This window comes from Musca domestica, unplaced genomic scaffold (genome assembly GCF_030504385.1).
Source record: "Musca domestica strain aabys unplaced genomic scaffold, Musca_domestica.polishedcontigs.V.1.1 32, whole genome shotgun sequence".
In the NCBI taxonomy this organism is placed as follows: domain Eukaryota; kingdom Metazoa; phylum Arthropoda; class Insecta; order Diptera; family Muscidae; genus Musca; species Musca domestica.
Window position 1 is genome coordinate 3,571,130 of NW_026712311.1, and position 143,109 is coordinate 3,714,238.

Below are 143,109 nucleotides of genomic sequence, written 5' to 3' on the forward strand. Positions count from 1 at the left end.
TATTAGGGTCTATACGACGACATGGACCTGCATAGGTAACATTTGTCATAAGCCATTACAATATTCAAATGCGAAACTTAAGAAAATCGGTAATAATGTAGATAAAATCATAAAAAAACCGAATATCGAGAGGTACCGTTATATGGGGGCTATACGAAGACGTGGTCCTGCACAGACAATTTTCTGTTATTGGCTGTAGTATCCACTACGAACATCAAATACCAAATTGGAAACAATTCCGGTGAATAATGTCGCTAAAATCATCAAAATACCGAATATCGGGAGGTACCGTTATATGAGGGCTCTACGAAGACGTAGACCTGTACAGACGATTTTCTGTCATAGACTGTAGCATCCATTTCGAACATCAAATTCCAAATTTGAAACAATTCCGGTGAATAATGTCGCTTAAATGATCAAAATACCGAAAATATATAGGTACCTTTATTAGGGGTGGGGCTATACGAAGACCTGTAACGGCACAGACAATCTCCTGTCATAGACTGTAGTATCCATTTCGAACATCAAATACCAAATTTGAAATAATTCCGGTAAATAATGTCGCTTAAATCACCAAAATACCGAATATAGGGAGGTACCATTATATGGGGGCTATACCAAAACGTGGACCTGCACAGACAATTTTCTGTTACAGGCTGTAGTATCAATTAGGAACTTCAAATACCAAATTTGAAATTTTTCCGGTGAATAATGTCGCTTAAATCATCAAATACCGAAAATAGGAAGGTACCGTTATGTTAGGGCTATACGAAGATGTGGACCTGCACAGACAATTTTCAGTTATAGGCTGTAGTATCAATTACGAACATCAAGTACCAAATATGAATCATTTCCGGTGAATAATGTAGCTTATATCACCAAAATACCGAAAATAGGAAGGTTATACCAAAACGTGGACCTACATTGTCCAATTTCTTGTAAATTTGTACATACCAATATTTTTATCCCTTTTTAGTATTTTCTAAAAATTATCACATATCTCATATAAAGTGTTTATTTTGGTCCGACACGAAATGGACAACATTGGGTCATTCCTTCAGAACCTACTCCATAGAAGGTCAACCATTTGAATAATCATAACAGAAGTCAAAATATATTTAAATAACCGAACATTGGCTGAAGGCATACATTTGCCGGCAAAATCGACTGATACTTTTTCACTTGCGTCTTTTTTTTTTTTTTTTTTTTTTTTGTTTTGAGATTCGCACTCAAATGGGGCAAAAAGCACGAAAAACTACATTTTCCGTACTTTGATGTACCTTTTAGTACGTGCCAAATTTCAATATTCCAGCCCAATCTGTTTCATCGGGTCCTTGTGGATGTAATCAATCTCTCTGCGTTACCTCTGATTTTAGGTGGCTTCAAATGTTTGCGGACGATGTACCTTTTAGTACGAATTTTCAAAAATCCCGCCACATATTGCTACCTATATGCCGAATTTCAATATTCCAGCCCAATATTTTTTTTTCGGATCCTTGAGGAAGCAATTAGTCTCTCAGCGTTACCTCTGAATTAAGGCTACTTCTGATATTCACAGACGACTCCTTATCTTCCCTTTACTTTGTCGCCATAGTTTTTCCAACTGCATTCTGCTATTGATCTGAATGTTATTACAATTCCCCCATTTTACAACATAATTGCCATGCTTCCAAGACCAGTTTTCTTTTTTTCAATTCCGGCGGCTGGTTACCCTTAACATTTAATCTTTAAATAAGAACAGCGGAGATACCCGATGCCAGTGCAATGGAAATGTGTAAGTTACAGGGATTTGAATAAAAAAAATCCCAATGACAGGCATTGCAAGTATGTATGTGTGTAGGTATGCATGTCTACCAGAATATTAAACAATTGTACATGGCAACGCATTACCGGAATATGATTGCAGCAATGGAGCTTATTATGGCATTTTAAAAACCATACAGAGTCTCAATTGAATCCCCCACTCCCCCTTCGTGTTGTTCCACCTCGTATACCTGGCCATTGTTTCATAAATACCATCTAAACATGTCTCCAGAGAATAATATTTTTTGCGAATCAAAAATCGTTGTGCTCAACACAAACTGCATAAAATACCCCACAGGACGAAGGACGAGAATGAAAATCGTTGGCAGCCATTGTTGTTTTTGGTTGAACGCATTTTCCAGTTCGATTTGTGGGGGGGAGGTGAAAGTGTAAGGGAAATGCGAACAATGGACATGGTGGGATTGAGAGGGAGAGAGAAAAAATGAGAGATGGAGAGAGGCAGACAGTGGTTAAGAGAAGTTATTTTGGAAAAGAATTTTAAGTTCTGAGGCCAAATTTGTTTGAAGGGGACCTTTATACAAAACCTGAGCCATTAAAATAGGGGATCAGAAGTTTGGAAGGTCCTGTGTGTATGTATACAAGACCAATATAGTTTATATTCTTTATAGAAAACCCCCAGAAGGTTTTACCACCAGCTGAAGAGGGGCCTCCATCGGTAGACTTTTGTATACAAGCAAATAAAAGATGTAACACCATAACCTTATATTGAGCGTCCGCATCACAACCCTAAACATCAGCACAGTTGAGACACTCAGCCATATAGCTAGAGGTATATAAAGGTATATATCATTTGATACGGCCTAAACGTGCCTCTTCGAAATAATGATTTTAGACCCTAGGTCTCTTTGAACCAAGTCCGTCTCAGGGCATTTGGAGTCGATCTAGCTGGTACGGTCGATGACACTCGAAGGAAGTATCAAATTTCGTCCAAACTTGGTACATCGTAATATTATTATTAAACATAGATCGAGTTCGGAGATGGGCAATATGGGTCCACTCCTTCTGGTACCTCCCCCACAAAAGGTCGAAAATTTCAACAAAAAAAAATATTTTACTTCACAGAAAGTGAAAGGATGGCCCAATTTTACTCCACCTTTGAAAATCCTAATTTTTGTATCAGTTCTACGTTAGGTGCGAAAATGTAAAATATCGGTCCACTCCATCAAGTACCTCCCGCCACAAAGGCTCAACATTTTAAATAATCATGAATTTCATAAAATGTGATGTAAGAGACCGATTGTCTTAAAACTACACACGACACAATATTTTTATTAACCCAAGGTCTAGTGTGAAGATAGGATATATCGGCCCACTCCTTCTTGCACCTCCCCCACAAATGTTAAATATCCATGAAGCTAATAAAACGTCAAATTAACATTCGAATCCATTTAGATTTAGTACACATCTCAATATTTCTATCAACACAAGATCTGTTATAAAGGTAGTAGAGATCGGACCATTCCTTCTGGTATCTCCCCCACAAAGGGTCAAAGTTTTGAATAACCAAAACGATTAAAAATTCCAATATAAGCATCCGGTTCTCTTAACATTTTACACATCCTATCTGCTGTAAAAATGGGATATATCGGTCCACTTCTTCTAGTACCTCCCCCACAAAGCTTCCAAATGTTGAATTTCCATGAAGCTCATAAAACGCGAAATTAACATCCGATTCCATTCAGACTTGGTACATCTCAATATTTTTATCAACACAAGACCTATTATAAAAATGATAGAGATCGGACCATTCCTTCTGGTACCTCCCCCACGTAGAGTTTAATTTTTAGAATTGCAAACCGTCTGTCCGTCTGTTGAAATCACTCGAGCTTCCGAACGAAATGAAGTAGGTTGATAAAATTTTACTCAAATGTGTAGTATATCTGCAGGACTTTTGGTATTGAAAATGGCCCATGTAGGTCCACGCCTTTGTATAGCCCCCATATAACAGTACCCCCCGATATTCGCTATTTTGATGATTTTTGCGACATTATTAACCGGAATTGTTTCAAATTCGGTATTTGAAGTTCGTAATGGATATTACATCCTAAAACATAAAATGAGCCATGTAGGTCCACGTCTTCGTATAGCCCCCATATAACGGAACCTCCCGAAATTCGGTATTTTGATGATTTTAGAGACATTTTTAACCGGAACTATTTCAAATTTTGTATTTGCAGTTCGTAATGAATACTACAGCCTATGACAGAAAATTGTCTGTGCAGGTCCACCTCTTCGTATAGCCCCCATATATCGGTACCCCCGATATTCGGTATTCTGATGATTTTAGCGACATTATTTACCGAACTTGTTTCAATTTGGTATTAGAAGTTCGTAATGGATACTACATCCTAATACAGAAAATGGGTTATGTAGGTTCACGTCTTCGTATAGCCCCCATATAACGGTACCCCCCAATATTCGGTATTTTAATGATTTTAGAGACATTTTTTACCGGAACTATTTCAAATTTTGTATTTGAAGTTCGTAATGGATACTACAGCCTATGACAGAAAATTGTCTGTGCAGCTCCACGTCTTAGTATAGCCCCCATATAACGGTACCTCCCGATATTCGGTATTTTGATGATTTTAGCTACATAGACCCTAATATACGACTACATTCTGTATTTTTAAGATTTTAACAGAATTTCTAACGGATTTTTTTTTTTTTTTTTTTTTTGAAAATTGTTATATTTGTACCAAATGATGAGGGGTATTCAAAGTTCGGACCTGCGAACTTACAGCTTTTTTACTTGTAATTAATCCAAGATCTGGTTTGAATATGAAATATATATCGGTCCACTCCTTCTGGTACATCCCCCACAAAGGGTCAACATTTTGAATATTCATGAAGCTCATAAAACACGAAACTAACATCCGATTCCATTCAGATTTGGCACAACTAAATATTTCCATCAATGAAAGATCTTTTATAAATATGGTATAGGTCGGGCTATTTCTCCTGGTACGTCCCCCACATAGGGTTCAAGATTTTGAAAAACAAAACGCACAGGAAAGCGAAATAGGCATCCAACTCTCTTTAAATTTCACGCATCCAAATATTTTTGGTAACGTAAGATCTGTCGTGAAGATGATATACATCTGCCAACCCCTTTTGGTATCTCAACCACAAAGGGTCACAATTTCAAATACTTATATGAGTCATAACTTGCGAAATAACTATTTCCCTTAACCACATTTTGCGCATACCAATATTTTATCAGTTTTAGATGAAGTATGGAAGTGGAATACTTCGATCCGCTATATCTGTTGCATCACGTATATTTTCACATTTTCCAAAAATTTGGACATATCTCATATAAAGTATAGGATGTAGTCGATATAGTCCATATCTGGCACGTTGCAATATTTATATCAGACATAGGTCGAATTGGATGATATTGACCTTCGGAACCTCCTCCATAAAGTTTGGTAGACTTTTATCCTGGTGGCAGGTCCAATATCCATAGAAGATTTTTTCCCACTCGCTTTTACTCTCTTCGAATCCCTGTGCGCAAAAATACTCCTGCCGTTACAATAGTCCTTTTGTTCAACGCCATAATTTTATGGCCAGAATGGCGATGATGACGACGACTGATGAGGATATGCTGCCGGTATCCCTGAATGCCAAACAATTGTTTGAATTTACTTGCAACACATACAAACACAGACACACATACAAGGACTTTTACAGAGTCAATACAATACGCAGGCAGGATGGCAGTCAGGCAGACAGACAAATAAATAAATGCTTGTAAAAGTGCGCCATTTGCTCCACTGCGCCTTGGGTTGGTTGGATGGATGGATGAATGGATGTTACGACCACCGTTAGTGGTGGTCTTCAAGCCGCTTAGATGGCAAGGCTGGCTGGCTGGTTGGATGGTTAGTCGGTTGGCTGGTTCGATTTGCTTCAATTCCTTTTGGGGCGTTTGGTTGCCTGGCATAGACCTTTCTGAAGGCGGAATGGGGGTAGGAGGGAAGGAAGGAAGCCAAACAACAACATAACTGTCAAAAATGATATAATTTAATAAAGTTCACAGCAGGATATTGTCTTATTTCACAAATATATCCTTCATTTCCTCCTTCTCCAGCCCAAAGAAAAAAGAACGCTAAAAGCTGTCACATTACAGGGATCCCTGTTTTGTATCTTTGATGGGGGATTGGGAGGCCCATTTTCCACTTGGGCCATAAATTCCATTTTATTTTGCATTTTATATTCGACAAAAAATGTATTTGAGTGTCTGCCGAAAAAGCTGGGCCCATAAAACAATTCATTTGAAACATAAACAATTGTGTTCTCCTTCCTACCCAAAAAAAATAAGAAATACAAATGTACCTATTGTGACAGATCTGACATTTTCTTTTTTTTATTATTATAGTCTTGGCGAAATAAGTTGGCGATTTGACAAGAAATTTGGCAAAACAAAAGAAAAGAGTTGGCTGGATATCTGATTGAGTGAGAATTGAGAGCAAAGGACCTTTTAAAAAAAGATATCTACTTAAAGCGTTTTGTAGGCAGAAGACCTTTTACAGGTCTTCTAAGAGAAGACCTGCCTGTGGTCTTTCATGAGAAGACTTGCTTTTGTTCCTCTATGAGTAGAAGACCTCTTCTGGCCCTCTATGAGACACCCTCCACAGATCCGCTATGAGAAGACCTCCACAGGTCTTCTATGAGAAGACCTCCGCAGGTCTTCTATGAGAAGACCTCCGCAGCTCTTCTATGAGAAGACCTCCGCAGCTCTTCTATGAGAAGACCTCCGCAGCTCTTCTATGAGAAGACCTCCGCAGCTCTTCTATGAGAAGACCTCCGCAGCTCTTCTATGGGAAGACCTCCGCAGCTCTTCTATGAGAAGACCTCCGCACCTCTTCTATGAGAAGACCTCCACAGGTCCTCTATGAGAAGACCTCCACAGGTCCTCTATGAGAAGACCTCCACAGTCTATACAAGACCCATGTCCTCTATGAGAAGACCTCCACAGGTCTTCTATGAGAAGACCTCCACAGGTCTTCTATGAGAAGATCTCCACAGGTCTGCTATGAGAAGAAATCCACAGGTCTGCTATGAGAAGACCTTCACCTGGTCTTCAATGAGAAGACCTTCAGCTGGTCTTCAATGAGAAGACCTTCAGCTGGTCTTCAATGAGAAGAACTTCAGCTGGTCTTCAATGAGAAGACCTTCAGCTGGTCTTCAATGAGAAGACCTTCAGCTGGTCTTCAATGAGAAGACCTTCAGCTGGTCTTCAATGAGAAGACCTTCAGCTGGTCTTCAATGAGAAGACCTTCAGCTGGTCTTCAATGAGAAGACCTTCAGCTGGTCTTCAATGAGAAGACCTTCAGCTGGTCTTCAATGAGAAGACCTTCAGCTGGTCTTCAATGAGAAGACCTTCAGCTGGTCTTCAATGAGAAGACCTTCAGCTGGTCTTCAATGAGAAGACCTTCAGCTGGTCTTCAATGAGAAGACCTTCAGCTGGTCTTCAATGAGAAGACCTTCAGCTGGTCTTCAATGAGAAGACCTTCAGCTGGTCTTCTATGAGAAGACCTTAAGCTCTTCAATGAGAAGACCTTAAGCTCTTCAATGAGAAGACCTTAAGCCCTTCTATGAGAAGACCTTCAGCTGGTCTTCTATGAGAAGACCTTCAGCTGGTCTTCTATGAGAAGACCTTAAGCTCTTCTATGAGAAGACCTTAAGCTCTTCTATGAGAAGACCTTAAGCTCTTCTATGAGAAGACCTTAAGCTCTTCTATGAGAAGACCTTAAGCTCTTCTATGAGAAGACCTGCTTCTGGTCTTCTATGAGAAGACCTCCACAGGTCTTCTATGAGAAGACCTTCAGCTGGTCTTCTATGAGAAGACCTTAAGCTCTTCTATGAGAAGACCTTAAGCTCTTCTATGAGAAGACCTTAAGCTCTTCTATGAGAAGACCTTAAGCTCTTCTATGAGAAGACCTTAAGCTCTTCTATGAGAAGACCTTAAGCTCTTCTATGAGAAGACCTTAAGCTCTTCTATGAGAAGACCTTAAGCTCTTCTATGAGAAGACCTTAAGCTCTTCTATGAGAAGACCTGCTTCTGGTCTTCTATGAGAAGACCTCCACAGGTCTTCTATGAGAAGACCTCCACAGGTCTTCTATGAGAAGACCTCCACAGGTCTGCTATGAGAAGAAATCCACAGGTCTGCTATGAGAAGACCTTCAGCTGATCTTCAATGAGAAGACCTTCAGCTGGTCTTCAATGAGAAGACCTTCAGCTGGTCTTCAATGAGAAGACCTTCAGCTGGTCTTCAATGAGAAGACCTTCAGCTGGTCTTCAATGAGAAGACCTTCAGCTGGTCTTCAATGAGAAGACCTTCAGCTGGTCTTCAATGAGAAGACCTTCAGCTGGTCTTCTATGAGAAGACCTTAAGCTCTTCAAGGAGAAAACCTTCAGCTGGTCTTCTATGAGAAGACTTTAAGGTCTTCAATGAGAAGACCTTCAGCTGGTCTTCTATGAGAAGACCTTAAGCTCTTCAATGAGAAGACCTTAAGCTCTTCAATGAGAAGACCTTAAGCTCTTCAATGAGAAGACCTTAAGCTCTTCTATGAGAAGACCTTAAGCTCTTCTATGAGAAGACCTTAAGCTCTTCTATGAGAAGACCTTAAGCTCTTCTATGAGAAGACCTTAAGCTCTTCTATGAGAAGACCTTAAGCTCTTCTATGAGAAGACCTTAAGCTCTTCTATGAGAAGACCTTAAGCTCTTCTATGAGAAGCTCTTCAAAGAGAAGACCTTAAGCTCTTCAATGAGAAGACCTTAAGCTCTTCTATGAGAAGACCTTAAGCTCTTCTACGAGAAGACCTTAAGCTCTTCTATGAGAAGACATTAAGCTCTTCTACGAGAAGACCTTTCTCTGGTCTTCTATGAGAAGACCTGCTTCTGGTCTTCTATGAGAAGACCTTTTTTGGTCTTCTATGAGAAGACCTGCTTCAGCTCTTCTGTGAGAAGACCTGCTTCTGGTCTTCTATGAGAAGACTTGCTTCTGGTCTTCTATGAGAAGACCTGCTTCAGCTCTTCTGTGAGAAGACCTGCTTCTGGTCTTCTATGAGAAGACTTGCTTCTGGTCTTTAAGAAGACTATTTGTCTTTTATGTGAAAACCTCCTATTGATGCTTCTAAAAATATTCGGATGGCCTTTTCCCCGACAAGACCTTCAAATTTCCGTCTCATCCTAAAATTCCTTTTTCCATTGAATTCAAATCTTTAACATTTCTTCAATCAGGCATTTTATATTTTTGTTATCCTTAAGTCCTGTCAAACAAACTCTTAGCCTACATACAAGACAGCAGGCTATCCATTCTGACAGCTGCTTATCAGTAATTCAACAAATGCATAATTGCTGGGCCTGCCCATCCGACCCGACCGCCTTTCTGACTGGCTGATGTGCCTCTAAGCTGTGGATACCGAAATGCCAACATCATTGAAACTCAAAAACTCTCGACAGGATTAAGGAATCCGGCGAATGGCAGTTTTAGAAGAATTCGGTGCGGCAGGGCAGCGGTGGCATAAATATTTGTTTGCAAGATGTAGAAAATATACAACTAAGTGAGTAACCAACAACAACAACAACAAAGAGTTGTTTGGTTGGTTGGTTGGTCTGTGTCTTGACTTACCTTCGAGCTCTCGGTTTCTTGAGATTAAAGCCAATATCATTTCAGGATTTGGGTCATCCTGGTCGTTGGTGTTGCCATTGTTGCTAATCTCAGCAACGGACAAATGTTGACGATGTTGCTGGAGGCCAGCAATGCCACCACCTCCACTTCGGCTGTTGTTGCCATCGACCAAATCCAGAGCTGCTGCTGTTGTTGTTGCTGCTGATGAAACCGTTGTTGTTGAGTCATTTACTGCCATCGCCGAGGAGGAGGAACACGGGGAGCTGGCACATTGTAGCTGTGGACCACTGCCATTGCCCGGTATTAATGGCCCCGAACTATGGCCATTTGTGGGTGGTGGTAATAACAGCCTAGACGAATGCTGTTGCTGTAGCAGTTGTAGTTGTGTAGCCGGTGAGGTGGCCTCCGGAGGAGGTGGCAGGGGGGAATTTTGCAAATGCTGGGGAAGTGTAATATCCATGCCGTTGAGATGTGTTGGTGGACCACACAACAAACCCATGGGCTGCTGGCCAACCGACGGATGACCACTCTGGGGAGATACCATGTGGTGTGGCAGCATGGCCATGGCGGGTGTGGGAGGTGGCAATGACAACGGTGGTGGTGGTGGTGGCGGAGCAAGATGGCCATGTGCTTGGTGATGAAGGTGAGGAGGCGGTGGCGGATGATGATGATGATGTGGATGTGAATGTGTATGGCTGTGACTGTGGTGTAGCAATCCTGCCGATGTCGCTAAGGCCGGTGGAGGTGGCTTCAAAGTTTGCATCATTGCTAAACTCAGATGCATAAAGCCTCTGCGTGACAATCTGCGTTGCCCAAATAAACACACTTTTGTTGGATTTGGATGCCAAAGACGAGCGGAGAGTAGACGAGCAGGGAGTGAGGAGTTTTTTTCTTTTTAACGTTTTGTCGACGCATAAAATCCAAAACTGTCAATCACCCATCTCGGGCTTAGGCAGCCACCCTCCTTTTTCAGGGGTGAGAGTTGGGGAGAGGCGGGGGAGTGGGGTTTATTCGTTGTCACACTTTGACGCACTTTCTCTGTTGGATTTATCCATCAACTTTTGACGGCTTAATACAGACGTTGCTCGCTATAGCCTTTGACTTATATTTCATTTATAATAATTTTTTGTTGTTGTTGTTGATTTTTTTGGCGTTTGCTTCGGCTTATTTTTTGAGAACTGCGAGCTTGCTTTGCAACAATTTTGAAATTTTTATTTTTTTTTTCAATTTTTCAAACACTTCAATATTTTTTTTCACATTATTTTCATTTTAATTTTTGGTTTTATTTCGGATTTCCGATTTTGTTGGAAGTTTTTCCGGAATTGTATTTTAGGATTCGGAGACTATATATATCCTCTTGATACGAAAAAAAATTATTAAAATTAAATTGGACCTTATATTCCTATATAGGTCGGAGTAACTACCAATCTTAAGTCCTTTGTTCGCCTTATTAGAAGCCTTAATAGCTACCTCTACGAGGGGTTAATAAGCCCGATTTTTTTTTTAAACTCTTCAAAATTTTGAATTTCAATGCGCTATCAGAAGATCTCTCTCAAAATAACTCTTGAGTAATTTTCAGGTACATTCCAATATCGTTTTCCCCCGATTTTTTTTAATTCTAACAGAAACAAATCGACCATGGAATTAAAAATTAACCGATCAGGAGATTTACAGATTATTCCCAAAAATGATTCGACATTAATACCCACGAAAACGAACTAAAGACACAAATGCACCGGACGTCTTTTTTTCCTCGAACCTATTCCGATTTAAAGTTTTCGACAAAACTCAAAGCGTTAGAGTTAGTGGTCGTCGTTAGCGAAGTTTGAATGCAAACCACCAGACATTTTACGAAAAAATACTCGAGCGTTTCAACGTTGCAGTTACTGCCTTTGTCGTCGTTGACGTTTATCGGTTCGTAGGCCCATGCACCGACACTCAGACATGCATAGATCAAACACCGAGGCACAAAAGGTGTCAACCACACATTTTTTGTCGTCGTTCGCCAAGAAGCCGCAAAATACGATTGCAATTTTATCACAAATTTACGTATTTTGCCATTAGCCTTTGTTTGTTGTTGTTGTTATTTGCATTCTATTTTGCTCCCTAGGTTTGCTACGAGTGCATAGTTGTAAGTGCAGTTACGAAGTTTTGATTTAATGCTCCAAAAATAGGTAGAAGCACTGTGGTCTTAGAAAGGGGGAAGATAATAGACCACCAGGTCTAGGATCACCAAAGCTACCTTCTATGAGTCCAGAAATTGGCCGTCTGTAAGACATCCAAAGAGACCTTCCATAAGACCATCAAGTCCTCCTCTATGAGACCTCGACCACCAAGTGGTCTTCTATAAGGCCTCCAAAGATATTTTTTAAGGGTCCACCAAGTAGACTTCTATAAGACCTCCAAAGAGACTTTCTAAGGGTCCACCAAGTAGCCTTTCATAAGACCGCCAAGTGAATAAGACTTTCTTCTGAGAAGACATTTTTCTGGTCTTCTACGAAAAGACCAGCAAGTGGTCCTCTATGAGACTATCAAGCGGTCTTCTCTTAGAAGACCAAAAGGAAGTCTACTCATAGAAGTCCAAGTATTTTCTATAAGACTTCCAGATGGTACTCTATAAGACCCCCAAGGCCATTTGAAAGGCAACCAAGTGGTATTCTATTAGACCACCAGAGGGTCTTTTATAAAACCTCCAAGTGGTCTCTATAAGTCCATCAAATTGTCTTCTATAGCGCCGCCAATTGGCTTATAAACATACATATAAAACCACCAAGTGGTCTTCTATAAGGCCTCCAAAGAGACTTTCTATAAGACCACTAGATGGTCTTCTAAGGGTCCATCAAGTGGTCTTCTAAGACCACCAAGTGGAAAAGACTTTGTTCTGAGAAGAATTTCTTCTGGTCTTCTACGAAAAGACCCATTTGTGCTTTTTTGAGAAGACCAGCAGAAAGTCTTCTCATGGAAGACCAGAACGTATTTTCACAGAAGACCAGAAACAGGTATTCTCATAGAAGACCAAAAAAAAATTTCTCGTAGAAGACCTTAAAAAGATCTTCTCAAAGAAGATCAAATAAAAGCCTCCTCGTATGAGACCAGAAGAAGGTCTTCTCATGGAAGACCAGAACGTCTAATCATAGAAGAGCTGAAGGCCTTCTCTTAAATACCAGGAGAAAGTCTTCTCATAGAAGACCAAAAGAAATTCTCCTCATAGAACACCAGAAGAAGATCTTCTCATAGAAGACCAGAACAAAGTGTTCTCATATAACAACTGAAAGCATTCTCATAGAAAACCAGAAGAAGGTATTCTCAAAGAAGATCAGATTAAAGCCTCCTCGTATAAGATCGGAAGAAGGTCTTCTCATGGAAGACTTGAAGAAATTCTTATCATAGAAGACCAGAAGAAGGTCTTCTCATGGAAGATCAGAAGAAAGTGTTCTCATAGAAGAGCTGAAGGCCTTCTCATAGAAGACCAGAAGAAGATCTTCTCGTAGAAGATCAGATGAAAGCCTCCTCGTATTAGACCAGAAGAAGGTATTCTCATGGAAGACCAGAAGAACGTATTCTAATAGAAGACCAAAATAAATTCTTCTCGTAGAAGACCTGAAGAAAGTCTTGTCATAGAAGACCAGAAGACAAAATTCTCATAGAAGAGCAGAAGAAGGCCTTCTCATGGAAGATCAAAAGAAAATGCTCCCATAGAAGAGCCTTCTCATAGAAGACCAGAAGTAAATCTTCACATAGAAGACCAGAAGAAAGTCCTCTTAGAGAAGACCAAAAGAAAGTCTTCTCATAGAACACCCAAGAAAGTCATCTTCCAGACCTCTAAATAGTCTTCTATAAGACCACCAAGTGGTCTTACATAAGACCAAAAAGTGGTCTACTACAAGACCTCCAAAGAGACCTTCTATAATGTATTCTAAAATACCACCTGATTTCCAAAGACCTCCAAAGAGACCTTCTATAATGTATTCTAAGATACCACCTGATTTCCAAAGACCTGCAAAGATACTTTCTAAAAGACCACGAAGTGGTCTCCCATGAGACCACATTTGGACATCTGAAGGATCTCCAAAGATACCTTCTATGAGACCACCAAATTGTCTTGTATAGGACCTCCAAGTTGTCTTCTTAAACGCCACCAAATGGTCTTTTATCAGACATCCAAAGAGACTTCTTATAAGAGATCTTCAGGGATACCTTATCAAAGACCACAAAGTGGTCTTGTACGAGACCACCAGGGGGTCTCCTATAAAACCTCCAAATATGTCTCATATAAGACCACCCGTGGTCCTCTATAGGACTGCCAATTGGCTACCTTTAAGACCTCCCCAGATAAGACCTTCCTTATAAAAGGCCTCCAAAGAGACCTTCTATAAGACCACCAAACAGTCTTCTGTAAGATACCCTCTTCTATAAGACCACCAAGTGGTCTTACACAAGACCAAAAAGTGGTCTACTATAAGACCACCAAATTGTCTTCAATAAAACCTCCAAGTAGTCTTCTCGATTAGTCTTTTATCAGACTTCCAAAGAGACGTTCTAAAAGACCTCCAGGGAGACCATATGAGAACCCACTAAGTGGTCTTCTACAAGACCACTAGGGGGTCTCCTATACAACCTCTAAAGAGGTCTTATATAAGACTACCTAGTGGTCCTCTATAGGAACGCCAATTGGCCTTCTTTAAGACCTCTAAAGAGACCTTCTATAAAACCTCCAAATAGTCTTCTTTAAGACCTTCAATTGCTCTTTTTTTAAGTTCTAAAACAGACGACCAAGTGGTCTTCTTTAATACCATTGGTCTACCATGGTCTTGATCTGCAAAATTTCCAAAAAAATGTCCTGGCGCCCAACATGGTATTAATTTATTATTTAATGTGTGGAGGAGGTACTAGAATAAATGATCCGATCTTTACCATCTTTCTAAGAGATCTTGTGTTGATGAAAATATTTAGATGTGCCAAGTCTGAATGAAATCGGATGTCTATTTTCATAAGTATTCAAAATTTTGAACCTTTGTGGGGAAGGTTCCAGAAGGAGTAGACCGAGATATTCCATCTTTACAGCAGATCTTGAGTTAGTAGAAATAATGGAATGTGTGAAATTTGTAGAGAGCCGGTTGCTTATTTCTGATTTTGGTTATTCAAATCTTTGACCCTTTGTGGGGGAGGTACCAGAAGGAATGGTCCGATCTCTACTATATTTATAATAAATTCTATGTTGATCGAAATATTGAGATGTATCAAGTCTGGAATGGAATCGAATAAAAATTTGAATGGAATCGGATGTTAATTTAGAGTTTTATGAGCTGCATTGATATTCACTATTTTGACCCTTTAAGGTGGAGGTACTAGAATGATTACGCTGATATATTCCATCTTTAAGCCAGATAAGTGGTGTTAGCAGAAATTATAAGATGAGTGAAATTTTTAAGAGAACCATATACATATATCGGGTTTTATGCTCGTTCGTTTTTGTTATTCGAAACTTTGACCTTTTTTGTGGGGGAGGTACTAGAAGGAATATTCCGATCTCTATCATCTTTATAACAGATCTTGTGTTGATGGAAATATTTAGATGTGCCAAGTCTGAATGAAATCGGATGTTTATTTCGCGTTTTATGAGCTTTATAAATAATCAAAATTTTGACCCTTTTTAGAGGTCCAAAGGAGTGGACCGATATATACCATCTTCATATATATACATATATATACCATCTTCATATGTGTGAAAGATTAAGAGAACCGGATGCTTATTTCGGATTTTATACCAGGTTTTTTTATTCAAAACCTTGACCATTTGTGGGGGAGGTACCAGAAGAACTGGTCTGATCTCTATCATCTTTATAACAGATCTTATGTTGATCGAAATATTGAGATGTGCCAAGCCTGAATGAAATCGGATGTTAAATCTACTATTTAGGAGCTTCATTGCTATTAAAAATTTTGATCCTTTCTGGGAGAGGTACCAGAAGGAGTAGACCGATATAACCCATCTTCACACCAAACCTTGGGTTGATAAAAATATTGCGGTGTGTGTAAGTTTAAGACAATCGGACTCTTACATCACATTTTATAAAAGTTATAATTATTCCAAAATTTGACCCTTTGTGGGGAAGGTACCAGAAGGAGTGGTCCAATATTTTCCTTCGTCACGTCACATCTTGTGTTGGTAGAAATATCGAGATGTGTGAAATGTAAAAACAATCGGACTCTTATTTCAACTTTTATAAGAGTTATAATTATTCCAAATTTCGACCCTATGTGGGGGAGATACTTGATGGAGTGGACCGATATTGTCCATTTTCGCACATGACCTTGCACTGATGAAAATATGAGGATTCGCAAAGTTCGAGCAAAATCGAATTATCCTTTCTCTTTCTCTGCAGTAAAATATTTTTTGGAAAATTTTGACCTTTTGTGTGGGAGGTACCAGAAGGAGTGGGCCGATACATTCCGTTTTTGCACCAGACTTTGGGCTAATAAAATTATTGGGATGTGTAGAATTTGAAGACTATCGGACTCTTACATCACATTTTATAAGAGCTTTAATTATTCAGAATTTTGACCCTTTGTGGGGGAGGTCCCTGATGGAGTGGATCGATATTGTCCATTTTCACACATGACCTAGCACTGATGAAAATATGAGGATTCGCAAAGTTCGAGCAAAATCGAATTATCCGTTCTCTTTCTGTGCAATAAATTATTTTCTTTGAAAATCTTGACATTTTGTGTGGGAGGTACCAGAAGGAGTGGGCCGATATTGCACAGCTCCCATCTCGATCTAAGTTTGGTAATAACATTACGATGTACCAAGTTTGAATCAAATCGGATACTCCCTTCGAGAGTTATTGTGCTCACTAGGCCGGCAGAGAGACGAAAGGACAGGTGGACATCCCTAGATCGACGCCAAATGTCCTGAAACGGATTTGGTCCAAAGAGACCTAGGGCATAAAACCGTAATTTCGATGAGGGCGCGTTTTGGCCGTATCGAATTATATATACCCTCTCTTGCCATATGGCTGAGGGTATAAAAATTCATGTCAGTGAAAAATGAATTTCAATGTTCGGCTGGTCGTTGTCTAATTTAGGTAAAAAAATCCCCATTGCCTAACCCTCCATGTCACTGTACGCCTGGTCTAGTCTTATCTCCTTCCAATTTGGGCTTTGGTTAGACATTTTGTTGTTTTTGTTGTTTTTTTTTTTTTTGTTGTCACTGGTAGTAGCTTCTTATCACCTTGAAGTGTTTGGAGCACAGTGAGTGAATAAATGTATGCACTACTTGTTCGGTCTGCAACATAGGAACCCTTTTATGCAACCAAACATGTTCCATTGGTTGTCAAACCTACATGCACAGAAACCATTCGGCCTCGTTGACTTCATGTTGCTTCTGAGATTTTTTAGAGCTTCAAAATTTACGCCCCGACATTCCAAAAGATAATGGATACATGATCACCTATCTGTCTATGGAACAGCACACCATAGATAAAATTCCCATTCACATTGTTGATACTGATATCATATCTGTTTTTAATTTTTTTTCCGAACTTCGTTCTATGATTTTTTTTTTTTTTGGTTTTCTTTGCTGCTCTCGTTGTTCTTTCCAATATTCAATAATTGTAAAATTTCAAGATTTTTTGCTACCTAAAATTTGTAGCAATTTACCGATTTCACGAAATGCTGATTGTTCAAATGGCGTCGACCAGTCGAACACTGGAATTCCTCTTAACTTGACATGAAATATTTTTTGAGAAACACTTCAAAAATGATGTTTTGTGAAATAAACGACTAGAAATTGCCTATCAGCGGCATGCCGGGCTTGTCTATTTGGAACATCGCTGAAATGCGTTACTTTTAAAAGGTGGTAGCTTCTCAAATTGCAAAATCATGTTTTGCCAAACAATGATGGGGAATGTTTTGGAATGAGTGTGAATGATATTCGAAGTAGGGGGTTTTGAGATATGCATAGAGAAATTGTTAGAAAAATTTATTCAAAGGGTCTTAAATTCAGTTCAGAAACTGTGATCTAACAATTCCAAAGCTAGAGCAAGTGGAAGAAATCTTCTGTTAGTGAAGGAGAAGATCTAGTTTCTATTTGTGAATCTCATTGTCCAATAAGTCATTTTTATAGATTCTTAACTTGGCTTGTTATTATGGGGAGGCCCAATCTCAGGATTAGGACGTAACAGCCCCAGGAATATCTTTCTGTCTGATTTTCAGCCAGTATAACCTAGGTAAGGTTTTAGTGAACGATTTTATGCCGGTGGCCACATTTCAACTTCCCCTACCGACGAGGGGTATTCAAGAGGTATCCTTTTTCAAGGAGTCTTCAAGATTTTCTAATCATATTATTTGGATAAAGACTGACCCTAAGATCATCTTTGGAGATCCTTTTAAATCTTAGGATTACCTTTCTGTCCGATTTTCAGCCAGTATAACCAAGGTAAGGTTTTAGTGAAAGATTTTATGCGGGTGGCCACATTTCAACTCCTCCTACCGACAAGGGATATTCAAGAAGTCTCCTATCACAAGGGGTCTTCAAGATTTTCTAATCATCTTATTTGAATAAAACCTAACTCTAAGATCATCTTTGGAGATCCTTTTATGTCTTAGGATTACCTTTCTGTCCGATTTTCAGCCAGTATAACCAAGGTAAGGTTTTAGTGAACAATTTTATGTCGATGGCCAGCTTTCAACTCCCTCTACCAACAAGGTATTCAAGAGATCTCCTATCTCAAGAGGTCTTCAAGATTTTCCCATTCTCCTCTAGATCCTCCATATAAAATTCAAATCCGAATTTTTTGATTTTATAATCTGAAGATTTTTTACACATGTTTGCTGTAGCCAGAAATCCTTTTGCGGGACAATTTAAAGAAAATAGAAAAAATGTTGTTTCTAAAAGCCTATCATAGCCAGAATTCCTTTCTAAAATCGACCAACTATAGAAAACCCTTTCTAGAAGAAATGCCTCCATAGGTACGAATTCAAAACTTTCCTCAAACAGAACCTCAAAAACCTTCTCATTAGGATTATTTTTCTCTCTGAAAACATTTACCATTGGTTAAACTTAAGTCGGTACAGAAGCTGGGCTGAATCGGCCGAAAGTTGTTGAGATCTCTTGGAAATTACAAAGAATTCAATTACACCAGATTGGGCGCCATGACAATATGTCTTGGAAATGTAAGTGGTTCCTGTGTGATATAATTTTTTTGTACCCTCCACCATTGGAGGGTATATCCATTTTTTAGATTAGTATTCCCAATAATCCTTTTAACAAAATAATTTTCTTGGGAAATCTTTCAGAGATCTTATCCATGAATAAGGTTTTTTTCAATATTGGCTATGTTTTTGGCGATCATGACATGACAATAGAAAAGGGTGTTTTATAGAAACTCTATGGGGTTCCACCTTATTCTTCGAATTTAAATATAGCTTTCATCTGATAGCTTTTAAGCCGATTTTTATCTTTCGTTGTGAGAAGCTTTTTGAAACCTTCACATTTAGGCTTATACCGCTCCCGGGATTTTTCGAGCTTTAAGTTTTCGTCCAGACATTTTAAATAATAATGGATACATAATCACAAATCCTCGTCTAACCGAGGCAGTGCTGCCGAGAACTTCAGAGATCTGATAAAGAAGTGATAACACCACGGCATTATGTCATTGGAAGATTTGATGAACCAGAAAGGAAATTTTTCTGTGAGAATCTATAGACGACTTTCTTTTTTAGAAAACATATTAAATTAAAGGCCTTCCAGGTTTTCTTCCCATGGCCTGACATGGATAAGGGTTCAAAGTTGATTTATTTATTATTATACCCTCAGCCATATGGCTAGAGAGGGTATATATCATTTGATGCGGCCAAAACGTGCCTCATCGAAAAACCGGTTTAGGTCTCTTTGGATAAAATTCATTTCAGGACATTTGGAATCGATCTAGCGATGACCGTCCGTCCACCCGACCGTTCTTCCGTCTGTCTCGCTAACTGGTGCTCACGATAACTTTCGAAGGGAGTATCCAATTTGATCCAAACTTGGTATATTGTAATATTATTGTCTAACTTAAATCGAGTTCGGAGATGGGCAATATTGGTGCACTCCTTCTGGTACCTCCCCCGCAAAAAGTCAAAAATTTCAAAGAAAATATTTTACTGCACAGAAAGTGAAACGATAATCCGATTTTGCTCCAACTTTGCAAATCCTAATATCTGCGTCAATTCTAGGTCAGGTGCGAAAATGGACAAGGTCGGTCCACTCCATCAAGTACCTCCTCCACAAAGGGCCAACAATTTGAAAAATTATATCGTTTATAAAATGTGATGTAAGAGTCCGATTGTCTTCAAATCTTACACATACCAATAATTTTATTAACCCAAGGTCTGGTGTTAAGATGAAATATATCGGTCCACTCCTTCAGGTAACGCCCCCAAAAGGGGTCAAAATTTCCGAAAAATTTTCCGATTCCATTCAGACTTGACACACCTCAATACTACCATCAACACAAGATCTTTTATAAAGAGAGAGAGATCGGTCGATCAAGTACCTCCCGCACAACGGGTCAAAATTTCGTATGCCCAAGAAGCTCATTAAAAGCGAAATTAACATCAAAGCTTTGAATATCCAAAACAATTATAAAAGCCAATATATGCAAATGGTTCTCTTCATATTTCACACATTACATTTTTTTCCCACTAACACAAGATCTGCAGTGAAGAGGGAATATATCGGTCCACTCCTTTTGGTACCTCCCCAACAGAGGGTCAAAAATTTTGAATTCCCATGAAGCTCATAAAACTCAAAATTAATATTCGATTCCATTCGGACTTGGTACATTTCAATATTTCTACCAACACAGCGTCTGTTATTAAGATGGTAGAGATCAGACCATTCCTTCTGGTACCTCCCCCACAAAGGATCAACATTTTGAATAACCAAAACGATTATAAAATCTGAAATAAGCATCCGGTTCTCTTCATATTTCACACATCCCATTATTTCTACTAATACAAGATCTTCATTGAATATGGAATATATCGGTTCACTCCTTCTGGTACCTCCCCCACAAAGGGTTAAAGTTTTGAATGAACCCAAACCATCATAAAATCCGAAAAAAAAACATCCGATTCTCTCCATATTTCACACATCCCATTATTTCTACTTATACAAGACCTGCTTTGAAGATGGGAAATTCCTTATTTATAGTTCGTATTATAGCGTCTGACAAATACTTGCGTATGCAGGTCCTCGTCTTCGTATACCCACCATATAACGGCAGCTCCCGATATTCGGAATTTTCACAATATTAGCGACATTATTTAGCGGAATTATTTCATATTTCGTATTTAAAATTAGTAAGGGGTACTACAGTCTATGACAAAATTTTTTGTATGCAGGTCCGCGTCTTTGTATAGCCCCCATAGCAATGTTGCTCCCGATATTCGTTATTTTGATGATTTCAGCAACATTATTCAATGGAATCGTTTCAAATTTCGCATTTGAAGTTCGTAATGGATACTACGGCCTAATATCGCTTATGCAAGTCCACGTCTTTGTATAGCCCCCATATAACGGTACCTCCCAATATTCGGCATTTTTATGGTAGTAGTTATTATAGACCGGAATTGTTTCAAATTTCGTATTTAAAGTTCGTAATGGATACTTCAACCTACGACAGAAAATTGTCTATGCAGGTTCATGTCTTCGTATAGCCCCATATGATGGTATCTCCCGATATTCGGTATTTTGATGATATTAGCGACATTAGTCAAAGGAATTGTTTTAAATTTCGTTTTTGAAGGTCTTAATGGTTACTACAACCTATGACAACAAATTGCGTATGCAGGTCCACGTCTTCGTGGAGCCACTATATAATGGTACCTCCCAATATTCGGTATTTTAATGATATCAGCAACATTATTTACCGGAATTTTTTCAAATTTCTCATTCAGAGTTCTTAATGGATACTTCAACCAAGATAGAAAATTGTCTATGCAGGTCCACGTCTTCGTATAGGCCCCATATAAGGGTACCTCCCAATATTCGGTATTTTTATGGTATTAGAGTTATTATAAACCGGAATCAAATTTCGTATTTAAAGTTCGTAAGGGATACTTCAACCTACGACAGAAAATTGTGGATACAGGTCCTCGTCTTCGTATACCCCACTCATAACGATAGCTCCCAATATTCGGTATTTTCATGATATTGGAGACATTTTTGAATGGAATTGTTCTAAATTTCGTTTTTGAAGATCCTAATGGGAACTAGAGCCTATGACAAAAAATTGCGTATGCAGGTTCATGTCTTCGTAGAGGCCCCATATAACGGTTTTCATTTAAACGTTATTTTTCGACGATTATTTTTTCCGAGTTTTTTCAGTTCCTTCCAAATTTTGGACGGTATTAAAAGTTTGGCCTGCCGAATTTAGATGATTTTTTTACTTATTTTAAAACCACTTCTTCAAGGGACTAATTTCGTGAATGTGGTCTATAAAGAAGAAGGGGGTTCGAGTTGGTCCAAACTTTTCGTATTAAAAAAATTTTCATAACAATAACATAGTTCTGATTCGAAACCAAATCATATCGGTGCAGTCTATGTGAAACTTCTTTCAATGCTAATATTCTGGCAAATATGAATATAAATATTATTCAAACCTTACATATGTCTAGATTACAAACCCCACAAAGGTTGGGACGAAGTCCATCCGTTCAGATCCGTCCATGCCATGGAGGTCGTCTGTATATTTGATAGGAGTTTTGGAGTTCGTCTGTATATTTGAGAGGAGTTTTGGAATTAAAAATCTCAAAATATCTTAAAAAAGCTTCGATTTTAATTCTTATGCTCTGAAGTATTTTCCTATTCATCCGAAGTCTTATGTGGCATTTTCGAACTAAGAATCTCGTCAATAGCATATACCCTACATTCACTTTTGAGCCTCATTTTGCTTCTCATTTCCTCTCCTATTCACTTTTCTTCTTCTCACTTTTGGCCAACCGACCTAAAATTAAGTTAACATAACTTTTTTCTAACCTATCGCAGCTTAAGCGACAATGAAATTTTTGCCTATCCGACGGCGATCACAACTTGGCGCCACAAAATTTTCCAAAAATTAAAAAGTTTAAATTTTTCTTTCTTAGTTTGTGGCCATTAATAATTTCATCATTGACGCACTTCTTCGAAAATTTTTTCCAATTCTTTATTTCTCCAAATTTTCAAAATTTCCCGTCGCATAGTCTTCACAACACCTCACGATGCTTTGACCGACGCATAAAACATCCGACGGGTTAGCTTTGTGGTAGATACTCTTATTTTTTCTCTTCTTCTCTCTCTTTCTCTTTTCACCATAACCGCCGCCCGCAACAATTTCTTTTCACATTGCGAACATTGTTCGTTTTGGCCATGACGGGCCGTACACGCAAGCCGTCGCAAAACAGAGGAAACCGTAGCAAAGCAAAAGTACGACAAACGTAGACGTGTCCTGAACAATATCCGGTTGTTCGCGTTTAACCGACGCTACATTACATTACGGCGATGGTAGACGTTAAAGACTACCGGTGGTAGGACACACTGAGAAAAAAGCAACTAACCAGGCAGCCAACAAAAGGAGGTGGTGGCGGTGATGGTGGCCAAAAGCTAACAGCCAGCCACCAAGGCAGCCAGGCAGCCATTCATGAGGAGTCCCAACATCACACAACAGCAACAACAACAATAATAATAACAACAGGCAGCCAGCCAGCCATCCTGCCAGCTAGCCAATACTTTTGGTATTTGTCATAGTCCATATGCATGGCAAGCTGTTGTTAATGTTTTGGAGCAGCAAAAACAGCAACAACAACAGCGCCAGCTACAACATCCTCGGCCAGGATGATGATGAAGCGACAATGGTCATCATCAGAGCCACTGATGCCCACAGAAGGAACAAAAACGAAAACAGAAATGCAAAACATTCAACTTTAAAGAGAGAGAAATAATGGTGAGCAAGGACATGGAGGTAAATAGACTGACAGACGGATGGATGGACGGACAGACATATAGACATATACGGACACACACCCATACATCCCGAACAAACAAACATTAACTCACATTGGAGTGTAAAACAAATTCGGAAAAATTCTTAATGTACTTTTGTTTATTTGTTTGTATTATTTGTTGTTGTTGGAGTTGGTGTTGTTGCTTGCTTGCTGCAGCCACTGCTGCTGGCTGCTGCTGTTTTGTTTCGACATGTTGATGCTCATGTTGCTGCTGCTGCCACAGTTGTTGTTAGACCATTGTATGACTGGTTGGCTGGCTGACTTGACTGAATGAATGACACAAAAGACCACCGCGCTCAGAAGGATGATGAGGATGTTTGGTGTTGTTGACGACCATGTTGTTGTTCGTTAGGGTATTGTTGTTGTTGTTGCCGTTGATGATGACAATGATGGTGATACGACCAAGGCAGCACAACCTGGTTTGTGATGACGATGCTCATGCATTGGTGTAATACCAGCAGCAACAACAACAGCAACATGACCATTTGAATGCTGTTGGGGACCAGTAATTTGGATGCCCTACAACCGGGACGATGTGTGTGAACAATGATTGTGGATTTTTTGGGTTTCTTCTACAGGTTATGAAGTTTTTTTCTCCAATATCCTAGAAGTCCTTATAAGTGAAAAAGTATGAGGATCGTCTAAAAAATGTTAAGGATTTACATGTGGTTTATATACCCTCCACCATAGTATGGAGGGGATATTAAGTTCGTCATTCCGTTTGTATCTCAGCGGAATATGCATTTTAGACCCCACAAAGTATATATATTCTTGATAAGCGTCAAATTCTTAGACGATTTAGCCCTGTCCGTCCAGCTGTCCGTCTGTGGAAATCACTCTAGTTTCCGAACGAAATAAAGTAGGTTGATAAAATTTTACTCAAATGTGTATTATGTCTGCAGGACTTTTGGTATTGAAAATGGGCCATGTGGGTCCACGTTTTGATATAGCCCCCATATAAGGATACCTCCCGATATTCGGTATTTAGATGACTTTATCAACATTTTTCACCGGAATTATTTCAAATTTGGTATTTGAAGTTCGTAATGAATGCTACAGCCTCTGACAGAAAATTGTCTGTGAAGGTTTACGCCTTCGTATAGTCCCCATATAATGGTACCTCCCTATTTTCGGTACTTTGAGAATTCTAGCAACATTATCCACCAGAATTGTTTCAAATTTGGTATTTGAAGTTCGTAATGGGTACTACAGCCTATGACAGAAAATTGTCTGTACAGGCCCACGTTTTCGTATAGGCCCCATATAACAGTACCTACCGATATTCGGTATTTGAATGATTTTAGCGACATTATTCAGCGGAATTGTTTCAAATTTCGTATTTGATGTTCCTAATATGTACTACAGCCTATGACAGAAAATTGTCTGTACAGGTTAACGTCTTCGTATGGCCCCCATTTAATGGAACCTCCCGATATTCGGCACTTTGAGGATTCTAGCGACATTATTCACCGGAATTGTTTCAAATTTGGTATTTGAAGTTCGTAATGGATGCTACAGCCTATGACACAAAATTGTCTGTGCAGGTACAGGTCTTCATATAACCCCCTAATAAAGGTACCTCCCTATTTTCGTCATTTTGATGATTTTAGGGGCATTATTCACCGGAAATGTTTCAAATTTGGCATTTGAAGTTTGTAATGGATACTACAGCCTATGACACAAAATTGTCTGTACAGGTTAACGTCTTCGTATGGCCCCCATTTAATGGTACCTCCCGATATTCGGTATTTTGATGATTTTAGCTCCATAATTCACCAAATTTTTTTTCAAGTATCGCATTTGAATATTGTAATGGCTTATGAAAAAAACAATTGCCTATGCAGGTCCATGTCGTCGTATAGACCCTAATATAACAGCTACATTAGGTATTTTTAAGAATTTAACAGAATTTTTAACGAATTTTATTGTTTTTGTGAATTGCCAAATTACAAATGGTGGAGGGTATTCCAAGTTCAACCTGGCCGAACTTGAAGCTTTTTTACTTGTTTAACTTGAAAATGGTCTTCTAATTAATGATCAAATTAAATTTATATATAGAATTCCCAATGGAAGCTCCAAGGTGACCTTAAACTGATACCGGAAAATTCTCTTGTTAGTGTCATTCGATAGAAGCACAAGAAAGGCTAAATATCCGAAATTACAGAAAGTTGCATTTTTAAATAAAATAGGTGCAAAGAGATCTTCTCCGTACAAGAATATTTTCCTGAATGGGTCGTCTATGAAGTTGATTACCGAAAATGCCTCATAATTATTCCTATAAAATATTAAAATTGATGCCCTAAAGGCATTTAAATAGCGGTTCGGAAGGCTATTTCTATACACGACAAAAAAATTGCAAAAAAGTCAAACGCCATACTTTTTACACTTTTTTTAAATTTTTTTTTTTTTTTGAAGGAAAGCATCAAATGTCGGAAATAGCATCAAATTTTAGAATAAGTTTAGATTTATTCGAATTGGTCACCCTTGGCATGAATTATGGCCTTCAAACGGCCAATGAAACCGTCACACGCTGCCCGAATGTTGCTCTTTGGGTTTCCAGCCAAAAATAAAGAAATCACACTATCACGCTTGAATTCCATCACGAATAACTTTTTTTCTGGAAAATTCTCACCAAAACGCTTTTGTACGCTTGTAAAGAATATAATGAGCTGTCGCTGGAATAATTTTAACAGCTTTCGGACGAGTGGCTTAAAAATGACAGCAGTCTGAAATTGGTTGTATTTTTTTTTTTTTTTTTTTTCATTTCACACTGTAATTTTCGTATGGTACTTAAGAGGAAGATGAGACCCCGCCGTCCAACAAAAGCCCAAAATAGTCTTATCATCGGAACTTGAGCGATCTTCTAATGAAAACCCCAAAGAATCTTCTAATTGAAGTACTATATTGGTATTGAACTAAGCCCAAAATGGTCCCACAAAAAAAAAACCACAAGGATTTTCCCGACAGAAAACTCTCTTAGAAGCCCGAAAGAAATCGAAAATGGTCTTCTAATTATAGCTAAAATTAAAATTTATAGAACTACCGATGGAGGCTCTAAGGTGACCTTTAATTGATCCCGAAAAGCTGGTTCGGAAGGTTATTTTTGTAGACGACCGAAAATTAAATGGTCCGACCTTGCCTTAAGAATTGTTACTAGAATATGAACAAATTTGTATCTTTTATATTCGGCTTTGTATTGCCCATTTGGTGCACGATTAATTTGAAATCAGATAAAGATATATATGGAAGCTTTATCCAAATCGGAACCGATCTCGATAGAATTTGGCAAAGCTATTGCTGAGCTGTATTTGATATATTTCCCTGAATATCGTTGTTACGGAGTGCATGTTACGGCTTTGGGTAAGAAATCGGATAAACAATATATATGAGAGCTATAGCTATATCTGAACCGATCTTCAGCAAATTTGACATACTAGTTTCTAGACTCAAATCGGTCGTATGTGCCAAATTTCATCCCATTTGGGTAAACATTAAACGTTTGGTGCACAATAAAAGGTAAATCGGACGAAGTTATATATGGGTGATATAACCAAATCTGAACCGATCTCGATAAAATTTTGCAAAAGTATTTCTGACCTGTATTTGATATATTTCCCCGAATATTGTTGTTACAGAGTGCAAATTACGGCTGCGGAGGACAAAAATAGCAAATCGGATGAACAATATATATGGGAGCTATAGCTATATCTGAACCGATTTCGATCAAATTTGGCATATTTATTTTCAGGTCCAATCTAATCATACGTGCAAAATTCCATACTATTCGGGCTGATATTACACGTTTGGTGCACAATAAAAGGCAAATCGGACGAAGATATATATGGGAGCTATATCTAAATTTTTACCAATTATCTCCAATTTCAATAGGGTTCGTCCTTGGGCCAAACAAATGATTTGTGCAAAATTTCATCTGGATCGGGCAATAAATGTGAACTGTATTTTGTTGACAAAAATACATGGACAGACGGACGGACGGACATGCATAAATCGACTCAAAATGTGATTCTATGCAGATCATCAAAGACATAATATCCTGACCACCTTGTGGTCAACCCCTCTTTTGGATAGCCAAAAATATCCTTTCATAATTCCGATTCAAGTAGGGTATCAAGTGTCCTTCCCAGCCAATTTTCTCAAAATTTGTCAATTTGTAGTTTGTCATGCTGATGTTGAAAGTTTACTGGTATTGTCATTTCGTTGTTGTTGCTGCATGTATTTCTGTATTTGTTGTTGTTGTTGTCGTTGTGTTGAGTATTTACCAATTGATCTTAATGTGACACAAATGATACGACAACTAGTACAGCAATAACTACAACAACAGCATCAACAACAACAATGGTATCCAAACATGAATAACATCAACATCAGCAGAGTCAGCAGGACACTCACTCTCACAGACACACACACAGATATTCGAACATAAACATACACACGTAGGCACACACACATCCATGGAAAATATGCAAGCAAAAGCAGAAAAAGGAAACGGAACGGAAATGGTTACAAACCTTAAACAAACATTAATGCAGACCTGCACTAACACAAACACACACATGCATACATACATAGATTTACATTATGCACACACACAGACAGACACACATTATGGAAATATTGCATTGCCAGCAGAAAAAAAGCGAAACGAAACGAATCAACAAAAATAGAAAATGGCATCAGATTACCAACAGCACATTACCACATCCCCCCCCCTTTCCCACCCAAAAAAAAAACAATGCCGGAAGACCAAAATTCCACCTTTCTGGCCAAAGACCATCTAGCAGATCATAATGTCTTTATATGTTTGGGGATTCTTCTTCATTTTTATACCCTCCACCATACTATGGAGGGTATATTAAGTTTGTCATTCCGTTTGGAATTGTTTCAAATTCGGTATTATTAGTTCGTCTGTGCAGGTCCACGTCTTCGTGTAGCCCCCATATAACGGTACCCCCCGATATTCGGTATTTTAATGATTTTAACGACTTTATTCACCGGAATTATTTCCAATTTTGTATTTGAAGTTCGTAATGGATACTACAACCTATGACAGAAAATTGTCTGTGCAGGTCCACGTCTTCGTATAACCATCATATATCAATACCTCCCAATATTCGATATTTTGATGATTTTAGCGAGATTATTTATCGGAATTGTTTCAATTTTGGTATTTGAAGTTCGTAATGGATACTACAGCCTATGACAGAAAATTGTCTGTGCAGGTCCACGAATTCGTATAGCCCCCATATAACGGTACCTCCCAATATTCGAAATTTTGATGATTCTAGCGACATTATTCACCGGAATTGTTTCAAATTTGGTATTTGAAGTTCGTAATGGATACTACAGCCTAAGACAGAAAATTGTCCATGCAGGTCCACGTCATCGTATAGCCCCCATATAGCGGTACCTCCCGATATTCAGTATTTTAATGGTTTATAGCGACATTATTCCCCGAAATTGTTTCAAATTACGTATTTAGAGTTCGTAATTTATACTACAGCCTAAGACAGAAAATTGTCCATGCAGGTCCACATCATCGTATAGCCCCCATATAACGGATCCTCCCAATATTTGGTATTTTAATGATTTATAGCGACATTATTCACCGGAATTGTTTCAAATTTGGTATTTAAAGTTCGTAACAGATACTACAGCCTATGACAGAAAATTGTCTGTGCAGGGTCACGTCTTCGTATAGCCCCCATATAACGGTACCTCCCAATATTCGGTATTTTAATGATTTATAGCGACATTATTCACCGGAATTGTTTCAAATTTGGTATTTTATGTTCGTAATGGATACTACAGCCTATGACAGAAAATTTTCTATGCAGGTCCACGTCTTCTTATAGCCCCCATATAACGGTACATCCGGATATTCGGTATTTTAATGGTTTATAGCGACATTATTCCCCGGAATTGTTTCAAATTTGGTATTTCAAGTTCGAAATAGATACTACAGCCTATGACAGAAAATTGTCTATGCAGCTCCAGGTCTTCGCATAAGCTCCATATATCAATGTCTCCCCATATTCGGTATTTTGACGAGTTTAGGTACAATACCCACCGAAAAAGTTTGAGATATCGTATTTGAAGTTCGTAATGGATGCTACAGCCTATGACAGAAAATTGTCAATGCTGGTCCAGGTCTTCGCACAGCTCCGATATAACGATACCTCCCTATATACGGTATTTTGATGATTTTAGCTACATTATTCACCGTTTATTTCAAGTTTCGAATTTGAATATGGTAATGCTTATGACAAACAATGCCTATGTAGGTCCACGTCGTATGGACCCCAATACAACGGCTATATTCGGAATTTTTAAAAGTGTTAACAGAATTTTTTAAGGATTTTATTTTTTTGAAAATTTCCAAAATTCGTTCCAATTGGTTGAGGGTATTCAATGTTCGGCCAGGCCGAACTTACTGCTTTTTAAATTGTTTCGTTTCGGATCTTTTGGACACTATATATGTGTGTGTGTGTATAAAGAAAGACTCCTGACATAGTTGAACTCTTGGATGGAATATTATTAGAAGTTGTGTTGTAGTCTTTGTTGTTGTTTTTTTTCTTTTTGTGAATAGAAATATATGTTTGGAACAATGAAGCGATGTTATGTTCCAAAGTATATTCTATGCAATTGAAGATTATATACATACAATTGTATGTGTGTGTGTGTAAGTGTTGATATGTTGTGTTGGTCACCAAATATTTAACAATACAATTTTAGATAAATAAATATACAAATACACACATACATGTATACACACACATACGCTCTTCTCAAAAATAGGTAAAGTTGTGTGGGAATATTTTGCCAAAAGGCCCGCAGCTATAGACAGATATTTCTAGATATGTAGTCGTCTAAGAGATGTGAATTTAAAGGGTATTGGGGCCTTTGGGAGTTTGTGGAAGGGCAAGAGTCTGAAGAATCAAATGAGGTTTTAAATTGATGATGCAAGGGGTCTTCTAATATAGACATGAAAGGATCTCCCAAAAAAATTAAATTATAAAAGAATTTTCCACGAAAAATCTTCTTTGAAAAGTATCAGAGAATTAATCCAAATATTGAAGGAAGAACATTCTATTGGAGGCCCCAAAAGGTCTCCTAATAGAAGTACAACTAAAATTTGAAATAAAAACCCTCAAGAAGTGTCCCATTGGCCACCGGTGAATTCCTCTAAATAAAATCTAAGGTGGAGTATTCAATAAAAACCCTTTAGGGTCAGATATCAGAGAATATTTTTCTTTTTTCAAAAAGAATTTGTTTAGGAACGCGAATATAAGTCCCAAAAAGTCATCCAAAAAGCATTAAAGTAACTCTGAAAACCAAAGAATTGTATCCTATGGTAAAATATAACTTCCCAAACGGTCGCAAAATAAATATTTAAAAAAAGTCAGAAGGGGTTTCTATTTGACGTCTTAAAGAGTCACTTTTAGGTGGCTGAATGAGCCTTCAAAAAAGGAATAGGTTAGCTTAGCTATATCATGGGACCACATACCTAACCAATGAAACTTAGCCCAAAAGGGGGACAACAAATGCAGATATATGCAACTGAAACCAACATTTTCGTGATCTACACATAATTTTCAGCTTTATGGGAAAAAAGTTTCAAAGTGACCAGGAGAGGTTGTTTTAAAAATATGGAAAATGCTGATTCCGCCAGCTCGAAACAGGTGATATTTTAACTTGATGAGATTGCCCTAAAAAGGAGAATCCCTTACTCCCCATAAAACCTAGCCTTTTGTTTCGTCTCGATTCTCTCAGAGCCTGTCTATCCTCTCCGCCAGCCTCTCTCTACGAGTCAGATACCCGGCTGGGTATAGATAATGCAACGTACATTCGAATATGGGTACAAGCCACAAGGCCCCAAAGCTCCACAATTATATGTGATTTTTAAAAAATACATATCTTAAAAAGTCTTAAAGTTAAAAAAAAATATTTAGGTCCTTCAACAACGCACTCACACACATGCATACCGACATTAATGCTTCGATAAATATTGGCTACAGAAATGTTGCAAAAGAAAAACACCATTCGGTTATAGCTTTGTCTAATGTAAACGCATTGAGTGCATAAATTTACATACTTGCATACATTCGGATGGCAAAAAAAAAATAAATAACGAACTGCAATTGGAACAGTGGTACAAAAAAGGGATAAAGTTGAAAAAAATTCTAAAAATTTAAAATTTTTCAATATTGATGATTTTGGTTGCGATTTTCAATTTTATATTTATTCTTAAAATCACTAATTTTTTTGTTGGCACTAATTCCCGTTTAGAAAAATAAGATAGTGCGGAAAGAGTCCTTCCCAGAGAGTGAGTGGCTGAAATACATTAACTTAAAATTTCTGAATATCGTTGATTGATGTCATTCTTTATAAATTCCAAGTCCTCTTTAATTCGGGGATCCAAAAATTGACCCCCAAAATAATTATTATACTCTCAGCCATATGGCTACAGAGGGTCTGTTATGAAGATGTTAGAGATCGGACCATTTCTGTTGGTACCTCCCCCACAAGGGGTCAAAGTTTTGAATAACCAAAACGACTATAAAATACAAAATAAGCATCAGGTTCTCTTCATATTTCACACATCCCATTATTTCAACTAGCACAATATCTGCTGTGAAGATGGGATATATCGATTCACTCCTTCTGGTACCTTCCCCAAAAAGGGTCAAAATTTTGAATATCCATGAAGCTCATAAAACGAGAAATTAACATCCGATTCCATGCAAACTTAGTACTTTTCAATATTTCCATCAATACAAGATTTGTTATTAAGATGGTAGAGATCGGACCATTTCTTCTGGTACCTCCCCGGCATAGGCTGCAAGATTTTGAAAAACAAAACGCTCATAGAATGCGAAATAAGCATTCGGATCTCTTTAAATTTCACACATCCAAATATTTCTGCTAACACAAGATCTGTTGTGAAGATGGTATATACCGACGAACCCCTTCAGATACTTCACCCACAAAGGGTCACAATTTCCAATAAATTTACTTGGCATAACTTGCGAAATAAGTCAGCGATTTTTTACAACTTGCCATATCTAAATATTTCTCTCAACCTGAAACCTGTGATGAATATGGAATTTATGATTTCGCATAAAATTGGATATAAATGTTCGAATTTCGAAATTGGATATAAATGTTCGAATTTCTGCCCATACCAATATTTTTATGTGTATTAGATGAAGTATGAAAATGGAATAGATCGGTCGATTATATCTGGTACGTCACGCAAATCTTAACATTTTCTAAAAAAAGGAAGTAGTCGATATATTCCAAACCTGTCATGTTGCAATATTTATCTCATATTTGTTTAGGTCTGATACGAAATGTACAATATTGATCCATTCCATCGAAACCTACTCCATAGAAGTTCAACAATTTGAATAATCACAACAGAAGTCAAAATATATTTAAATATAAATAAATATATTTAAACATTTATTTAAATAATCGAACTTTGGCTGAGGGTATACATCTGTCGGCAATACCGACTGATACTTTTGAACCGACTGATACTATTAATACCCTCTTCAAAGGGAAGATTAAGAAAGACTCCCAGGGAATATTTATACCATTTTAATTTTTTTCAAATCCTATCTTTCTACAGCTTCCTTTTCCCCCATTTACCCACTGTGCCCCTTTTTTTGAAAAACCCTAGCATTTTTCCACAGAAAAAAAAATGTTCCTCTGCTAATCTTTTTTTACATTCCTCACTGGTTGGTCCTTTGTCAACCATAATAAATCCGCATACACTCGTTCATGTGTACACTTCTCTGTGTGTGCGATTACTCTCTCAAGAATATATACACATGTACATAAGTAAGTATGTATACACATGAGTAGGTTTGTATATTTACATATGAATACATTTGTGACTTTCTTTACATTTCTTTTTTGTTATGGTCTATTCTCTGTTTTTTGTAACTCTCTAAACTTTACAATTCAATATCTGTTTTTCGTCTTCTTCTTTTTATGAATATATTTATGAGAGTATGTGTATGTGTGTGAATGTTTCTTCTTTGAAAAAGCAAGATGTTAAAGCACAAAATATGAAGTTTTTTTTCTGAACGAAAAAAACTTACAAGTCCCCCATCCACTTTTGTTGTCCCCCAAAACTAGCAAAAAAATGCCACGTTGCTTCTTTGAGAGTCACAAAAATGCAAGGAGTTCTGTTTTTATGCACACAACTACATCTATTTTTATTTTTTTCCCATATTTTCTCTAGTTTTCTTTTTTTGTTTGCTTCTTTTACTTTATTATTGTCATCATTTGTTTTGCAAGAGAGTTCATGAGTGAAAACATTTCTACATGAATTGTCTGTCCTTCCCCAACAACCCGAGCCAAAAACAACAACTACAGCGACAACAACGCCAAAGCATTGCCAAATGAAAATCAACTGCAACTAAACTACCTTTGCTCGGCATTAACTCTCTGAGTGGGTGTTGGTGAGAGTATGCAATGGAGAGGGAGAAGAGGCATGTTACAATGAGAGTTACCATTATGGGGGATTTTTCAAACGATTATTTCTCATTGATTTTTTCACTTTTTAATAGTTTTTCAAGGGCTTTTAACTAGTATTTTTTTAAAAAGTATCGGATGGTTTTGCCGCCATATGTATATGTATATATTTTCGACAGATGCCTATGTATATATGTGTAGTTTATATTTTCGAATTCCACAGGTCGGTCGGTCAAGAAATTGCTAAAAAATATCGACACCTTCAAAAAAAAAAATCCTTGACAAAATACTCTTACCAATCTACGCCTTAAATTGGGTCCCAGAAAAAAAAACATGCGTAAAAATTCAAACCTCTGGATCTCTTTAAAAATAATTAGAAAAATCCATACCCTCAATTCAAAGATACCGAAAACATATAAAATAAAAACATATAAATATAAAAAAATATTCATGAAAATCCACACCTTCAATTGAACCCACAAAAAAATATTCTTAAAATTCCACGCCTTCGATTGGACTACTGAAAATGTATTCTTAAAAGTCCATACCTTCAAATGAACCTCTGAAAATTCTTCTTAAAAATTCCCGCATTCAATTACACCCCCAGGGAAAATATTCTTAAAAATTCATGCCTTCAATTGGTCCCCAGAAAAAATATTCTTAAAATTCCACGCCTTCAATTGGGCTACTGAAAATGTATTCTTAAAAATTCATGCCTTCAACTGAACCTCCGAAAATTCTTCTTGAAAATCCACGCATTCAATTACACCCCCGAGAAAAAATTCTTAAAAATGCATGCCTTCAATTGGTCCTCAGAAAAAATATTCTAAAAATTCCACGCCTTCAATTGGACTTCTGGAAATGTATTCTTAAATATCCATACCTTCAACTGAACCTCTGAAAATTCTTCTTGAAAATTCACACCTTCAATTGAACCCACAAAAAATATTCTTAAAATTCCACGCCTTCAATTGGGCTACTGAAAATGTATTCTTAAAAATTCTTGCCTTCAATTGGATCTCCGAAAAAATATTCTAAAAATTACACGCCTTCAATTGGACTTCTGGAAATGTATTCTTAAAAAAACATGCCTTCAACTGAACCCCTGAAAAATATGCTTGAAAATCCACGCATTCAATTACACCCCCGAAAAAATATTCTTAAAATTCCATGCCTCCAATTGGAACCCGGAAAAATATTCTTAAAATTCCACGCCTTCAACGGAACCGCTGAAAAAATATTCTTGAAATTCCATGCCTTCAATATTCCATGCCCCCAAAAAATATTCGTAAAATTCCACGCCTGCAATTGGACTTCTGAGAATGTATTCTTTAAAAACCACGCCTTCAATTGGACCCTAAAAACATTATTGAGAATCCACGCCTTCAATTGGACCCTGAAAACTATTATTGACAATTCACATCTTCAATTGGACAATTCTTGAAATTCCACGCCTTCAAAGAGAGTCCTTGAAAAAATATTACTAAAAATCAACGCTTTAATTACCCCCTTCAAAAAAATATTCTTAAAAAACCACGCCCTTCAAAAAATATCCTGAAAAAACCACGCCTTTCAAAAAATATCCTTAAAAAAGCCACGCCCTTCAAAAAATATTCTTAAAAATCTACGCCCCTCAAAAAATATTCTTAAAAATCCACGCCCTTCAAAAAAATATCCTTAAAAATCCAGGTCCCTCAAAAAAATATTCTTAAAAATCCACGCCCTTAAAAAAATATTCTTAAAAATCCACGCCCTTCAAAAAAATATTCTTAGAAATCCAATCCCTTCAAAAAATATTCTTAAAAATCCACGCCCTTCAAAAAAATATTCTTAAAAATCAATGCCCTTCAAAAAAATATTTTTAAAAATCCACGCCCTTAAAAATTATTTTTAAAAATCCACGGCCTTTAAAAAATATTCTTAAAAATCCACACCCTTCAAAAAAATATTCTTAAAAATCCACGCCCTTCAAAAAATATTCTTAAAAATCCACGCCCTTCAAAAAAATATTCTTAAAATCCACGCCCTTCAAAAAATATTCTTAAAAATCCACGCCCTTCAAAAAATATTCTTAAAATCCACGCCCTTCAAAAAATATTCTTAAAAATCCACGCCCTTCAAAAAAATATTCTTAAAAATCCACGCCCTTCAAAAAAAATATTCTTAAAAATCCACGCCCTTCAAAAAATTTTTCTTAAAAATCCACGCCCTTCAAAAAATGTCCTGAAAAAACCACGCCCTTCAAAAAATATTCTTAAAAATCCACGCCCTTTAAAAAATATTCTTAAAAATCCACGCCCTTTAAAAAATATTCTTAAAAATCCACGCCCTTTAAAAAAATATTCTTAAAAATCCACGCCCTTCCAAAAAATATTCTTAAAAATCCACGCTATTCAAAAAAATATTCTTAAATATTCATGCCCTTCAAAAAAATATTCTTTAAAATCCACGCCCTTAAAAAAATATTTTAAAAATCCACGCCCTTTAAAAAAATATTTTTAAAAATCCACGCCCTTCAAAAAAATATTTTTAAAAATCCACGCCCTTCAAAAAAATATTTTTAAAAATCCACGCCCTTCAAAAAAATATTTTTAAAAATCCACGCCCTTCAAAAAAATATTTTTAAAAATCCACGCCCTTTAAAAAAATCTTCTTAGAAATCCACGCCCTTCAAAAAATATTCTTAAAAATCCACGCCCTTCAAAAAAATATTCTTAAAAATCCACGCAATTCAAAAAAAATATTCTTTAAAATCCACGCCCTTCAAAAAACTATTCTTAAAAATCCACGCCCTTCAAAAAAATATTCTTAGAAATCCACGCCCTTCAAAAAAATATTCTTAGAAATCCACCCCTTCAAAAAATGTTCTAAAAATCCACGCCCTTCAAAAAAAATATTCTTAAGAATCCACACCCTTCAAAAAAATATTCTTAAAAATCCACGCCTTCAATTGGATCTCTGGAAAAATAATTTTGAAACCTCGAATGCAAAAAGAGTCCCTTACAAAGTACTCTTAGAAATCTATGCCTTATTCCTAGAAATCCACGCCTTCTATTGGATTTCGGAAAAATCTACGACTTTTATGGATTCCTTGAAAATTTTTCTTTATGGAGTGGACTATAAAGAAAATTTTTCAAGGAATTTTTCAATTTTCAATTGAGGACCTCAAAAAATTCTTTTAGAAATCCATACCTTCAGAGGGTTCCCTAAAAAAAATATTATTCTACCCTTTAAAAAATATAAAAAAATATTTTTCTGATATCCAAGCCTTCTGTTAAAAAATATTGTAAAAATCCGAATCCATCGAAAAAAAAATCTTTTCAAAACCCCGAACCTTTATAGAGATCCCTGAAAAAATATATCTTAAATATCGCTGAAAAACTATTCTTCTAAATCCGCGACCGGAAAAAATATATGCAGAAATCCACCAATTTGAAAAATATTCCTCAAAAATAGCTTTCTCGTAGAAAAATTCTCAAAAAATCCATTACTCGGTTCCAGTACCTAAAAAAATTTACTAGTTTTGTTATTTTCTTCGATGTCATAAAGGAAAAATCGGTTATGGTAGTGAAAACTTTTAAATTCTAGCAGTTCTGGAACATACCACATGCCTTTAATTGGGACATGAAGAAATTAAAAAAAAAATAGATTCCTATGTCTCTTTTAAAAAAATATTGATAAAAATCCATGCCTTCAATTAAGTCCCCGAACAATTAGTTCATTAAATATTCCCCGACTCTAAGAATATTTTTCCTTCTCATACTTAAGTTCTGGCAACCCCAAAAACAGAGTTCTCCCTTGAATCCCGAGTATAGCATTTGTATTCTGAGAGAAGATGATTTTGAGTCGATGTAAATATGAGTTGTGCGGTTGTAACCATCCTTGTTCTTCTTGAAATACGTTTGTATGTATGTATGTGTGTGGCTGTGTGTGTGTGTTTTGAACAAGTCTGTGACACCTTATTCCCAAGTCAACAGCAGTAGTTGTAGAGACATTGTTGTTATCCTTTTATCTTATTATTGTTGCTGCTGCTGTTGTTGTTCTTGTTCTTGTTGTTGTTGCTAACATCTCTGTTGCATACAAAACCAACAATGCGACCAACCCACAAAATAAAAATAACAAAACAATTTTGCTCCAACCAAAGGAAAAGCCCTCTGTAATGGGAAGACGGGTGGGTCACGTTCCTTTCCCAACCTTAGGAAAAGCTGGAAAAAAAGCAATACGGAATGGTATAATACTCCAACATCCCTTCAAGTGTTTTTTTTTTTTTCTCTAGAAAATGTTCCTCTGCTCTCTCTCGTGAATGTACTCACCAATACATGAGCCATGTAAGGTTCTTGAAACTCCTCCCCCTTTTTTGTCTGCAAAGCTGTTAGCTGAAATCCCACCCTCTGCTGGATTGATTGTTTTTTTTCGGTTGCCTTATCTTATCAGCCCCTGTCACATTGAGTTGTCAATGTGGAAAAGGTTGTTTGTTTCGTTGATAGAAAGAAACTGATATTCCAGCGACTGCGTAGTGGAATTCTGGATTTCCCCTTTATGTCACACACACAGGCAACCCTTTACAGTTCTATTACTGCTACTCAGCCATGTAACGGCTGAATCTGCATTTCACAAATTTTCTCCTTTGCCAGCAAAAATTTATGTTTTGTGCTTTATAGCTCATCTTCCGAACGTTTTTCATATTCTATTGCATATTTCTTTATTTATTTACAAACTTTTTGAGTTCTGCTATTCTACGCTTCGATTCCACAGCATCTTCAATAATTCTTTGGCCCATTACTCACTCCCTTGTACGTCTTTTTGTGAGTTTAGGTTTTGGACGTAAGGGGAACCGGGAAAGGAAGGCTAGGTAGGATGGATTTGCTAAAAATCTGTTTTTAATGCCTTTTAGAATGTTTTTTTTGTTGCTTTTGTTTCAGTTGCCGAACTTCTTAATGTTTACACTTCACAAATGACGTCTATATATATACATATATATTTTTTTCCTTTCACTTTATCGATAAGGTAGCGCGAAAAGAATAACTAAGCAGCAGGATATACAAATGTTCGTACATTTGTATAAATGGTATGTATGTATGTCTCTATGATTTGAAAAGGAAGTCTCCCTTTCGTATTTGATACATATTTAATGGACGACTTTTATTATTTATTTTCAAATATTTATTGATTTATAACCAGCAATGCCATTTGAGATACAGCCAAGGAAAAAAGTTGGTAAGGGGGGAAAATTAATAGGAAAACGTCATAAATACAGGCGTGGATTTCAGGAAAGGTTTTTTACGATATAAATATCAAAGTGGATCTTAAAGAATAAATCTTAAGGGTATAAATGCTGAAGTGGATTTTTAAAAACATTTTATTCTCAAAAAAATTCAGACGTGGATTTTTAAGAATATATTTTCGGAAAAAGAAACAATTTTTTGGTGTGGATTTCCAACAATTTTTATTGTGGGCCCTATGGAATGCGTACATTTTTATACCCTACACCTCAAGGTGGTCAGGGTATTTTGTCTTTGTGCATTTGTTAGTAACAGGCAAAAGAAACGAGATAGACCTATAGTTCCTTTGATGATCTGCATAGAATCACATTCTGAGTCGATTTATGTATGTCCGTCCGTCTGTCTATGTATTTTTGTAAACAAAGTACAGTTCGCATTTATTGCCCTATCCAGATGAAATTTTACACAAATCATTTGTTTGGCTCAAGGACGAACCCTATTGAAATTGGAGATAATCGGTCAAAATTTTGATATAGCTCAGATATATATCTTCGTCCGATTTGCATTTTATTGTGCATCAAACGTGTAATATCAGCCCGAATAGTATGGAATTAAGCCTGAAAATAAGTATGCTAAATTTTATCGAAATCGGTTCAGATATAGCTATAACTCCCATATATATTGTTCATCCGATTTGTTATTTTTGTCCTCCGCAGCCGTAATATGCACTCTGTAATAACAATATTTGGGGAAATATATCAAATACAGCTCAGAAATACATTTGCCAAATTTTAGCGAGATCGTTTCAGATTTGAATATAGCACCCATATACATATATAACTTCGTCCGATTTACCTATTATTGTGCACCAAACGTCTAATATTTTTCCAAATGGGATGGAATTTGGCACTTACGACCGAATTGAGTCTAGAAGCTAGTATGTCAAATTTGATGAAGATCGGTTCAGATATAGCTATAGCTCCCATATATACTGTTCATCCGATTTGTTATATTTGTTACCCACAGCCGTAATATGAACTCCGTAACAACGATATTCAGAGAAATCAAATCAAATGCAGCTCAGAAATATCTTTGCCAAATTTTATGGAGATCGGTTCAGATTTGGATATAGCACCCATATATATCAAATTATTTGTGCACCAAATGGGCAATACAAGTCCGAATTTAAAAGATACAAATGATCCGGCATATTTAGTCCTTTGAACTTTAAATTATAATCATAGTGTGTATGATTGAATTCTCCCATAAAACTTTTTATTGTTATGCGGAGCTCTACTAAATTAGCAAAGTGGTGTAGGGTATCATAAAGTCGGCCCCACCCGACTTTAAGACTTTCTTTACTGGTTAAAAATATTTTTTTTGGATAAGAAATTTTTCGCGCCTATTTCCAACAAAATTTAAGGGACCCAATGGAAGGTGTGAATTCTTAAGAATTATTTCTTAATGGACCCAATTGAAATCCTCAATTCTTAAGTATGGATTTTTATGAACAATTTTCAGGGCTCCAATTGAAGGCTTGGATTTTTTCAGGAATTTTTAAGAATATTTTTTTAAGCCATGAAAATTTATAATTTTATAAGATTTTTTCATGCGGATTGTAAATATATATTTTTAAAAATAAGTTGATGTCGGACTTGAAAAGACTTGAAAATTCAAGAATATTTTTTCAGAGGTCCAATTGATGGCTGAGATTTTAGATCATGGACTTCTTTAAAGTCATCAAACTTCAAAAAAATATTTTCAGAGATCCAAATGAAGAGATGGATTTTTAAGAATACTCTTTCAGGCCTCCGATTGAAGGTGTGGAGTTTTAAAGAAAATTATTTATGGGCATAGAAGCTTTGAATTTTTTCAAAAGCTTGGTATTATTAGGAATAAGACTTAAATTTGTAAGAATATTAGGTCAGGGTCTCCTTTTAAAGATGTGGAATTTTAAAAATATTTTTTCAGAGATCCAATTGAAGGAGCGGATTTTCAAGAATATTTTTTCAGGGGCGAGGATTTTTTAAAATACTTTTTCAGGGGTCCAATTGAAGGCGTGGATCTAAAAAAACTAAGGTCTCTATAGAAGTCTTGGATTTTTCCGAAACTCAATTGGAGGCGTGGATTTTTATGCATAAGGCGTAAATTTGTATGAATATTGGGTCATGGACTCCTTTTGAAGTTGTGGAATTTCAAAAATATTTTTTTAAAGATCCAATTGAAGGCATGTTTTTTTAAGAATATTTTTTCATAGGCGTGGATTTTTAGAAACACTTTTTCAGGGGATTTTTAAGAAAAAATTTTAAGGACTCTACAGAAGTCTTGGATTTGTAAGAATATTTTTTCATGCCCTCTTAGTTTTGATGGATGAATTTGTGAGAATATTTTTCAGAGGTCCAATCAAAGGCGTGGATTTTTATAATTTTGTAAGGATTTTAGGATTTTTTATGTTAAGAGTTTTTTCACCAATTTTTTTATAGGGGACTCAATTGAAGTCGGATATTTATACGGTGACTCTTATGAAATCGAAAGCATGGATTTTCAACATTTAGAATCTAGCTGCAACCATTTGTACGGAATTTCTGCCTAAGGTAATTAGATGGCGCTCCACTGTTTATACAAGCAATTGTTCAAAATTATCAGACATTACTCCATTTTTCTTTCATATTGGGACTATTACAAACTATAACAGGTAAAACAGCTGTAAGTTCGACCGGGCCAAACTTTGAATACCCTCCACCATTTGGAACGTATTTGACAATTTTCCAAAAAATAAAATCCGTTAAAAATTCTGTTAAAATCTTAAAAATACGAAATGTAGCCGTTACATTAGGGTCTATAATGTCGGCGAATCATGTCGCTAAAATCATCAAAATACCGAAAATATGGAGGTACCATTATGTGGGGGCTATACGAAGACATGGATCTGCACGGACAATTTTCTGTCATAGGCTGTAGTATCTATTACAAACTTCAAATACCAAATTTGAAAAAAAAATTCCGGTGAATAATGTCGCTTAAATCACCAAAATACCGAATATCGGGAGGTGCCGTTATATGGGGGCTATACGAAGACGTGCACCTGCACGGACAATTTTCTGTCATAGGCTGTAGAGGCCATTACGAATTTCAAATACCAAATTTGAAACATTTCCGGTGAGTAGTTTCTCTTAAATTAACAAATGTACCGAAAATAGGGAGGTACCATACATGTCCCTTTTTCAATACCAAAAGCCCTGCAGACATAATATACATTTGAGTAAAATTTTATCAATCTACTTCATTTCGTTCGGAAGCTAGAGTAATTTCCACAGACGGACGGACATCGCTCTATACTATAGTGGAGGGTATAAAAATGGCGTATGGGCCTTGCTCAAATAAAAAAATCATTAGCATACTATTGGCGCCCAATCACAAGCTATAAAAATAGCAAAATTGTCCTAAACTTGCAATCGTAGGTCCAAAAGTTATCATTCGATGTCCAATGGCATTCATTTAGACAAAAGTTTAGACCAAATGTAAGCATTACTGTTGCCGTAGATAAAAATTGGCGCCTAACAGTTTAGAGTAGCAACTAACCCAGTTGCTGTGATGGAATCAAAGTGAATGTGCTATCAGTCACGTGTATTTTTCATTGAAGAAATCTTAAGGCCGAAACTGGTGGCCCTAAAGAGTTTAATAAAAAAAAATCACATCCGCATCGACTGGGTTAAATCCTGTCTCCTACGGAACTCCTGTGACTCAAAAACAAATGCAGATGTAGACGGCGAATTTTGTGAATTTTAATTTTTTTTTTTGCTAATCGACCCCCAAAAGGCCTATTGAAATACAAAAACTTCTTCAATTTTTACACTCTTTATTGCTTCTCCGAATTCTCTTAATCCTAAAATTTACATCATCCAATAACTGAGCGCTCTTAAAAAAATATTCCAAATCTATATACACCTATAACTTATATACCACAACACCTCTCTCCTAAAGTTCCGTGGTGGCAACACCCCAATATTTACGCATACGATGTTCATGATCATTGAAATCATCATCGTCCTCATCCTCGTCGAGATAATTGCGTTCCTGCGTAACGGCAAAGTCATATTCCAAATTATATGGCATAAGACGTTGCAGGGATCCAAAATAGGCTGCATTCGGACCACCACTCAACTTGCTATAGCCAATGCCGCTGGCCAGCGAATCACGACTTTTGGAATCCGTAAAGAAATTGTAGGCGGTGCCAAATGAACGGGCACTGCCAAAATGTTTGGAGAGAAATGAAACCTGCGACTGTTGGGCAGTTGAAGTTCCAGCCGAGGATGGGTTTCCCAAAGGATTGGCTGCGGGATTCAATAGACCAACATTACCCTTCTTCACCTCCGAATACAGCAGCTGTGGCGAACTGGTGGAAATGAATTTCGGAGTACTTGTCTTCAATAAATTCGATTTGTAATCATAACGTTCCGGTGTCGAACGTTTCCTTTCCGCATTGCGATTTTTGGTAAACGATTTCGATATGGTATTGAGTTCTTTGTCGAACAGCAGTTGGGTATTCTGTTCCAACATGTATTCCCAGCACTTGAACTGCTCCTCGGAAAGGGCTGAATCAGTTTCATCGAGCATTTCCATTTCGGTGGTCTCCTCCAGGACACGAGCATGGGCTAAGATATATTCATTGTCTCCCTCAATTTGTTTGGGATTAGCCACGCTAAGAGCTGGATCACTTTGGCCACTGGGAGAGGAACGATCACTGCCAATCCGGGAAGCAATTGAGGGCAGTTGCTTGGTTGCCGTGGCACCAGCAAAACGATGTCGGCAATTGAGGCTACGATCACAGCAGGCCCTTTTGCACACATTCGGCAGGAGTCCAGTATTCACCGGGCTGGCCACCAGACTTTGGGGCTTTCGTCGCACCGTCTGCTTGAGTTCCTTGATCAGATAATCCACATCGGTTCCAATGTTCTTGAAGCGTATTACAATAACACTCAGATTGCCTTGGGCCCCGAAACTTTGGGCCATATCTTGGACCCTCTTGGCCGCCAACACCACATTCTCTTCCTTGCGTACCTCCCGGGCAATGCGATCAATATCCAGCACAGAACGTATTTCGGGATTGCAAATCACCAGATATTCATCATCATTGCCCAGGATCCATTCCGCCAGCGAGGGATCACTGAAAGAGGCGTTTTGTACAGATTTCAACGATGCCGGTCTGGCAATCAGCTGGATATTATTGGTACGCCTTATCAGATAGGCCCCTATGTCTCCCATACTGGCAACCCTCAGGACATAACGTTTTGTCTTCTGCGGCCTTACCATATCGAACTTCGGCCTTGTATTCTCCCGAGATATGTGGCACAGCAATGAGCCAATTGGAGGTTTGTCCGACAATTTTTGCTGACCCGCCAGCAGAGTGTATTTCATATAATCTCCCATATTCTCCTTAACCATACGCTCCTGCTGCAAGAGTTTTGGCAACATTTGGGCCATTTTACAGACATGGGAGGAGGTATTGCTGCCGCTGATGAACATGCCAAACAGGGCTTCATCGGTGCGAAACTTTCCCTCTCTCAGCTGGATAACCAGGAGTTTACGACATTTACCCGGTGTCTCAGAGAATCCCACAAACCAGGGTGGCTTATGGCCATTGTGAATATCCTTTGATTCCGGCGACTTCTTGGTGGGTAAATTAATGCGATTCTTGCCCGACACATCGACCAGACTCCATTTGCGCTGGCTGCGGCACACATTCACCTGTTGCTCATCTACCTGGAGCTGGAGATTGCAGGACAAATCCAAGTATTTGAGATTTTGTGGCACCAAACTCATCAAATCCAGGTGATCCAAATGATTGTGGGCCAGATCCAAAACACGCAGGGTGGTTATTTTACTCAAGGCTGGTGTACTTAGCAGCAGATTAGAGTGGACCCTCAAGACTTGTAAATTTTTCAATTCACAAATACTCTCTGGCAGATGTTGTAGCAAATTTCCCGACAACATTAACTCCTCCAGATTGCCGAGCCGCTGTAGACAATCCTCGGATATGGCGGATATTTTATTATAGGCCGCATACAACACCCTCAAATTCCTAGCCTCTTTGAGCACCTCAAAAATGCGATCATCCAAATTATTGCCGGTCACCAGCAGGCGTTCCAATACAAATTCGCACTCCTTCAAATCCTTCTCTTCGATGGGTGGCAAAATTTGCAATTTGTTGGACGATAAATTTAACAACTTCAACGATCCCTTGGTTATGGCAAACAGATTATCGGTTAGCAATTGCAGTTCATTGCTATGCAGCTGAAGTTCCTCCAGCAAGCGAAAACGTTCCGACAATCGTTCAATGATCCTTAAATTGTTGTACGATAAATTGAGTTGTCGTATCCTTGTTGTTTTGCCGGTCAACAGAAAATCCGTTACTTTTTGCAACTGATTGTGTGAGGCATCGAGAGTTTCCAACATTTCGCATTCATTTAGCCATTTTGGCAGTTCGGTGAAATAGTTGTTGGAGATGTTCACATGATAGAGTTTATTCGGCAGCGGGGAAATGTGTATCAAATGGAGACCTGCGGAAGAGAGGAGAATTTGTTAGAAAAGAGAATAAATTAAAAAAGTAAAAATGCAGATAACTTTTCATACCCCTCACCATTTTGAAGGAACTTGAAATTTTTCAAAAAATCCGTCGAAAAAAATACCTCTCAAATGAAGCCCCCTTTATAGGGGGCTATACGAAGACGTGGAACTGCATAGATAATTTTCTGTCATAGGCTGTAGTACCCATTACAAACTTCGAATACGAAATTTGAAACAATTCTGGTGATTTATGCCGCTAAAGTCATCAAAATACCGAATATCGGAAGGTATCGTTCTATGGGGGCTATACGAAGACTTGCATAGGTAATTTTCTGCCATAGGCTGTAGTACCCATTACGAACTTCAAATAAGAAATTTGAAACCATTCCGGTGTGTAATGCCGCTAAAATCATAAAAATACCGAACATCGGGATGTTTCTTTATATTGGGGCTATACGAAGACGTGGACATGCACAGACAATTTTCTGTCTTAGGCTGTGGTATCCATTACGAACTTCAAATACCAAATTTGAAGCAATTCCGGTGAAGAATGTCGCTAAGATCATAAAAATACCGAATATGGGGAGGTACCGTTATATGGGGGCTATACGAAAACGTGGACCTGCATAGACAATTTTCTCTCACAGGCTGTAGTACCCATTACGAACTTCAAATACGAAATTTGAAAACATTCCGGTTAATAAAGTCGCTTAAATCACCGAATATAGGGAGGTATCGTTATTTGATGGCTATACGAAGACGTGGACCTACATACCTGATTTTTTGTCGCAATCTGAAGTACCCATTAGTGACTTTAAATACGAAATTTGAAACGACTCCGGTGAAAAATGACGCTAAAATCATCAAAATACTGAAGATCGAGATGTATTTTTATATGGCAGCTATACGAAGACGTGGACCTTCATAAGCGATTTTTTGCCATAGGCTGTAGTATCTATTACGAACTTCAAAGAGCAAATTTGAAACAATTCCGGTGAGTAATGCCGCTAAAATAATCAAAAAACTGAATATCGGAAGGTACCTTTATATGGGGGCTATACGAAAACGTAGACCGCCATAGACAATTTTCTGTTATAGGCTGTAGTACCGATTACGAACTTCAAATACGAAATTTGAAACAATTCGAGTTGATAATGTCGCTAAAATCATCAAAATACCGAATATCGGGAGGTATCGTTATATGGGGGCTATACGAAGACGTGGACATGCACCGACAATTTTCTGCCATAGGCTGTGGTACCCATTACGAACTTCAAATACGAAATTTGAAACGATTCCGGTGAGTAATGCCGCTAAAATTATCAAAATACCGAATATCGGTATGAAGACGTGGACCTGCATAGGCAATTTTTTGTCACAGGCTGTAGTACCTTTTACGAACTTCAAATACGAAATTTGAAACAATTCCGGTAAAAATTATCTCTAAAATCAGCAAAAACCCAAATATTGGGAGGTATCGTTATATGGGGGCTGTATGATATCGTGGACCGATATAGCCCATCTTCAAACTTGACTTGCCTGCAGACAAAAGACTGATCTGTGCAAAAGTTTACCTTCCTATCTTTATTTGTTTTAATTCTAGCGTGATTACAACAGACGGATGGGCGGAAAGGCTTAATGGTCTCAGAATTTTACGCTGATAAAGAATATATGTCTATCTGTCTAAAATTATTGTTTCGATGAGTTACAAACGGAATGACGAACTACATATACCCTCCATACTATGCATGGTGGAGGGTATAAAAATTCGAGTGAGTTTCACTCGACAGCCAAGCTGCAACGGCTTAGGGAGTCAACCCAAGAAAGACAGAGCTGGTACTGTTCATACGTCAGCACAAACCGGTTTAATGCATTAAATCTCAAATATTAATGTCAAATTATAAGAGAAAACGACAGCAGGATTCAAGTACGGCTCTGGGCTCCCTTTTTGATATGCCACAAAATATGCGAAGACTTCAAGCTGCTTATGTGCTCACACCTTTAGAATACAGTAGCAGGGTGCAGGAAGTTCAATGAGGCTGTCAGAATAGAATATGCTGCATACTACACGATACGGTCACGGTTATAAGTGTTTTGACAACTAATCTAGATGATCAGCTGCGGTACCAGTGCCTATTGGATGTACCATAGCTTAAACCTTAAAATTGGTTCATGACCAATCAGTCCGGTTACGATAATATTTTGACTTCGTTTGGACCAGGGAAACTCATACCATCTTCAATGAGCATAGATCGAAGAAAATCTGTATCAAACTCATTAGCTCATCAATCGATTTTCTCCCCTCAAAATTACACTAATCTATCTTTGTCTGGCCCCCATATCACCATCAATAAAATGTCAAATCAAACCATGTCACGATACGTTGTGACATTGCTAAAAGGCACTTGCATTCTTTTTACGTTCCAATTGCGAATCGAAAAAAAAAACTCAACAGCAAAAATCAACAGCAATCATATTCTTCATATTCTTCTTCAACTGCAATATGCGATACTTACAATTCGAATCCGCCACCAATGAGGTTAAATTACTGCCATTAATCATCAGTTCCAACAATTTATTGTGACTGCATTTCAGCGTCTCCAACTGGGCCAAAGAACTTAAATCCAAGACTTCCATTTCGTTTTCACTAACCTCCAATTGGGTTAAATACTGTAAGAGAGAGACAGAGAGAGAAACAAATCAAAAGAGAACTGTTATTGAAACATATAGTTTTTGCAAAATAATATAAAAAGAGAACTAGAAATCGAGAGAGAGTGAGAGACATTCAAACTCCGACTGTGTGTTAGACAGGTGATCTACGCATTGTTGTTGTTGTTGTAACTGACAAATTATGTAATTATGAAACTATGAAAAACGCAAAGGGTAATAGTAGACAAATATGAATGATGGAAATTGAGAAAAAAAATAATTTGAAATGTTGACGTCGTTAGAAGGAAGAAACTTGAGAATTTTTATTTTTTTTAGATTAAATTATTGAAGGACTTGGAGAGTATTAAAAATGCGGACCACATAGGAAGTGCCAACAACGTGAATTTTTCAAATAACTTTTTACGACCCGACAAGGCTTAAAAGGTGGACTTAATTAATGTGGTCTAGCATCATGGATTTTTAATGAATTTTCAAAGGGTTCAACATGGCTTACAAACATTGATCTTTGAATGAAATTTTATGGAACCCAACGTGGCCCAGATACGTGGATTTTAAAAAGAAAACGTGGATTTTTTTAATGAATTTTTAGACGATTCCAAATGGCCCAGAAACGTGGATTTTTAAATGCATTTTTAGAGGATTCCAAATGGCCAAGAAACGTGGATTTTTAAATGCATTTTTAGATATTTACAAATGGTCCAGAAACGTAGATTTTTAAATAAATTTTTAGAGGATTCCAATTGGACCAGAAACGTGGATTTTTAAATAAATTTTTAGAGATTTACAAATGGTCCAGAAACGTGGATTTTTAAAAAAATTTTTAGAGATTTACAAATGGTCCAGAAACGTGGATTTTTAAATAAATTTTTAGAGATTTACAAATGGTCCAGAAACGTGGAATTTTACATAAATTTTTAGAGATTTACAAATGGTCCAGAAACGTGGATTTTTAAATAAATTTTTAGAGATTTACAAATGGTCCAGAAACGTGGATTTTTACATAAATTTTTAGAGATTTACAAATGGTCCAGAAACGTGGATTTTTAAATAAATTTTTAGAGATTTACAAATGGTCCAGAAACGTGGATTTTTAAATAAATTTTTAGAGATTTACAAATGGTCCCGAAACGTGGATTTTTAAATACATTTTTAGAGGATTCCAAAAGGTTCAGAAACGTGGATTTTCAAATAAATTTTTAGAGGATTCCAAATGGCCCAGAAACGTGGATTTTTAAATGAATTTTTAGAGGATTCCAAATGGCTCAGAAACGTGGATTTTAAAATAAATTTTTAGGGATTTACAAATGGCTCAGAAACGTGGATTTTAAAATAATTTTTTAGAGATTTACAAATGGTCCAGAAACGTGGATTTTTAAATAAATTTTTAGAGATTTAAAAATGGTCCAGAAACGTGGATTTTTAAATTAATTTCTTGGTGAATATTCCAAGGGCTCCAGGTGGTCCAGAAACGTGGATTTTTAAATTAATTTCTTGAGGAATATTCCAAGGGCTCCAGGTGGTCTAGAAACGTGGATTTTTAAATGAATTATTCAAGCAGTCTAAGTGAAATAACTGCAGGACTGAGAATCAACACCCAGACGAAACGGCTGAAGCTATAACCTTGAAATTTTGCACTAGAACCAATTTTGGTACGTAGGCGTGGGATATGCCTGAGTTTTTGAAAATCCATACTAAAAGGGCACGAAAAGTACAAAAATTTACTAAAAATTTAATACTGTGTATTGGTCAAACGTAAGGGTTTGAGTTTAAAAATAAGAGCCATTGATGGAGTGCAGGATAGATGTACTAAAGGGTTCTTGGAAATTCGAACATTTAGGTTACGAAAAATTCTGAAGTTTTACTAAAATGGTACCATTTCCTATTACGTGAAGGGATATAGAGCTAAAAACTTGAAATGTAGTATAAGAATCAAGGTTGGAAATTATGTTCGAAAGATGAAGGTGTTTTTGGAAATATGTACTATGTGTGCGAAGTGTACTTGATGGTACTATATTTGGAACAGTTCGGTTTGGGTTGAACCGATGAAATTGGAGTTTTTAAATTTTGTGTTGGGGTTCCTTTCGGTGTTAGATTTGTGATAAAGAGGTGGTTTTGGAAATGTGAACTACAATTGCACGAAAAGTACTAAGTAGTACTATATTTGGCACAATTTGGTATTGGGTGAGCATATAGTGCTTGAAATCGCTGTTAATGAGTAGCCTTAATATATGGAGGTGGTTTCCGAAATATGTACTATAATTGTACGTTAAGTACTGAATGGTGCTAAATTTGGCCTTGGGTAAAGGAATAGAGATAAAATTGAGATATTTTTATGGTACTGAGGTTAAGACTTGGAAGTGGGTTTGGAAATGTGTCCTATATTTTTACGAAAAGTACTTAATGGTACTAAATTTGGTATTCGGTGAAGGGATAGGGCAGAAATCTTCAAATTTCATATTGAGGTTTGATATTGAGGTATCTGGAATTGAGATATGAAAGTGGTTTAGAAAATGTGTTCTAAATTGTACGAAAAGTACTAAATTTCGTAATGAGTGGAGGAATATAGCTCAAATCCTGAAATTTCTTATAGATATCACTGTTGGTGTCTATGATGAAGATATGGAGGTGGTTTTGGAAATGTGTACTATAATTGTTCGATAAATACTTAGTGATACTTAATTGGGTATTGGGTGAAGGGATAGAGGTGGAATCCCTAAATTTGATACTGAGGTCTCTGTTGGTATTTGGAATAGACATATGAAGGTGGTTTTAGAAATGTGTCGTATATTTGTACGAAAAGTACTAAATTTTTTATTGGGCAAAGAAATGGAGCTGAAATTTGATATAGATGTCTCTGTTGGTGTTTGCGGTTAAGATATGAAGGTGACTTTCGTAATGTATATTGTTCGAAAAATGCTTAGTGACACCAAATTGGGTATTGGGTGAAGGGATAGAGCTGGAATCCATAAATTTGATATTGAGGTCTATGTTGCTATCTGAAGTTGAGATATGAAGGTAGTTTTTTAGTATAATTGTACAAAATGACTTTTTGGTGTAAAAGGTAAAAATGCCAACGAGTTTTTATAGAATATCCATTGCTCTTCTTCTTCCAAATGAACAAATATCTGCCTATTTTTAGGAATCATGGGTCCCTTTAAACCAAAAAACTTCCTTTTTATTTAAAAAATTTCAATTTAATTTTTAACCTTTCGGCTTTTCTTCAGAGAATTATTAAAATGTTGTAATTTCACCTTCCCCCTTTTCCCTTCTTACATTATAATTTCCAATTAGAATACTGCCACTCAATTGATTGCCCTTCAGGCTGAACTTCTTCAACGGCTGTTGTTGCTGCTGCTGTTGATCAACAATTGTCGAAGCTCCAGAAGCCAACGAATCAGAATTGGTGCAAACCAAAGCCTCTTCGTTTTTTGGATTTTCGTTGTTCTTTTCATTCGATTTCATTTTATTCAATTTCAGTTGATACAAATCGGCTGAAGGTTTCGTTAAAATTTTCGTGGCTTTAATCATGCCGATGGTCGTGGTGGTGGTGGTTGGTTGGTGTTATTGCCGTCACTTTGCGTTTTTGTTGTACTAAATGGTATTGCTGTTGTTGTTATTGTTGTTGCTGCTGTTTTGGACTGTTATAAAGCGTTTTGCGCAAGATGTACGTTCTGCATGAACGATCCTTTAACATACGACCGAACTTTATGCATTTTTAATTGCGATATTTCTTGGTTGTTTTTTTTTTGGAATTGAAACTTTTGAAATATTTTTCACTTTTTAAGATATTTTAATTAATTTATATCTTCAGATTTATTCTATTCTTTAAGTGATCCGTTTATTTTTGAGAAATCTTTTTCTTTTTTTCAATTCACCTCGTTTTGCGTTCCATTTAAACCCAAAGCCCGTCTTTAGCTTTACGCAGCCAATTCAAAACTGAACAATTTCAAATGTAACATGTTACGCCTCAGAGATTTTTCTTCAGTGGTGATTTTTTTTTATATTTTTATGTTGTTTTGGTTTTCAGTAAGAAGATATGTCTTCTTCTCTACGGGTAACCAACCACCGGTGGCAGCTCTCGCTCCAACACAAATACCATGACAACCAATGGACAGTGGTTAGAAACTATGTGATATCTGAGATGAGGCCATTTATTCTTTCCACGCTAAGGTGGAAGGGCCAATGGGAAGCATTTTATCTTTTCATACAATTATAGGACACATTTCCGAATCCATCTCCATATGTCCAGGCTGCACCTGAACAGCGACCCTACCAAATATGAAAATTCTAGGCACCATATGTTCACCGAGTACCAAATTGTACCAAATATAGTACTATATAGTACTTTTCGTGCACTTGTAGTACAAATTTCCAAAACCACCCCTTTATCACAGTGATCCCAATATAAAATACCAGCTTCATTCGTTCACCCTAAACCAAATTGTTCCAAATTTGGTAATATTTTGTACAGTTCGCACACTTAGTACATATTTTTAAACGTCTCTAGGCCACATAACAGTCCTCTAAAAACTCCTTTAAAAATCCACGTCTCTAGGCCACCTGGAGGTATCTAACAGTCCTCCAAAAATGCACGTCTCTAGGCCACTTGGAGGTCTCTAACAGTCCTCTAAAATTCATTTAAAAATCCACGTCTCTAAGTCACGTGGAGGTCCTCTAAATCTAGCCCTCTACAAATTCATTTAAAAATCCACGTTTCTATCCCATCTAGACCCCTTTAAAAATTCGTTGAAAAATCCATGTTTTTAAGCCATCTAAAGCCCTCTAAGAACTCCTTAAAAAATCCACGTTTCTGGGCTGTCTAGAGCCCTCAAAAAATTCATTAAATATTCAACATTTTTAGGTCATCTAGAGCCCTCTAAAAAATCATTTAAAAATCCACGTCTCTAGGCCACCTGGAGGCCTCTAAAAATTCATTTAAAAATCCACGTCTCTAAGCCACCTGGAGGCCTCTAAAAATTCATTTAAAAATCCACGTCCCTAAGCCACCTGGAGGCCTCTAAAAATTCATTTAAAAATCCACGTCTCTAGGCCACCTGGAGGCCTCTAAAAATTCATTTAAAAATCCACGTCTCTAGGCCACCTGGAGGCCTCTAAAAATTCATTTAAAAATCCACGTCTCTAGGCCACCTGGAGGCCTCTAAAAATTCATTTAAAAATCCACGTCTCTAGGCCACCTGGAGGCCTCTAAAAATTCATTTAAAAATCCACGTCTCTAGGCCACCTGGAGGCCTCTAAAAATTCATTTAAAAATCCACGTCTCTAGGCCACCTGGAGGCCTCTAAAAATTCATTTAAAAATCCACGTCTCTAGGCCACCTAGAGGCCTCTAAAAATTCATTTACAAATTCACGTCTCTAGGCCACCTGGAGGCCTCTAAAAATTCATTTAAAAATCCACGTCTCTAGGCCACCTCGAGGCCTCTAAAAATTCATTTAAAAGTCCACGTCTCTAGGCCACCTAGAGGCCTATAAAAATTCATTTACAAATCCACGTCTCTAGGCCACCTGGAGGCCTTTAAAAATTCATTTAAAAATCCACGTCTCTAGGCCACCTGGAGGCCTCTAAAAATTCATTTAAAAATACACGTCTCTAGGCCACCTGGAGGCCTTTAAAAATTAATTTAAAAATCCACGTCTCTAGGCCACCTGGAGGCCTCTAAAAATTCGTTTAAAAATCCACGTCTCTAGGCCACCTGGAGACCTCTAAAAATTCATTTAAAAATCCACGTCGCTAGGCCACCTGGAGGCCTCTAAAAATTCATTTAAAAATCCACGTCTCTAGGCCACCTGGAGGCCTCTAAAAATTTATTAAAAAATCCACGTCTCTAGGTTACCTGGAGGTCTTTAACAGTCCTCTAAAAATTCATTTAAAAAATCACGTCTCTAGGCCACCTGGAGGCCTCTAACAGTCCTCTAAAAATTCATTTAAAAATTCACGTCTCTATGCCACCTAGAGGCCTCTAACAGATCAAAAAAATCATTTAAAAATCCACGTCTCTAGGCCACCTGAAGGTCTCTAACAGTCCTCGAAAAATTCATTCTTTAAATAATATACGTTCCTAGACCATCTAAAAATTAATTTAATTGCTAAGTTTCTAAGACATTTGAGGTTCTGTAAAAAACCATATTTCTAGGCCACTAGAGCCCTCTAAAAATTAATTAAAAGGTTCACGTTTGTAGGCCATTTAAAACCCTCTAAAAATTCATTAAAAATCTAAGTTTCTAGGCTATCTAGATCCCTCTAAGAATTCATTAAAAAATCCACGTTTCTAGGCCAAAAAGGGATCTTCCAAAAATTCCTTTAAAATGACAAGTTTCTAGGTCATTTGAGGTCCTATAAAAATCTATCAAAAAAATCCGCGTTTAATGTCTTCTTAGATTCCTTCAAATTTTTTAAATCTTCGTATAGTACCTCCTTAGGTCCTCTGAAAATTTCCAAAAAAAAAAACACGTTTTTTTTTGGGTCCTCCGAAAATGTCTTAAAAACATTCCCCTGGAAAATTCATTTAAAAATCCACGTTTAATTGCTTCTTAAGTCCCCTGGAAAATTCATTTAAAAACTTCACGTTTGGAACCTTCTTGGGTCCCCTGGAAAATTCATTTAAAAATCCACGTTTAATTGCTTCTTAAGTCCCCTGGAAAATTCATTTAAAAACTTCACGTTTGGAACCTTCTTGGGTCCCCTGGAAAATTCATTTAAAAATCCACGTTTAATTGCTTCTTAAGTCCCCTGGAAAATTCATTTAAAAACTTCACGTTTGGAACCTTCTTGGGTCCCCTGGAAAATTCATTTAAAAATCCACGTTTAATTGCTTCTTAAGTCCCCTGGAAAATTCATTTAAAAACTTCACGTTTGGAACCTTCTTGGGTCCCCTGGAAAATTCATTTAAAAATCCACGTTTAATTGCTTCTTAAGTCCCCTGGAAAATTCATTTAAAAACTTCACGTTTGGAACCTTCTTGGGTCCCCTGGAAAATTCATTTAAAAATCCACGTTTAATTGCTTCTTAAGTCCCCTGGAAAATTCATTTAAAAACTTCACGTTTGGAACCTTCTTGGGTCCCCTGGAAAATTCATTTAAAAATCCACGTTTAATTGCTTCTTAAGTCCCCTGGAAAATTCATTTAAAAACTTCACGTTTGGAACCTTCTTGGGTCCCCTGGAAAATTCATTTAAAAATCCACGTTTAATTGCTTCTTAAGTCCCCTGGAAAATTCATTTAAAAATTTCACGTTTGGAACCTTCTTGGGTCCCCTGGAAAATTCATTTAAAAATCCACGTTTAATTGCTTATTAAGTCCCCTGGAAAATTCGTTTAAAAACTTCACGTTTGGAACCTTCTTGGGTCCCCTGGAAAATTCATTTAAAAATCCACGTTTAATTGCTTCTTAAGTCCCCTGGAAAATTCATTTAAAAATCCAACTTTAGTGACTTCTTAAGTCCCCTAGAAAATTCAATAAGAAATCCAAGTTTATTGTCTTCTTAAGTCCCCGGAGAATTCATTTAAAAATCCATGTTTAATGGCTTCTTAGGTTCCCTGAAAAATTCATTGAAAAATCGACGTTTAGTGTCTTCTTGGAGCTCCTGGAAAATTCATTGAAAAATCCTCATTTAATAGTTTCTTAGGTCCCCTGGAACATCCATTTAAAAATCCACGTTTAATGGCTTCTTGGGTCTGCTGAAAAATTCATTTAAAAATCCACGTTTTGTGTCTTCTTTAGACCCATGGAAAATTCATTTAAAAATCCACGTTTAATCGATTCTTAGGTCCAATGAAAAATTTAATTTAAAAATCCACGTTTTATGGACTCTTATGACCTCTGAAAATTCATTAAAAAATCCACGTTCAAGGGCTTCCTAGATCCCCTGAAAAGTTAATTTAAAAATTTACATTCAATGGCTACTTAAATTCGCTGAAAATTCCATAAGAATCCCCATTTCATGGCTTCTTAGGTTCTCTTATAATTCATTTAAAAATCCAAATCAAACAAAAAAACCGCGTTTAATGGCTTCATAGATCCCCTGGAAAATTTATTTAAAAAATTCACATTTATTCACGTTTACGTTCATATGTCCTCGAAAAATTTATTTAAAAATTCACGTTTAATTGCTTCTTAGGTTCTCTGAAAACTAATTTGAAAATCCACATCCAATGCCTTCTTTAGTCCTCTGAACATTTAATTGAAAATCCACGTTTAATGGCTTCTAAGATCATCCAAAAGTCCATTTAAAAATCCAAGTTCAACAGCTCTATGGGTCCTCTAAAAAATCGTAAAATAATGCTCGTTTGATTCCTTGCAAAGTCGACAAAAAAATTCGCAAAAAAATAGTCTTTTAGGACCTCTCTTTAGTTCCTCTGAAAAATCGTTGAAAAATCCACATTTAGGGGTTCTCTAGATCCTCTAAAAGTTCATAAAACAATCCACGTTTATGGCCCTCTAATGTTCTCACGTTTAATAATGTCTTCAATGCTCGGAAGGTTGATTTAAAAATCCACGTTTTGGCCTTTTAGTTCCACTGACAATTCATTGCAAAATCTATGTTTTCCGACTTCTAAGGATCTCAGGAATTTCATTAAAAATTCCGCGTTTGAGGCCTTCTTAGAAGCTCTAAAAATACATTTAAAAAACTAAGTTTGATGGCTTCCTAAATCCTCTGAATATCAGTAAAAACTCCTCAGTCCTCTGAAAATACCTTTAAAATACCATGTTTTATGGCATCTTAGTTCACCTGGCAAATGCATTTAAAATCCACATTAAATGGCTTTTTAGGTCCTCTGAAAATGCATTTAAAAATCTACATTTTTCGGCTTCTTAGGTCCTCTGAAAATTAATAAAAATTCGACATTTAATGACTTCCATTCATGTTGCCTATTTTAAACCACAGTGCTCTTAACACCACCACCATTACAAAAACTACCGCTTCATTATTCCTCCTCCTCATCAAATCTACATTTTTCGGCTTCTTAGGTCCTCTGAAAATTAATAAAAATTCGACATTTAATGACTTCCATTCATGTTGCCTATTTTAAACCACAGTGCTCTTAACACCACCACCATTACAAAAACTACCGCTTCATTATTCCTCCTCCTCATCAACGTCGTTCGTCATTGTTTAAAACTGGCAAACACCTGTTGGTGGGTCTCTGTCTCACCCCATTCATGCCATGATACTCATACGTCAAGAGTACCCTATGATGTCGTTGTTGTTTTCGTTGCGGTTTTCCGTTTTCTGTTATGAAAAAACACTCTCTTGCAATAAAAGCCAAAACAGCTACTGCTCTGGGCAATGATTGCGAGTGTTAAGCGGTGATCATGTTGGGCAAGTGTAAAGTGCCTTAATGCAATGGCAACGACGAGGGTGGGTTGTTTTTTCTCTGATGGAATTCCATTGTAACAGTTTTTAATATTTTTTCATTTAACTACCCTGACGGAGGAATTTTAAAAGATATTTTATGAAAAATAAATGTTTTCAAAAGGCTTTTGGGCATTTATTGAAAATAAAGGAAGGACTTTATTCATAGATGGGCAGCTATGCATTCTAGTGTTTGTTTCTCTTATTTACTGTTGTTTAAAACAACATTCATACATAAAACATACATATACGGGTAATTTTTAATAATTGTTCTTATAAATTAGTTTTTAAGCTATATTTTATGGTGTTTTAGTTTGAAAATAATAAAATAAGTTAAAATTCAGCACAGGAAAGCCATTGTAAAACTCTCTTAAAATTTTCTCTCTCTTTCAATATTTTGCTCTTCTATGATCTTATTTTTCTTTTAAAGAGAACACTCGCCTTTGTCCTCCATTTTTCCGTTGCCTTTATTTGAGAAACACCATGTCTTCAATTGCATTGCTTCTTTTTTTACAAATGTAACTTCTCTTTAGGTTTCTCAACTGTTCACACCATCCCCCTTCCTAAGAGAGAGAAATATATTTCTCTCTCTCTCTTTAGTTGTAGGGCCATAACGTTGCTCATCAATGAATTTAGACATTAGCTATACATTATGCCCCCACCTCTTTAATACCTTAAGAAATGTTCCATCCACTGATGATGATGATGATGGCACACTAACCAATGCGACTGCCAAGTAATATTTGTGTTGTTGTTGTCGTTTCTTCTCCAACGCTAAGTAAGTTTTATGTTAGTAGTGTTTAAGACTTGCTTTAGTTTTAATTTCCGTAATTATTGTACTAAGCAGTCAACAGCAACAACAACAGTAACTGACAACTGCATTAGCAAACATTATTAGCTTTTAATAACAACAATAACAATATGAATTATTTGCCATGATACTCTGCTAGTCATATCTCTCTCATCATTAGATGAGAAACAGACTATCAAATATGGAAATTATGACAATTCAAGGTTAAACCATGGTGGCAATTAAAAATGACGCCGTCAGAATGACAGGGGGAAACTCATCACTTTTCTTCTAGTCTTTTTTGATAAAAAAAAGCCCCTATGGCCTCCTAATACAAAAAAATGAATAAAAAATGCGTCTTTTGACGGACATTTCTAACACAACTCCGAATGCGGTTTTATATAGATCACCGTAGGGAACTATAAGTCTATCTCGGTTCCTTTCTAATGTTGTAAACAAATCCAAAAACCTGTTATAACATGTAGCACAGTAAGTTTAGGGTTTAAAAAGAAATCAATAAGAATCAATAAGAAATCAATAAAATACCGCATATAGGGAGGAACTAATATCGGACTGCAATGACAATTTTCTGTCACAGGCTGTAGTACTTATTAGGAAGTGCAAATACGAAATTTGAAACCATTCCGTTGAATAATGTTAGTAAAAGGGAGGTACAGATACAGGGGGCCTATTCGAAAACGTGGACCTGCATAGAAAATACCCAAAATCAGAACAGCTATGGACTCAAGGGTTCACTTATAGGGATATTCCATTTTTGATCGCTGATGTCATCATCTCGTGCTTTATTCTCATATAGAACTCCAGCCACGTTTCTGATAAATGTTCTTTCGTGCACTACCGCATCGAGCTATGAGTTATATATGAAGAATACCGCCTGGACTTCATTTTAGTGAGAACATCTTCTGTTTTTTATTTTTAAATAGTAACTTGAGGTCCTTTAAATGTCCAAAGTCTAGCTAGACAGACAGACGGACACACACCGCCAGATTGACTCCAAATGTCCTGAACGGATTTGGTGCAAAGAGACTTAGGGTCTAAAACCGTTATTTCGATGAGGCACGTTTTGGGCGTATCAAATGATATATACTTAGCCAAATGGCTAAGTGTGTAAAAAACCACGCCTTGGGTGGTCGTTGAAAAAATATTCTTTAAAAAATCCAGGCCTTGGATGGTCGTTGATAAAATATTCTTTTAAAAATCGACGGCTTACAGGTCGTTCAAAAAATATTCTTTGAAAAATCCACGCCTTACAGGTCGTTGAAAAATATTCTTTAAAAAATTCACGTTTATTTGGTTCTTAAAAAAATATTCTTTAAAAAATCCAGGATTTACAGGTCGTTGAAAAAATATTCTTTACAAAATCCACGCCCTACAGGTCGTTGAAAAAAAAATTATTTAAAAAATCCGCACCCTACAGGTCGTTGAAAAAAAAATCTTTAAAAAATCCACGCCTTACAGGTCGTTGAAAAAATATTCTTTAAAAAATCCACGCCCTACAGGTCGTTGAAAATATATTCTTTAAACAAATCCAGGCCTTGGATGGTCGTTGAAAAAATATTCTTTAAACAAATCCAGGCCTTGGATGGTCGTTGAAAAAATATTCTTTAAACAAATCCAGGCCTTGGATGGTCGTTGAAAAAATATTCTTTAAACAAATCCAGGCCTTGGATGGTCGTTGAAAAAATATTCTTTAAAAAATCCACGCCCTACTGGTCGTTGAAAAAATATTCTTTAAAAAATTCACGCCCTACAGGTCGTAGAAAAAAAATTCTGTAAAAAATCCACGCCCTACAGGTCGTAGAAAAAAAATTCTTTAAAAAATCCACGCCCTACAGGTCGTAGAAAAAAATTCTTTAAACAAATTCAGGCCTTGGATGGTCGTTGATAAAATATTCTTTAAAAAATCCGCGCCCTACAGATCGTTGAAAAAATATTCTTTAAAAAATCCGCGCCCTACAGGTCGTTGAAAAAATATTCTTTGAAAAATCCAGGCCTTGGATGGTCGTTGAAAAAATATTCTTTAAAAAATCCAGCCCTTGGATGGTCATTGAAAAAATATTCTTTAAAAAATCCACGACCTACAGGTAATTTGAAAAAATATTCTTTAAAAAATCCAAGCCCTACAGGTCATTGAAAAAATATTCTTTGAAAAATCCAGGCCTTGGATGGTCGCTGAAAAAATATTCTTTAAAAAATCCAGGCCTTGGATGGTCGTTGAAATAACATTCTTTAAAAAATCCAGGCCTTTGATGGTTGTTGATAAAATATTTTTTAAAAAATCCAGGCCTTGGATGGTCGTTAATAAAATATTCTTTAAAAAAACCACGCCCTACAGGTCGTAGAAAAAAAATTCTTTAAAAAATCCACGCCCTACAGGTCGTTGAAAATATATTCTTTAAACAAATCCAGGCCTTGGATGGTCGTTGAAAAAATATTCTTTAAACAAATCCAGGCCTTGGATGGTCGTTGAAAAAATATTCTTTAAACAAATCCAGGCCTTGGATGGTCGTTGAAAAAATATTCTTTAAAAAATCCACGCCCTACTGGTCGTTGAAAAAATATTCTTTAAAAAATTCACGCCCTACAGGTCGTAGAAAAAAAATTCTGTAAAAAATCCACGCCCTACAGGTCGTAGAAAAAAAAATTCTTTAAAAAATCCACGCCCTACAGGTCGTAGAAAAAAATTCTTTAAACAAATTCAGGCCTTGGATGGTCGTTGATAAAATATTCTTTAAAAAATCCGCGCCCTACAGATCGTTGAAAAAATATTCTTTAAAAAATCCGCGCCCTACAGATCGTTGAAAAAATATTCTTTAAAAAATCCACGCACTACAGGTCGTTGAAAAAATATTCTTTGAAAAATCCAGGCCTTGGATGGTCGTTGAAAAAATATTCTTTAAAAAATCCAGCCCTCGGATGGTCATTGATAAAATATTCTTTAAAAAATCCACGCCCTACATATCGTTGAAAAAATATTCTTTAAAAAATCCACGCACTACAGGTCGTTGAAAAAATATTCTTTGAAAAATCCAGGCCTTGGATGGTCGTTGAAAAAATATTCTTTAAAAAATCCAGCCCTTGGATGGTCATTGAAAAAATATTCTTTAAAAAATCCACGACCTACAGGTAATTTGAAAAAATATTCTTTAAAAAATCCAAGCCCTACAGGTCATTGAAAAAATATTCTTTGAAAAATCCAGGCCTTGGATGGTCGTTGAAAAAATATTCTTTAAAAAATCCAGGCCTTGGATGGTCGTTGAAATAACATTCTTTAAAAAATCCAGGCCTTTGATGGTTGTTGATAAAATATTTTTTAAAAAATCCAGGCCTTGGATGGTCGTTAATAAAATATTCTTTAAAAAAACCACGCCCTACAGGTCGTAGAAAAAAAATTCTTTAAAAAATCCACGCCCTACAGGTCGTAGAAAAAAATTCTTTAAAAAATCCACGCCCTACAGGTCGTAGAAAAAAAATTCTTTAAAAAATCCACGCCCTACAGGTCGTAGAAAAAAAATTCCGTAAAAAATCCACGCCCTACAGGTCGTAGAAAAAAAAAATTCTTTAAAAAATCCACGCCCTACAGGTCGTAGAAAAAAATTCTTTAAACAAATTCAGGCCTTGGATGGTCATTGAAAAAATATTCTTTAAAAAGTCCAGGCCTTGGATGGTCGTTGAAAAAATATTCTTTAAAAAATCCACGCCCTACAGGTCATTGAAAAAATATTCTTTGAAAAATCCAAGCCTTACAGGTCGTTGAAAAAATATTCTTTAAAAAATCCAGGCCTTGGATGGTCGTTGAAAAAATATTCTTTAAAAAATCCATGTCTTAGAGGTTGAAATAACATTCTTTAAAAGGAAGGACCTCAAGTTCTAATAAGATCCTCCATTTGTAACAGGTATTATGCAGGATAATCTTCGAATACTTTATGGAGTATTTCTTTAATTTGTGTAGAATTTCCTATAAACTAATGTATCCAAAATCTGGGACATGGAGCCAAAGGCACTTTATTTGCTGTTTTCATTTCATACTAGTCCTTGTAAAAACTAGACCTTTTCGTTTCCAAAAAGTTATTTTCGCCATGCTCTTATATTTTGGTGCCGTGGATCATTTTTGTAGACCATTTAGAAATCCAAGCATGGTTCTCAAGAATGTTCCCTCGTCTCCACCAAACAATGTTCTAAAAATATAAGAATATTAGTATTTTGTTTTGAAAGTTATATTGTTTTCAAACCAGGATCCCTTCCAATCTGCTGTGATCAGCTGCGGGAAAGAATAGATCTAAAAATATTTAAAAGAAGTTTAATTTGGAAGAACATCAAAGAATAATGGATGAACCTGTCAGAGCATAATGAGTATTTTTCTAGCATGGCACTTGTGTTCGCAGGCTACACTGGTCCGCAAAGCTAATCACAAACCGTCCTTTAGGTTTATAGTAGATAAAAAAGGCACGACTTAAACCTGGTGTCGAATGTGGTCCCTTGGTCCATGTGTGAAAAGTGTGGCTGCTAATTATGTGGTGGATATTTTCACACTCCCACTCCAAGAAGGCGGTAATTTCAATGTAAGAAGAAGGATACAAGTTTAACGAAGTGTTCAACAACAGGATCCGATGCCATTACAATAATCCCAATATGCCGTCTGGAGGTCGCGGAAATCCAAAAGGTGAAATCCCAACGTGAAATCATCCTGTTGCTCTCAACGGTCTTGGATATATTGATCATGAATTTCACTTACGACTGGCTTGCGACTAATGTGTGCCGAGATGGCGATGGAACTCTGTTATTGATCGGAAATCGGATAGTTTTCTCTAGTGACGGCCACCTCAACTTTCCAGGCATCAGCCACGGGATCCCACCATGTTGTTCCTTCTTTCTAGAGACAAAAAAAAACATCCAACCCACCAAAGCAAGCAAAAATTCCATTTCATTATTTCTATGAAGCAGACAACACATTTTATTTTTGAATTCTTTCTTTCTTTTCTTGTTGTTGTTTGTAAACTAGTGTTATTATTATTTTTCGATTTTTTTGTTTTGTTAAATTTATTAAATTTATGTTGTGTATAGAGAGTTGTATTAGACCCATTAAACATTAACTATTTCTGGTTTTACACAATAATAGAATTATAATAATAACATTTTAAAAATAATAACTGTGAAATGTGTTTTTTTATCATTTTTTTTTTCTTTCTTTTTTTTTTTTTTTGGTTGACTGGATGGCGGTATGTTAATGCAGGAAAAAACAAATTTGTCTTAATTGGTTTTTGTTTATTTGATTTAAATAATAGTTATTTGATTTGCAAAAATTAGAAACATTTGTATACTAACTAAATACGCTATTATATTGACAAAAAAAAAACGATGTATATATAGTTAAAATAAAATTAAATATACAAGCTTATAATAAATATATAAAAAAACGAAATGAAGAGAGAAAAAAAAAAACAAAAAGTGATAAAAATGTTTTACTTACAACTATGTATTGTTTTTTTTTTTTTTTTTTTTTTTTTTGTTTTTCCTTTTTTGCTATTGTACAAGATAAGGCATGGACTGAAAAGTCTAGGGGTTCAACAAAGAGAATATAACGAAAATTTCAATCAAGAGCAGGGGTGGTGGGAGCCATGTTTTACAGGGCTGAAATCGGAAATTCGATAAAGAGTTGAATCTGAAACATGTCATACAAAACCATATTAATTCAGGAGATACTCGAAATTTAGAAAGATTTTAGGGTTTTTCTTGGAGTATTTTGAACAAACTTCAAACTTATTTGACAGAAAATTTGGAAAAGATCAGGAATAGAAACTGAAATGGCCTAGGTTTGTCTTATCTACAATAACAATCTTTTTTAGCGGGAGTTGGGTGTCCATAAAACACATTACTAAGTAGATTTTTAAAGTTTCGAATTAGAACAGGTCAAATCCAGCTTAACGAAATGAAACTCATAAAAATATTTGCGATTTTGAAATTATTTATAATAAAATGGAACTGAGGAGACTTTTTTCATCTTGAAATATAGACTCCTCAAAAACTGATATTGGACATGATAAGGCTTATGTCCCTTACTGAGAAAACCTGTAACCAAGCATTAGTTAGTGAACATGAGATGTTCCTAGACCCTAGAATTATATGGAGGGAAGTCACAAACATGCTTAATTCATTGACGAACTGAAGGGTGCTATGGATGAATTGTATGTCCTGTTTTTTTCTCGTTCTAGCGGCCTTATTGTTGTCAAAAAATGGACCGAGAAAACACTTTTTGCCAGATTAGAATTCAAATTATTACGCAGCGCAAAGCTGAATGTTGTGGAAGCAAAGACGTACAATGAAATGAATTTCGAAACCATTAAAAAAATAAAAAATTATCCATTTCATGTAAAATATGCAAAAATGACAGAAAATAGCCTTTTCGGACCTGATCGCAAAGATTGCCTATTGTTGTAACAAAAACCCAAATAACGTTGTTATTCAAAATTTTCACAAAGTGTCTTTCCTCGATGTTCATTCGATTTTAGAAACTACCCACTGTTCATCTGCAGATTCCCTTCTGGCCGCCAAAAGAAAGGATCACTCTTTGTGGCCTATAAATAAGCAATTTTGTTTGTCTGTTTACAGTGCGATTCCCTTCTGGTTGCCAAGAAAATTTCCTTTCTGCTCGCCTAGAAGACTCTATCCTGATCGCCTATAAAGACTTCCTTATGTTCGTCTGTGATGGTTCCCAAATACCGGGATAATTCAAAAGGGACTTTTGTTATTGAAGCAAAAACCTCCATTGCGTTCGTCAATGGAAACTTCCCTTGTTCGTCTCGAACTTACCCAATGTTCGTCTTTAAAAGCTTCGACCAAAAAGAGGCCACAAAGGAGGCCTATAAATAAACACTTTTTTGTCTGTACAGACGCTTTTTATTGTTCGACTCCTTTCTGGTATCAATACTGCTTTCTGGTCGCTCGCAGACTCCCATCTTGTCGTTATAAAGTCACCTATAAAAATTATTTTCTAGTCTCCTATAAAGACTTCCTTTTTTTGTCTATGAAGCCTCCTTATGTTTCTGTGTGAAGGTTCCCTTCTGTTTGTCTGTGAAGGATCTTTTTTTTTAGTCCTTGCAGCGCTCTTTTTTCTCGTCTGTAAAGACTCTCCTTTATCTGCCTTAAAAAATACGTGCCTCCTGGTTGCCTATTACGACTTATTCATTCTCTACGAGACTACGAAACTTGAGATCTCCTATAAGGCCTCCCTTCTGCTCATCTGCAAAGACTCTTCTCTGTTCGCCTGTGAAGGGTCCTTTTGGTTTGACGATACGAAGCCTTTTTTCGGTCCGTCGGTAAGAGACTTCCATTTACTCGTACTTAAAAACTCCCCTTTGTCCGCCTTAAAAATACCTGCTTTGAGGTCGATCATTTGTTGAAACAGCAATATTTTCGTATGTGAAGGCTACATTCTGGTCGCCTTTAAGAATACCTTAGACTCTTTAGGCAGCTAATGGTCACTTAAAAAATAGCCGATGAAGCCACCCTACTACTCATCTGCAAAGCATCACCTTTAGTGTTTATAAGAACTGCTTCTTGGACTTAACATATATCCGGACTGTCTAAAAAGAATCCCTTCAACTCACCTTGAACAACCCTATTCAGTTCGCCTAGAAGGATTATTTTCTGGTTGTCTTTAAGAACACATTTATGGGCTTCCATAAAAATCGCTATTGATGCCTATTAAACCCCTTCAGATTATATAAAAAACTGCAAAGAATCCCTTCTAATTTTTTCTGGAAGAACACGTTTTTTTTGTCATTTAAAATTCCGATAAAGATTCCAAGTTGCAAAAAGGCACCAATGCTGGTGTATTCTGTTAAAATCCAATCATTAAACGGTCATAAAGGCTTAATGAAACCTGCAGCATATTACAGGCGAAGATTCTCGCAATCAAGAACAAAGCGAAATGGTAAAAGAACTTTGATATAACTTAAAAGGGCCAGTGATCATATATGTCGATAGTAGGCGGCCCCAAAGCCATAAAATCGAGAGCCATTCTTGTCCGCAAGAAAGCCCTTCTTGAAATACGTGAGCCCATTAACCCTTGTTGGGTTCCAGAACACCGCAATATAGTGGGAAATGAAATAGCTGACGAATTAACTCGAGGTGGTTCCCAGTCGATTGATCTACCGATTGAAGGAATGTCAATCCATTAATCAGCTATTAGGTTAGCCGATTCAAAAAGGCTCTCATCAAAGAAGCTGACAGAAGATGCCACCTGGAAACCGATAGGATGGTATCTAGGACCATTTGGTTGGCAATCTCGATAAGTAAGTCCAATCTGAGAATCGGGGTGGGATTATCAACTAGCAACTGCAGTATCAAATATCTGACCCCTATGACGGAAGTCCCGACTATTATAGACTATGTGAGGACGAAGAAGAGGTAGACGATTGCACATCGTCTATGCAGATGCCCCAAGCTGTCAAGCAAAAGATTTAGACTGTTCGGTAGATGGGAGATAGAAACTCTAACGATCTTCTCAGACCTGGATTCCATTGTCAAACACAGGTTTGCTAATGGCTATGCAAGCCTTCGTATAACTAGATATTTCTTTGTCTTCTTTCTTTTCCAATCCATATCTTTCCAATTATAAAAAAATTTTCGTAGGATGAACACAATGGACCAATGGTACCCGAGTAAAGCAGCTGCCGGACTCTAGTGTAGCCGAGCATTCTGAAACCTAATCTTACATAGGGGAAATAACAGATCAGTAAGCAATTGTTTTTTTAACCGAAAGTGTTCAGTCCAAAGTTGGCAAAAGCCAGTAATAACATTTACACATTTTTGAATTGGTGTAATGTGACAACGAACGAGCTGAGTAAGAAAATCAGTCTTAATTTAGAAAGCCTCGGGGATATAATTCATCTTACATCGGAGTCATAACAACAGGCTAATGAAATTCTTCAATTTATGTCTACAAAATACCTAACTACAAAAAAGCTAAGGCAATGGCAAGTGGGGAACATTAAATATAAATATATTATAAAAAATGAAAATACATTTAAAAACTCTATAAGAATTTCTTAACGATTTTGGAAAAAGTTTAGGAATAGTATTTTTAGGTCTGCCTGCTATTAATTTTCTCATTTCACAACATTGCTCTTCTCAATAGCTCTCTGAATGAACAGTATGGAAAAGAGACTAAGAAAAGTCTTTCACATAACCTCAAATTATTGGCCCCAAGGCTTTTTAGTCCATGCTTTATAATCTTAATTTATAAATATTATTTTCTTTTCTTCTTTTGTTTTGCTATTGTACAATATATAATTCTTCCTTTTTGTTTTGCATTTCTTTACTTTTCAGAGTACTTTTTTTATTGGATTCTTTTTTTGTTTTTGTTTTAATAAAGTTAGCCTAACTTTCTTACATTTTTGCCTAACATATGTATATATATAGATATATTTGTGTTGTTTTTCTCTTTGTTTTCTTTTTGTATTTTTATTCATATATAATTTTCTTAGTCTTTAAACACTTAAAGAAAATACACTAGGTTTTATTTTATTTATCTTTTCTTGTTGTTGCTGTTTTTTTATTCACTAATAAAATTTTTATTTTTTTTTAATAATTTTCTTTTTATCTGTTTGTATATAGATATTTAAATTATTTATTACTTAATAATTAGTGTAATTTTTTGTTTGTTTTTTTTCTTGTTTTTGTATATTTTACTTACACACTAATTTAAGAGACAGAAAAACATAGTTTTAAAAAAAAGAATAATAATTTAAAAAAATAGCGTGAAATTAAATTTCCGCTTTTTCTCACGTTTCCTCAGTATCAGTTTTGTTTAAAATTAAAATTTATATTTAATTATTTATTTTGTTTAATTACTACTAATTTTTCTTTATGTATAAAAACACATACACATTATAATTTTTTTATTATCAATTTGTTGGGTGAAAGGTCGGTCAAGGTGGGTATTATGCAGGCCACATTTAGCCAACTTAAAGAAGATGATGGCCATGTCTGCTTGGCTACCCCATTGTCCCGTCCCATTCACCCCATCTTATTTAATTGTTCCTTCTTCAATTTATTTTCTTCTTTTGATTAGGAGGGGATGTGATGATGTTGGTTGGTTGGTTGTGATTACACATTAACGAACGAAAAACCGCCAACAAGAACACACTTCATATCTCGCAGTGTTTTTTAGGGAACATTTTTTTGTATTGTATAGAGCTTATTATATTATTATCGTGCCAGAATTGTTGTTGAAGACGAACGAACATTTACCACAAAAACAATTAGGCCACAACATGGATTTAAGCTAAAAAGTTACACAAAAAAATCTACAATTTATGTTTAATAATAGGCGTGTGTTTTCCAAAATAAATCAAAAAAGGTAATTTTATAAAAAAAGCGAAATTTTGTAAAAAAAATATAAAGTTAAATATTGGGCAAAAAAATAATCAAATATTGTTTTCCGAAATATACAAATCATGTATAAAAATTGAAAAATCTCCTATCAAACATCGAAACTTGAGATTTTCATTAGGCAGGAGGTGGTCGTTCGAGGCTGAGGAATTAGTTTTTGGGGAGAAAACCTATAAAACATTGAACCACAAAGAAAAAAAAATGATTTGCGGGAGTGCGAATGATACGGGACTGAGAAATCAGTTACAACTCCTTCGACACTGGAAATTCATTCGCATAAGCTGAGCTCAACTAAAAAATCAGTTTTTATTAACAAACGAAAGGGATTTTAGATGTATTCTTCATCTTTGATGTATTCTTTCAAGAGTCCACAATATTGAAATTATTAAACGTCTGGGACATATATAAAGATCTCTTATTGACTCCTCCTTCGGGAAGAATTTCATTGGGGAAGGTGATTTTTTTATGTATTCTTCATTAGACTCGACACTCAAAAGTTATAATTATGGAAATTATTCGGACTCCTTCCGGATGAATTTCATTGTTTATGTCTTTATGTCTATACAGACTTCCTAATATTGGTAGTTATTAGGGTCCGGTACACCTCCCTCTGCTTGTCTCTAAAATGTCTTTGTCTTTGAACCCCTCTTTTTTTGACTTTAGTACCTACCCGCTGTTCGTCTGTAAAGATTCTTGTCTGTTGGCCTAAAAATACGCCCTTTTATCTCTAAAACTTCTTTCTCTTGTCTCTGAACTCCTCTTTTTTCGACTTTAATAACTACCCGCTGTTCATCTGTAAAGACTCCCATCTGGTGGCCTATAAATGCACCCTTTTGTCTCTAAAACTTCTTTATCTTGTCTCTGAACTCCTCCTTTTTCGACCTTAGTAACTAGCCGCTGATCATCTGTAAAGATTCTTATCTGTTGGCCTATAAATACGCCCTTTTTCTCTTGTCTCTGAACTCCTCTTTTTTCGACTTTAGCAACTACCCGCTGTTCGTCTGCAAATGCTCTCATCTGGTGGCCTATAAATACGTTCTTTTGATAGTTTGACTCTCTTCTGGTAGACGTAAAGGAGATTTCCTGGTCGGTTAAGAGGACTCCCTTCCGGTCCTTGTAAAGACTCATATCATGACTCATATCTGGTCCCCAAGAAGTAAAAGTTCGTCTGTAAAAACTGCTTTCTGGTGACCTATAAATATACCCTTTTGTTCGTTTTTACAGACTCTTTTTTATTTTTTGACTCTCTGGTTGTTTGACTGGTCTGGGCATTATAAAGACTCTGGTCGGCTAAAAGACGTCGTTCTGGTCTTCCCTATATTCATCTGTAAAGACTCCCTTCTATTCGTCTGTGAAGGCTCCCTTTTGTTCGTCTATACAAAGCCTTTTTCTGTTGGACGGTAAGATTTCCATCTGCTCGTCCATAAATTCTCCTTCTGATTGCCGTAAAGAATACCTTGTAGGCACATATAGCCTGATCTGAAACTTATTTCTTTTGTCACCGAGTTTCTCTTTCTACTGCTTGTCTATAAAAATATCCTTTTTCTCCTCTCTAAAGATTTTTTCTTCTCAATTTTTTAGGACATACTTGAGCTCGTGTCTAAGTACTCCCTTCTGCTTGGTTCTAAGGACTATCTTTTGCTGAGTTATACAGACTTTCTTCGGCAGGTGGTTTTTATGATCTATAGACTTGCACCGGATCGTCCCTAAAACTTTTTTCGGCTCGTCTCAAGATTTCTTTTCATATTTTAAGTCCTCTTTCAAAATATATTTCTAAATACTCTCTTAGAGCCTCTACTATAAAGATTCAGGGCTATAAGACTTTCTTTCATAGGTGGTTATTATGGTCTAAATACTTCCATCTGATCGTCTTTTAATCTTCTTTTGGTTCGTCTATAAAAATTTATTTGTGTTAGACTTTAAAGATCTTTTTTCCAGGACCAGCTTCTGCTTGTCTCCGAATACTCGCTTCAACTCTTTCAAAAGATTCTATTCTGTTCGTTTCCAAAGACTTTTTTCTACTCGGTAAAACAAATTTTCTTCTGTAGATGGTTATTATCTAAAACTTCTAAAACTTCTCTAAAACTTCTTTCGGCTCATTTCAAGACACCCATCTGATCGCTTATAAAGATTTCCTCTTTTCGTCTTTTAAAACCTCATTCTGATTTTCTCTCTTCGTCCATAAAGATTCCCCTTCGTCCATAAAGATTCCTTTTTGGTTCTAGAGATCCTTTTGGTCGACGTTGAAGATTTCCTTTGGCTCGTCTCTTGTGGATATTGTTAACATATGGATCTTCCATATTCTCGTCAATATTCTCGTCCGGTTGTAAAACAATCTTCTGGACGTGTCTAGGGTATTTCTTTTACTTTTCAATGGAATGCTTCTCAGCTTGTCTATACACCTACAGTGTTCCCCAATCTGTTAGCCACAACCTACTATTTTTTTCGTATGTAGACTCCATTCTGTCCGATTGTTAAGAGTGCCTTCTAGTTTTCTTTAAGGCATCGTGAAGATAAAAAGATTTGAAGTGTCAATTTCAATAAAATGTATCCCAGGCACCCAATAGGGAGAAACAATTTTTCCCAAAGAATCAAGGCAACCGATGTCTTCATTTATTTCGTCTTTATTTATGGCTGTGAGGAGATTTTTGAATCTGAATCTATTCACCTGTTGTCTTCCCACCAGCCGACCGAATACGGGAGGGAATTATAAGCGATTTTCAAAGTGGGTTCAGATACTTAAATGTTTTCAGTCCATTCATAAAAATTTCTATAATTGAGATGCTCGACTTTATAAAAATAGAAAATAGTGTGTTTGTTGTTCAAAATTCACAAGATAAGAAAACGAAAATACATAAAAAAAGATTTAATCAGGAAAACACCATCATAAATCGATGATCGCATAAAAACAGACCTAAGTGTTGTTTAGTTTGGGTTATCTCTATTACTTTTGCCATTTTTATTTTTTTTTGTTTTATACAATATTTTACAATTTTTGTTTGTTTGTTTCTTTTTGTGTGGTTCTAAAATAAATTAAACATTTTTTGTGTATTTAGCAAAATAACAAAATTAGAATAATTAAAACATTGTAGTTTCTAAATATCAATATCAATAATAATAAGAATAAGAATTTTCTTTAAACAAAAAAAATTGTCAAAGTATTTATTTAATTAAAAAAAAAACAATATGCCCATGTCAAAATAACCAACATAGGCATATCGATCATCCTTAAAACAAACAGAAAACACGCGCTTATACATAAAAAACTTACAAATACAGGGCGAAACGGTTTGTAGTGAACTTGTTTGAACCTTTGCTCATAAATTGGAGTTTTTTAATAATGTGTCTATATATATTGTTTATTACAATATTTCGTTTCGTTCTTTTGTAAACCAAGGAATTAACAAAATTAATGTTTTAATGGTGCTTTACATGTGGCATAATTATAACTCATTCGTTATAAGCAATAATAGAACTTAAGCTTAAGAACAAATTTTGAAATCTTTCGAGACACAAACAAAATGCTTCGTAACGAAGTATTTATGTAGTTCACTACAGCCGTTAATGCTCAGTATTTGAGTTTGTTTTGTTTTTGATTTTTTGTTGTAGTTTTTTTTTTTGTTTTGTTTTTGTATCACTATAATAATAAGTGTTTTGTTTCATTGTTTTTGCGAACGTATAACCTTACGCTTAAATCCAGTTTAAACCTATTAGCATCTATCTCTATACATACATATATATATATATGTCTCTATGTGTCTGTGTGTATGCTTGTTTGTATATATATGTATATAGGTATGAATAGATATATGTATATAGTCTTACGTCTTCATTCTGAATCGTTGAACACCATTTATGTTTTTGTTTTTATCTATGAATAAAACTCACTTTGTTGTTGCTTTTTTTCCTTCATTTTGCTCCCGCTGTCGCTGTGGCCGCAGCAAGTGTTGCATTCGAGACAGAGGTCGCCGATGCCACCGCCGATGACGACGATGATAGGGAATTAACAGCGCTGCTGTCATGACTTTTATGTTGCGTTGTTCCGGACGATATTGACGATTCCGATGCACTGTTGCTTACAGATTGTTGCTGTTGCTGATTGGAGGAGTTGGTGTTCGCAGGTGTTGAGGCAGCCGCACTTGGTGTTCCCGCCCCCGCTCCTGTGGCGGCCTGGGAATAGTCTAGTTTATAAATGGCGCTACGTGTTACATCCTCCATTGATGCTTCCTGGCAATCCCGCCCAATGTGGGCCTGGGAACCGCAGTTATAGCAAGATACGGGTTTCGTGACTTTTGGGGTTTGTTGCTGCAACGGTTGCGGTTGTGGCTGTGCCGCCGATTGTTGGGTTGGCGCTGGAATTTGTTGTGGCGTTGGTGGCGGTTGTGTGACTACTGTTGCTCCACTATTCGTACTCCTGAGGGCGCCGGGTGGCGGTGCTGGAGCTCCCGGTAGAAATGCAATACCAGGGGCATGATAGGTTTGATACAGTAGCTCACCGCCATTGGATGGCAATTGAAAACTAGGCACACGGAAAGTACTGTGGGGTGGAGGTGCCATAGCAGGATTGTGGGGCATTATTGGAGGACGTGTTGTGGCTGCCAAATGTTGGGCTGCAGCAGCTGCCGCATGGTAGGGATACGTGGCATTATATTGCTGCTGATGTGACTGCAATAACACTGAATTCGTTGACAAGACATTTCCCAAAGTGGCTGTACCCGCCCCGGCCGAGGGTGAACTGATTAGAACAGTGTTATTACCCACCATATTGTTGTTGCTCGAAACCACATTTGCCGCAGGATTACCACCAGGATTATTATTTGTCATTGAGGTTTGCATGACATTTGCAGAGCCCACATTTCCCTGGCCGGGACCCAGCAACATTTCGGCATATATGGCTTGTTGATTGGCTGATTGTTGCTGCTGCTGTTGTTGTTGCTGCTGTTGCTGTTGTTGCTGAGCTGTCTGAGCATAGAGTATAGCACTGGCATTCATCACATTATTTCCCCCACCATTACCGCCGCCACCGCCACCACCACCTGCAGCCGAGGACATTTTCTCCGAGCGTCCATTTAAGCGTTGGAGGCCCATTTGCTTGTTATAGCTTAGCTGTGAAGGTTGATGATGTTTTTGTGTTGGCTGCTGCTGTTGTTGCGACTGTTGGCCACCATCATTGCCACCTCTCATGGCTGGATTCGATGCGGCATTGTTCATCATTAGGGTTGGTGTCTCGGGTGGTGATATTTCGCCCGACGAACCAATGGAACTACCAGAATCACTACCAGTACTTTTATTGGAATTCATCATCATCATATTACCATCCATACTGTGATGGCCACTGGATGACATATCAGACATGGACATATTTTGCATGGCATATGCCAGACCTGTATTGACAGCAAAGTTGCCCTGATAGTGTTGATTGACTGGCGATTGTTGTTGCTGTTGTTGGTGTGGTGGTATGTAGGTGTTGGCCTTGATGCGCGGATGGTTACCTGAACGGGTAAAGCCATTGCGTATGAGATTTTGCAATTGATTGCCGGTGTTCTCGTTATTCATAACCACCTGAATTGAAATGGAATGAAAGAAAAAAAAGATGAAATGTTAAATTTTGTGGAATATTGAAAAGCGATTTTATTTTCCCCTCTTACCTCCTGTATGTGCTTCATGTTCGTTGGCATTATCAATTCACTACCCATTTGTGGCATCTGAGGCGGTGGTGTTGTCTCAGCCGATGGACGTCTTATATTTTTTAGCGTTGTACCCGCTAAACGTTGTGACATATTTCTTGTCTGGGAGGGATTCTGCGATGGCTGATGTTGGTTTTGCATTAGACCGCCACCACTATCGCATGACGAAGTGCGATTGGGACTTGTGGCACGTGAACTCGATGGCGACGATTGTTGGCTCAACATGGGCGACGAGGCCTGAGGTGGATGATCCATCAGATTGGGTGGAGCTCCCGCTGTCTGCGTTGGTGCCTGGTGATATTGTCGCATGGCCCACGATGCTGCATTTGGATGTGTCAAGATTGTGGCGGCACCGTTACTTGCGTCTGGAATGATGTTGGAGGAAATCATATGTGGTGGTAGTCCATCAACGATTTGATGTTGTAAAGAGCTTCCATCATTGGGTGGTATTAACTGTAATTGGAAAAATAAAAATTGAATTAGACTTATAAATGGAATTGTGATGAAGTCAATTGTATCTGTAATAAAACTACAAACTCCTATCCTTTTGACTGTATGTTGAAGGTATATATAATTTATATGGAGATCGCCAATTAACATATTTTGACCTTGGGTAAAAGTCATAGAGAGAATATATTTAAAACCTGCATACAAATTGATACTATGAAAGAACATTCAGAAGATGGTGGCAACAAATGAAAAGCTTTCTTTCCTTAAGGACCAGCCAAAGAATACGTTATTTAGGGGACATTATTGCAAAAAAAAAGATCCATTCAAATGATCACCTGCCAATTTAGGGTGTATTTATGACTGATGACCTGTGTAATGATCTATGCTAAGGAGGATTTAAATCTGGATATAATAGGGAAAGCGCAAGGAGAAGATGACAATAAATATCCGATATCTAAATTCTCTAATATTTAGAACTAAAAGAGGTATGTCTTTTTTCTCAAATAGCCACAGATATTTTAGAGGAGCAAAAAAATAAAAATAATAAATTTTTACCGATTTTTCTTCACATACATATACGTAGTTTACCTTGGCCAAATGACTCTGGGGATAACTGAGCGGTATTGTACCCTGGGCAAGCATTTGCATGGGTGTTGGTCCCAACAACTGATGATGTTGACCGGTAGCATGCAGGGCCGCATGCAAAACATGTTGCTGCATCAGTTCCTGTTGGGACGGTGGTGGATGCTGGTGCATTTGCTGTTGCTGTGGAGTCATAGGCAGCGTCTGGTTATCCATGGTGGTGGCAGATACGGCGGATTGATGGGTTGCTTGTGGATGGATAGCGGGTTGTTGCTGTTGCTGCTGCTGATGTTGTTGCTGTTGTTGGTGCTGTGCAGATGGGGGCGGCGTTGACGATGGCGGTGGATCGGCCACTAACTTATTTTCCTTAATTTTCTCAAAAATCTTTATAAATTTAAGATGCTGCTCAAATTCAAACACCGGGTGATTAGCAGCCATGGTATAGACCAAAAGCAGCTCCTTCAAGGTGTCAATATCAGTCATTGTTGAGAAGTCCAATTCGCCCCAGGACTCAAGGGTACGAAAGATTTCATTGACATTGGTACGGTTGCAGGACCGAATCAGTGCTAAATACAAAGCCATTTTACGACGCACCTTAATATCGGTCGGTTCACCCTTTTGACACGCAATCATGTCTGTAGCCAAGTCTTGGGGGTTATTCGCCCTCAGCTCCATGCCCCGGAGCTCCTGGGAATCTCGTCGTCCCAACTCCTCCAGGCAAGTGCCCAGGAAGCGCAACTCAAATGGCAAACACAAATTGAGCAATGTGCACATAGTGTCTATGCGCTTGTAGCTCTCCAGGGCTCTAAACCACATTATCACATCGCTCTTGGTAATCATCTCCACGCTTTTTCTCGCGAATGGTTGGAGTTGTTTCTTTGCAAGCTTTTCGCAGCTGCGTTGGCGTCAGCAACGTTCGGCAATTTGTTTGCTTTTATCGTGCTCTGCTCTCACAGTCCTCCCAGGCCTATGGCGCGTTGGCTTTCGGGCACTGCTACTTGTCCTCTAATTGTCTTTGCAATTTTTGCTGGTTTGGTGGACTTGGATCTGTTGTATTGGTCTGGACAAAGCCGCATTACTCTGATGCATTTAAACGTGGTTAAGAATACTCTGTACAACAAAATTGAATCCACAACCGACCGTTGGTGTCAAAATGACAACGGTGGAGGCGTTACGTCTTCTTATGTTTTTGTTGTTGTTGTTGCCGTGGTATCTTTTGTTGTTTTTTGTTTGTTCGTTTTGTCTACAGAACCTGCATTTGCAAACCTCAATTAAATATTTGCGAAAATCGTCTTCTTCATGCAGTTGACCCTTGATAAAAATATTTCCCGGAACGGCAAATGGTCAGACGTTGGTCTTGCCACCACATTTAATTGCAGCGCAGAAAATCGAAACTAAATACAAAACGAAAATCAACCTTCTTTTATTAACAAGTTGTATTCTGCGGACTGCTGCTGCCTTTCTGCATCTGCACGGAACTGGGATGGATATGCAATTAATAGTTTTTTCCTCGATGATTTTCGGGTGAAATAACCTCTTTTCTTCACTTTCCACAGATCGTTTGTAAACACACACTTTGGGAACAGGTTGTTAAGCACATTTAAAGCCGTCCTTTTGCCGCGATTCCAAAATATTTCTCGAAATAGAGGTATTTTCTTCACTAACAAAAATATTAAAAAAAATAATCACAAAAACGATGTCTAAAAAATCGCCACTCGTTGCATTCACTCGTTACTTTAATGTCTGTCACTGACTTCTTTATTCTTTGCTTCTTCGCCGTTCTCTCTTCCTCCTCTTCGGTGATTGCTTGCTACATGCGTTGTGAACGTTCACCGTTCTGTTTTTCAAACTGCGTTTTTCCACTTTTTTCTTTGCCTTTTTCAAGTTTTGTTGTTGTTATTGTTTTGCTTCTTGCAATGCGGCGTTTTTGTCAAGCAAACATGTATTTTTAAACAATTTATTTTGTTAATTAAACGTTGTCTTTTTTTCTCTGCGGTTGTAGCTATTGAATGAAAAAATCTCATTCAGAGACTACTGGTTACTGTACTCTGAGAAAAATACTTGGTATCCGTAACTGTAGATTTTAGAGGTTTTTGACTTTGAGGTGGGTGCATCTTTACTGAAGACGGACAGTGGATGGAAAAATAATGAATAGAAATTATTTTTTTATATTAACGTTGTGTTCCCTTTCTTTCTACTGGTGGAACCAGTAGAAAATAGCGATGACATTTGAACTGAGAGAACTGATTAGCGTAGAATAAACGGGAACGGAAAACTAGTTGAAAAATGAAAATAAAATGGGAAAATAACGTAGAAAAAAGGAGATATCCCTGTGCAATCATATGTTTACAATTTGTTTTACTGTTATTCCTTAGTTATCTCATTGTCAAAATGTGTATTCATAAATGCATGATGGGAACTTGCTTTATAAGCACCTAAATGTGACAGAATAAATCGCTGAGAAAATTGGTCGAAAAATGCAGGTAGATGCTTTAACTTTGGGGAACATTGAAATGTCAAAAATTTCGAAGGCAATCGGGGGTTGTAATGACATGCATTTTTCATGAGTTTTAATGAACTAGAATAATTTTTTGTTCAAAATTTTCAATTCTAAAATTGGTTTGACAGTTCATTGTCCCAGCAGCTGTGTCGTTTTCGAACGAACTTTGTTCCCAATCAAAAACGAGTTAGAATGCTCACACTTATTCGAGCGACAACCAAAAATTCCATTTGCTCGATTTTTTCTGCTCGCAAGAGCCCTCCCACTTGAATTTACTTTAATTTTGCTTAAAAATAATCTTTTGGCTATGATTTTAGCCGATTTTAACTAACAAAATGAGCGGCGTTTTGGTGTCTACTCACTAGCTGTTGCGCAGAGTACGAAGAGAAAGCTTTTCATACTTTTAGTTCTTGTCGATTTTACCAGTATTTTTTATACAGAATTATCCAAAATTAATCCTCTTAAATATATTTATTAAAAAATCGTTTATATAGTATACAATAAGTAAAAGAAACTAGAAAACTAATATTTAAAAGAATTTGTTTGGCACATCGCTACAAGTAAATAAAAGTGAGAATACATAAAATTATTGATTTTCTTCAAAGTAATAGAGGTAGGCTCATTGGCAACCCTTATTTAAAGTACTCGGTCTTGTCATTTTTTCAAATAAAATTTATTTATATATTTGAAATATTTACGTTTGACAAGTGGCATAATTTACAAAAAATAATAATTTTCGTCGTTCCTAGGAACGTAAAACAGTTATATATTCCATATTTTATTTATCTTGTCTTAACATATAAAATTATAGAGTTTAAACCTTTCATCTTATGGAATCATTCTCGTTGTTGTTAGTTCCTTTTTAACTCAGTCTTTAAGAATCTGAATTCTAGAATAACTGGCTGAAATTTTTCATACTTGTAGTAGCAGCCACAAAATGATACCTTGGAACAAAATTCAACCATCTTTTGTAATCGTGTGATTACATGAGATTTCCTTTGTCATTGTGCCAGCTAAATAACACATACATTCCTTATATGTTATACATTATAAAAATATATTTATTACATTTGGTAAAATCAATGGCATTGCCGAAAATCCCACTAAATCGTAATTTTTGCCTAAATTTCTCACCGAATTCCACAAATGAAAATGTCGTCCCAATTTTGAAAACAATTCCCCTTTTTGGAGATGGCAACACTCTTCATTTGCGCTACTGTGTTGTGTAAGCTTTCCTTCCATTTAAATCAACGCTGTGCCTGCTTCTGCTGCTGTTAATCATTCTTTCTGAGTACTTGACAAATTGCAGACCGTAATTGCCAAGTGATTTGCCGAAAAATCTAATAAAAAATATACAGGAAAATGACCGCTGGAGAAGTATTGGAAAAAGTTACCATTACCCCAGATGGTGGTGTACATAAAGACATCTTAAAGTATGGTACCGGAGACGAGACCCCCGAAAATGGTTGCAAGGTCTCGTTGCATTACACAGGCCGGCTTACGGATGGCACAGTTTTCGATTCCAGCGTTGATCGCGGAGAACCCTTTGAATTCGAGTTGGGAGCAAGTAAGTGGAGCAGTGATTTGGTATCTGTTATTTCCTTGCTAATTTAATTAATTTTCCATTTTATCGTTTAGGAAGTGTTATAAAAGCTTTCGATTTGGGGGTTATAACTATGAAATTGGGTGAAAAATGTAATTTAATTTGTGCTCCAGAATATGCATATGGCGAAAGTGGAAGTCCCCCAAGTATACCACCAAATGCAACATTAATTTTTGAGGTATGCCCAGTTAAATTTGCTATTTTTGCAAGGACTTTCATTCAAGATTTCTTTTTTTCTTGGCCCCATTAGCTTGAAATGTTGGGTTGGATGGGAGCTGATGTTAGCCCCAATAAAGACGGTAGCATTGAACGTTTCACCATTGTAAGCAGTGATAAGAGACGTGGTCCTAATGATGGTTCCCTGTGCAAAGGTAAGTTTATGGGAACTTGAATAAAGTTCAGGAAATTTGAATATTCATATCATTGTTTTGTTGTGGTCAAACAAAAATCTAATTTATGCTGTGTGTGTGCGCTGGTGTAATCGAAATTTCTGGAAGTGTTTGTTGTTTGAGTGGTGGTGTGTGCGTGTGTGTGGTTTATATACATATGTTTAGTTATCGATAATGGTTTTGGGGAGCATGTTCTATGACCACAATGGATTTCATTTGAAATTTAAATTCAAAATTTTTAAAAAAAATATTTTAGATTAAATAAGGGATTTAAATAATACATAAAATAATTTCATAAAAATCATGTTTTTGTTTCACAGCCCACATCACTGGAAAATATGATGGCAAAGTCTTTGAGGAACGAGATGTTGAATTTAATTTAGGTGAGGGTAGCGATATTGGTTTGGTGGAAGGTGTAGAAGTTGCCATTGGAAAAATGGTCATTGGAGAAGAATCAAGGTATATTAGTGTATTTCATAATATTATAGAGTACATAGTAAATCTAAGTATAAAATCTCCAATTCAATAGATTCAAAATTAAACCCAAATATGCCTTTGGTGCTAAAGGAAATGAACAATTCAATATTCCACCAAATGCCACTGTCGAATATATTATTAAATTGAATGATTGCGAAAAGGGTATCGAAGATTGGAAATTCACCGAAGAAGAACGTGTTGAACACTCGAAAATTTACAAAGAAAAGGGTACCAAATATTTCAAGAAGGAAAACTTTTCACTGGCTCTGAAAATGTACAAGAAATGTGTAGACATTTTGGATAATAACAGTAAGTATTTTACATGTAAGATGGCATTATCAAGCTACCTTGTTGCAAATATTTGTCATGAACAATAATGAATCTTGTCTTATTTTGCTGTAGGTGATGAGGAAAGCAATAAACTTAAAGCAGCTGCCTTTAGTAATCAGGCTTTGTGTCATCAGAAATTGAATGAACATTTCGAGGCAAAACAGGCAGTAAGTAGATTTTATTTCAAATTTTGTAAATTAAAGAAGTTTTTTTTGGACTTGGTCTATTTTAAATAACATTTTTATTGAAAAGGAATTCCTCAAATCTAATTTTAATTGATTTTTTAATTATTTTTTTTAGTGTAACGAAACCCTAAAATTGGAACCCAATAATATTAAGGCCCTATATCGTCGTGGTCAATGTAATATTACCGTTGCCGAATACGATGATGCTCTGCTTGACTTCCAGAAAGTTCTCGAGCTAGAACCAACCAATAAGGCTGCTCAAAATCAAATTCAAATATGCAAACACAAAATCAAAGAGGCCAAGGATAAGGAGAAGAGAATCTATGCTAATATGTTTACAAAACTGGCTGCTGCCGATAAAGAGGTATAAATCTCATTAATCTGTTAAATTCCAGTTGAAATTTAAATCTATAAAAAAATTACTGTGACTTCCTTAACACATTTTTTTGTTAATTTCGTATTATTTAAATACTATGTAGATATGACAAATAAAATACCTACATTAAAATAGTGTATGTGTGTGTAGTTATTCTAGTATGTCTTCTTTTTCTGTCAACAATTATTTTACACATTGAGTTTGTTTATTAAACTATTCCCAGCAGGATGAGAAACCCGAAGATGATGTCCTAGCCAAGTGTGGTGAGTGGAAGGACGAAGATGCCAATTTGGCAAGTGAAAGAAAATCTGGCGATGAATGGACAGATGAAGATACCAAACGAGAAGCAGATTATGCCTTAGAAAGGGATAACATTGTAATGATATAAATACAAAGAACCGCTATCCTTAAATCATCACCCTCGTTCCTTCTATCATTCAATTATCATACCTACGCGCTTGGATTTTTGTATAACCTGCTATGTGTACGCCATACATATATTAAACTCCATATTATGTTTTAAATATAGAAATTACATATAAAAAAAAATAATATTTGATTCCAAATTGGTTTAAAGAATTAACAATATTATAATCATAAATAAATGGCCAAAATGAACAGTTGGTGGTTGCACATCAATCATTTAGTTTTAACAATTTAAACTCGGGTATAATCTCTTGATGTCTTAACCACAATGGACTCGTTAACATCTGAGACTTGATGTACTCCGAGGCTTTGAAGCACTTGGTACTGCAGAATTTTTTTCGATCAGTAATGTCATACACTTTGTTGGTTGTTGTTGAGATTTGATACTGTTTTGTTGGTACACTGAAAAGAAAGGAAATAAAAATCGTGGTTATAATAAAAAAAACTGCATGATAAGGGTCTCATCTGACTGAAATTTGAAGAGTATATGCCAAGGTAGTTATAAAAAACGGAATAGTTTGTTGACACTACCGCTTACCGAAATTTTGCCGTAAGAACTGAACATAGACCCTGTATCATCTGCGATTATCATCTTTTATTTTTTTTTCTAACACTAAAATTAAATTCGAATCTACTATCGCTACGGAAAATTTCCCGTAAGGACTAAACATAGACCTTGTATCATCTGAAATTATCATAATTTGTTTTTTATCTAACATTAATATTACATTCGGCTCTATTCCAACATATGCCAATTAATTGGCTTCCAATATTTTTTCTTGGCCACAAGGTATTTGAAAGCCTAACTACACAACACATGGTGGTGCTTCCCCCAACAGCACTCGTCTGCCTTACTGTCTATGCTTGTTTTGTTCTCTAACCGGAATTCTTTTAACTTTGTAAAGGAATTGTAGCAAAGCACATTAATGGCAGGATTTGTAGCACATCCCTCCCACTGAAAGCGTGGATGAGCCATAGCGACCATATTTGCTAAAATGCTGTTTACATACTTTTCCAGAATTTCATCACACAACGGATAAGAGCATAAACGTAAAATATTCCTTTCATCCACAATATCGTCGTAGTGGCATTGATTTATGTCTTTTAGCTAGGGAGAAAAATAAAATTATTGTAGAAAAATTACAATTACAAAAACAACTTACAAGTTCCCACCTTTCTCAGAAACTCATCTTCGTTAATGTTGCGTTCCAAGAGCGATTCCACAATTGCCTGGGCACGGGCATTACATTCCTTTTTCTTACGGACCGCTTCAATCAGCTGTTCTTTGCTGTTCAATAGAAACTCTTTGGTAAGATAACATTTGGTACAATTTTTCGAAATATTACCTTAGCTGCTGGGTTTTGGTAGATTTGGTGGTTTTACTCATTGTGTTCCAGGATTTTTATTCTAAAAGAAAATTAAAAAGTTTATTTTGTTTATATTTTAGCGTATAGCCAACTTCCTTAGATGCATGTTAGTTGGCAACACACAAATGGAAGTTGGCAATATGTGAAACAGAAACACAAGTTCAATCTTGTATGTGTACGTAGCAGAAATGCAATGGGGTTTCTATGACAAAACCGAAATCTGACCAATTGCGTACCAGCCTGTAAAAAATGCCGTAGTTTACTCTTTGGTAAGTACGAGAGGATGTTGGAAAGAGTGTCTCCATTTCTCTCAATTGTTTCGCCACTTGATGGAGAGCAGAGTCTCCATTTCTCTCAATTCTTTCGCCACTTGATTTCTTCTGGTCGACATGCCCCAATTTGTACATGGTTGTATCATGCAACGTTAATTTCAATATGCAGTAAATAGGAAAAAATTCAACTCTGTATTAGAGCATTTGTAAATATTCATATTTTTTTAATATTGTTGTTTACCATAATGTTCTTTATCGTATCTCCAATGCATGTATAATAATTGGTCAGGAAGTTTTATCTACAATTTTCTTAACTTTGCGGAAAACACAAAACTGTTGTCCCCATGATTCCTTTCGATGGAGGCTGTAGACTGTCACTGTCTGTTTTCGATCTACCAATCTCTACTGCAGTTCATTTTCGACTTGTTGATCTCTAAACATCCACATGGAGTTGGAGCGTAATTGTGGGGGATTGTGTTATATTTCATATTTTATTTAATATTTTCTACAATTTACACTGCATGTTATTGAATTAAAGCAGCATTATAAAATGGCTAAAAGACTGCAAGAATATGTTAAATATACCATCAAAGAGTTGGATGAATATGTTCAAACGGAGGGATCATGTGTCCATAAAGTAAACACAAACCTCCACTTATCCATGGGACCATTCTGTTTGGCTGACTTCAAACATGTTCTGATGGCCCATATTGTACGCAGCAAAGTAGGCAGTTATGATGTCCAATTGAATGGCATTGTGTTGGATGTGAAAAAGGTGAAGGTATTGGGTAATACAGGCGCCCTGAGAGCAGACGATCCAAGAATTCATGTTGATATCAATGCTGACGTTTATTTGTTCAAGCCCACCGAGGGAGCCATACTGACGGGCGTAGTTAAACACATTGCTGCCCAACATGTTGGTGTGGTGCTGTATCGGGTGTTCAATGCCAATCTGAGAGTGGGCCACAAAGTGAATAAAGACAAAATACAAATGGAACAAGAAGTCAAATTTCGCATAAATAAATATAATTTACAAAATGTGTTTCCCTATATCGATGGGGAACTGCTGACGGCGGATGGAGAAGTAATGAAGGGGGTAATTAAAAAATTATTTATTACAATGAAAGTAAAATATTTTTAATTCCTTTATTTCGTTTTTACAGAAGAAAATCTCCTATAAAGACAGTGAATATGATAACGGCGATTCGGGTATAGAAGAGAAGGAGGGTATACAAGAATTAGATGAATTAATATCACTTATAAAAACCGAAGAACCAGAAATTACGGAACAAAATATTAGCGCTACAAAGAAACCATCGAAAAAGTCAAAGAAAAATGCCGCCGAAAATGAAACAGATGAGATTAGTGAAACACCAACAAAAAAATCTTCCAAGAAACGGAAAATCTCTACCTCTCTAAATTCATCTGCTGCGGAATCTAACTCAGATGAAGCCAATATATTAACGCCGAAAAAGATTAAAAAAGAAAAGGTGAAAAGCGAGGATGAAACTTCTGCGTCTCCAGCGAAGTTGTCACATCCTATTAAACAAGAAAGTTCAGATTCAGATGACTGACACCGAAGCACAACGTTTATTAGTTTTATTTTAATATTTTTTAAGTTTTAAAGTCAGTGTTTAAAAATGTATATTTTTACTTTTTTTGCATTCAGTACAAATGTTGAATATGTATGCCTGCATACAGTATAATAAATCATAATTTTTTCACACAACAAACGAAGGATGTTTTATGAATGAATGTAGTCAGTAGTCATTTTATTTTGTTAAAAATATTAGGAGGATTGTTCGAAATAAATGCCTTTTCTGAAAAGAAATAAGATCCGTCTCCACCAATGACGACTTGTGTGATGAGCCTAGGCTATCCTTGCCAGCATGAGACAAGTATTTCAAGGAGTTATTTGTGGGATAGGGATAATTTTGCACACATACAGGGTGAGATGAAAAAACTGCAACCAACTTCAGATTGCTGTCACTTCTAAGCCACAAAAGCATTTTGGTGAGAATTTTCCAGAAAAAAAGTTATTCGTGGTGGAATTTAAGCGTGATAGTGTAATTTCTCTATATTTGACTGGAAAACCACAAGTGGCTATCGTTTGGTCACTCCAGCATTTAAATGTGAATAAATCATATCCCGTCAAGGAAGTGGACGGAAGAAAACAGCAACATCAGCAGAAAAGTAAAGAAGCGACTTGATCGCGAATGTTCCATTCGGCAAATATTGAAAAATGAGATCGGGGTAAAGTCATTGAAATTCCAAAAAGTGCAATAACTTACACCGCAAAAGAAATAAATTAGTAGACTCAAAAGGGCTAAAGAGTTGATTCGCTTGGCCGAAAGTGGTTTTCTCCGATGAGAAAACATTCGTTGTCCAGCAGTTTGTAAACAAACAAAATGATCGTGTTTATCGTGCCAAAGAGGTCAGCTGGAAATGTGCACCTTCGGTTGGCCACCAGAACTCCAGCTCCGGCCATGGTGATGGTGTGGGCCGCCATAACAGCCGATGGTCGTTCTTCGCTCGTATTAATCGACCGTGGCATCAGAAAAAATGACGAATATTATAGCGAAAATATTTTGGAGGGTGTATTAAAGCCTTGGGCACGCAAACATTTTGGCCGCAGCCTTGGTCATTGCAATAGGACTCAGCACGCGCCATCCAAGAATGTTTATAAAATGAGGTTCCTCGCTTCATTCCCAGCGCGCAATGGCCACCAAAATCGGCTGATAGCAATCCGTTGGACTATTGTGTCTGGAGTATTTTGGAAAGCATGGTTGCCACTAAACAAAATACCAAAGTGTCGATCACCTCAAGCAAGCGCTTCGCCGGGAATGGGCCCAAAATACCGCAGAGCAACATTAGGGCAGCGTGAGACGGTTTCATTGGCCGTTTGAAGACCATAATTCGTGCTAAAGGTGACCAATTCGAACAAATCTAAACTTATTCTAAAATTTGATGGTATTACCGACATTCAATAAAATTAAAAAAAGTAACAATTATGGCATTTGTTACAGTTTGTTTATCTCACCCTGTATGTGGTAGCATCTTCAATCTAATTTACCAAAATGTTCCACCCCGATTCAATATAAAACGGGATACAAATTCGAACTGAATTACAGGAGGACTAGCAAGAATGATGGCAATATATTCTCCCACACAAAATCAGCCATTTTCCGTAATTGAACACTCCTGGTAGGCCTGGACCATCAATATGGGAATCGTGCAATTTATAGGAAAAATATTTGCTCCATTTCCTTTTGGAGATATTTTCTCGCCCACACCCAATTAAGTAAAACAACGTCATGTATATGAGAAATAGCAAATAATATTCTATATAGTTTCATTTATTTTTCTCTTATTCTCCTCAAAAATTAGTGATATTATTTTTTTTTCTCTTCTTCTTCATATATATTTCTCTTTTGTTGGTTGCTTGCTTGCTTGCTTTTGGTAGAATAATTTTTCTTGGTTTTTTTTCACATTTTACTCTTTTTTTGTTTGAATTTTCTTTTTTTGAAAAAATCACTTCATTTTCAATAAGTCTGTGTTTTATTATTATTAGTATAATGTAGGTGTAGTATTCTATCATTACTATTATTATTATTATTATTATATTCAATTAATATAAAAATGTGTAAAATAATTCAACATAAAAACGTTTAACTAAACAACTTGTTTTAGGGGAAATTAAAAAAAGAAAAGGATTTGACAATATGAAGAAAGCCGTAATGAACATAGATAAAGAGAATACAAATAGATTGTATACGTTAAAGGTAAATATAGATAAATATTCAAGAAAAAAATTAAAACAATTTAAAACATTTAAGCCTAGCATATTCATATGAAGGAAATTTAAGTTTACAAATTAACCATTGATTATCATTTCATGATGCGTTTACATATATTCAAAGAAAGAATTGAGGATGTGTGTGTATTTGTAAAATCTGTAAACAATAATGTATGATTTCCAAATCATTTGTTCTCGTTTAAGATTTGGTTTGAATTCTGGTTGGGGAGAAACAAAAACTTTGTTTCATATTTTCTTAAATTGTAAGCCCTCTTTAAGCTTAGAATAAAATTAGGATAATTCACATTCTTATTTTCATAATAATCATCATCATCTTCATCATCATCATCTAGTATACAAAAAATTTCTTATTCGACTACAAAAGTTATGTGCTATTTAATAACAACAATTATGATTCAACTTCCACATTCTACCCTTACGCCCTTAATTACGATGCACCGCGTATTGTTGCGTGACAATCTCTAACAACGACGGAAAGAAGTCCTGTCTCGCTATCCTTTAAGAAGTTAACGTTTTTTTTTTAAGGATTCTAGACTCTACATTTCAGACTCTGATTACGGTTGGTATGGCATTTTTTGAAGGTTGAGTGTGTGCTGCTGAAAATCAACGACGCCATGAGCGATCTTCGGATTCCTCGTCTTCCTCCTCATCTTCGAGTCTCAGTTCGGGCAATGTGTCAGTGTTGTTAGCATCTGTTTCACTGTTTGTTTGGCTGGGATTTGGTGAGGAAATAGCAGTGCTGGCCTCTTGGGGCTGGTTCTTATTGGCATCGGTGCTGCTTGTTTTATTGTCGCCAGCATTGGGTGTGGACACCGTTTTATTGCCAGCCGTCGGGGCTATCGAGGGAGTGTTTACAACGGGAGCCCAGGCAATTTGCAGACGTGTATCCTTAAAGATTTTTCCACGCAGCACAGCTTGTTCGGCATTAATCCGCGTGGCATAGGACAATATCAGTTGTGGCTTTTCCAGGTCCATGTCATGTTTAGTAATCTCACCAAAATGCTAAAGGAATAACAATGAAACACTGGATTTATACAAATGAGTTTTAATCATCTTTACTTACCTTAAAGTGGCCCAGCACAAAATCAGCTTCTTCACTGGCAAATCCCGTAACGATAATGGTTTTGGGACGACGATCAACGCGTGTGGAGCCCTCGGGATAGCTGGGCCTACCTCTTGGAATTGGCCTACCACCCGATATATAGTGAGGTGACTTGCCAATTCCTGGCGATCCACCCACGGCCACATTCGATGCTGACCCTGGCACAATACCAATACTCCGTTGCAATTCCTCCAGCCGCTTTTGAATAGCTGTTGTATCATTACCCTCCTGCTGTTGGGCGAACAATTCCAACTCTATGTCCAGCAATTCTTTCTTCTGTTGTTCTTTTGACTTTTTAATGGGAGTTGGCGGTTGTTGGTTTTGTATTTGTGCCTGTATTTGTTCCTGTTCGGCGGCAATCTCTTTACGTAACTTATCAATGGTCTCCTGTAGCACTTTAATGGTCTCCAAAGTCTTGGCTCTCTGTGGATCTGAGGGTTCACAACGCTCCACCAATTCCAAGGCCGATTTCATTTGTTTTACATAACTTTGCAAGAGCTCCTGTTTACGTTTCCGCAATCCATTGGCCAGTTGGGCCACTGCTTTTACCTGTTCCTCCTGTTTTTTACGGAACATGGCATTGTTGACCACAGCGCCCGGTGTTCTTGGCGGTATATTGTTTTTCAGCCGCAATGATGGCGGCGGAACGTGCGTGGCGGTAACTGGAGTTGTAGGTGTAGCAGTAGCTGCATTTGTGGTGTTCGTTGTATCCTGCTGTCCTCCTGCAGTTGTGCTTGTTGTACTGGTATTGTTGGTTCCGGTCTGCGATTGACTAGTGTTTGCAGTTTTGGCAGAATCGGCGGCTGGAGTGGGTACTGCGGGAATATTGTTCAAATGATATTGACTATTTTTACGAAGACCGGGTGGTTGGGACACCATTGTGTTAACATCAGCACCAGCTGCATTAGGATCGGGAGTATGCCAAAATACTTTGATAAATCTATTGTTGAGGACAGCTTCTGTGCTGCGGTATGCCACATTTGCTTCAGCGTGGGTGGAAAACGTTATAATAGCTGCTTCTGGATCTCCATCGTAGGATATTTGTATATTGACAATTTTACCAAATTTGGCAAAATGATTGTTAAGATGAGCAATGGTGTTGAGACCACGTGGCACTTTACGCAACTCCAGCGAGCAATTTTGTAGGCTAGGCACTCGTGGTCCCAGACGACTATGCGCCGGAATTTTACGTTTTGTTGGGCCGTCAGCTATGGCAACAGAATCTTCCAGTTCAAAGCGTCGTTTACTTTGTGCCTGCAATGCTGCACTCACATCACCACCGGCTGCAGGTGTTCCACCGCTAGCATCCACAACGGGTATGGGTATTAATTCGCGTTGTAGTGGCGTTGCCACAGCTGCAGGGTTGAAGGGGAACGGCATCATTGGCGCTGCTGCACGGAAACCGGCTCCAGCAGCGGCGGCAGCTGCAGTGCGAGCATAATCGGCGGCTGCTAATGATCCAGCACCATTACTGCTCTTGTCTGTTCCAGGAACATGGGGAAAACCAACAGGTCCAGTTGGGCCACCCATGATAACAGCACCAGGGCGTGCAGAACCTGTAAATGGATTAATACCAGCAGCTCCAGTGCCGGTCATCATAGCTCCTGGTGCGGCGCCTCCCACGATTGGTCCAGCGGCTGGTGCTGAACGAGACCACAGGTCAGGGGCATCGGGATTATATTCACGCAATGACATACTTATGAGCGCAGAATTATTTAAGCCTTCAAATACAACGGGATTAACACCATGATCCCAGGGACAAGTTTCACCCCGCACACAATAACCTTTCTCATCAAAATCACGGCATCTTTGTCTCTTTTCATTGTCATGGTGATGACGTTCAGGAGATGTGGTTCCGCCCGCGTTGGCTCCGCCACCACGGTTTTGAGAACGAGCAAGTGAAGGAGGAGACTGTTTTCCACTTCTTCCGCCTCGTTCCAGCGAAGGCGAACGACTACGTGGGGAATTGGACGAATGATTTGCAGAACGTCCAACAGACATTCCACCACTACCTCTGCGATCATTACCGCCAAATCTTGGAGAACGATCATCAGTACCGCCACCCCCGTTGCCACCGCCCATATTATTCGACATCATTCGACGTCTGTCACCACCACCGCCACCTATACCACGTCTACGATCATGACGAGTATCACCACCACCACCAATTGGGGGTGATTTATTACGAAATTGACGCTGGGCCTTTTCACGTTCGTTGATGCGACGATCGCGAGAACGTGAACGTCTCGACAAACGTTCATTGGACCTGGAACGGGATCGTGACCTTGAACGGGAACGTAAAGAAGCACGTCTTCTGCGACTTTCACGCGGTTGGTTTTCCTTATCAGCAGGATTTGTACGGGCAGCAGGAGGACTGGCACTTCGATGATGGTGACGATCGTTATTGAAATGTACTGCGCCGCCACCTCCACCGCCACCCCCACCATATGAATGTGTGTCATTGCGATTTGACGATGCATTATGATGGTGATGAGATGATGACACGGAACCTGATTGATGATGGTGCGATGTTGATGGTGCTGAGGTACGCTCTGTCACAATATTGCTGTGGGTATCTTTGGTTTTGCTCTGAAAATAGAAAAAAAATATAAAAAAAATTGCAAAATTAGTGCATAATCAAAAACTAATAATAAGCTATGAGTTAAATAACGTCTTGTAATTATAAGTATCCTATTTATGGAGGCATATTCCTTCACACTGGATCATAACGCCATAACTTTTTGGTTTCTTGAAATGCCTTTTAATTTATAATTCATATTTAATTTATTTTTATCTGCTATTTTTATGCGATTTAATATGGGCACTTACATCTTCAATTGGTGGTGTATTAATCCTATCAGCAGCATACGAACCACTGGGGGTAACAGTATCATCTAATTTGGCGGTAACACTAGTGATTGTGTCGCTATCATTTTGATTTATCACATTTGATGATGATGACGTCGGCAATGTTGAAGCATCGCTGGCAGCAGATTTACTTAATGTTCCCTCCACAGCAATGGAGGTCTCCTCGTCCTCATTGTCGGTTGTTGACTTTGGATTGGCAGTTGGCGGGGGAGTTTTTAAATATTCCTCACTATTTATGGCCTCAAATAGACGCTCCACAAATGGTTTCGTTTCTTCAGTCAAGAACACATCCAATTGTTCTATCATCACACGCTTGAGCTCTTTTTCGGGTTTGTCCTTTTTAAGTAGAGCTAAGACATAACGTGCCAAGGCGGAAGAATCAGCATCACATCTGGAAATAAACAAATAAAAATTTAAAATTTGAATGGTCTTTTATTTATTTATTATAACTTACAATGGCTCCAGTATGACTACCAGCCAGCTTTTTAAAGCTTCTGTATTATTTATCAACATTTTAATGTTGGTTGACTGCTACTTAATATCTTCACAGAATATGTGGGGGTTGGTTGAATTTCGCCTTGCTTACTTTTGCGCTAAACGACCAAATTCGCTGCTTGCTTTTCTCGGTGTGTGGTACACAACAATAACAATTCACGTTTTTTCTTGTTTTTCTTTACTTTAACCTCTTCCTAATGTCTGCAAAACACAATTTGATGAAAAATTAAATAAAATAGTCGTTTTAATGATAGCAAAAAGTTAAAATTATTACAAATTATTGCGCAAAATTATGCTTTATGAATTAAAATTTCTTTGCATGTGATGTGACGTTATCCAGTATGTAAACGTCAAATCGACTGGCTGTAGTGACAACCAGCCAGTGTTATATCGTAAACAGGAGAAAAAACAAACGTTCTGTCTCTTTTCCGCTTGCGAGCAAAAAAGGGAAAAAACACCAAAGCCTATCGCTACAAAAACAAACTAATTTGACAATCAACGAACGAATATTATGTAGCCACAATATTATATTTCTTTTTCTTTATACTTTAATTGAAAATGTTTGTTTTTTTTCGAAAATTAATTAAAACAATTATTAAAGTCCACGCACGATATTCTTCATTTCACGCGATTGTCAGCTCTCAACGAGTTATGCTCGAGTCCAGCGTAAGCGAACGAATGATTTGGCTAAAACGAGTAGATTTTCCTCGATTTTTCACCATCTCGTTTCGTCGAACAAATTAACAGTAGTGGCGAAAATACTGGCAAATTCTATAAACACAAATTTTCACTTTATATCACGAATTTCACAAAGTTTATTGGTTAATTTGTGTTGCTATTAATTCATTACACACATTTACACATTTTTTCTCCTGTTTTTATGCCTTTAAATTGGTAAAAATTCAATGAAATATCTTTTGCCACCAGACCACTTACATTGTTCTTCAACGAATAAAGAGATGGATAACAAATGTAGCGAACGACACGACAATGTTACCAGATGGTTGATAAATGTTTGTGTTACCAGATGGTATAATTGTAAGCCGAAACAAGTATTTATTATTGCGTGGGGAAAAAGGTATTAATGCTACTTGAGAAAAATATGCATCATTGAACATTTTTTCCGTACTGAAACACATATATGAGCCATTATTGCAAGATTTCAACAGTTGAAAATAAGGAAAACATCAAACTTCTCATTTTTAACCGATTGAATTGCAGAATTTAAAAGTTAATTTTATTTACAAAATATGTAACAATTCCATTTTCTATAATGGAAATCATCTATAATTTCCAACTAGTTTTAAATTTATTTTTATAAGTATTTACGCAAAACGAGTTAAAATTTTAAATAAGGCATTCTGGCGTTGTCGCTTTGATAGAAAGCATGGTAGAAGAATATAGGTAGGCGCATCGACACAGCTGCTTGGACAATGAACTGTCAAATCAATTTTGGAATTGAAAATTTTGAATGAAAGATTATTTTAATTTGTAGAAGTTGTTGAAAAACAAGAATTATAATAACCTCCGAATGAGGTCATATAAGAAAACATATAAAAATCTATTTATTTTTGAAGAAACATTTCAAAATTTTTGACATATCAATGTGCCTGAGCGTTGATTCATCTACCTGTATTCTTCCATGATAGAAAGAAACAATTTCACACTGTTTACATACGCAAGTGTCTATTTACACTAGTATACTAAAAAATTGATAGAGTCACTTTATCGGTAAAATTATTCTACTATCATACAGGTCGTCGCATTGACACAGCTGCTGGGAAAATGAACTGTCAAACAAATTTTGGAATTTAAAATGTTCAACGAGAAAATATTGAAATTTGTAAAAATTATTGAAAATTCATGTCATAATAACATCCGATTTGTGTATTATAAGAAAACATATAAAAATCTACTTATTTTCGAGAAAATATTGAAATTTGTAAAAATTATTGAAGATGTTGAATGAAAAATTATTTAAATTTGTAAAAATTGTTGAAAAACGCGTACTATAATAGCCTCCGAATGACGCAGTACAAGAAAGCATATAAGAATCTACTTGTATTTGAAAAAACATTCAAAAATTGTTGACTTATCAATGCTCCCAAGCGTTGATGCATCTACCTGTATTCTTCTGCCATGGTACAGCTGGTTGAATTAATCCCTATTAAGAAATAAATAATAAAATGACATTTCAAAGTACTCTTGATTTAATAGCATTGAACCGTTTCAACTTTTAGATCTCTGTGTTTCTTACGTCCACGACGGCTTCAATTAAGTGACACACGTTTTCATGATCCAAGTATAAGGTCCACCTTCCAGCTCAGCTGATTACCAGACGATCTGTCAATTAAATTTGAATTCGCTGCAACAAAAACAAACTTCAAAACGATGGTAGAAGAATACAGGTAGTCGCATTGCATAGCTGCTGGTGCAATGAACTGTCAAACCAATTTTTAAGTTAAAAATTTAAAATGAAAAATTTTTCAAAAAATTATTACAATGCTTGGGAACATTAATATGTCAAAATTGTTAAAATGTTTTGTCAAAAATAAGTATATACGTTTTCTAATACGAGGTTGTTATGATATGCAATTTTTACAAATATCAACAATTTTTCGTTTAACATTTTTAATTTCAAATTCGGTTTGACGGTTCATTGTCCCAGCAGTTGCGTCGATGCCTTTACCTGTATTTTTGTACCATGTGTTATACATACAAAAAATGACAACATTTTCGCCTCAAGCATGAATTTTGACATTTCATCTGGTAAATAACAGCTGTTTTTAGATTAATTCGCTCGAAGGAAGACCCTTTAATTGGGCCATGCACGTTTTAATTTGTTTCTGTTTTGGGGCAGACAAACTCTTTCTTCAGCTTTGAATAAAAATAAAACTCATCATCCTAGAAGGAGATTGCTGGACAATTTCTGCAGGAAAAGTAAAAAAGTAACAATTTTGGACTTGTTAACACAGGTACGTATCGGCACCCGGATCCTGCCAATATTCAAATTAATTTAATCTGTATTTGAATAATTTACCATTTGTTTTTATCGTTCGAAAAGGTGAAGAACTTATCTAAACATGTGCAGCATTGGTGAAGATGACTTCGGCGATGAGGGTGGAGTTCATTCCATGATACCTGATGTAAAGACCAGCCAACCACAATTGTCCATTGACAATGATATACTGTGTAATAAATGTAAACAACCTGGAGCAACATATAAATTGGCTTTTCGAGAGCCAGAATGCAAGGAATGCTTCCTCAACTATGTGCGTCACAAATTTCGTGCTGCATTGGGTTCTTCCAAAGTGTTACCGAAAAATGCAAATGTCCTATTGGTATTTGACTGTAGTGCCCAGTCGTTGGTTCTTTTGGATATGCTACACCATGCCCAGACTCAAAACACATTTAAGAGATTGCATTGTAATGCTACAGTGCTTTATATCGATGACTATCAGATGCATATTGATGGAGAATGTTCGCCGGAATATGAAAAACACCTGAAAGATGTTCAAAGTACCTGTAGCACATACGAGCATTTTGATTGTTATATCCTGCCTTTAGTGAAAACTGATACTGTCAATGATTTAATATTCAATTTGAAATATTTGCCAGAGGAATATAGTGCCAACGTTGACAAACATAAATCACAGTTTAAGGAATTGCTGAATTGCATGAGGTCACTTACATCGAAACAGGATTTTATCAAACATTACCGTAGTAAAGTTATAGGACTTGCTGCAAAGCATTTTCAATGTCAATTTGCTTTTAAAGCGGATATAAGCTCTGATTTAGCCTCGGATCTTTTGGCAGCCATTGCTCTGGGGAGAGGTGGTAGTGCTGCTTTGGATGTTGCCTTGGTGGATAATCGGTTAGATGATGATATAAAAATTGTCAGACCTCTGAAAGACTTAACGGAGGAAGAGATAAATTTGTATGTAATAGCTCAAAATCTCAAATTGTTAGAACAGAGGAGTTATGGCAGCGACTTTGGACCATCAGCTAGTTTACAAAACCTTACGAAAGCATTTGTTGAGGATCTGCAACAAAATTATTCTTCGACAGTATCAACGGTGTTTCGTACAGGATCGAAAATTGCTTCACAAATGGATGAAAAATCTGAACTATGTTGTGTGTTTTGCAAGTCTGTTTTGGACTACAAAGATTCCAACACGTTGTTGGCCATAGAATTTTCACGTATAGTCTCAGAGTGTGGCATCAAGACGGAAGATATCTCTGAGCTGAGTATGGAGGCGCATAAACATGTTGAGGGCGATATTGAGGGAAGGGATTTAACAAAAGTGTGTCATGCTTGTCGAAATATTTATGCAGATTCTAGTAATAAGGATATATTGTTGTTATAACGATTTGTAATAAATACTGACAGAAAAACTAAAATTCAATATTACTAGCAATTTTTAATAAAAAACATTTTGTAAATTTTATTTTACATGGTAAACAAATGGATAATTGTATTTTTTCTATTCAAAACCTCTTTGCCCTCCAATCACTATACTCGTCGAAATCTTCCGCTTCGGATACCTCGTCACTTGAATCGTCCGAATTGTGACCAGGTTTCGTTTTTTCAACTGCTTTATTGAGCTTTTTCCTCTTCTCTTCCAATTCCAAAACTTTCGACCAGTGGTGGATTTGTTCATCGATCTCGACGAGTTCTTTTTCCACAGCCAGTTCTTTTTGGTCGGCAACAAAAATTTCATATGAAGCTTCGGCAACTTCTTTTATCTCTTTCTGGAATAATTCCCATTCAGCATCCTTAGTGTCGGCATTCTGGCCTTTGGTTTCAGTGGTATTACTATCAAAGAACTCAGCTGGTAAGGGATCGTTTGATGCTTTATCTTGAACTTCGGTACCTTTGGCACTTACTGCTGGAGTTGTTGTTTGTTTTGTTGGAGCACTTTCTGTCGGGACACTCTTCGTTTTCAGCGCTGTTTCTTTCGTTGTCGCAACTTTCAGTGGAACATCTGCTGTCTTAGTAGTGGTGGCAGTGGTGTTAGTTTTCAGTGATGATCCAGCATTTAATAGTGTCGTCTTCAGTTCTTTAGCTGCTTGCACATTGTTCTTATGAGCTTTGGAATTTACATGAACTTTCCAGATATTGGCCGATTTGAGTGGTGTTCGACAAATGACACAAATCAATTGTCCTTTGGAATCAACTTTCATTAGCGGCGATTCTATTTTTTCGGTTGAGTTAGATGTTTCTTTCATTCCATGCTTCACCGCCAGCGCCCTTAGTTGTTTTTGTGTAACATTTGTACTGAGGCGTTTCATTTTACAAGGCAGGAATTATTTTTATTTTTTAATCTATTGAATTGTTTGTTTTGTTTACAAATTATATCGAGAGCCCTCATAAAGGGTTGCCAATGTTTCAAAAAGGAAAAAAAGACTTGTCTTAAATAGGTAAAAGTTGACTTATGAGTCCCTATTAGGTGTGTGGTGGTATTTCAGTTACGGTTCATCGGATTTTCCTCATTTCTGTATAAGTTAGGAAATAATAATGACAAATTAAAGGTCTTTCAAGTCATTTGTTTATTAAGTTTTAATTTAGTGCTATTTTAAAAACAATCGTTGGCCTTTCATTTTTTCTGCTTTGGCTGTTGATAGGGTTCACTAGTGTGTGTTTTATCACATTTTAAGGGAGACGTAAGTCGATATACCATTTTTGCACTCTACATCAAGTAATTTATAGTTTTGTTTCTTATTATTGATTTGTATCGTAAGGCAAATATTTATATATCAGTATTTTCAGTTAATGTATGCATACATATCACTTTGATTGTCCAGAAATGTTTGTAGAATTAAATAGAATTTTTGTTTGTCTCAGATACGATTCTTGTAAAATGGTTAAACCTATTTTCAGATTTAATTATAGCTTTTTAACCTATTTTCTCTTATTTTAAAGAAAAAATATTCCGATCGAATAACAACATTTCATATCCAATTTGGTGAAAAGCTATTTAGTGTACATATATACCATATCTGATATTTTTTATGCCACATCAGAACTGCAATATTAAGGGGATATTGATGATTTTTGTTACAGGCCACAATTCTGTAAATATTTTCTTACCTTACCCAAAAAATCGAAATCACAAGATCGATGATTAATTCGGTGTACCAGTATCACAATTTATTATTAGAAGTTGTATGACTTTACTATAATTTACTCTTCTCATTACCTTCGGCCAAACGTTGATTCGGTCGCAAATGGCCATCCAAACCTGGAATATTGCAAATTATTGACATATCATGCATATCTTTGTAGACTATACGGTGAAGATATTTGGCTTTGTTATGGAACTCAGAGGGCGTTTCTTCTACCACAACTGTTTCCCGGTTATCCATTGGTTCTTTGGGATAGAAATCATCATCTACAAATGTAGTAGAAGTAATGTTTTTAAAACACTTATTAGATTTTTTCGAAATCGATTCACTTACTTGGCAATGTTCCTACAAGAATGTCGTTACAGCGGTAGTAAGCCAGCACCAGTAACGTGCTGCCGTAGGAACTTCTCTTTTTCACAAAATCTCTAAGTTTTGACCAATCTAAAATATTTGTAAGACGAGAAATTTCATAAAACTGGAGAGGTGGTAGCCAGATATTGCGGCTCTTAAACATATTTAGGGCACTTGCTGGGGAGACCCACTAAAAATAAAGAGGAACAGAAAACTAATGAAGCTATTGCGATATGTTTTGCTGTTATAATATTTGCATCAATATAGACAAATATTTAAAAAAATAATGTCAGATTTCTTTTATAAAAAATCAGTTTAAAAAATCAGTTTATTTAAATATTGTTATAGTTTCCATTTTTTCTAATAAAAAACACCGAATGTGACCAATATTCTATGGCCCTTTTCCTTAATATTTGCATTGATTTACTCACCAATTCCTTCTCCACCTCACTGGGTTCCAAAACCAATGTTGGCAATCTGTCCAAGGCTACAAAATACAAAACTGTATCATATTTCTTTAAGGCGGCCGGTGGACTGCGCCATATACTCCATTCATGTAATGACCATAAGTCTGGAATTACATTTAAATATTTACACAAGTTAAGAAATTCCATTGAATTGTTATGGACTCTTTTTTGCCAAAGGACCTTATCAAAATTGTCCACGAAGTGGCCGCAACCAAACTTTCCTCCATTAAACTGTTCCTTTGTTATGCATAGCAATAGGCCCACTTCTTCAAATGCTTCCCTGATTGCAGTGATACGCAAAGAAATGTCGCGAGAAAAATATTTCTTGTTTGTCATCAGGGGTGTTGGTCTATTTGGTAAATGTTCTAAGCATAGGCTGTGCAAGTCTTTGTCGGATACGCCATAATTTGCAAAATGTTCTAACCATTCGATAGATTCATCGGCCTTGGCATCAAAAACACCACCAGGAAAAACATAATGCTCGGGAGCAAATGCAGTTTTATAAGATCTTTTAGCTAGCAGTATCTAAAAAAAGAATTTTTCTTATTGGAAAAAACGTTTGCAGAGTTATTAACTACTCACTCTGTAATTATATCCCCGTTCCGTTGCATCACTTTTGGCGGATATAATAATGGTGGCAGATGGCCGGTAGATCTTTTCGCATTGGTCGTGGGAGGTCATGCTGGTTCCACTTTTAATTTGGAAAGAATTGTCAACAATAAGCTATGGTATTTTGAACTTTGTACATGTACCCCTTCACTTTTGGTAGGAGATTTATAATTGAAGTGGTATACGGTAACTCTAATATTACTTTAATCCAGAATGTACATGTTTCCTTACATTTGGATGTAATACTGTTCCATTAGCTTCTTGTGGCTTTGTTGATAGGCCTGGAATGTTTTGAAACTATCTCAGGGACTGTTTTGCTTGGTTTCGTCTGTTTTTGTTTTTTGTTTTTCCAACCCAGTTAGATAAAAAACAAGAGACTAAGAATAACAAGACACAAGAGTACACATTGACAAAATGTTTTCTCACAAAGTTTTTTGATGTGATGAATGAATAAAGTGCCAATACTGGGGTAGTATATCTCATCAAATGTGCATATAAGCTTGTACGCGGTTCTATGATATAATTTATAAAGTATTAATTAAGTTATTACATCGGGTACCTCTTTTCATTCTTATTATCCAATGCATGATCAGCTGTACGAGGTTAGAAACTTCAATATTTTTTTTTTTTTTTTGTTTTTGCCTAAGGCCATATTTATTGATAAAATACTTAAAATCTATACAGCATGACTTACTGCTAAATTAGGAATAAAAATAAACATATGGCTATTCGCTATCTACTATAAGTATATTAAAACGCTGCAGAAATCTGCCAGCGGCAATTAGAGAAACTTCAATAGTAAACAACCCCCTTGTGGACAAAGTGCAAAGATCGCCTGGCGTTTTAGCAATATCTGGCAGTTGGGATTCTTGGGGCATCTAACAAATGGAACATAGGTAATGTCTTTGTCCCTATATGTATATATTTATAACAATTATTTTCCATTCAAGGATTCAGCTGTGACGGGAGTTGTGAGTTATTTTTCGGGTTAGAGAACATCATATGGAGATCGAAACAGGTGTTTTTTCGGATAGAGGAACTTTTGTATAGAAAGACTTTTAATTTAAAGGGATTTATTATGATAGGGGATATTTAAAAAAAGTATATTAACTTCTAAGGGGAGTCCTGTATATGAAATAACTTTAACCCTATGTGACATTCGAAAATTTCTAGATATAAAATCTTAAAGGTGTTTCTTAAATATTCCTTTATTTAGATAAATAGATCTTTTAAACCGTCTTCTGTAGGATTATTTTGAATGTGATTGCCTTGAAGAAAAAGTCCCTAAAATCTCCGCTATGAAAAGAAGAAATTTCAACAGCTCCATAATTAGATGAATATATCTTTTAAAAGGTCTTCTGTAGGATTTCTTTGAATATGATGGCCTTGAAGAAAAAGTTCTTAAAAACTCTGCTATGGAAAGAAGAAATTTCAACAGCTCCATAAAGAAGAGGAGTTGTTATGTGTATAGATGGAATACTATCAGGGATCTGCTGTAGATATACGAGTTTCCAAAAGGGGTTCTATTTAGGGTTTCTCTTTTTTTACCAAAACGAAACATTGTTTTATTGTTACAAAGAACAACAAAGGAACAACTAACATTGTACAAAGGGCCTATGATGCCCTTCTAATGTGTATACAGGTACATTTGCGTCCATGATTAAAAATAATCCCATTAGAGGTCTTTAAGCGTCCATGTTTAAAAATAATCCCATTAGAGGTCTTTAATCTCTAGAGGTGGCATAACTTATCAAATCTCTTTTACACGCTATTTTCTTATCTGTTGTTTGTTTGGTCAAAATTAGAGATCATTTGGCAATTCAGTTCAAAGTTTGTTTACTTCTAGAGCACCACGGAGGAAATGACTGAAGAAAAAAAGAAAACTGCAAAAGGGCCCGTTTGGCGAGAATCGGCTAGTTTAATAATATGTACTAAAAATCCCAAGAAAACAGATGGATATGATTATGATGTAAGTACAATGCGAATAGTTAAAACTTATTTTCTCAACATAAATATTCTACTTACAGCTGCTACTCATAAAACGTTCCGACAAAACGGCCATAGTACAAAATCAAGGTGTATTTCCCGGTGGTATATTGGATTTATCCGATGAGAGTGTTGAATGGTTAAAATATTTTCAAGAATTTGGAATTTCCCAGGAGGCACTGAAACAACTAGTTGTGGTCGATGGTAAAACGGAGAGACCGAAAATTTTGGCCGCCCAAGGTACGGGATGTTATGATAGATTTTTTAAAAATCACAAAATATGGGCAAGGTAGGACAATTCATAATTGCTATCAATTTAAATATTCTTATTGCGTTTTCTTTTCCAGAGAAATCTCATTGCGCATCAATGCCATACGTGAAACATTCGAAGAAGTGGGTATCCTAGTGTGCCGCAATAAGGAACAATTGTATTCTCCAGTCACTGAAGGATTTTGCAAAGAGTTGAGAGATATTAAAGAATGGCAAAAAGCGGTCCATGATAATCCATTGAATTTTCTGAAAATGTGTCGAGAATTGCGGGTTGTGCCCGATTTGTGGGGTTTAAACGAATGGACTTGCTGGGCAAGTCCGGCTGTCATACGTAAGGGGTATGTTGTTTGAATGAAATAAAAAAATCAAATTTAAATAATTTTATTTTTACAGTTTTGAGACTGCGTTTTATATAACATTTTTAAATGAAAAACCCTCAATACTCTGTGAGATATCCGAAGTCAAGGAACATCTGGTAGGTCATTGACAATTTCTGTGGATATTTCTACAAAATAAGTATGATTTCGACTTCGAAAATTTCAGTGGCTACCTCCAACTACAATACTGAGTATGGTACGAAATGGCGATTTGTTCTTTATGCCACCACAGTTTTATGAAATATCGCGTTTTATGCCCTACAAATCTTATGATTTCCTAAAGAATTTTGCCACGGAACTCAGTCGCAGGGGTGTAGTTATCAATCATCCAATACTGTATACTTGTACCGATGGAGCGGTGTCAGTTCTACCAGGTAATTTATAGTTTATTTTCTCAGGTTGGATTTTATGTTAATGCCTCCTTATGTTTTAGGTGATGAATTTCATGTCGGTTGTCCTCGTGTTGCTACTGCACATCGTACGGTTGACTTTACAATAGACGAATTTCGTTCACATTCAAAGCGTATTCATCGCATGGAAGATTTTGGCACACCAGATGCTGTGATATATATGAATATTGATCCAATAGATGGCCACCTAAAGCCCCTGTGTGCCTTTGGCGGAAAACATAAACTTTAGCTGTGCAAAGCGATTTCAAGCGGTGTGGTATTTAATATTTTAATAAAATAGGGATTTGAATATTACGAATTAAAGATGAATTCCGTCGAATGTGCAGTGCCAATAAATGCTCTAAGGAAATGCTATGAAAAAATCTTCCCGATAGAGACGAGATTTAAAAGCTTTTATAATTATGGAATATCAGAACTAGAACTTCTAGCAATTAAATGCTAACTTAAAAATACTTTTGAAAGGCCTTCCTTCTACAGAAGATCTATTCAAAAGCCTTCAGTCTATTGAACCTCTTATCTAAGATATCATCAAACCAAGACAAATTAAAAATATAATTTAACCACATCATCTACTGACCTGCTTTTGTAAACAATCCCTGGTTCAGGGCCTGTGACTTATACCATAAAATGTAACCTTTAATGCTAATAGCAATATAATTTAACCACTTCATCTACTGACCTTCTTTTGGTAAATAATCCCTGCTGCAGGACCTGTGACTTATACCATAAAATATAACCTTTAATCCTAATAAGCAATTTCTTAAAATTTGTTCCATTTAATAATTAATTTTTTTTGGTCATTTCTTGCCCTGTCCTGTTACGATAAGAAAGGACATTTAATTTATACTTTTAAAAAATTTATGACAAAAATCCGCGTCAATTAGCTGGATGAATAATAAAAAATTTAATCCCTGACAAGTAGAGCAACAATTTCAGTACCAACATAATAAGACATCATTGAAGGTCATTTGGAGGAGAAGTCATCGTTCTTGGCAGAAAAAAAAAAAAAAATAAACAAAAGGGTAATCAAAACAAATTGTTCTGTGTTTGAAAACTTTATCAAGGACTTTGAACTACTGTTATTATTTAAAATCATATTTTATTGTTCATTTGTTTTGGGTTGGGGGAGGAAAGAAGGAAAGAGGACAAGGCAATTGTTTTCCTTCCTTCCTTTTCCCATTTCAAAACATATCTTCATCTCAGGGAAGTGGACAATTTATGAGGTGCGTTTTTTTAAAAAGAACATCGTTACTTTGTTCTCAGATTTGTAAATGGTGTTCACACTCCCCAGTACACCCCACCCCACACCGCACATTCTTTCCATTAGACAATAAAACAAGGGGTGACTTTAATAGACTGCTACCAGAAGTCACAGTTTAAACACAAAAAAGGAATACCACAAAGTACCCTTGATGATGTTAAGCGCTTAATGTATCACCCAAGGCCGGTATTCAATTGAAATCAGGTGGTGGTGGTGGCGGTGATGTGATATCAGTTCCGTTTTTTGTGTCCTTCAATTTAAAACAGCCTCACAGCAGGCAGAAGGATTCTTTGTTTCTCCATATCCCTCTCTTACTCTCCCCTCACCCCTCATATTCTATAATCAAGTTAAAGTCATGGTGCGTCATGGCCATGGCGCAAAAAGTGATTTTAATGCGTCCGTAATGGGATAAAATCAGTGTCTGCTTTGTGGTTTCTGTTGTTTGTTAATCATTGAATTTAAAAAAGAACAAAAAGTATTTAAAACTGTGGTTTGAGCAGCAAATGTGGTGTATTCGGAACATTGGTACTTAAACATGAATACATGCCTCTTCCCCCAAACCAATGACGCAGTGTTTTAATTATTCATTGTGGTGCCACGGAAATTATTCATTGTCCTGTGAAACTTTTTCGGAAATTTATCAATTTATTTCATTTGTTGTACATTTTGCAGGAGGTTTTGTTTACTTGAAGTAGAAGGCATGGACATTTTTTTAAAAATTTTCGGATGTTTTTAAAACCTTGCACGATTAAATGGTAAGATCTGGAATTAAAGCTCGGTTAGTTTCTCAGAAGATCAAAGCTTAAAAATCCAGAAAAAAGCTAAGATTGGTCTTTCAAAAAATGTACCTGTAAATTTCCGATTATATCTTTTATCGTCTCTGAAAACAATTTTTGGAAAATCATCTTTTAAAGCAGGATCAGGGAGATTCAGCCCTGCGTGGCATTAATGAGCACAGTCACAATTAAAAAACCAGTAAGGAAAAGTCAAAAGTCGAGCGGGACCGTCTACATGATACCTTACACCACCATGCATATTTAGTAGAGCTCCCGTAACAAAATAATGTATTTGAAGTAGATCATACCGCCTATCAACATTTGGCTTTAGAGCAATTATAGTTTGGTTTCAGAGGGAACTAATATATGGAAGGCATATCCAATTCTGAATCGATTTTCACTAAATTTGACGATACCAAATAACATTGCTATAGAGTGCATGATATCATTTGGAGAATGATTATATTATAAAAATTTATATCGGAACCGAGTTGCCTAAAATAAAAACGTACGTCCCGAATTTCACTCCATTTGGCCTGATATTAGCCATTATTTGCACAAAAAATTTAAAATCGATAAAATTTGCCGTTCTCAATAAAAATCGGTCGGATGTACCAAAATTCAGGACTTTTTGACAGATATTGGCCATTTGGTGCACAATTAACCTGAAATCGGATTGAGGATATATATGGGAGCTATATCGAAATCTTAGCCGTTCTCGATATTTCCGAGCTCTATAAGACATGTGAGGGAATTTAAACACCAATTCGGATAAAACATATATATGAGAGCAGGTACACTGAACCGATTTTCTCCAAATTTGATTTACTTGCTTCTAGACTAAATTGGGTCGGATGTGCCAAAATGAAGGTCATTTAGACTGATATTAGCCATTTGGTGCACAATTAACCCGAGAAAATGAAGGTCATTTAGACTGATATTAGCCATTTGGTGCACAATTAACCCGAGATCGGTTGAAGATATGTGGAAGCTATATACAAATCTGAACCGATCTTGACAAAATTTGATACATTTATTTCAGAGCTGTATCTGATATCTGGTACCAAAGATAATTGTTGTGGAGTGCATATTACGCATGTGAGGGACTTTAAACCCCAAATCGGTTGAAACATATATATGGGAGCCATAGCTATACCTGAACCGATTTTCTCCAAATTTGATGTACTTGCTTCTAGACTGAATTCGGTGGGATGTACCAAAATTCAGGTCATTAGGACTTATATTGGCCATTTGGTGCACAATTAATCCGAATTCGGTTGAAGATATATATATTTCCAAAATGCTACAATTTGTGCTAATACCTTTTTCGGGCCTAGAAATATTCTCTTCTGGGTACGTTCAACCGGCTACGTGAACTAAAGTTTTTCTAAATTTAACAGTTGTTGTAACTTGCCGACCTTCGTCCGGGGCTTCAGATTTTCTCCTCTGGGTATGTCCCACACCGGCTAACGCGAACCAAGGGGGAAAATCTCAAGCCCCGGACGAAGACCGGCTACTTACAACAACTGTTAAATTTAGAAAAACTTTAGTTCGCGTAGCCGGATGAATATCTCTGGACCAGAAAAAGGTATTAGCACAAATTGTAGCATTTTGGAAAGGTAAGAGTGTCAGCTATAATTTGGCACCAATTTTGTTGACCCCCCATAATGGGCCCTTTTTCGACATTTTGGGGGGTTTTATAAAAAATCCGGGTCCAAAAATTCGGTCCATAATGTGAGTACTTGTTGGATAGGTATTTTCATAAGCTTTAAAACGATACCTGTATTATCTATAACGAGTAAGTGGATCCGGGTCAAGAACCCCGACTAGAGTCCCGAGTCCGTCCTCCAAGAAAAAAAATAGTTTCCCGGAATCAGGGTAAAAATACCTACCTCTGGAAAAAATCGAAGTTTTTACTAAACTAGAGTTGTTCCAGGACTGGCATGCATAAATCGACTCAGAAAGTGATTCTATGAAGATCCTTAAAAGTAACTATGGGTCTATCTCGCTTCCCCCTCCATTTTACAAACAATTGCACAAAGACATAATACACTAACCACTATGTGGTGTAGGGTATAACAATGTAATCAGAGAGTAACAAAATTGAGAGAACACATACATGCTACTCTCTTCACGGCCATCGTTTGAAGAAATATTTTTTAATAATCCACAACTAAGAAAACCCTAAGAAAAATAATTTAAAAAAGTCCACAATTAAAGCTTGAATGGTCTCTCAGAAGATATCCTTCAATAATCCACGCTTAATCCCACAAAATATTTTATAACAATTCAAAGTTAAAGCTCACAAGAAGTCTCAGAAATGTCTCTCTCAAAATCCATTGCTATGACTCTCAGAAAATATTCTTAAGAAATCTATAGGGTTCTACAGGTCGATAATAAAATGAATGGAAAATAAGGCAATTCCCCTTAACAGACTAAAAAGATACTAAAACTATTCTTTTTCTTTTTTTATTTTCAAGATTAAATGGAATTTCACAAGGATAAATCCCATTAACACTTGACATCCTTTCAATTTCACATCAGGATATTAACTGTCGTTGATAACAAATTGCGAAGAATATTAATTTCAAGGATAATTATTAGCTTCTACGAATATGTGTGCACACATACATACATATGTATATGATTTCCAATACAATGAAGAGTATCGTCTGTTGTCTTACATCCTCGCCACATCTTTGCAGGAATCCAGTAAAGTAACATTTCTTGTACACTTCCTAGAAGAACCATTCAAACTCATCTCCTCCCCCTTTTTGTTTTTGGTCTTTCTTTTCTTGGTTACTGAATTCTTGTCACGTATTTTGCGAAAAACAGAATAAAACTCGATGGAAGGGAAAACGAGACAAAAGAAATAAAGACGATGACAAGCAATTATAGTGATTATTGTCACAGACAGATCGAAGCAGCATGGAATTCAATGCAGGCACCACTGAGTGGAGGTGGAGGATTGAGGATTGTTGATTTAATAAGGTGTCTCGTTTGAATGAACCTGTTTCGGCAGCTGGACATTGTGTTCAAAGTGTAACAGCAGGACATTCGCTGTGGCGACTGACTGACATGCATAGTAAAAAACCAAAACGTAAACAAATAAAAAAAAACAAACCTAGAAGTTATTGACGCTCGATATCCTGATGATGAAGAGCAGACCTGCTCGCTTGACATGTTTGAGGACATAATAAAATAACAAATAATAATAATGTGAACCTTCCAGTTTGTTATTGTTGTAATAATATAACCAATTGTCATGTTATCTTGTTAATAAAGCATAAGGGTAAGCATCCCACAACAACAGCTTTATTCGCCTGTCAATAAAATCAACTAACCTGCTTTGGAGTATCATCAACACCCAAGGGAATCTAGACTGGTTTTGGTAGTGAAAAAATCATCCCTTGGGTATATTTTATGAATGCTGTTCTGCTTAGGAATAAAAATGTTTGGAGAATATGTTGAGGAAATTATTCTATTTTAAGTGCGAAGTATTTGAAATGAGGTGAAAAAAGCCAAAATAGAAACAAATGACCCACCTTTTCACCTTTTTCTTCAAGTTAATATCTCATTTTTATACCCTACACCACAAGGTGGTCAGGTTATTATGTCTTTGTGCATTTGTTTGTAACAGGCAAAAGGAAACGAGATAGACCCATAGTTCCTTTTGATGATCTGCATAGAATCACTTTCTGAGTTGATTTATGCATGTCAGACCGTCTGTCCGTCCGTCCGTCTGTCCATGTATTTTTGTGAACAAAATGCAGGTCGCATTTATTATCCGATTGAGATGAAATTTTGCAAACAACATTTGTTTGGCCCAAGGACGAACCCTATTGAAATTGGAGATAATCGGTAAAAATTTAGATATAGCTCCCATATATATCTTCGTCCGATTTGCCTTTTATTGTGCACCAAACGTGTAATATCAGCCCGAATAGTATGGAATTTTGCATATACAACCAAATTAGGCCTGAAAAAAGTATGCCAAATTTTATCGAAATCGGTTCAGATATAGCTATAGCTCCCATATATATTGTTCATCCGATTTGTTATTTTTGTCCTCCGCAGCCGTAATATGCACTCTGTAACAACAATATTTGGGGAAATATATCAAATGCAGCTTAGAAATACCTTTGCTAAATTTTATCGAGATCGGTTCAGATTTGGATATAGCTCCCATATATAACTTCGTCCGATTTACCATTTATTGTGCACCAAACTTCTAATATTTTTCCAAATGGGATGGAATTTGGCACATACGACCGAATTTAGTCTAGAAGGTAGTATGCCAAATTTGGTGAAGATCGGTTCAGATATAGTTATAGCTCCCATATATATTGTTCATCCGATTTATTGTATTTGTTACCCACAGCCGTAATATGCACTCCGTAACAAAGATATTCATGGACATATATCAAATACAGCTCAGAAATATCTTTGCCAAATTTTATCGAGATCGGTTCAGATTTGGATATAGTTCCCATATATATTTTTATCCGATTTCAAATTAATTTCGCACCAAATGGGCAATACAAGTCCGAATTTAAAAGATACAAATGCTTCGGCATATTTAGTCCTTTGAATTTTAAATTATAATTATAATCATAGCGTGTATGATTGAATTCTCCCATAAAAACTTTTAATTATTAAGTGGAGCTCAACTAAATTAGCAAAGTGGTGTAGGGTATCATAAAATCGGCCCCGCCCGACTATAGGACTTTCTTTACTGGTTTTAAAATGTCGATATTAGATATGACCACTCAAAGGAGAGAAAGTACAAAAAAAGAAGGAAAAAGTACCAGAAAGTGATTGAGAAAAGGTACCAAGAAGTGGAAAAATGTACCATAAAAGGGAGAAAAGTACCAAAAACTCTTTTAAAATTTAAGTCAACAAAAATAAATTGGAAATTTGACAAGAGGGTCACTGACGATGTGCAGGGTTGCGAATTTTTGGAGTTTCATACATGATCGGTACGAAAAGTACATATAAGCACAAAAGTGATCTTCAACCGTTATTAGGCGACCGGCAAGAGCTAGAACTTTTAACATTTGTATGGAAGTTCTTGGTTGTGTGGTAGGGTTTAAGGTGCGTTGGGGGCGTGTTTATGCAGTGAGGTAAGAAGTGTATCAAAGGCTACAAAATGGTACGGAATTCCTATTGAACAATCGAAGGGAAGGACATTTTTTTAACTTCGGACTTAAAGGCTACGAAAAGTCACAAAATTAAAATGGAATTTTGGTAATTATTTGCTGATGATTTAAAGTGATTTTGGTGTAGAGGGTCGAAATAAAATGAGATTTTTTTAAAAATCCGTACTCAAGGCTACTAAAAGCTACAACAATGTTATAAAGCGATTGAAATGAGTTAGATATTTAACATTTTGCATGAGGGATATTCATGAGAGTTCAATTTTTTATATGTTATTGTTTGCTGGAAGAGGAGTGTTTTTATGAGAGAGAGAGAGAAAGAAGGCCGAAGAAAAAGTGACAACTATCTCAATTCCCTCGTTTTTTCAAAAGTCACAATTTTTTCCCTTTTGTAGAACAGAAAAAAGGTAGAGGCCAGCTACCGATTTAATTTTTATGCCCTCCACCATAAATAGAATGGAGAATTTTTTAAGTTCCTCATTCCGCTTGTAACTTATCGAAATAATAATTTTAGACATAACAAAGTATATATATCCTTGATCAGCATAAAATTCTAAGAGTCAAAACGAATAATAATAGGAAGCTAAAATTGTGTACATATCAGTCTTTCGTCTGCAGGCGGTCAAAGTTCGAAGTTGGGCTAAATCGGTCTACGATATCGTATAGCCCCCATATAACGATACCTCTCGATATTCGGTATTATGATGATTTTTCAATGAAATTGTCTTTCTAAGCACTTTACCCCCTGGACGAGAAATGCTTAAGTCTACAATACCGTACAGCCCACATACAGGGTGAAATGAAAAAACTGCAACCAACTTCAGACTGCTGTCGTTTCTAAGCCACTAGTCCGACCGCTGTTAAAATTATTCCAGTGACAGCTGATTATATTTTTTACAAGCGTACAGAAGCATTTTGGTGAGCATTTTCCAGAAAAAAAAAGTTATTCGTGATGGAATTCAAGCGTGATAGGGTGATTTCTTTATATTTGGCACAAGTGGCTATCGTTAGAGCACCCCAGCATTTAAATGTGCATAAATCTTTTGTGTCTCGTTCCATCGCTCGTTACCGTGATGATACTGGTAGCGTAACCCGACGTCAATGAAGTGGCCGGGAAAAAATAACAACATCAGCAGAAATGGTTTGAAGAGTAAAGTCGCTTCTTTACTTCGAAGCCCGCGTTGCAGTGGCCGAAAAATGGCTAGTGAGCTGAACTTATCGCAATATTCCATCCAGCATATATTGAAAAATGAGCTCGGGGTAAAGCCTTTGAAATTCGAAAAAGAGCAGAACTTACATCGCAACAGAAAGAAAATAGACTCAAAAGAGCTAAAGAGTTGCTTCACTTGGCCGAAAGTGGTGAACTGCCGAATGTGGTTTTCTCCGTCCCGATGAGAAAACATTCTTTGTTCTGCAGTTTGTAAACAAACAAAATGATCGTGTTTACTTGCCAAAGAGGTCAGCTGAAAATTTGTCACCTTCGCTTGGCGACCAGAACTTAAGCGCCGGCCATGGTGATGGTGTTGGCCGCCCTAACAGCCAATGCTCGCTCCCCGCTCTTATTAGTCTTCCGTGGCATCAGAATAAATGCCGAATATTATAGCGAAAATATTCTGCAGGGCGTATTAAAGCCTTGGACACGGAAACATTTTGGCCGCAGATCTTGGACATTCCAACAGGAATCAGCACCATTGCACTCAGCACGCGCCGCCACCCAAGAATGGTTAAAAAATGACGTTCCTCGCTTCATTTCCAGCGCACAATGGCCACCAAAATCTCCGGATACCAATCCGTTGGACTCTTGTGTCTGGAGTATTTTGGAAAGCAAGGTTGGTACTAAAAAATACCAAAGAGTCGATCACCTCAAGCAAGCGCTTCGCCGGGAATGGACCAAAATACCGCACAGCAACAATCGGGCAGCATGTGGCGGTTTCTTTGGCCTTTTGAAGGCCATAATTCGTGGCAAAGGTGACCATTTCTAACGAATCTAAACTTATTTTAAAATTTGAAGCTATTTCCCACATTTTCTGCTTTCATTCAATAAAGCTTAAAAAAAATTAAAAATTATAGCTTTTCGATTTGTTGCAGTTTTTTTATCTCACCCTCTATATGGGAGCTATAGCTAAACCGATTTTCACCAAATTTGAATTACTTGTTTCTAGACATAATTCGGTCGGATGTGGCAAATTTCAGTCCATTTGGGCGGATATTAGCCATTTGGTGCATAAAAAAATCTGAAATCGGATATATGGGAGCTATATCCTAATCTGATCCAATCTCGATAAAATTTGACAGAGGTATTTTTAGGCTTCATAAATTATCTGGTACCAAACATCATTCTCGTGGAGTGCATATTACATGTATTACGAGGCCATAAACCCCAAATCGGATGAAACATGTATATGGGAGCTATAGTTATATCTGAACTGAGTTTCAACAAATTTGAAGTATTTGTTTCAAGGATGAATTCAGTAGGATGTGGCAAAATTCAGTCCATTTAAGCGGATATTAGCCATTTGGTGCACAAAAAATCTGAAATCGGATAATGGTATATATGGGAGCTATATCTAAATCTGAACGGATCTCGGTAAAATTTTCAACACTTATTACTGAGCTGTATTTGATATCTGTTATCAAAATTCATTCTTGTGGAGGGCATTTTACGGGTGTGAAGGACTTTAAACCCCAAATCGGATAAAACATATATATGGGAGCTATAGCTAAATCTGAACCGATTTTCACCAAATTTGATGCACTTACTTCTAGACTGAATTCGATCGGATGTGCTCGGATAATAAATGCGATAAACGATTTTCCCTTTATGATATCGAAAAAAATTGCAAAACAAGTAGATTCTTGCAGGTTCTGGAATTTTTATCCTCCGTCTATCTAATTTTATTAAAAATACCTTCAAAATACTTTTAGTAATTGCTTCAATATATTTTTATTTTTAAACTCTTATTTAAACAGAAAATACTTTAATATAATCAATTTCAAAATCGGCTCGATCCAACCACGTCTTGTTCGACTGATAGGCATTACGAAAATGCAACATGGCCCGAGGATGGGTGTTGATCCATGGCTTCTTCTCGGACCATACACCGTCGTGAAAATCACTGAAGCCACCAATTGACTCACCCACCCGCAAATAGAACTCCTGATCGAATGGTGCCCATTTCGAGCCACCCTGCAGGAGATTACGATTTGGTAGATATTGGCCAAAAACTTTGAGATTTTTAAAACTCTCCTCTTCGGATTTGATTTCATAACGACAATATTCTTCGGTGTCCAAGGAAAATGTTATAACATCCTTTGTCCAGAGCATGCGATACGTGTGGAATTCTTGCGATAAGTTGTGTGCCGTTCGTTGCAGGCACAGTTTGAAGGAATACCAGTCTGGACGGGAATTTAGTATGAGGCCGGCCAATAAGTCTGTTTGTCCGCCATCATTTCTCGTCTGGGCTATACGCATTTGCCCAGAATTGTAATTGGAATCACCGTATTTGGGATCAATGGGCTCCAGCCAGAGTTGGGGTGTTACCCACATGGCGTGCGGCATTTTGGCCCGCACTTCGACCAGACCATATTTGAAGGAGAACTTTTTCTTTGTCGAAAACTGTGCAGAGATATAGGGTGGTATGATGGTAATAACATTCGGTGTAACAGAACATTCATTCGAATTCAGTTTTCCGGTACAGGTATTGCCCAACTGCAGCGATGATTTTAAGCTAAAACCCGGGCCGAAATGTTCCAAAGTTGATATGGGTTTGAGGCGCACTTTGCCATTGCTTAGCTTTAATACATCCTGCACATCGTCGAGATAAAGACAAAACTCATGGCTCGGAGCACGGGGAATACGCCTCTCCACTGTCCATTTAGCGCTGTCCAATTTGTTGCCCTCGAAATTTTCCTGGAATACCAATTGGTCGGCACAACGTACGGGAGCTCCATTTACAATTGTCACAGCAGATGAACAACTGCCTGTCGTCTTAGTTACACTTGGCTCCGTAGAACTTGCCGGGGTTATGGATGTGGTGGTGGTATTGAAATATTCCTTGACCACATACACACCATCATCTTCACGATAGCCCAAGCCCTTGTATATCACATAGGTCCAATAGTAGAGGGTGTCACCCAGCTGTAGACGGGTTATGCGATCACGAAATGTCCATCTACCATTTTTCGGCACCACAATATCTCGCGCCCAGGTGCCCGCCTCTAGGCCATCCATTTCCTCATTCAGCTTGCCATGGAAGGCAAACAATGTAATGCCCTCTTCGTGGGGTATGGATACTTGAAATCCCTTGGGATAGTACACCTCTATGGTGGCTTTGGGTACTTCATAGCTTGGTGGCGTTGTTGACGATGGCGACACAACGCCAAGCAGGATGACTAATGCGAAAAATACGATGTTGGTCATTATGCCCGTGACCATACGCTTAGTGCTGAGGTTCTCGCTTAAATACTAAAGCTGCTCTCAGATGCACGCATATTTATTTGAGAAATCCGGTTTTATCAGTCAACAATTCATTCATACAGGCTGCCGGCCAGCTATCCATCCACCCGTTCAATCATTCATTCGTAACTTTGATGTTGATAAATTCTTTGTTGGGGTTTTTGGATGGTGGTTCTAAAGAAATGGGCTGAGCACAAAGTAAGGGGGGGGGGTTGTATTTTTAGAAAGAAAGCTTTGCAAGTCATGGGCGTAGATATGACTTCTGGGGTTTGTGTAAGGCCCAGGGATTTTCAATTTTTATTATAATCATCTCAATTTCATATTATATAATGGAGAATCTCAATGACCCCCCTCCCTCATTCTTGATGAGCTACGCCATACTTAACCTATTCAATCTGTCACCATACACAATTTTTACAAATTAATTCAACAATATTTGAGGACTGTGGACTTGAAATCACTAAGCAAAACGTACTGGATTTCCCGCGAATTAGCTTAGATTAAGAACCGTGCACTTCTGTAGATATGCCATAAATAATATTCAAATACAGAATTGCCGGAAATTTTCCCCATTCAAATACATAAACAATGGTTTAGTTAAAAAAAAAAATTCAAAGAAGAAAGAGTTCTGATATTCTTTTAAAAGAATTTCTTAGCAAATCGGAAAATGTGTTCTAATAGAAGAACATAGACGACCGAAAGACTTAGCATAGAAGACTAAAAGGTCTTCTCATAGAAAACCGGAGGGTCCTCTCATAGGAGACCAGAGGGTGTTTTCCAGACCAGAGGGTCTTCTCATAGGAGAGCAGAGGGTCTTCTCATAGAAGACCAAAGAGTCTTCTCATAGAAGACCAAACGGTCTTCTCATAGAAAGCCAAAAGGCTCTCATAGAGAAGAAGCAGAAGGGTCTTCTCATAGAAGAGCAGAAGGGTCTTCTCAAAGAAGAGCAGAAGGGTCTTCTCACAGAAGAACAGAAGGGTCTTCTCATAGAAGAGCAGAAGGATCTTCTCATAGAAGAGCAGAAGGGTCTTCTCATAGAAGAGCAGAAGAGTCTTCTCATAGAAGAGCAGAAGGGTCTTCTCATAGAAGAGCAGAAGGGTCTTCTCATAGAAGAGCAGAAGGGTCTTCTCATAGAAGAGCAGAAGGGTCTTCTCATAGAAGAGCAGAAGGGTCTTCTCATAGAAGACCAGAAGGTCTGGTCTTTTCATAGAAGACCAGAAGGTCTGGTCTTTTCATAGAAGACCAGAAGGTCTGGTCTTTTCATAGAAGAGCCAGAAGGTCTTCTCATAGAAGAGCAGAAGGTCTGGTCTTTTCATAGAAGACCAGAAGGTCTGGTCTTTTCATAGAAGACCAGAAGGGTCTTCTCATAGAAGAGCAGAAGAGTCTTCTCATAGAAGAGCAGAAGGGTCTTCTCATAGAAAAGCAGAAGGGTCTTCTCATTGAAGAGCAGAAGGGTCTTCTCATAGAAGAGCAGAAGGGTCTTCTCATAGAAGAGCAGAAGGGTCTTCTCATAGAAGAGCAGAAGGGTCTTCTCATAGAAGAGCAGAAGGGTCTTCTCATAGAAGAGCAGAAGGGTCTTCTCATAGAAGAGCAGAAGGGTCTTCTCCTAGAAGACCCAAAAGGTCTTCTAATAGAAGACCCGAAAGGTCTTCTCATAGAAGACCCGAAAGGTCTTCTCATAGAAGACCCGAAAGGTCTTCTCATAGAAGACCCGAAGGCCTTCTCATTGAAGACTCGAAGGTCTTCTCATTGAAGACTCGCAGGTCTTCTCATTGCAGACTCGAAGGTCTTCTCATTGAAGACTCGAAGGTCTTCTCATTGAAGACTCGAAGGTCTTCTCATTGAAGACTCGAAGGTCTTCTCATTGAAGACTCGAAGGTCTTCTCATTGAAGACTCGAAGGTCTTCTCATTGAAGACTCGAAGGTCTTCTCATTGAAGACTCGAAGGTCTTCTCATTGAAGACTCGAAGGTCTTCTCATTGAAGACTCGAAGGTCTTCTCATTGAAGACTCGAAGGTCTTCTCATTGAAGACTCGAAGGTCTTCTCATTGAAGACTCGAAGGTCTTCTCATTGAAGACTCGAAGGTCTTCCCATTGAAGACTCGAAGGTCTTCTCATTGAAGACTCGAAGGTCTTCTCATTGAAGACTCGAAGGTCTTCTCATTGAAGACTCGAAGGTCTTCTCATTGAAGACTCGAAGGTCTTCTCATTGAAGACTCGAAGGTCTTCTCATTGAAGACTCGAAGGTCTTCTCATAGAAGCCTCGAAGGTCTTCTCATTGAAGACTCGAAGGTCTTCTCATTGAAGACTCGAAGGTCTTCTCATTGAAGACTCGAAGGTCTTCTCATTGAAGACTCGAAGGTCTTCTCATTGAAGACTCGAAGGTCTTCTCATAGAAGACTCGAAGGTCTTCTCATAGAAGACTCGAAGGTCTTCTCATAGAAGACTCGAAGGTCTTCTCATAGAAGACTCGAAGGTCTTCTCGTAGAAGACTCGAAGGTCTTCTCATAGAAGACTCGAAGGTCTTCTCATAGAAGACTCGAAGGTCTTCTCATAGAAGACTGGAAGGTCTTCTCATAGAAGACTGGAAGGTCTTCTCATAGAAGACTCGAAGGTCTTCTCATAGAAGACTCGAAGGTCTTCTCATAGAAGACTCGAAGGTCTTCTCATAGAAGACTCGAAGGTCTTCTCATAGAAGACTCGAAGGTCTTCTCATAGAAGACTCGAAGGTCTTCTCATAGAAGACTCGAAGGTCTTCTCATAGAAGACTCGAAGGTCTTCTCATAGAAGACTCGAAGGTCTTCTCATAGAAGACTCGAAGGTCTTCTCATAGAAGACTCGAAGGTCTTCTCATAGAAGACTCGAAGGTCTTCTCATAGAAGACTCGAAGGTCTTCTCATAGAGGACTCGAAGGTCTTCTCATAGAAGACTCGAAGGTGTTCTCATAGAAGACTCGATGGTCTTCTCATAGAAGACCCGAAAGGTCTTCTCATAGAAGAGCCAGAAGGTCTTCTTATAGAAGAGCCAGAAGGTCTTCTTATAGAAGAGCCAGAAGGTCTTCTTATAGAAGAGCCAGAAGGTCTTCTTATAGAAGAGCCAGAAGGTCTTCTTATAGAAGACTCGAAGGTCTTCTCATAGAAGACTCGAAGGTCTTCTCATAGAAGACTCGAAGGTCTTCTCATAGAAGACTCGAAGGTCTTCTCATAGAAGACTCGAAGGTCTTCTCATAGAAGACTCGAAGGTCTTCTCATAGAAGACCCGAAAGGTCTTCTCATAGAAGACCCGAAAGGTCTTCTCATAGAAGACCCGAAAGGTCTTCTCATAGAAGACCCGAAGGTCTTCTCATGGAGGACCCGAAGGTCTTCTCATAGAAGAAACCCTAAGGTCTTCTCATAGAAGACCCGAAAGGTCTTCTCATAGAAGACCCGAAAGGTCTTCTCATAGAAGACCCGAAAGGTCTTCTCATAGAAGACCCGAAAGGTTTTCTCATAGAAGACTCGAAAGGTCTTCTCATAGAAGACCCGAAAGGTCTTCTCATAGAAGACCCGAAAGGTCTTCTCATAGAAGACCCGAAAGGTCTTCTCATAGAAGACCCGAAAGGTCTTCTCATAGAAGACCCGAAAGGTCTTCTCATAGAAGACCCGAAAGGTCTTCTCATAGAAGACCCGAAAGGTCTTCTCATAGAAGACCCGAAAGGTCTTCTCATAGAAGACCCGAAAGGTCTTCTCATAGAAGACCCGAAAGGTCTTCTCATAGAAGACTCGAAGGTCTTCTCATAGAAGACTCGAAGGTCTTCTCATGGAAGACTCGAAGGTCTTCTCATAGAAGTCCCGAAAGGTCTTCTCATAGAAGACCCGAAAGGTCTTCTCATAGAAGACCCGAAAGGTCTTCTCATAGAAGACTCGAAGGTCTTCTCATAGAAGACTTGAAGGTCTCATAGAAGACCCGAAAGGTCTTCTCATAGAAGACCCGAAAGGTCTTCTCATAGAAGACCCGAAAGGTCTTCTCATAGAAGACCCGAAAGGTCTTCTCATAGAAGACCCGAAAGGTCTTCTCATAGAAGACTCGAAGGTCTTCTCATAGAAGACTCGAAGGTCTTCTCATAGAAGACTCGAAGGTCTTCTCATAGAAGACTCGAAGGTCTTCTCATGGAAGACTCGAAGGTCTTCTCATAGAAGTCCCGAAAGGTCTTCTCATAGAAGACCCGAAAGGTCTTCTCATAGAAGACTCGAAGGTCTTCTCATAGAAGACTCGAAGGTCTTCTCATAGAAGACTCGAAGGTCTTCTCATAGAAGACTCGAAGGTCTTCTCATAGAAGACTCGAAGGTCTTCTCATAGAAGACTCGAAGGTCTCATAGAAGACCCGAAAGGTCTTCTCATGGAAGACCCGAAAGGTCTTCTCATAGAAGACTCGAAGGTCTTCTCATAGAAGACTCGAAGGTCTTCTCATAGAAGACTCGAAGGTCTTCTCATAGAAGACTCGAAGGTCTTCTCATGGAAGACTCGAAGGTCTTCTCATAGAAGTCCCGAAAGGTCTTCTCATAGAAGACCCGAAAGGTCTTCTCATAGAAGACTCGAAGGTCTTCTCATAGAAGACCCGAAAGGTCTTCTCATAGGAGACCCGAAAGGTCTTCTCATAGAAGACCCGAAAGGTCTTCTCATAGAAGACCCGAAAGGTCTTCTCATAGAAGACCCGAAAGGTCTTCTCATAGAAGACCCGAAAGGTCTTCTCATAGGAAGACCCGAAAGGTCTTCTCATAGAAGACCCGAAAGGTCTTCTCATAGAAGACCCGAAAGGTCTTCTCATAGAAGACCCGAAAGGTCTTCTCATAGAAGACCCGAAAGGTCTTCTCATAGAAGACCCGAAAGGTCTTCTCATAGAAGACCCGAAAGGTCTTCTCATAGAAGACCCGAAAGGTCTTCTCATAGGAGACCCGAAAGGTCTTCTCATAGGAGACCCGAAAGGTCTTCTCATAGAAGACCCGAAAGGTCTTCTCATAGAAGACCCGAAAGGTCTTCTCATAGAAGACCCGAAGGTCTTCTCATGGAGGACCCGAAGGTCTTCTCATAGAAGAAACCCTAAGGTCTTCTCATAGAAGACCCGAAAGGTCTTCTCATAGAAGACCCGAAGGTCTTCTCATGGAGGACCCGAAGGTCTTCTCATAGAAGAACCCTAAGGTCTTCTCATAGAAGACCCGAAAGGTCTTCTCATAGAAGACCCGAAAGGTCTTCTCATAGAAGACCCGAAAGGTCTTCTCATAGAAGACCCGAAAGGTCTTCTCATAGAAGACCCGAAAGGTCTTCTCATAGAAGACCCGAAAGGTCTTCTCATAGAAGACCCGAAAGGTCTTCTCATAGAAGACCCGAAAGGTCTTCTCATAGAGGACCCGAAAGGTCTTCTCATAGAAGACCCGAAAGGTCTTATCATAGAAGACTCGAAGGTCTTCTCATAGAAGACTCGAAGGTCTTCTCATAGAAGACTCGAAGGTCTTCTCATAGAAGACTCGAAGGTCTTCTCATAGAAGTCCCGAAAGGTCTTCTCATAGAAGACCCGAAAGGTCTTCTCATAGAAGACTCGAAGGTCTTCTCATAGAAGACTCGAAGGTCTTCTCATAGAAGATTCGAAGGTCTTCTGATAGAAGACTCGAAGGTCTTCTCATAGAAGACTCGAAGGTCTTCTCATAGAAGACTCCAAGGTTTTCTCATAGAAGACTCCAAGGTCTTCTCATAGAAGACTCCAAGGTCTTCTCATAGAAGACTCGAAGGTCTTCTCATAGAAGACTCGAAGGTCTTCTCATAGAAGACTCGAAGGTCTTCTCATAGAAGCACCGAAGGTTTTCTCATAGAAGACCAGAAGGTATTCTCATAGAAGTCCAGAAGGTCCTCTTATAGAAGACCCCAAAGGTCTTCTATAAGAAGACCTTTGGTTGGTCTCTGAGAGAAGACCAACGGTTGGCCTCCTCAAAGACCAACGGTTGGTCTCCTCAGAGAAGATCAGACGTAGGTCTCCTTATCATAGAAGAGCAGAAGGGTCTTTTCATAGAAGAGCAGAAGGTCTTCTCATAGAAGACCCGAAGGTCTCCTCATAGAAGACCCGAAGGTCTCCTCATAGAAGACCCGAAGGTCTTCTCATAGAAGACCCGAAGGTCTTCTCATAGAAGACCGAAGGTCTTCTCATAGAAGACCCGAAGGTCTTCTCATAGAAGACCCGAAGGTCTTCTCATAGAAGACCCGAAGGTCTTCTCATAGAAGACCCGAAGGTCTTCTCATAGAAGACCCGAAGGTCTTCTCATAGAAGACCCGAAGGTCTTCTCATAGAAGACCCGAAGGTCTTCTCATAGAAGACCCGAAGGTCTTCTCATAGAAGACCCGAAGGTCTTCTCATAGAAGACCCGAAGGTCTTCTCATAGAAGACCCGAAGGTCTTCTCATAGAAGACCCGAAGGTCTTCTCATAGAAGACCCGAAAATCTTCTTATAGAACACCCGAAGCTCTTCTTACAGAACACCTGAAGCTCTTCTCCCAGAACACCCGAAGGTCTCCTCATAGAAGACCAAAGGTTGGTCTCTTCATAGAGAAGAATTAATTTATCTGTGTAGCTGTATTTAATATTTAAAAATCTTACTGCCTTGTCACCCCCTCCCCTCTTTATCACCCCCTCCCCCACAAAAAAAAAAACAACCCCCCTTCCTAAATCATTTCAATTTAATTCATTTTTTTTGTAATGATGTTTTATTACTTCATCATTGTAAACAACTCGAATGCTAATAATAAAGCTGTCCTCTCACTAACTTGTGATAAGTAAATCATCCCCTCACCACCCTTAGCCGCATACTTACCTCTGTAAAATTCCTACCTACATCATGCCTACGTTCGCACCTTTTCTCACTTAAACATTGCCGTTTTTATGAAATGTTAATTTGTTTGTCGTTTGTCCCATGATTTAGTGGCAACATCTTCTTTGGACCTTTGCTTCGATTTCTTCTTCTTCTTCTCCTCTTTGTGGCTTGTAAGAGGCTTTTCTTGCCCCCCGAAATCATATTATCGTAATTCATCTTCCTTTTGGCCACAGCAGGAGTTCTATTAGTGTCATCGTCGTTTTCTAATTTTCTTTTATAATTAATGGCAGTTTTCCGTTTGGTGTGGGCAGGACGGTGATTTAAATATTTTTTTCAGAAGTTTGAAGCCGGTGAGCTGAATAATTTGTGTGTGGAGAAATGGAGGGGGAGGTTTTATTTGAGAAGATGGTAGTTTCTTGGCGTGGGAATTTTTTGTATGGAAGGAAATTCTGTAACGAAAAGTAAATATAGAATATTTGTAAATTATCTTTTTAGAAAAGATCAAAAGGATATCATCCTACTCGAGGATCCCAATATTTTCTTATGAAACTCAAAAGATCTTCGCGTAGAATATTACATTTATATATATTTATATGGAACATATGAAAAGTGTTCTCTGACTAATTAAGGAAACATCTGTCAAAAGAAAAAGGGTTGCTTATGGAAAATCGAAGGGATCTTCTTCCTTGAAACACCTGAAAACATCTACACATAGAAGACCCTAAAGATGTGTTTATGAGATAAAATAAAACAACGTTTGTTTTTTAGTGGAGAACGATGGTAATGTTTACCGGGGGGTAAGGCAGGGAACACCTAGGTTTCGGAAAGAGCTACCAATCCTCATCAGTTCCCTTGTTTTTTGTCTGGGATATTCTCCCCAGAAGTTTTTTTTAAAAATAACTTCTATGACAAAAAACATTTTTTACCCAAGTGACGAGATCGTAAGCTCAATAGAAGAGGAACCAAAGAATTAAATAAAACAAAAATTCTTTTGGAAAGTCTTCTAAATGAAAAAACTGCAACCAACTTCAGACTGCTGTCATTTCTAAGCCACTCGTCCGACAGCTGTTAAAATTATTCCAGTGACAGCTCATTATATTGTTTACAAGGGTACAAAAGCATTTTCGTGACAATTTTCCGGAAAAAAGTTATTCATAATGGAATTCACGCGCGACAGGTGATTTCTTTATATTTGGCTGGACACAACCACAAGTAGCTATCGTTAGAGCCCTCCAGTATTTAAATGTCAATAAATCTTTTGTGTCTCGTACCATCGCTCGTTACGGCGATACTGGTAGCGTAGCCCGACGTCAAGGAAGTGGACGGAAGAAAACAGCAACATCAGCAGAAATGGTCCGAAACGGAAAGAAGCGAGTTGATCGGAGACCTGCGTCGCAGTGACCGAAAAATGGCTCGTAAGTTCAACATATTGCCATATTCCATTCGACAATTATTAAAAAAATAGGTTCGGGATAAAGCCATTAAAGTTCCAAAAAGTGGAAGAGCTTACACCGCAACAGAAAGAAAATAGACTCAAAAGAGCTAAAGAGTTGCTTCGCTTGGCCGAAAGTGGTGTACTGCCGAATTTGTTTTTTTTCTCCGATGAGAAAACATTCATTGTCCAGCAGTTTATAAACAAACAAAATAATCGGGTTTACTTGCCATAGAGGTCAGCTGAGAATGTGCACCTTCGGTTGGCCACCAGAACTCAAGCGCCATGGCCATGGTGATGGCGTGGGCCGCCATAACAGCCGATGGTCGCTCAATTGTTCGTATTAATCGACCGTGGCATCAGAATAAATGCAGAATATTATCGCGAAAATATTCTGGAGGGTGTAATGAAGCCTTGTGCACGCAAACATTTTGGCAGCAGACCTTGGATATTCCAACTGGACTCAGCACCATCGCACTCAGCACGCGCCGCCTCCCAAGAATGGTTACAAAATGAGGTTCTTGTGATGGTGTGGGCCGTCATAACAGCCGATGGTCGTTCTCCGCTAGAATTAATCGACATTGGCATCAGAATAAATGCCGAATATTATCGCGGAAATATTCTGAAGGGTGTATTTAAGCCTTGGGCACGCAAACATTTTGGCTGCAGACCTTGGATATTCCAACAGGACTCAACACCATCGTACTCAGTACGCGCCACCCAAGAATGGTTATAAAATGAGGTTCCTGGCTTCATTTCCAGCGCACAATGGCCACCAAAATCTCCGGATACCAATCCGTTGGACTATTGTGTCTGGAGTTTTTTTGGAAAGCAAGGTTGGCCCTAAAAAATACCAAAGTGTCGATTACCTCAACCAAGCGTTTCGCGGGGAATGGGCCAAAATAACGCAGAGCAACATTCGGGCAGTGTGTGACGGCGGTTTCATTGTCCGTTTAAAGGCCATAATTCGTGCCAAAGGTGACCAATTCGAACAAATCTAAAATTTTCAAAATCTTCAACCCTATCTGCGGGAGATACTAGAGGAGATGGTCTGTTCCCTACCTACTTTATAACAGATCTTATGTTGATGGAAATATTGAAATGTACCAAGCCGGAATGGACTCGGATGTTAATTTCGCGTTTTAAGAGCGAGCCTTTGTAGGGGAGGTATCATAAGGAGTGGGCCGATACATTCCATCTTCAAAGTAGATCTTGTGTTAGTAGAAATAATGGGATGTGTGAAGAGAACCGGGTACTTATTTCGGATTTTATGATCGTTTTGGTAATTCAAAACTTTGAACTTTTGTGAGGGAGGTACCCTAAGGAATAGCCCGATCTCTACCATATTTAAAACGGATCTTGTGTTCATGGAAATATTGGAATATACCAAGTCTGAATGGAATCGGATTTTTATTTCGTGTTTTACGAGCTTCATAGTTATTCTAAATTCTGATCCTTTGTGGGGGAGGTGCCAGAAGGAGTGGACCGATATATCCCATCTTCGCAGCAGATCTTGTATTAGTAGATATAATACGATGTGTGAAATATGAAGCAAACCGGATGCTTATTTCGGATTTTATAGTCGTTTTTCTTATTCAAAAATTTTGTGGGGGAGGTGCCTGAAGTTGTAGACCGGCATATTCCATCTTTAGACCAGACCAGGTTTATTAAAATATTGTAATGTGTGTAATTTGAAAACAGTCGGACTCTTACGTCATATTTTATAAAAGTTATAATTATTCAAAAAGTTTGACCCTTTGCCAAGGGGCGGTTTTCGCACCTGACCACCACTGATGCAAATGTTAGGATTTGCAAATTTGAAGCAAAATCGGAGTATCCTTTTCTTTCTGTGCAGTAAAAAATTTGTTATACCCTCCACCATAGTATGGAGGGTATATTAAGTTTGTCATTCCGTTTGTAACACCTCGAAATATACATTTCAGAACCCACAGAGTAAAGCGATGTCCGGCCTTCTGCCCGTCTTTGGAAATCAGTCTAGCTTCCGAACGAATTGAAGTAGATTTATAAAATTTTACTCAAATGTATATTATGTCTGCAGGACATTTGGTATTGAAGAAGGGCCATGTAGGTCCACGTTTTGGTATAGCCCCCATATAACGGTATCTCCCGATATTCGGTATTTTGATGATTTCAGCGACATATTCACCGGAATTGTTTCAAATTTGGTATTTGAAGTTTGTAAAGGATACTACCGCCTAAGGTAGAAAATTGTCTATGCAGGTCGTATAGCCCCCATATAATGGTTGCCCTTATTATCTGTATTTTGATAATTTTAGCGACATTTTTCACCAGAATTGTTTCAAATTTGGTATTTGAAGTTTGAAAACGGTACTACCGCCTATGACAGAAAGTTATCTGTGCAGGTTCACGTTTTGGTATAGCCTCCATATAGTACCTCCCTATATTAGGTATTTTGAAGATTTTAGCTACATTATTCACCGATTTTTCGCATTTGAATATTGTAAGGGCTCATGACAAAAGTTGCCTATGAAGGTCCACGTCATCGTATAGACCCTAATATAATAACTGCATTCGGTATTTTTAGGATTTTAACAGAATTTTTAACGGATTTTATTTTTTTTTTGAAAATTTGCCAAATTCGTTCAAAATGGTGGAGGGTATTCAAAGTTCGGCTCGGCTTTTTTACTTGTTTTTTTTTTAATTTCGAGTTTTTGAGGGAGGGGTACCAGAAGAAGTGGACCGAAATTGCCCATCTCCGAACTCGATCTAAGTTTGACAATAATATTACGATGTACCAAATTTTTACAAAATCGGTTACTACCTTCGAGAGTTATCATGCGCACCAGCCAGCCAGCCAGACGGACAACGCTAAATCGACTCCAAATGTCTTGAAACGAATTTGGTCCAAAGAGACCTATGGTCTAAAACCGTTATTTCCATGAGACACATTTTGACCGTTTCAAAGGATATATACCCTCTCTAAAAATATGACTGAGGGTATAAAAATGTTATTGAACTGCTATCTGGCCAAGAAATGCAGATTTGCAATATTTTTTTTTTTATTGAAAAAAATTGAAAATTGTTCCGAGGATATTGTCAATAGAGTCATTTCTGGAGAAATCTTATTTTTATACCCTACACCACAAGATGGTCAGGGTATTATGTCTTTGTGCATTTGTTTGTAACATGGAGAAGGAAGTGAGATAGACCCATAGTTACATTTGAGGATCTGCATAGAATCACATTTTGAGTCGATTTATGCATGTCCGTCCGTCCGTCTGTACTAAACAAAGTACAGTTCGCATTTGTTGCCCGATCCAGATGAAGTTTTGCACAAATCATTTGTTTGGCCCAAGGACGAACCCTATTGAAATTGGAGATAATCGGTAAAAATTTAGATATAGCTCCCACATATATCTTCGTCCGATTTGCATTTTATTGTGCACCAAACGTGTAATATCAGTCCGAATAGTATGGAATTTCGCACATACAACCAAATTTGATCGAAATCGGTTCAGATATAGCTATAGCTCCCATATATATATTGTTCATCCGATTTGTTATTTTTGTCCTCCGCAGCCATAATATGCACTCTGTTACAACAATATTTGGGGAAATATATCAAATACAGCTCAGAAATACATCTGCAAAATTTTATCAAGATCGGTTCAGATTTGGATATAGCTTCCATATATAACTTCGTCCGATTTACCTTTTATTGTGCACCAAATGTCTAATATTTGCCCAAATAGGATGGAATTTGGCACATACGACCGAATTGAGTCTAGAAGCTAGTATGTCAAATTTGGTGAAGATCGGTTCAGATATAGCTATAGCTCCCCTGTATATTGTTCATCCGATTTGTTACCCACAGCCGTAATATGCACTCCGTAACAACGATATTCCGGGAAATATGTCAAATACAGCTCAGAAATATCTTTGCCAAATTTTATCAAGATCGGTTCAGATTTGGATATAGCTCCCATATATAACTTCGTCCGATTTACCTTTTATTGTGCACCAAACGTTTAATATTTACCCAAATGGGATGAAATTTGGCACATACGACCGAATTGAGTCTAGAAGCTAGTATGCCAAATTTGGTGAAGATCGGTTCAGATATAGCTATAGCTCCCCTGTATATTGTACATCCGATTTGTTACCCACAGCCCTAATGTGTACTCCATAACAACGATATTCAGGGAAATATATCAAATACAGCTCAGAAATATCTTTGCCAAATTTTATCGATAACGGTTCAGATTTGGATATAGCTGCCATATATATATCTTTATCCGATTTTTAAATTAATGGGCATTACAAGTCCGAGTTTAAAAAATACTAATCATAAAGTCGGCCCCGCCCGACTTTAAGACTTTCTTTACTGGTTTTTGATTTATATTTAGCGTCCTTCTATGACAAGATCTATTATTTTCCTTTGGCAAGAGATATTGGCCTTCTATTAGAAAATATGTATATTGGGCTTCCCTGAGAAGCAATCGATGTACAATCTATGTTTCGTATTTTTACAAACAATTTTTGTTCCAAAGACACCAAAAGCCAAACAATTTCGAATGGCCAAGGTCATATTTGGAATATTACAACGAATAAATTAATACTAAATTTATTATAATACTTCTATGTGGTTGTAAATTTCTAAAAAAGGTGACATATCGATTACATACAGACACATATCTGCGCTGGAACCGACGACATTCACCCAGTCTCCCAAAAAAAAAAAAACAATTTCCAAAAACTTCAGCTCACAAATGGCTGGAATAGCAAATTTCAGTTTGAATTGCGCAAGTCCGAATGGAAATTGAGATATATGTATAAGTATGTATGTATGTATGTATATAACATCCGTTTCACACCAAAAAAAGCCCCAAAAATACGGAATGTGGAGCAAATGGTTGGGGTTTCTGATTTAAAGGTGTGAAATAGATTTCCATTGAAATTTCCTAAACCGAACACCATGATGTTGACGACGACGACGACGATGGTGCAAAGCTACAAACAAACATGAAGCAAGTTCTACTTTACCACCTAGAACCGTGGCTGTAAAGACATTAATTGTAACCAACCAAGCTTTTGTGGATGATAGACAACGACAACAACAACAACAGCAACGAATGCCAAACCATATCGCCATAAATTCCATGGATGGATACGGAAAAGAAGAATGTGACAGACCTACAGACACCCAAACAAAAACATAACGAATGAATGAATGAACCCACATATACACACACACACACTCGCACCGACATTCGTACATAATGATTTGAACATGAAAACAAATCATAAAGATAACGCCCCTTCGGTTTCGACACTTGGTGTTGTGCCCCTCCTTCTTTTTTGGAATTGAGTTGGCATTTGGAGTAACAACCAGCCATGAACAGGTAGAGGTATATACACCGCCACAGGTACAAATGTGTACATGACACAGAGCAGGGCTCATAAATTTCCAAATAAAAATGATTTGATGGAAGAGGAAGGAGGATGGGAGGTGTAAAATATATAGCCGAAACCATGAAAGATAAGTATCGAATCAGGCATTTTATAGGACTTAAAACAGGGCATAAAAGCCTTTTCGTGGGACTTCATGATATAATTGCTCATTATACCCTACAACACTATGTGTTGGGGTATTATAAGTTTGATTGGGCCAAAAATTATGTAACACCACGAAATATTGAATTCCCACATAGGAAAGTATATATGGATCTTCCTATCTCGCAGAGCTGAGTCGATCTAGCTATGTATGTCCGTCCGTCCGTCTGTCCGTCTGTCCATGTTAATTTGTAATCACTCACACACACACTGGCCCGATCTTCACGAAATTTAGAATGGAGGTGGGGCTAGGGTCAGAATAGAACACTATTTCTTTTGGAGATGATCGCCAAATGTTTAGGGGTTGAAATGGACCAAATACTGAAAAAATGTCGGATTTTATAGACCAATTATAGACCAATCGACGCGGAGTTTAGGGCGGGGAAGAAGCCTACCAATTTGGGTGGTCATCGGATAATATTTAGCGGGTAAAATAGACCATATCTTTTTTGTTGAAAAAATTCAAAATTTTTCATTAAACCGCGAATATTTTGAATCCCGGCGAAATCATAAAGCCATGACAAGGTTACTTCTGATCTTTACATTGATGTTAACATCCAACAAATCGGATATATAGCAAAATATGTGCGATATATATGTCTATCAAAGAGGATATGCTTGAAAGATCTCTTATATGTCGAGAACGGCTGAACTGATTTCGACAGTTCTCATTAATTCAGAATGGCCTCTTGGCAGGAAAGAAAAAACGTCTAAAAAATCGCATAAAAATATCTCTCTAAAGATGAAAATATTGATTTTGTAACATTTTCTCATATTTTTTCAATTTTGTCATATTTTTGGCATATTTTCATTTTGAATTAAACATTTGGTAATATTTCTACAGCTAACAAAACTAAGTAGTTAGGATATCAGGATATCATATACAGATCGCATTTATGGGCCGATCCTTACGAAATTTTGCATGGGGATAATATGAGGGTCAGAATAGATGCCTACTCTTTTTGGAGATGATCGCCATATATTTAGGGGTTGAAATGGAACAAAAAACTGCAAAGTTGTCAGCAGGTCGTAATTGTCGCCCGATCCTCAGGCACATTTGAATGGGGGTTACCGGACATTGCAAAAGCCAAGCAGTTTTGGATGGCCATACAAAAATATTCAATGTGTGAAATAGTTTGCCAACTTTTGTAGACAAAATACGAAAATGTCCATTACAGTGGCTTTTTGGAGAATTCACAAATACAGGAAAGACGCACTTCTGACTATTTCGTTAACGCTGATTTCGTGGAGGATATATAGTCAAATGTCTGTATCTCATGTAGATGCGTTTCAGTCAAAAACCAATAATAAATGTTAATCTTTTGCCACTTCTGAGATATTATTGGTCTTTGGGAAATATTGGTTCCAGATCTAGGAAGACCATTTACGTGCAACATCTACCAATAAATTGGAAATGAGCAAATTAGCTTAAGTTGCTATTATTCGAAAATTAGAGAACAAAACCTGATGGTTTTCTTTTATTATTTGTCACAAAATCTTGTGGAATTCTTTCGAGTATCTCGCCTATATAAACTGTATCGTTTATTATAGTGTTGTAGGGTATTCAACGGTCGGCTCCGCTCGACTGTAGCCTTTGCTTACTTGTTTAAGTGTGAATTAGTCAGAATTTTAAAATGGCCATAACTCCTTAAATATTGAGTTTTCAGCGTTTTTAGCTATTATTTGTGATCACTTTTTTAAGTGTGAATTAGTCAGAATTTTAAAATGGCCATAACTCCTTAAATATTGAGTTTTCAGCATTTTTAGCTATTATTTGTGATCACTTTTTTAAGTGTGAAATAATAGGAATTTTAAAATGGCCATAACTCCTTTAATATTGACTTTTCAGCGTTTTTAGCTATTATTTGTGATCACTTTTTTAGGTGTGAATTAGTAAGAATTTTAAAATGGCCATAACTCCTTAAATATTGAGTTTTCAGCGTTTTTAGCTATTATTTGTGATCACTTTTTTAAGTGTGAATTAGTAAGAATTTTAAAATGGCCATAACTCCTTAAATATTGAGTTTTCAGCGTTTTCAGCTATTATTTGTGATCACTTTTTTTAAGTGTGAAATAATAGGAATTTTAAAATGGCCATAACTCCTTAAATATTGAGTTTTCAGCGTTTTTAGCTATTATTTGTGATCACTTTTTTAAGTGTGAATTAGTAAGAATTTTAAAATGGCCATAACTCCTTAAATATTGAGTTTTCAGCGTTTTTAGCTATTATTTGTGGTCACTTTTTTAAGTGTGAAATAATAGGAATTTTAAAATGGCCATAACTCCTTAAATATTGAGTTTTCAGCGTTTTTAGCTATTATTTGTGATCACTTTTTTAAGTGTGAATTAGTAAGAATTTTAAAATGGCCATAACTCCTTAAATATTGAGTTTTCAGCGTTTTTAGCTATTATTTGTGATCACTTTTTTAAGTGTGAAATAATAGGAATTTTAAAATGGCTATAACTCCTTAAATATTGAGTTTTCAGCGTTTTTAGCTATTATTTGTGATCACTTTTTTAAGTGTGAAATAATAGGAATTTTAAAATGGCCATAACTCCTTAAATATTGAGTTTTCAGCGTTTTTAGCTATTATTTGTGATCACTTTTTTAAGTGTGAATTAGTAAGAATTTTAAAATGGCCATAACTCCTTAAATATTGAGTTTTCAGCGTTTTTAGCTATTATTTGTGGTCACTTTTTTAAGTGTGAAATAATAGGAATTTTAAAATGGCCATAACTCCTTAAATATTGAGTTTTCAGCGTTTTTAGCTATTATTTGTGATCACTTTTTTAAGTGTGAATTAGTAAGAATTTTAAAATGACCATAACTCCTTAAATATTGAGTTTTCAGCGTTGTTAGCTATTATTTGTGATCACTTTTTTAAGTGTGAAATAATAGGAATTTTAAAATGGCTATAACTCCTTAAATATTGAGTTTTCAGCGTTTTTAGCTATTATTTGTGATCACTTTTTTAAGTGTGAATTAGTAAGAATTTTAAAATGGCCATAACTCCTTAAATATTGAGTTTTCAGCGTTTTTAGCTATTATTTGTGATCACTTTTTTAAGTGTGAATTAGTAAGAATTTTAAAATGGCCATAACTCCTTAAATATTGACTTTTCAGCGTTTTTAGCTATTATTTGTGATCACTTTTTTAAGTGTGAAATAATAGGAATTTTAAAATGGCCATAACTCCTTAAATATTGAGTTTTCAGCGTTTTTAGCTATTATTTGTGATCACTTTTTTAAGTGTGAATTAGTAAGAATTTTAAAATGGCCATAACTCACTTTTTTGGTGTATGGTATCATGTAGTCGGTTCCGCCGGATGCTTTTCCTTTCCCTATTACTTTTTGCTCCATTTTCTATAATTCCCACAAGGTAGCTACCAGCATTGGAATTTACAGCAACCAAGACTCGTCGCCTTTTTCTCACGTTCATTAAGAAGATTTTCATTCAAAATTCCATAGAATTTTGGTCAACTGAAAACTGATCGTCAATTTGAAGATGTTGGCAGGCAATGTTGAATGTGAACAAAATCGTTTATCGTACATCATATATATGTATGTTGGATTGTATTCTACAAAAATGCTGGATATGACTGATGCATTGTTTTTTTTTTATGAAAATTTTTGGATTCGAGAAGAAAATCGGTAGATTCAAGTGTTGTTAGTAAGTATTCAAAATCCACTGACTCATTATGGTATGCCTAAACTTGGAGGCAAAAAGTACCGTTTTTCCTGCCCATATACCTCAGAGCGTTGTTATACGTCTTAATTTAATTTTTTTCTTTTCTTACCCATATTCTGTCAAAAAAGGGATCACAGATTATAAACGGCCTTGCAGCTATTAGGCAATTCTCTCTTCAATGGTTCTTTCTGCATTTTTTAACATTACCTAGTTCAGAATTTTTGAATAAAACCATCAAGGAAAAGTCAAAAGTCGGGCCGGTCGACTGTATGATACCCTAAACCAATATTCGTATTTAGTAGAGCTCACGTAACAAAAAAAAATTATATTAGGAATTTATGTGAAGTAGATCATACCAACTATGAAAATCTGAACCGATCTCGATAAAATTTGGCAGAGGTATTTTCGAGCAGTATCTGATGCCCGGTATCAGATATAATTGTTGTGGAGTACATATGAATGTGAGGGACTTAAAACCGCAAATCGGATGAAACATATATATGGGAGCTATTGGTATATCTGAACTGATTTTCTCCGAACTCGATGTACTTGCTTCTAGACTAAATTTGGTCGGATCATTTAAACAGATAGTGGCCATTTGCTGCACAATTAATCCGAAATCTGTTGAGAGTTATATCTAAATTCGAACCGATCTTGATAAAATTTGGCAGAGGTATTTCTGGGCTGTATTTGATATCTGGTACAAAACATCATACTTGTGAAGAGCATATTATGTATTTGTGTAAATCGGATGAAACATATATATGGGAGCTATAGCTATATCTGAACCGATTTTCTCCGAATTTGATGTACTTGCTTCTAGACTAAATTCGGTCAGATGTGCCAAAATTCAGGTCATTAGGTCTGATATTGGTCATTTGGTGAACAATAAACCGAAATCGGCTGAAGATATATATGGAAGTTATATTTAAATTTGAACCGATTCTTACCAATTTCAATATGGTTCGACCTTGGGCCTAACCAATATTGCTTGGAAAATTTCATTTCAATTGGATAATAAATGTGACCTGCATTTTGTTCACAAAAATATATGGACAGGCGGACGGACGGACTGACATGCATAAATCGACTCAGAAAGTGATTCTATGAAGATCCTCAAAAATAACTATGGGTCTAATTCGCTTCCAAATGCTCACAGACATAATAACCTTACCTCTATGTGGTGTAGGGTATAGAAGGAGGCTTCAATAAAATACATGCGTCGCAGATAATTTGGGAAAAATTATCCTGAGATAGGATTGAAATGGTAATTTTTTTGTCGAATTAGGACAGAGGATATGTCATGGCGACACTGGTTTTCGGTGAATGGGAATTTTCCTCGCTGGCTAGCCGTTGGAGAAAACTGTTTACATAATTATGTTAATGTAGTTCGGCTGGAATTGACTATTTATTATACCCTCCACCATAGTATGGAGGGCATATTAGGTTTATCATTCCGTTTGTAACACCTCAGAATATACATTTTAGACTCCACAAGGTATATATATATTCTTGATCAGCATACAATTCTATGTCGATTTAGCGATGTCCACCCGTCTGTCCGTCTGTGGAAATCACTCTAGCTTCCGAACGAAATGAAGTAGGTTGATAATATTACTGAAATGTATATTATGTCTGCACGGTTGAAAATGGGCCATGTAGGTCCACGTTTTGGTATAGCCCCCATATAACGGTACCTCCCGATATTCGGTATTTTGGTGATTTAAGCGACATTATTCACTGGAAATGTTTCAAATTTGGTATTTGAAGTTCGTAACCGGAATTGTGTCAAATTTAGTATTTGAAGTTCGTAATGGATACTACAGCTTATGACAGAAGGCCGTCTGTGCACGTTTTGGTATAGCCCCCATGTAATGGTACCTCCCTATATTCGGTATTTTAATGATTTTAGCTACATTATTCACCGGATTTGTTTCGAATTTGCTATTTGAAGTTCGTAATGGATACTACAGCCCAGGACAGAAAACTGTCTGTGCAAGTCCACGTCTTCCTATGGCCCCCATATAAAGGTAACTTCCGATATTCGGTATTTTGATGATTTTAGCGACATTATTCACCGGAATTATTTCAAATTTTGTATTTGAAGTTCGCAATGAATGCTAAATCCTTAGACAGAAATTTGTCTGTGCAGGTTCACGTCTTCGTATAGCCCCCATACAATGGTACCTCCCTATATTCGGTATTTTGATCATTATGTACATTATTCACGATTTTTTTTCAAAGTTTCGCATTTGAATATTGTAATGGCTTATGACAAAACTAGCCTATGCAGGTCTACGTCTTCGTATAGACCCTAATATAATGGCTACATTCGGCATTTTTAAGATTTTAAACGAATTTTTAACTGATTTTATTTTATTTTTTTGAAAATTCCCAGATTCGTTCCAAATGGTGGAGGGTATTCAAAGTTCGGTGCGGCCAAACTTGCAGCTTTTTTACTTGTTTATGCTGATTTCGTTGACGAATATAGCTAAATATCCTAGACAAGCAAATCATATAGATGAGTCTAAATTTTGAGATACCGAAGGGATGATGGTCAAAAAGCTAAGGGTAATTTCAAAAGCGAAATCTTCCAAAACGGATTTGGACATAAGGGGACTTCTAACATATTATAGTGTTGTAGGTTATCACATGGTCGGCCCCGCACGACTATAACCTTTGCTTCCTTGTTCAAAATTGTCATTGCTTTTTTCAAGACCAGCATGATATTTATTTTTGGCCAACCGAAAGGTCCAGCGAGCCATAGCCGGTCAAAACGCCAGGGTACCGGCAACGGTATTCAACAACGGAAATATTCGTTTGTAACAAAAATTCAATTTTGGGATAAATAATATTTTTTTTTCTTTCTTGGATCCAATTGTTGAATGCCTAATGCCTATTCCACACAAGACTTCTCTTTTATGGTGAAGTTGAACTATCTTTCTGGTATGAATTCTCTTTTAAATCCATATGGTCAGAATCAATTAATTTTTTTTTCTGTAAATATTTTTTTTTTCACAATATCTTCTAGATAAAATCTCAATTAATTATTTTCCTTTTAAAAAATATCTTAAATCGTATTACGAGAGAAAACCATTTAAAAAACTCCAACATCAAAGGATGTAACACAAAATAAAAATTCTCATTATGATTAAAGAGATAAATTCGCTTTGTCCAATTTCAATTTTAAGTTCAAATGCGCCTTTTACATTTCCAGCAAATCCATATTTTTTTACAAATTGATGAAAAGTTTTTTAAACATCTCAATATTCAATAGAAATTTTTTAATACTCTCGATAAGAAGTCCATTCAAAAGCAATGCTAAAAAATGTCTGAACTTCTGAATGGAGAAGTATGAAAAATACGACTTGTCAATTTATGAAGTTTTCAAATGTCGTTGTTTTTTTCTCTCTGACATGTTTTTTTCTTATTCTTCTTTGCACAAAACAAATTCGGTTTTCTTTTCATGGTCCTGTGTTGTTGTTATTATTGGATTTTCTTACTGGTCGCCTTGTTGTAGTCATATCAAAAGAAAATCTTTCAATCGTTTATATATCCACCCCTCCCATTCATCCATGGCCCGTATTAAAACACACACACATGTATATATGTATGTGTGTATGTGCACATATGTTACGGATATTTATTTAAATCTATTAAGATTCATATTCCACGCACAAAGTACACGTTCCAACCATCCATCCTTACATCTATCCATTCTTCGAGATATCCTTTTGTAACAACTTCTTTTGTTTCGTTTTATTTTTTCTTAGCCACGATTTTTTCCAGCCTCTTTGTGTGTGTGTGAGTGAGTGTGCGTGCCTATACAGCCTTGAGAAAAGAGCCTTAAAAAATAGTCTTCACCAGCCACCCGCCCATCCACCTTGTAGAAAGTGGTGGTGCTAAATCATGCGGTAAAACCATGAGAGACCATCCCCCTTTTAAAATTCCTAAACATATTTTTAATTTCATGGCAGATGAAGGGCAAAGGGGGATAAGTGGAGATATTTTGTTTTTACTTTATTTTAAAACTTTTCCTGACAAATATACATTTTGAGATGTAGTCGGTTTTCAGAAGTTATTCATAAATGCTTTCCTTGGCGATAGAGCCTGACTACGGAGAGGTCTCTGTTAGGGCTGCAACGCAGTGGATGTGGTTTATACGCAAATTGCGGTTAGAGCTTCAAATCAATGTGGGGTTTTATTCTTAACCGGGTGCTGTGACCATAGAGAAGCAGAGGTGTAAGATAACATAGGTGATTTACCCTTTAACATAGGTGATTTTCGAATTAAAACCTGCTCAATAGAGGTGAAACTCTGTGGAGGGCTTCCACTCTCTAATAAGACTCTGAGTAATTGTAAAGCTGCGCTGGCCTACACTTCGTATCGCTATCCCGATGCAATGGTGCATCATGGTTGGAGCTGTCAAGGCGAAGATATGTAAGGATGAAATATAACTATTTAAGGTTTTATCAGAGGTACTATTTTTTAGTAACATTTGTTACTGTCATTGGTACGCCACTACGCAGCTCATTATATTATTTACAAGCGGCGTACAAAAGCATTTTGGTGAGAATTTTTCAGAAAAAAAGTTATTCGTGGTGGAATTTAAGCGTGATACTGTGATTTCTTTATATTTGGCTGGAGAACCACAAGTGGCTATCGTTGGAGTACTCCAGCATTTAAATGTGAATAAATCTTTTGTGTTTCGTACCATCGCTCGTCGCCGTGATACTGGTAGCGTAGCCCGACGTCAAGGAAGTGGACGTGGAAGAAAACAGCAACATCAGCAAAAATGGTTCGAAACGTAAAGAAGCGACTTGATCGAAACCCCCGTCGCAGTGTTCGAAAAATGGCTGAAGTGAGCTGAACATATCGCAATATTCCATTCGGCAAATATTGAAAAATGAGCTCGGGATAAAGTCATTGAAATTCCAAAAAGTGCAAGAACTTACACCGCAACAGAAAGAAAATAGACTCAAAAGAGCTAAAGAGTTGTTTCGCTTGGCCGAAAGTGGTGAACTGCCTAATTTGGGTGTCTCCGCTCTCCGATGAGAAAACATTCGTTTTCCAGCAGTTTGTGAACAAACAAAATGATCGGGTTTACTTGCCAAAGAGGTCAGCTGAAAATGTGCACCTTCGGTTGGCCACCAGAACTCAAGCGCCGGCCATGGTGATGTTGTGGGCCGCCATAACAGCCGATGGTCACTCTCCGCTCGTATTAATCGACCGTGACATCAGAATAAATGGCGAATATTATCGTGAAAATATTCTGGAGGGTGTATTAAAGCCTTGGGTACGCAAACATTTTGGTCGCAGACCTTGGACATTCCAACAGTACTTAATACCATCGCACTCAGCACACGCCACCCAAGAATAGTTACAAAATGAGGTTCCTCGCTACCACTAAAAAAATACCAAAGTGTCGATCACCTCAAGCGCTTCGCCAGGAATGGGCCAAAATGCCGTAGAGTAACATTCAGGCAGCGTGTGACGGTTTCATTGACCGTTTGAAGGCCATAATTCGTACCAAAGATGACCAATTCGAGCAAATCTAAACTTATTCTAAGATTTGATGCTATTTCCGACTTTTTTGGTTTCATTCAAAAAAATTTAAAAAAAAATTTTAAAATTATTATAAAATTATAAAATTATTGTTGCAGTTTTTTTTTATCTCACCCTGCATAAATATTTAAGGTAATATAATAGGTACTACTTTTGGTAACATTTGTTACTGCTTCCATCTGGTTCCCATTGAACATGGTAGAATTAAGAAGGTACCTTTTATATTTTTTATACCCTCGGCCATATGGCTAGAAAGGGTATATATCATTTGATACGGACAAAACGTGTCTCATCGAAATGACGGTTTTAGACCCTAGCTCTCTTTGACCTAAATCCGTTTCCGGAAATTTGGAGTGGATCTAGCGATGTCCATCCGTCCATCTGTCTGTCTAGCTGGCTGGTGCTCACAATAACTCTCGAATTAAGTATCTGATTTGGTCCAAACTTGGTACATCGTAATATTATTATCAAACTTAGATCGACGTCGGAGATGGGCAATATCGGTCCACTCCTTCTGGTACCATTCCCACAAAAGGTAGAAATTTTCAAAAAAATATTTTACTGTACAGAAAGAGAAAGGATAGTCCGATTTTGCTCAAACTTTGCAAATCTGAAAATTTGCATTAGTGCTAGGTCAGGTGCAAAAAATGGACAATATCGGTCCACTTCATCAAGTACCCCCCCCCCACAGGGTGGTCAACATTTTGAATAATTATAACTCTTATTAAATGTGATGTAAGAGTCTGACTATCCCCAAATTACACAGATCACAATATTTTTATTAACCCAAGGTCTGGTGTGAAGATGAAACATATCGGTCCACTCCTTCTGGTACTTCCCACACAAAGGGTCAAAATTTTGAATATCCAAGAAGCTCATAAAACGGGAAGTTAACATTCGATTCTATTCAGACTTGGTACATCTCAATATTTCTACCAACACAAGATCAGATATAAAGATGGCAGAGATCGGACCATTCCATCTTGTACCTCCCTTACAAAGCACCAAAGTTTTGAATAACCAAAACGATTTTAAATCCGAAAAAGGCATCGGGTTCTCTTCATATTTTACACATCCCATTATTTATACTAACACAATATCGGCTGTGAAGATGGAATATATCGGTCCACTCCTTGTGGTAATTTCCCCATAAGGGGTCAACATTTTGAATATCCATGAGATTCATAAAACGTGAAATCAACATCCGATTCCATTAAGACTTGACACATCTCAACATTTCTACCAAAACAAGATCTGTTATAAAGATGATGTAGATCGGACCATTCTTTCTGGTACCTACCCCACAAAGGGTCAACGTTTTGAACAACCAAAACGATTTTAAATCAGAAAAAGGCATCGGGTTCTCTTCATATTTCACACATCCCATTATTTACACTAACACAAGATCTGCTGTGAAGATGGGGTATATCGGCTAACTCCTTTTTAATATCCAAGAAGCTCATAAAACACGAAATTAACATCGAATTTCAGTTAGACTTGGTACTTCTGAATATTTCTATCAACAAAAGATTTGTTATAAGAACGGTAGAGATCGGACCATTCCTCCTGGTACCTCCCCCACAAGGGGTCAAAGTTTTGAATAACACAAAACAAGCATAAAATCCGAAATAAGCATCCGGTTCTATTCATATTTCACACATTCCCTTATTTCTATTAACACAAGATATGCTGTGAAGATGGGATATATCGGTCCACTCCTTCCGGTACCTCCCCCACAAGGGGAAAACATTTTGAATAGCCAGGAAGCTCATTAAACGCGAAATTAATATTCGATTCTATTCAGACTTTGTACATCTCAATATTTCCATCAACACAAGATCTGTTATAAAGATGCTAGAGATCGGACCATTTCTCTTGGTACCTCCCCCACAAAGGGTCAAAGTTTTGAATTACCAAAACGATCACAAAATCTGAAAAAAGCATCCGGTTCTCTTCACATTTCACACATCCCATTATTTCTATTAACAGAAAATATGCCGTGAAGATGGGATAAATCGGTCTACACATTCTAGTACCTCCCCTACAAAGGGTCAACATTTTGAATATCCATGAAGCTCATTAAATACGAAATGAACATCGGATTCCATTCTGATTTGGCACATCTCAATATTTCCATAGGATCATTCCTTATGGCACTTCCCCCACAAAGGATCAAAGTTTTGAATAACCAAACGAGCATAAAATCCGAAATAAGTATCCGGTTCTCTTCACATTTCACACATCCCATTATTTCTACAAACACAAGGTCTGCTGTACAGATGGTAGAGATCGGCGCACTCTTTCTGGTACATCAATCAGGTTCTCTTCATATTTTACACATCCCATTATTTCTACGTAGAGCATTATTTCTTAAGAGCTAACCTTTTGATAAAACAGTTAAATCGCATTTTTTGTCACTTAACTCCGTTTGCTTTTCACCCAAGACCTGTTGTTGAATAAATTTGTTTTCCATTTTGCCGTGGCCAAGAAGTTTCTTCGCAAATACTTCATCGTTATGTGCGAATTGGTAGAAAGTTTGAACAGTGTCATATTTTAAAGACAGTTTAACCCCTTTTTTAACTCCAAAGATCCTGGCGATATGATGTGAAGAATATGCTGGCCTTCTTATACTTTAGGGTAATTTCTTAAAATACTTCTATTTTTTTTTTCAAATATTTTGCGGGGATTTATGGCATTTGTAAAGTTTTGGGGGGCGAAATAGTTATGAAAAAGGTAAAAGAAAGGAAAGATATCGACGACATATGGAAGGGTTTGTAACAACCCAGAATTTGAACAAAAAATCTAATTTTAATGTAGAACTTATGGTAAAATTAGGTTGATAAATTTTCTGGTATAACTCTATAATAGTTCAAATTATTCTAAGCTTATATTAGAAGAAGTCAAATAGTATCAGTCGGTTTTGCCGGAAAATGTATACCCCCAGGCTTGAGTTATTATTATTCTAACTGTTAGACCCTTTATGGGGGAGGTTCCGAAGCAGTTGGCCAATATTGTCAAATTTGTATCTGACCTAAGTCCAATTTAAATACTGCTACGTACCATATTTGAACTATATAGTCTACCTCCTATACTTTATATGAGATATGTGCAAATATTAGGAAAATATAGAAGTATATACCAGATATAGCGGACCGAAATATTCCACTTCAGATAAAAATATTCGTACATGCAAAATTTAAAGAAAATCGAACAATTATATCCAATTCTATACAAAATCATAAATTCCGATTAATTATATATTCATATCAGATTTCTGGCTTAAGGAGATATTTAGATGACAGATATAGGTATTGGAAATTGTGACCCTTTGTGGTCGAGGTACCAGAACGGGTTGACAGATATCTATCATCTTCACAACATATTTTGGAATATGTGAAATATGAAGAGAACCGGATGCTTATTTCGGATTTTATGATCGTTTTGGTTATTCAAAATTTTGACCCTTTGTGGGGGAGGTACCATAAGCAGTGGACCAATATATCCCATATTCACAGCAGATCTTGTGTAGGTAGAAATAATGTGATGTGTAAAATATGAAGAGAACCGGAGGCTTATTTCGGATTTTATGATCGTTTTGGTTATTCAAAATGTTGACCCTTTGTGGAGGAGGTACCATAAGCAGGGAGGACCAATATATCTCATATTCACAGCAGATCTTGTGTGGGTAGAAATAATGGGATGTTTGAAATATGAAGAGAACCGGATGCTTATTACGGATTTTATGATATTTCAAAACTTTATGGTTATTCAAAACTTCGGCCCTTTGAGTGGGAGGTACCAGAGGAAATGGTCCGATATATCCCATCTTCACACCAGACCTTGGGCTAATAAAAATACTGAGATTTGTGTAATTAGAAGACAATCAGACTCTTACATCATATTTTATAGGAGTTATAATTATTCAAAATTTTGACTCTTTGAGTTAGATGTACTAGACGGAATGGTCCGATCTCTGCCATCTTTATAACAAATCTTGTGTTAATGGAAATGTTGAAATTTGCCTAGTCTGAATGGAATCAGATGTCAATTTCGCGTTTTATGAGCTTCATGAATATTCCAAATTTTGACCCACACAAATGGGAGGTACCAGAAGGATTGGGCCGATATTTCCAATCTCCACATGAGATCTTGGGCAAATAATAATATTGCGATATGTGTAATTTGAAGACATCACATTTTATAAGAGTTATAATTATTCAAAATGTTGACCCTTTGTGGTGGAGGTACTTGATGGAGAGGACCTATATTGTCCATATTCGCACCTGACCTAGAAATAGTAGGAATATAAATAGTAGGAGTTGCAAAGTTGAAGAACAATTGGATTATCTTTTCTCTTTCTGTGCAGCAAAATATATTTTTTTTTTTGAAAAATTTCGAACTTTTTTGGTGGAGGTATCAGAAGGACCATATTGCCCATCTCAGAGCTCGATCTAAGTTTGATAATAATATTACGATGTACCAAGTTTGGAATATATAGGATACTACCTTCGAGAGTTATTGTGAGCACCAGCCAGCCAGACAAACGTACGGACGGACATCACTAGATCGATTCCAGATGTCCTGAAACGGATTTGGCCCAAAGAGACATATAGTCTAAAATCGTTATTTCGATGAGGCACGTTTCGGTCATATCAAATGACATGTAACCTCTCTAGCCATATGGCTGAGGGTATAAAAGGAATCTTATATTAAACAAGTAAAAAACTTTAAGATCGGCCGGACCAAAATTTTAATACCCTCCACCTTAGGGTAAAGGAAACATTAGAAGAAATGTGGCAAAAACCATTAAAATGCCGAATATCGGGAGGTACCGTTTTATGGGGGCTATACCAAATCGTGGACCTACACATGCAATGTTTCGCCAAAGGAGCTAGAACCCATTATGACCTACAAATACAAATTTTCAGACAGATCCGTGAAAAAATGTGGCAAAAATCATCGAATTACCGAATATCGGGAGGTACCGTTATATGGGGGCTATACCATAACGTGGACCTATAATTACAATGATTCGCACACGAACTGGGGCCCATTATGATCTACAACTACTAATTTTCAGAGAAATTCTAGGAAAATGTGTCAAAAATCATCAAAATACCGAATATTGGTAGGTACCGTTACATGGGGAATATATCAAAACGTGGATCCATACATGCAATGTTTCGCCACCGGAGCTGGAACCCATTATGACCAATAAACACCAATTTTTAGAGAAATCCGTGAAAAAAAATGTGGCCAAAAAAATTAAAATACCGAATATCGGGAGGTACCTTTATATGGGTGCTATACCAAAACGTGGACCTATAAATGCAATGTTTTGCCACACGCACAGGGACCCGTTATGACCTACAAATATCAATTTTCAGACAAATCCGTGAAAAAATATGGCATAAATCATCAAAATACCGAATATCGGGATGTACCGTTGTATGGGGACTATACCAGAACGTGGCCCGATATATCTCATTTTCAATACCAACCATCCTAGACACAATACAAATTGCTCTGCTAAATGTTGACGCTCTACGTCAAATAATGTGGGCTGTATCGTGATTTCAACAGACAGACAGACGGACATCGTTAAATCGACTTAGAATTTTATGCTGATTATGAATATATATACTTTATGGGGTCTACGACGAATATTTAAGGATTTTACAAACGGAATGACAAGGTTAATATACCCTTCTCTCTAAGGTGGAGGGTATAAAAAGATAATAGCTAAACAAACACCTTTTTGAAACTTATAAAATATACTCAATAGGTAGAA

At 37.0% G+C, this 143,109-nt stretch overlaps 12 protein-coding genes across 18 annotated transcripts in view; 4 read left to right on the top strand and 8 right to left on the bottom strand.

The window, feature by feature from the left end:
- LOC101900654 (LIM/homeobox protein Lhx4) overlaps positions 1-10,612 on the bottom strand; it is a 182,236-nt gene extending 171,624 nt beyond the window's left edge. Inside the window, exon 1 of the mRNA XM_059125223.1 lies at positions 9,463-10,612. Coding sequence (XP_058981206.1) covers positions 9,463-10,246 — 784 coding nt within the window. The 5' untranslated portion in view covers positions 10,247-10,612. The remainder of the gene's footprint in view (positions 1-9,462) is intronic.
- Positions 10,613-43,096: 32,484 nt separating this feature from the next.
- On the bottom strand, positions 43,097-52,193 carry LOC101888993 (protein phosphatase PHLPP-like protein). The gene is made up of 3 exons (XM_020035450.2): positions 51,726-52,193; positions 48,299-48,452; positions 43,097-45,775 (listed from the first exon to the last, which is right to left on the bottom strand). Exons 1-3 carry the CDS (start codon positions 51,978-51,980, stop codon positions 43,194-43,196), a joined length of 2,991 nt encoding a protein of 996 aa, XP_019891009.2. The 5' UTR covers positions 51,981-52,193; the 3' UTR covers positions 43,097-43,193.
- A 15,742-nt stretch (positions 52,194-67,935) lies between these two features.
- LOC101900833 (ataxin-2 homolog) lies at positions 67,936-77,784 on the bottom strand. Of its 2 annotated transcripts, none has more exons than XM_005179726.4 (3): positions 75,755-77,784; positions 74,678-75,169; positions 67,936-74,591 (listed from the first exon to the last, which is right to left on the bottom strand). In XM_005179726.4, the coding sequence occupies exons 1-3, from the start codon at positions 76,586-76,588 to the stop codon at positions 72,939-72,941; spliced, it is 2,979 nt and encodes a 992-aa protein (XP_005179783.2). In that variant the 5' UTR covers positions 76,589-77,784; the 3' UTR covers positions 67,936-72,938. The 2 variants fall into 2 exon arrangements, with proteins under 2 accessions (XP_005179783.2, XP_011290980.2); XM_011292678.3 differs by having other exon boundaries at positions 75,740-77,784.
- Positions 77,785-79,532: 1,748 nt separating this feature from the next.
- Positions 79,533-82,226, top strand: LOC101901006 (FK506-binding protein 59). Of its 2 annotated transcripts, none has more exons than XM_011292679.3 (8): positions 79,533-79,815; positions 79,887-80,029; positions 80,102-80,222; positions 80,561-80,699; positions 80,770-81,026; positions 81,120-81,214; positions 81,348-81,596; positions 81,835-82,226. In XM_011292679.3, exons 1-8 carry the CDS (start codon positions 79,611-79,613, stop codon positions 81,994-81,996), a joined length of 1,371 nt encoding a protein of 456 aa, XP_011290981.2. In that variant the 5' UTR covers positions 79,533-79,610; the 3' UTR covers positions 81,997-82,226. The 2 variants fall into 2 exon arrangements, with proteins under 2 accessions (XP_011290981.2, XP_005179784.2); XM_005179727.4 differs by having other exon boundaries at positions 79,534-79,815; positions 81,832-82,226.
- Positions 81,977-83,530, bottom strand: LOC101889171 (putative RNA polymerase II subunit B1 CTD phosphatase RPAP2 homolog). Its single transcript, XM_005179744.4, has 4 exons — positions 83,381-83,530; positions 83,208-83,322; positions 83,045-83,142; positions 81,977-82,436 (listed from the first exon to the last, which is right to left on the bottom strand). Exons 1-4 carry the CDS (start codon positions 83,419-83,421, stop codon positions 82,244-82,246), a joined length of 447 nt encoding a protein of 148 aa, XP_005179801.2. The 5' UTR covers positions 83,422-83,530; the 3' UTR covers positions 81,977-82,243.
- Positions 83,531-84,076: 546 nt separating this feature from the next.
- Positions 84,077-85,381, top strand: LOC101901299 (DNA-directed RNA polymerase I subunit RPA43). The gene is made up of 2 exons (XM_005179729.4): positions 84,077-84,769; positions 84,837-85,381. Exons 1-2 carry the CDS (start codon positions 84,224-84,226, stop codon positions 85,245-85,247), a joined length of 957 nt encoding a protein of 318 aa, XP_005179786.2. The 5' UTR covers positions 84,077-84,223; the 3' UTR covers positions 85,248-85,381.
- Positions 85,382-86,990: 1,609 nt separating this feature from the next.
- On the bottom strand, positions 86,991-92,979 carry LOC101901459 (zinc finger protein swm). Of its 3 annotated transcripts, none has more exons than XM_005179730.4 (5): positions 92,892-92,979; positions 91,915-92,156; positions 91,422-91,851; positions 88,554-91,181; positions 86,991-88,492 (listed from the first exon to the last, which is right to left on the bottom strand). In XM_005179730.4, the coding sequence occupies exons 2-5, from the start codon at positions 91,971-91,973 to the stop codon at positions 88,094-88,096; spliced, it is 3,516 nt and encodes a 1,171-aa protein (XP_005179787.2). In that variant the 5' UTR covers positions 91,974-92,156; positions 92,892-92,979; the 3' UTR covers positions 86,991-88,093. The 3 variants fall into 3 exon arrangements, with proteins under 3 accessions (XP_005179787.2, XP_058981224.1, XP_058981223.1); XM_059125241.1 differs by lacking the exon at positions 92,892-92,979 and adding an exon at positions 92,810-92,828; XM_059125240.1 differs by lacking the exon at positions 92,892-92,979 and adding an exon at positions 92,230-92,337.
- A 1,780-nt stretch (positions 92,980-94,759) lies between these two features.
- Positions 94,760-96,421, top strand: LOC101901740 (cytoplasmic tRNA 2-thiolation protein 2). The gene is made up of 2 exons (XM_005179732.4): positions 94,760-94,930; positions 95,020-96,421. The coding sequence occupies exon 2, from the start codon at positions 95,039-95,041 to the stop codon at positions 96,320-96,322; it is 1,284 nt and encodes a 427-aa protein (XP_005179789.2). The 5' UTR covers positions 94,760-94,930; positions 95,020-95,038; the 3' UTR covers positions 96,323-96,421.
- LOC101889348 (zinc finger protein 830) lies at positions 96,357-97,323 on the bottom strand. The gene has a single exon (XM_005179745.4). The coding sequence runs from the start codon at positions 97,245-97,247 to the stop codon at positions 96,444-96,446; it is 804 nt and encodes a 267-aa protein (XP_005179802.2). The 5' UTR covers positions 97,248-97,323; the 3' UTR covers positions 96,357-96,443.
- Positions 97,324-98,099: 776 nt separating this feature from the next.
- LOC101889523 (acyl-coenzyme A diphosphatase NUDT19) lies at positions 98,100-99,813 on the bottom strand. The gene is made up of 5 exons (XM_005179746.4): positions 99,740-99,813; positions 99,482-99,590; positions 98,864-99,424; positions 98,415-98,622; positions 98,100-98,347 (listed from the first exon to the last, which is right to left on the bottom strand). The coding sequence occupies exons 1-5, from the start codon at positions 99,760-99,762 to the stop codon at positions 98,133-98,135; spliced, it is 1,116 nt and encodes a 371-aa protein (XP_005179803.2). The 5' UTR covers positions 99,763-99,813; the 3' UTR covers positions 98,100-98,132.
- A 481-nt stretch (positions 99,814-100,294) lies between these two features.
- Positions 100,295-103,573, top strand: LOC101887276 (acyl-coenzyme A diphosphatase NUDT19). 3 transcript variants are annotated; one of them, XM_059125186.1, is made up of 7 exons: positions 100,295-100,404; positions 101,355-101,477; positions 101,536-101,783; positions 101,842-102,102; positions 102,158-102,239; positions 102,308-102,515; positions 102,575-103,573. In XM_059125186.1, exons 2-7 carry the CDS (start codon positions 101,370-101,372, stop codon positions 102,778-102,780), a joined length of 1,113 nt encoding a protein of 370 aa, XP_058981169.1. In that variant the 5' UTR covers positions 100,295-100,404; positions 101,355-101,369; the 3' UTR covers positions 102,781-103,573. The 3 variants fall into 3 exon arrangements, with proteins under 3 accessions (XP_058981169.1, XP_058981171.1, XP_058981170.1); XM_059125188.1 differs by having other exon boundaries at positions 100,299-100,404; positions 101,340-101,477; XM_059125187.1 differs by lacking the exon at positions 100,295-100,404 and having other exon boundaries at positions 100,753-101,477.
- A 9,087-nt stretch (positions 103,574-112,660) lies between these two features.
- LOC101887442 (gram-negative bacteria-binding protein 3) lies at positions 112,661-114,220 on the bottom strand. The gene has a single exon (XM_005179734.4). The coding sequence runs from the start codon at positions 114,177-114,179 to the stop codon at positions 112,707-112,709; it is 1,473 nt and encodes a 490-aa protein (XP_005179791.4). The 5' UTR covers positions 114,180-114,220; the 3' UTR covers positions 112,661-112,706.
- Between the last annotated feature and the right edge of the window lie 28,889 nt (positions 114,221-143,109).

Coding starts and splice junctions, on each gene's coding strand:
- LOC101888993 (XM_020035450.2), bottom strand. CDS start 51,980: ATGATTAAAGCCACGAAAATTTTAACGAAACCTTCAGCCGATTTGTAT. Junction 48,453..51,725: donor TTCTAATTGGAAATTATAAT/GTAAGAAGGGAA, acceptor TCTCTCTTACAG/TATTTAACCCAATTGGAGGT. Junction 45,776..48,298: donor ATTGGTGGCGGATTCGAATT/GTAAGTATCGCA, acceptor TCTCTTCCGCAG/GTCTCCATTTGATACACATT.
- LOC101900833 (XM_011292678.3), bottom strand. CDS start 76,588: ATGATTACCAAGAGCGATGTGATAATGTGGTTTAGAGCCCTGGAGAGC. Junction 75,170..75,739: donor CCAAGGTAAACTACGTATAT/GTATGTGAAGAA, acceptor TTCCAATTACAG/TTAATACCACCCAATGATGG. Junction 74,592..74,677: donor ACATGAAGCACATACAGGAG/GTAAGAGGGGAA, acceptor ATTTCAATTCAG/GTGGTTATGAATAACGAGAA.
- LOC101901006 (XM_005179727.4), top strand. CDS start 79,611: ATGACCGCTGGAGAAGTATTGGAAAAAGTTACCATTACCCCAGATGGT. Junction 80,030..80,101: donor ATGCAACATTAATTTTTGAG/GTATGCCCAGTT, acceptor TGGCCCCATTAG/CTTGAAATGTTGGGTTGGAT. Junction 81,215..81,347: donor ATTTCGAGGCAAAACAGGCA/GTAAGTAGATTT, acceptor TATTTTTTTTAG/TGTAACGAAACCCTAAAATT.
- LOC101889171 (XM_005179744.4), bottom strand. CDS start 83,421: ATGAGTAAAACCACCAAATCTACCAAAACCCAGCAGCTAAG. Junction 83,323..83,380: donor ACCAAAACCCAGCAGCTAAG/GTAATATTTCGA, acceptor TCTATTGAACAG/CAAAGAACAGCTGATTGAAG. Junction 82,437..83,044: donor TGTGATGAAATTCTGGAAAA/GTATGTAAACAG, acceptor CTTTCTTTTCAG/TGTACCAACAAAACAGTATC.
- LOC101901299 (XM_005179729.4), top strand. CDS start 84,224: ATGGCTAAAAGACTGCAAGAATATGTTAAATATACCATCAAAGAGTTG. Junction 84,770..84,836: donor ATGGAGAAGTAATGAAGGGG/GTAATTAAAAAA, acceptor TCGTTTTTACAG/AAGAAAATCTCCTATAAAGA.
- LOC101901459 (XM_005179730.4), bottom strand. CDS start 91,973: ATGTTGATAAATAATACAGAAGCTTTAAAAAGCTGGCTGGTAGTCATA. Junction 91,852..91,914: donor GTAGTCATACTGGAGCCATT/GTAAGTTATAAT, acceptor GTTTATTTCCAG/ATGTGATGCTGATTCTTCCG. Junction 88,493..88,553: donor TTGTGCTGGGCCACTTTAAG/GTAAGTAAAGAT, acceptor TTATTCCTTTAG/CATTTTGGTGAGATTACTAA.
- LOC101901740 (XM_005179732.4), top strand. CDS start 95,039: ATGTGCAGCATTGGTGAAGATGACTTCGGCGATGAGGGTGGAGTTCAT.
- LOC101889348 (XM_005179745.4), bottom strand. CDS start 97,247: ATGAAACGCCTCAGTACAAATGTTACACAAAAACAACTAAGGGCGCTG.
- LOC101889523 (XM_005179746.4), bottom strand. CDS start 99,762: ATGGAACAGTATTACATCCAAAT. Junction 98,623..98,863: donor GTGAGGTGGAGAAGGAATTG/GTGAGTAAATCA, acceptor CTTTATTTTTAG/TGGGTCTCCCCAGCAAGTGC. Junction 98,348..98,414: donor TCTTGTAGGAACATTGCCAA/GTAAGTGAATCG, acceptor CTACATTTGTAG/ATGATGATTTCTATCCCAAA.
- LOC101887276 (XM_059125186.1), top strand. CDS start 101,370: ATGACTGAAGAAAAAAAGAAAACTGCAAAAGGGCCCGTTTGGCGAGAA. Junction 101,478..101,535: donor CAGATGGATATGATTATGAT/GTAAGTACAATG, acceptor TTCTACTTACAG/CTGCTACTCATAAAACGTTC. Junction 102,240..102,307: donor CCGAAGTCAAGGAACATCTG/GTAGGTCATTGA, acceptor CGAAAATTTCAG/TGGCTACCTCCAACTACAAT.
- LOC101887442 (XM_005179734.4), bottom strand. CDS start 114,179: ATGGTCACGGGCATAATGACCAACATCGTATTTTTCGCATTAGTCATC.